This window comes from Phyllobates terribilis, unplaced genomic scaffold (assembly GCF_046119375.1).
Source record: "Phyllobates terribilis strain yellow unplaced genomic scaffold, ASM4611937v1 Scaffold_30__1_contigs__length_15301838, whole genome shotgun sequence".
Classification (NCBI taxonomy): Eukaryota; Metazoa; Chordata; class Amphibia; order Anura; family Dendrobatidae; genus Phyllobates; species Phyllobates terribilis.
Genome location: NW_027362790.1, coordinates 6,795,409 through 6,934,387, shown reverse-complemented (window position 1 = coordinate 6,934,387; position 138,979 = coordinate 6,795,409). Strand labels below are relative to the sequence as shown.

Below are 138,979 nucleotides of genomic sequence, written 5' to 3'. Positions count from 1 at the left end.
GTGAAGGACAGCCCTGCTACTGAATCCTCCAAAAAGAAGATTCTGGATTTCGTAGGCGAAAAGGAGGATACCCTCCCTGAGCCAGAAGAGATGGAGCACATGGTTGAGACCCTGGTGGCTGAGCCAGAAGAGGAGGAACTGGTGGTCGCCGAGATCGAGGCCGCGCTGCTTGACCAGATGGAGGAAGAGGGCCTGCTGGTGATCCCGTCACCAGCAGTCAACACCGACGAGGGACCACCCGACCGGAGTGGTAACTAAGGTGTATTGCCTGCGCTAACTTTTTCTTTTTTACCTACATGATGGCTAATATTAACTTATTTTCCATTAATGTCAGGAGCATCAAGGACAAGTTCAGACGTCAGACTATTTATGCCTTCCTTACTTCCCAGTTGTGTGATGTTTATATGTTGCAGGAATGTTCCCTTCCCTCCTCTAGGTCCTTCAAACATCTGGCCAGGGAGTGGTCCCACGGTCCATCCTACTGGTCCGGTGGGGGTGACTGCAAGTCTGCGGGGGTCGCAATTCTGATCAGGGGGGGCGCATTCACGCTTGAGTCCGTCCAGGAGCTCATCTGCGGCAGGGCTCTTGTTGTAGATGGCAACTGGGCGGGAGAACCTGTCAGGTTCATCAACGTGTATGCGTCCCCACTGAAGAATGAGCGTTTGGAGCTTTTCCAGACCCTGCGGCTTCAGCTTGCCACCACCAGGACCTTAGTGATGGCCGGGGATTTCAACTGCCCCATCGAGGAGGATGGTCGTAGTTCTGGCACATCTGCCAAGTTGGACATCACGTCCAAGCTGCTCATCGAGATGGTAACCGAGGCCTCTCTTCAGGACGTGGTGGGCTCCATGGGGAGAGGCTCCACAAACTATTCGTGGAGCCGACCCGATGGCTCACTCCGCTCCAGGATTGACTTTGGGTTCACCTCTCGGGCAGTCAGGCAGAGTAGGCACTCGATGGTCCCCTGCTTCTTCTCCGACCACAGAGCCATTCACTTACAAGGTGTCCTCGGCGACGGTTTTCCGTCCGGCCCCGGCTCCTGGAAGCTGAATTGTGCTCTGCTGGCTCAGGATGAAGTCGTGGAGGAGCTGAGAGCAGCCTACGCAATGTGGCAGTCCTACAAGGGTAGCTTCCAAACAGTCTCTGATTGGTGGGAATATGTTAAACTTGAGTTTCGCTGTTTCTTTCAGGCCAAGGGTCGACAACAGGCGTGTGAGAAGAGGAGGGACTTCAGAGGGCTGCAGCGCGAGCTGCGGTCGCTGCAGGACCTTCTTCACTGCGGCTGGGACGTGAGGGAGGAGCTGGAGGAGACCAAGAAGAGCCTGAAAAGGCACTTTGAGGAGGAGTCCAAGCGAATCGTCTTCTGTTCCAAAGTGGAGAATCTGGAGAAGGGTGAGAAATGTAACTCATTCTTTTTCAGGAAACTTCATGCCGGTCACACGCCCCTGAACGAGCTGCGAGACGAGAGCGGAAACATGCGACGTGGGAAGGAGGACGTGATGAGGGTCGTCAGCGACTTCTACAGCGAACTCTACTCCCACAAGACTACCGACCCCGACGCTGCTGATAAGTTCCTGTCAGGTATCACTAACCATCTTGATCCTGCAGGCACGGCAGCCTTGGACAAACCTCTGATGGTGGGCGAATTGCTCTCTGCCGCTAAATCCTTTACTACCGGCAGGACCCCGGGCAGTGATGGTCTTCCAGCGGAGCTCTATGTAGCGCTGGGAGACCTCATCTGTCCGGACCTGTTGGACCTGTACGAGGAGATGGTGGTGGAGGGTAGAATGCCTCCATCTTTGAGGGAAGGAATGGTCACGATCCTGTACAAGCGGAAGGGAGAGAGGTGCGACCTGAGGAATTGGCGTCCCATCACTCTGCTCAACGTGGACTACAAGATCCTGGCCAAGACGATGGCGACACGACTTAAGACGGTCATCGGACGGATCATCCACCCGGACCAGACCTGCGGCATCCCTGGACGTCGCATCGCAGACAGCCTCGCTCTCGTGCGGGACACGGTCGAGTACATCAAGGTCCGCCGCGCACACGCGGCCCTGGTCCCCTTGGATCAGGAGAAGGCCTTCGACCGGGTTTCCCACGAGTTCATGGGCCGAGCTCTGCACCGGTTAGGTTTGGGTAACATGTTTTGTTCATATGTCCGTCTGATGTATTTTGATATTCACAGCTCGGTGTTGGTGAACGGCTGGAAGACTGACCCCTTCCCTGTCCTCTCTGGGGTCAGACAAGGCTGCCCTCTATCACCTCTTCTTTTTGTTTGTGTTATAGAACTCTTCGCAGAGGCTATCCGGCAGAATGGAGAGATCAGAGGGATCACCGCACCGGGTCCGGGACGACACGAGGTCAAGTGCTCGCTCTACATGGACGACGTCACCGTCTTCTGCGCTGATCGTGGTTCAGTCGACGCCCTCGTCCAGACGTGTGAGAGGTTCGGCCGGGCTTCAGGGGCCAAAGTCAACTGCAGGAAGTCGGAAGCCATGCTCTTCGGGGATTGGCAGCCGGCCTCCTCCGCCCCCTTCCCCTTCAACATTCAACCGGATTTCCTCAAGGTGCTGGGAGTCTGGTTCGGGAAGGAAGGAGCGGCCCTCAAGTCCTGGCAAGAACGCTTGGCCAAGGTGAAGCAACGGATCGGACTCTGGAGCCTCAGACACCTCACTTGTGAGGGTAAGGCACTCGTCCTGCGTAATGAGGTCCTGCCCGTCTTGCAGTACACGGCGCAGGCCTGGCCCCCACACGTCACTGTGTGCAGGGCCATTACCAGGACAGTGTTTCACTTTGTCTGGGGATCCAAGATGGACAGAGTCAGGCGGGCCGTCATGTACAAGGAGCCTCGCAAGGGTGGGAAGGGCGTTCCAGATATCCCCACCCTCCTGCGATCCTCTTTTGTGTGTGATTGTGTCCGCCGGACTTTGCAAGTCAAGAATGGCTCCGCGGGCAGGTCAATGTCTCGCTTCTTCCTGCTTCCTCTTTGGAGGCGACTCGGCTGGGACAAGTGGGACAGCTCCTTCCCCTACAACTGGACGACGCCATGGTTCTACGGAGACGTCGTTCGATTTGTGGGGGAACATCAACTGGAGGGACTCAAGCCCGACTTGTGGAAGCCCAAAACTATCCACAAGCTCATCAGAGCCAAGGATGACGTGGAGAACATCACAGGACTTCACCAGGACACGCTGGAGACTGTGTGGACAAATGTGTCGTCTGACAGGCTGACCAACGGGCACAAGGACTTGTCGTGGATGGCGATTCAAGGCGGACTGCCCCTCCGGTCATTCATGCATGCCCGGAACCTGTGCAAGACCCGGTACTGCCCAAGGTTCCCCTTCGTGGAGGAAACATCTTTGCACACTTTTTGGGACTGCGGATTTGCACAGCGCCTGTTGACTGCCCTTGAGGACGACCTGAGGAACTCTGTCCCCAGGGCGAGCCTATCGCACCATTCTGTACTTTACGGACTCTTCCCTGGGGTTCATACCGTCGGAGCCATCCAGGAGGCTTGGCGCCTTATGAACTGCTTCAAGGATGCCGTTTGGGTCGCCAGTAGAGATGAGCGTTGTTCTACTCAAACTGTTTGCCAATCTCAAATTCGAGCTGTTTTGGGCGGTGTTCGAGCCGGTCAGCGAACACGAACAATTTGAGAAAAATTCGGCTGTTCGAGGTTATGTTCGATAACTGTTCGTGCACCAAAATCATAACTGGATTTTTTCTCAGTAATGATGAAAATTAATGTTAATACGCAGTTTGAGTGTACAGCGGGGCGGGGGGAGGGGCAGGGGATGGATCTCTGCAGGAACAATGAAGATCTCCATTTTTTTTTCTCTTTCCCGCATTTGCAGTGGGGAGGTGCAATCTGTCAGCCTATCAGCAGCGCACACACGGAGCGAAGTGCTTTTTTTCACACAAGCAAGGGCATGTGTGATTGGCAGTGTATGTCACATGTCCTTGCCCTATAAGACCAAGCCATTTTCCCCGTCGCCACCATTTTCTCACTGCTGCAGCTGCGTGTTAGACGGCACCGCTGTTGCTGTGTGCGCTATACCTTGTTAATTTCAAGCCAATTTTCGCACAAATATACATATAGCTTGGGAGTAGGGAATAGTTGTGATTGCAGTCCTTTTAAGGACTAGGTTACAGCATTTCCTACGACTTTTATCAAGCAGGTCTGTGCTCTTAAATAGATAGATTGTGGGAGTAAAGACTAATTGTAATTGGAGTCCTTTTCAGGACTAGGTTACATCAGTTCCTATCAGTTTTTGCCAGGCAGGTCTGTGCCAGTGCTGTGCAAGTTTTTTTCACAGCATTTGGCTGAATCTAGCAAAGCTAATCCTTTTTGGCCTATTGCAGAGTGTGTTAGTCAGTGGAGTAGCCTATCTGTGTTGCAAGATATACCACCTGTGTATAGAATACCAATTTTTTTACTGCACCTAGTGAAGTAAAATCTTTTGGGCATAGCATCATTCTATTAGTCCATCTATACTGACCTCCAACAGGTTGCAAACTGAATATAATTTTTTTCTGCATCTAGCTCTGAAAAAATATTTGGGCTTCTAGCAGTGTGTGGGACTTGGTCTATTAGTCCATCTATACTGACCTCCATCAGGTTGCAAATTAAAAATAATTTTTTTCTTCATTTATCTCTGAAAAAATATTTGGGCTTCTAGCAGCATGTGGGACTTGTTCTATTAGTCCATCTATACTGACCTCCATCAGGTTGCAAATTAAAAATTATTTTTTTCTGCATCTAGCTCTGAAAAAATATTTGGGCTTCTAGCAGTGTGTGGGACTTGGTCTATTAGTCCATCTATACTGACCTCCATCAGGTTGCAAATTAAAAATAATTTTTTTCTGCATCTAGCTCTGAAAAAATATTTGGGCTTCTAGCAGTGTGTGGGACTTGGTCTATTAGTCCATCTATACTGACCTCCATCAGGTTGCAAATTGAATAAAAAAATTTTCTGCATCTAGCTCTGAAAAAATATTTGGGCTTCTAGCGGTGTGTGGGACTTGGTCTATTAGTCCATCTATACTGACCTCCATCAGGTTGCAAATTAAAAATAATTTTTTTCTGCATCTAGCTCTGAAAAAATATTTGGGCTTCTAGCAGTGTGTGGGACTTGGTATATTAGTCCATCTATACTGATCTCCATCAGGTTGCAAATTAAAAATAATTTTTTTCTTCATTTAGCTCTGAAAAAATATTTGGGCTTCTAGCAGTGTGTGGGACTTGTTCTATTAGTCCTTCTATACTGACCTCCAGCAGGTTGCAAATTGAATATAATTTTTTTCTGCATCTAGCTCTGAAAAAATATTTGGGCTTCTAGCAGTGTGTGGGACTTGGTCTATTAGTCCATCTATACTGACCTCCATCAGGTTGCAAATTGAATAAAAAAAATTTCTGCATCTAGCTCTGAAAAAATATTTGGGCTTCTAGCGGTGTGTGGGACTTGGTCTATTAGTCCATCTATACTGACCTCCATCAGGTTGCAAATTAAAAATAATTTTTTTCTGCATCTAACCCAGCCAATAGTTTTGGCCTAATACCACAGTTTGGCCACTCAGCTCTGCTCGGTTAGCATCCATTGTTTTTTTGTGCAAAGAACTCCAGAGTTGTGAATTAGTTAACCACCAAAATGAGTGGAAAAAGGCCTGCTGCTGGTGGAAAGGGGAATAGGCGTGTTGGGAAGGGGAAAAAAGGTTGTGTCCGTGGGGTAGGTGCAGAAGAAAGACCATCTTCCAGCCAAACTAAAATGTCTACTTCTTTTAGCGGACAATGTGATAAGATCCCTTTCTTACGGCCACGCCAATCGCTACAAATTCCAGATGAGGCACAAAAACAGCAGGTGCTTCAACGGATATCAAGTGCTCCTTTAAGTGGGCTCTCCTCCACATCAACTTCAACATCACAAATACTCCAGTCCTCAAAGGTGTCACCCAAATCGCACTTGCTTCCTCACAGCTCCCAAATCTCCAGCTGCCCGTCTGAGTATGAGGTAGAACAGATGGTTGAGTCTGCAGAGCTGTTTACTCATACTATAGCCTGGGAATCAGAGGTCGACTCCAGCGCTTCTGTGAATCCAGACGAGGAAATGATCTGCACTGATGCCCAGAATCTTTATGAGTCGGATCCAGGACCAGACGCAGAAGGTTCTGACCATAATGTAGACCCTCATTCCCAAACTGTAACTCCTGTTGGTGGAGACAATGAGGAAGACGATGATAAGACTCAAATACCTGATTGGAGCGACAACTTTAGTTTTTTGTCAGGGCAGGAACAGGTTGGCTCTGAGGACGACGGGTGTGATAACGCACAGGGTGATGATGATGAGGTCGGAGATCCCACTTACTGTCAACCCACAGTCAGCCAAGAGATGAGGTCAGCAGAGGAGGTGGAGGAAGATGCTAGTGACGACGAGGTCAGGTTGCGCCTTCCTGGACAGAGACGTAGTACTGGAAGCACGTCAACAACTGCATCCTCAAACACAACTCTGCCTCTCACCACAAGTCGTGGTGGCTCTTCAGGTCGCATGGGTGCTAAGCCTTGCATAGCCTGGGCATTTTTTCAGATCGATAAAGATGACCCAACTCGTGTTATCTGTAACATTTGTCAGCAAAAGCTAAGTAGAGGCCAAAAAATACATAGTTTGAGTACTTCATGCATGAACCGGCACATGGACATGAAGCATAAGTTGCAGTGGGAAGCTCAGTGTGCTACAATGCGGCCTAGCCGGCCGGGCCAACCACCGTCTGCCATATCTTGTGCATCCGCGGCCTCTTCATCCTCTGTGACTGGGGGGACAGCAGTCACACCTGTTTTGGGGCGCAGACCTGCCACCTCTTTACCCGCAACAGCCAGCGTGATTGGCAGGTCATCATTTTCTTTGGAGGTGGTAACTAGAGATGAGCGGTGTTCGACTAGAACTGTTCGCCAATCTCAAATTCGAGCTGTTTTGGGCGGTGTTCGAGTTGTTCGACGAACCCGAACGATTTGCAAAAAATTCGGCTGTTCGAGGTTATGTTCGATAACTGTTCGTGCACCAAAAGCGTGTCCTGCATGTCTGGCGCTATTTAGAGCACCAATCATGCAGGGATTGTCTGCCACTCACTGTAATGCCACAGCCATGGTGGTTGTGGCATTACAGTGATTGCCCAAATCGATGGGAACAGTGCCAACAGTGAAACATGAAAAGCCGGCAATTCAGCAGCGGCATACACCGGTACCCGACAATTTAGAACCGAAAGAATAGAGCTTCACACATAGATTAGATAGAAATAAACATGTCAGCCACATATATATGAAGTACAGTGACAGTGTTGCTTACTGTACTTGTCATTTAGCGTAAAGGATTTATCAAAAAAAATAATAGTGTTTTCATGCACCGTCTCTTTAAAAAAGCCGGCCGGCAATTCAGCATCTGTACCCGACAATTTATAACAGACAGAATAGAGCTTCACACATAGATTAGATAGATAGAAACATGTCAGTCACATATATATGAAGTACAGTGACAGTGTTGGTTACTGTACTTGTCATTTAGTATTAAAATAAAGGATTTATTATTAAAAAAATTGGCGTGGGGTTCCCCTTAATTTTAGGCTCTAGCGGAGGTTAAGCAGACAGCTGGGGCAGATGTTTGAAGCCTGGGAAGGGGGTAATACCCACGGAGCTTCCCAGGCTACTAATATCAGCCCCCAGCTGAATACATAACCTTTACTAGCTATTAAAATGGGGGACCCCCCCAAAAAAATGACGTGGGGTCCCCCCTAATTTAATAGCTAGCAAAGGCTAGGCAGACAGCTGGGGGCTGATATTAATAGCCCAGGAAGGGAGCCATGAATATTGGCCCCCTCCCAGGCTAGAAACACCAGCCGTCAGCCGCCCCAGAAATGGCGCATTCATAGGATGCGCCAATTCTGGCACTTAGCCTCGCTCTTCCACGCTGCCCTGGTGCGGTGGCAGGGGGTAATAGGGTTGGGGTTGATGTCAGCTTATAATGCCAGCTGACATCAAGCCCAGGTTAGTAATGGAGAGGCGTCTATAAGACACCCCCATTACTAACCCCATAGTCAAAGTTAAAAAAAACACAAACACCCAGAATAAAGTCCTTTAATTGAAATAAAGACACAATTCTTTATTGTTCTAAATTAAACCATACTTACCATCACGCCCATTCCAGCTGAAGCCAACGATCTCCTGCAATAAAAGAAAAATAATAAAGCAACCTCATCCTTACCTTTCCATGGTTCCCACGACAGCTTCAGCTCTGCTACATCGAGATGACAGGCTGGACCGCAGCAGAACGCTGCCATCCAGCCTCTCATCCCGCAGACACTGAGAAGCGCAGGCTTGCTTGCGCTGCTCAGCGTCTCTCTGTGACGACATCCAGATGAGCCGAGTTCATGTCCAATGAACTCGGCTCACCTCATGCACGTCACTGACAGCGTGGGAAAATTCTCACGCTGAAGCGGTGAGTGCAGGAGAATTCTCCCACGCTGTCAGTGACGTGCATAAGGTGAGCTCATGTTCAATGAACTCAGCTCACCTCCTGCACGTCACTGACAGCGTGGGAGAATTCTCCTGCACTCAGCGCTTCAGCGTGAGAATTCTCCCACGCTGAAGCGCTGAGTGCAGGAGAATTTTCCCACGCTGTCAGTGACGTGCATAAGGTGAGCTCATGTCCAATGAACTCAGCTCACCTCCTGCACGTCACTGACAGCGTGGGAGAATTCTCCTGCACTCAGCGCTTCAGTGTGAGAATTCTCCCACGCTGAAGCGCTGAGTGCAGGAGAATTTTCCCACGCTGTCAGTGACGTGCATGAGGTGAGCCGAGTTCATTGGACATTAACTCGGCTCATCTGGATGCCCTCACAGAGAGACACTGTGGAGCGCAAGCAAGCCTGCGCTTCTCAGTGTCTGCGGGATGACAGGCTGGATGGCAGCGTTCTGCTGCGGTCCAGCCTGTCATCTCGATGTAGCAGAGCTGAAGCTGTCATGGGAACCATGGAAAGGTAAGGATGATGTTGCTTTATTATTTTTCTTTTATTTCAGGAGATCGTTGGCTTCAGCTGGAATGGGCGTGATGGTAAGTATGGTTTAATTTAGAACAATAAAGAATTGTGTGTTTATTTCAATTAAAGGACTTTTTTCTGGGTGTTGTGTTTTTTTTAAATACTTTACTAGAAATTCATGGTGGTCATGTCTAATATTGGCGTGACCCCATGAATTTCGGGCTTAGGGCCAGCTGATAATGCCAAGCTGGCCCTAACCCCTTTATTACCCAGTGAGCCACCGCATCAGGGCCCTGGATGAGTTGGGTACAGCGCCAGAAGATGGCGCTTCTATGAACGCGCCATTTTCCGGGGTGGCTGCGGACTGCAATTTGCAGCGGGGGTGGCCCAGAAAGCTTGGGCTTCCCTGCGCTGCGGATTCCAGCCCCCAGCTGCCTAGTTGTACCTGGCTGGACACAAAAACAGGGCGAAGCCCCACGTCAATTTTCTTTAAATTATTTCAAGAAATAATTAAGGAAAAAAGGGCTTCCCTACATTGTTGTGTCCGGCCAGGTACAAATAGGCAGCTGGTGGTTGGGGGCAGCCCGTTCCTGCCTGCTGTACCTGGCTGGACACAAATATAGTGTGAAGCCCCACGTCAATTTTTTTTAAATTATTTCATGAATTTCCTGAAATAATTTAAAAAAATTGAAGTGGGGCTTCGCACTATATTTGTGTCCAGCCAGGTACAGCAGGCAGGAACGGGCTGCCCCCATCCACCAGCTGCCTATTTGTACCTGGCCGGACACAACAATATAGGGAAGCCCTTTTTTTCTTAATTATTTCATGAATTTCATGAAATAATTAAAAAAAATTGAAGTGGGGCTTCGCACTATATTTGTGTCCAGCCAGGTACAGCAGGCAGGAACGGGCTGCCCCCAACCACCAGCTGCCTATTTGTACCTGGCCGGACACAACAATATAGGGAAGGCCTTTTTTTCTTAATTATTTCATGAATTTCATGAAATAATTAAAAAAAAAGTACGTGGGGCTTCGCCCTATTTTTGTGTCCAGCCAGGTACAACTAGGCAGCTGGGGGCTGGAATCTGCAGCGCAGGGAGGCCCAAGCTTTCTGGGCCCCCCCCCGCTACAAATTGCAGTCCGCAGCCACCCCGGAAAATGGCGCGTTCATAGAAGCGCCATCTTCTGGCGCTGTACCCAACTCATCCAGGGCCCTGGTGCGGTGGCTCACTGGGTAATAAAGGGGTTAGGGCCAGCTTGGTATTATCAGCTGGCCCCAAGCCCAAAATTCATGGGGTCACGCCAGTATTAGACATGACCGCCATGAATTTCTAGTAAAGTATTTAAAAAAAACACAACACCCAGAATAAAGTCCTTTAATTGAAATAAAGACACAATTCTTTATTGTTCTAAATTAAACCATACTTACCATTACACCCATTCCAGCTGAAGCCAACGATCTCCTGCAATAAAAGAAAAATAATAAACCAACCTCATCCTTACCTTTCCATGGTTCCCACGACAGCTTCAGCTCTGCTACATCGAGATGACTGGCTGGACCGCAGCAGAACGCTGCCATCCAGTCTGTCATCCCGCAGACACTGAGAAGCGCAGGCATGCTTGCGCTCCTCACTGTCTCGCTGTGACGGCATCCAGATGAGCCGAGGTCATGTCCAATGAACTCGGCTCACCTCATGCACGTCACTGACAGCGTGGGAAAATTCTCACGCTGAAGTGCTGAGTGCAGGAGAATTCTCCCACGCTGTCAGTGATGTGCATGAGGTGAGCTCATGTCCAATGAACTCAGCTCACCTCCTGCACGTCACTGACAGCGTGGGAAAATTCTCCTGCAATCAGCGCTTCAGCGTGAGAATTTTCCCACGCTGTCAGTGACGTGCATGAGGTGAGCCGAGTTCATTGGACATGAACTCGGCTCATCTGGATGTCGTCACAGAGAGACGCTGAGCAGCGCAAGCAAGCCTGCGCTTCTCAGTGTCTGCGGGATGACAGGCTGGATGGCAGCGTTCTGCTGCGGTCCAGCCTGTCATCTCGATGTAGCAGAGCTGAAGCTGTCGTGAGAACCATGGAAAGGTAAGGATGAGGTTGCTTTATTATTTTTCTTTTATTGCAGGAGATCGTTGGCTTCAGCTGGAATGGGCGTGATGGTAAGTATGGTTTAATTTAGAACAATAAAGGATTGTGTCTTTATTTCAATTAAAGGACTTTATTCTGGGTGTTTGTGTTTTTTTTAACTTTGACTATGGGGTTAGTAATGGGGGTGTCTTATAGACGCCTCTCCATTACTAACCTGGGCTTGATGTCAGCTGGCATTATAAGCTGACATCAACCCCAACCCTATTACCCCCTGCCACCGCACCAGGGCAGCGTGGAAGAGCGAGGCTAAGTGCCAGAATTGGCGCATCCTATGAATGCGCCATTTCTGGGGCGGCTGACGGCTGGTGTTTCTAGCCTGGGAGGGGGCCAATATTCATGGCTCCCTTCCTGGGCTATTAATATCAGCCCCCAGCTGTCTGCCTAGCCTTTGCTAGCTATTAAATTAGGGGGGACCCCACGTCATTTTTTTTGGGGGGTCCCCCATTTTAATAGCTAGTAAAGGCTATGTATTCAGCTGGGGGCTGATATTAGTAGCCTGGGAAGCTCCGTGGGTATTACCCCCTTCCCAGGCTTCAAACATCTGCCCCAGCTGTCTGCTTAACCTCCGCTAGAGCCTAAAATTAAGGGGAACCCTACGCCAATTTTTTTAATAATAAATCCTTTATTTTAATACTAAATGACAAGTACAGTAACCAACACTATCACTGTACTTCATATATATGTGACTGACATGTTTCTATCTATCTAATCTATGTGTGATGCTCTATCTTTCTGTTCTAAATTGTCGGGTACCGCTGCTGAATTGCCGGCCGGCTTTTTTAAAGAGACAGTGCATGAAAACACTATTATTTTTTTAAATAAATCCTTTACACTAAATGACAAGTGCAGTAACCAACACTATCACTGTACTTATTATATATGTGACTGACATGTTTCTATCTATCTAATCTATGTGTGAAGCTCTATTCTTTCTGTTATAAATTGTCGGGTACAGATGCTGAATTGCCGGCCGGCTTTTTTAAAGAGACGGTGCATGAAAACACTAATATTTTTTTTAATAAATCCTTTACACTAAATGACAAGTGCAGTAACCAACACTGTCACTGTGCTTCTTATATGTGTGACTGACATGTTTCTATCTATCTAATCTATGTGTGATGCTCTATTCCTTCTTGTCTAAATTGTCGGGTACCGGTGTATGCCGCTGCTGAATTTGCCGGCCGGCTTTTTAAAGAGAGTGTCTTCTGAGCAGTTTGTCAGCTTTTGGACACCTTTGCAGGTGTTTTCTATGTGTTTCTATGTGTTTTTGTTTGCCTGCCATTGGTTTTAACGGTGTTCGACGGTGTTCTAAGGTGTTCGACGAACAGTTCGACGAACAGTTCCTCGAACATCCCGGTGTTCGACGAACCGAACCGAACCCGAACACTACGGGGGTGGCTCATCACTAGTGGTAACACCAGCTGGTCTTGAGCACTGTCCGACATCGATAGCACCACCTTTGGATCAAGGCAACCTAACATGTCCACCTGCATCTTCCTCACAGACCGGCAGTTTGCCGGGGACACCCTTATCAACCCAGTCTAAGCACAATAGCCAGCCCTCGGTCCCTCAGATGTGGACAAGTAAAAGACCATTTCCTCCTAGCCATGAGAAAGCTAAGAGGTTGAATTTCACCATCTGCAAGCTCTTGGCTACAGAAATGCTGCCTTTCCGCCTGGTGGACACAGAGGATTTTCGAGACCTTATGTCCGTCGCAGTGCCCCAGTACCAGATGCCCAGTCGGCACTACTTCTCAAAGAAAGGTGTGCCTGCGCTCCACCAGCATGTCGCACACAACATCACCGCTTCTTTGAGAAACTCTGTGTGTGACAGGGTGCATTTCACCACAGACACTTGGACGAGTAGGCATGGACAGGGGCGTTACATGTCGCTGACTGGGCACTGGGTAACTATGGTGACAGCAGGACAAGGGGCTGCTGTCCAAGTCTTGCCGTCCCCACGAGTTGTGCGTCAATCCTCTTTATGTCAAAGTTCCTCCACTGCTTCTGCCTCCTCAACCTCCTCTCTGTCTTCCACCTGCACCCAAAGCCTGTCTGGTCATGCCACAAGCTTTCTAACTGCGCAGAAGGGATCCTGCACACCTCCTTACTATGCTGGCAGTAGGGCTCAACGTCATCAGGCGGTTTTTACATTGAAATGTCTGGGAAATGTGAGTCACACAGCTGAGGAGTTGTGGTCAGCTCTGGAGAACCAATTTCATGAATGGTTGTCTCCACTGGACCTGAAACCAGGGAAGGCCGTGTGCGACAATGCTGCAAACCTGGGTGCGGCCCTTCGCCGGGGCAATGTCACACACGTGCCTTGTATGGCTCACGTGTTGAACCTGGTTGTCCAGCAATTTTTAGCCCACTATCCCAGACTAGATGGCCTTCTGCAGAGGGCACGGTCGCTGTGTGCTCACTTCCGCCGTTCGCATCCCGCAGCTCAGCGACTTACATCTCTACAGAAGTCGTTGGGCCTGCCACTTCACCGGCTAAAATGCGATGTGCCTACCCGGTGGAATTCAACTCTGCACATGTTGCAGCGACTGTGGCAGCACCGACAAGCCCTGGTGCAATACGTTCTGACGTATAGCCTGGGCCAACGAGATTCAGAGGTGGGGCAAATCACGCTGGAGGAGTGGTCTCAGATCAGGGACCTATGCACCCTTCTGCACAGTTTTGAAATGGCGACGAAGATGTTTAGTGCTGACGATGCCATTATCAGCATGACTATTCCGGTGATTTACATGCTGGAGCACATGTTAAACAGAATTCGGAGTCAGGTGGTGGCACAAGAGGAGGTGGAGGAAGTAGAGGAGGAGGAGTTGTATGCGGAAGGGCTAACATCTGCAAGGTCCAGACGGTCGGCAGCACCAAGGCGGCAGGCATGTGAGGGTGGGGGAGATGATTTTACCAGGGCGCATGGTAGCAGCCAAACTAGTGAGGAAGGTGCAGGAGCCCAGGAAGAAGTGGAGGACGAACTGATGGAAGACTCATCAGATGAGGGAGACCTTGATCACATTTCTGTTGTGCGAGGTTGGGGGGAGAGGACAGAGGAAGGAAGCATGATTGTTACCTCGCCACCAACACAACAGGGACTTGGTGCTCCTGGATGCGCAACACACATGAGTGCCTTCTTGCTGCACTACCTGCAACATGACCCTCGAATTGTGAGAATTAGAAATAATCCTGACTACTGGGTTGCCACACTGTTAGATCCCCGGTACAAAAGTAAATTTGCAGAAATTATTCCTGCCATAGAAAGGGATGCACGCATGCAGGAGTATCAGCAGAGACTGTTGCAGAATCTTACATGTGCTTTTCCACAAAATACCAGTGGTACACGTAGTGAATCTCACAGTTCCAACTTGCCAACCGTGGGACCGTCAAGTGTTCAGCACTCAAACCGTAACAGAACCACAGTATCTGCTGGTAACATCAATTTTGCGGAATCATTTCACCACTTTTTTAGCCCATCCTTTGCAAGGCCACAGGAGACAAGAAGTCTGACACATAGTCAACGCCTAGAGACGATGGTACAGGAGTATCTCCAAGTAAACATTGAAGCCACGACTGTGTCACTGGACCCTTGCTCTTTTTGGGCTTCCAATCTGGATAAATGGCCGGAGCTAGCCACTTACGCCTTGGAGATCTTGTCATGCCCCGCAGCCAGCGTTCTGTCTGAACGTGTGTTCAGCGCTGCTGGTGGTGTGCTGACAGATAAGCGCACGCGGCTCTCCACTGATAATGTAGACAGACTCACGTTCATAAAGATGAACAAATCATGGATCCGAAACGACTTTTCTACCCCTGTGTCATCCTGGGGAGAGTAAAAGCTTGATGATTGGTTAAAATCACCCTACCAACCATTTTAAGCTTTCAAATTACTAATCATGTTTATCTGTATCTTGACTGGAAAATAATTTGGGCTTTGTAGCAGTGTGCAGCACTGATCCTATTAGGCCATCTATAATAAGCTTCACCAGATTTAAAATTAAAAATAATTTTTAGCTGCATCTAGCCCGGAAAATAATTTTGGGGCTCCGAGATGTGCAAGACACATAAGTGCCTTCTTGCTGCACTACCTGCAGCATGACCCTCATATTGTCAGAATTCGAAGTAATCATGACTACTGGGTTGCCACACTCTTAGATCCCCCAAACTTTTCGATCAACCTTTTCATTTTAATAAAGACCAAAAAAATGGTCATTTTTGAAATTATAAGCATTAGCAGGTTGTTAGAAACTGAAATCAAACAGTTTTCAACTCAAAACTTTATTCTAGGTGATGTTACATTTTCACATAGGACCCCTTGTTCGAAAGGAGCTTCTGAACTCTCTCGTCCATTGAATTTGTCAGGTTTTGGATGGTTTCTGCTTCAATTGTTTTGCATGAGGACAGAATACCCTCCCAGAGCTGTTGCTTAGATGTGAACTGCCTCCCGCCATCATAGACACTCCTTTTAATGATGCTCCAAAGGTTCTGAATGGGGTAGAGGTCAGGGGAGCATGGGGGTCACACCATAAGTTTGTCCCCTTTTATGCCCATATCAGCCAGAGATGCAGATGTTTTATATGCAGCATGAGATGGTGCATTATCATGCAGAAAAATGATCTTGCTGTGAAATACACGGTTCTTCTTCTTGAACCATGGCAGGAAGTGCTGTTTGAGAAAATCCACATACATTATGGAGTTCATCTTTAGCGCCTTCAGGGATCCTAAAGGGGCCGACAATCTCTCTCCCCATGATTCCAGCCCAAAACATTACTCCACCTCCTCCTTGTTGGCGCTGTAGCCGTGTTTGCGTGGGGTGTCCATCAACCAGCCATCCTCCACTCCATTCATCTGGACCATCGAGCGCTGCACGGCACTCATCCGTGAACAAAACAGTTTTGAAATCAGTCTTCATGTAATGTTTGGCCCACTGGAGCCGTTTCTGCTTGTGTGAAGTGGATAGAGGAGGTCGACAGGATGGCGTATGCACAGCTGCAAACCTCTGAAGGACCCTGCATCTTGTTGTTCGGGGGACGTTGGAGGCACAAGCAGCTTCAAAAACTTGTCTGCTGCTATGACAAGGCTTTTTTGCCGCTGCTCTTTCAACCTGACGTAATTGCCTGTAGGAAAGAGTCCTCAATTTGCCCTTATCAGCACGCACACGTGTGTACTGTGAATCAGCTACATACTTCTTGATTGCCAAGACACTTCATCCTGATCATCGCACAATGTTGATTGTAGTCATGCCTTGACCTAAACACTCCACAATTTGTTGCTTCTCAGCAGTCGACACATCCTTTTTCTTTCCCATTTTGGCAGAAAATGTAGGCTGCTTAATAATGTGAGAGAGCCTTCTTAAGTAGTCTTGCCTTTCATTGGACACACCTGCCAAACTAATTAGCACAGGTGTCTGCAATTGCTTACAGTGATATAAAGAGCCCTGACACACATCACCATCAATGAGTTTAACTGACAAACAAACAAATTCTTCCCTTATCACTCCTAAACACTTTTTGCATAATAATTTGGAACGCGGTGTACATGTGCTTTTCCACAAAACACCAGTCGTTCACGTAGTGAATCTTACAGTTCTAACTTGCCAACCGTGGTCTGTATGGAATTGTTCAATAAAGGGCCCAAAATTAAGATAACATAGATGGGAGAGGTCTCTATGAATAGGAATTCCTAAGTATTTGATACCCTGTGAGGGCCAGGCAAAGGGAAAGTTGGACTGGATGGAATCCTATATGGATTTAGGGAGGGAGACATCGAGGGCCTCAGACTTCGCTGCATTGATTTTAAAATTTTACCATGTAACAAAGTGATCTATTTCAGCCATAACAGCAGGGATGGATATATGTGATTGAGTGATATATACTAGGACATCATCAGCAAATAGAGAGCACTTGTACTCGGTGCCTCCCACCTCAATCCACCTAATATTGGGGTTATGGCGAATTGATGAGAGCAGGTGCTCCGTCACTAGGATGTATAAGAGAGGGGACAGAGGACATCCCTGCCTTGTCCCATTGGTGATTGTGAAAGGTGATGAAAATGTTCTGACGCACCCCCTGGGCCTTGGGACACCCGGAGCCGGACCCTTTTTGGTGGATGCTGGTGGTTGTAGTCTTCGTGGCGGCGATCCGGTTCCGTGGCTCAGGGCGGTCAAACCAGTGGCGGAACTATTTATGTGGTTTTGATGTTTAAATGTCCGACTACGCCACCCGTGGATTGCGGTCAGAGTGAACCGCCGCTACAGGGCAGACCGCTAAGGCTGGTGTTCTGGGTGCAGCAGAGCGTAGCATAACTCCCCACGGGAGGAGTATAGCCTCAAGGCAGTGTATGCGGAGGATGGGGGTGATGGTGCAGGGCAGCAGCAGTAACGACACGGAGTCAGTGATGCAGTTCAGGGCCTTTACTCACAGTTCTTATTATCCAGACCACGTCTGCAGGTAACGGCTGCCCACGTCGTACTGTGCTCACCAGGTGAGGGGCTCAGACAACTCCCAGATAACTTTGGAGCGCTTCACAGGACCCCCTTTGTGTGTCCTTTGTCTGGCCTTTCTTACCAACACTTCTGTCCGGCTGCCTCGGGCCTCCTCTTGGTAAACTTGGCGCCAGTTTCCCTGACCCTATGTGGTGCCTTCCTAGCGGGTGGAGCAAGGGGCTGCGCCACATAAAATGTCAGAGCCTCCGGTTTCTAGCTGAGGGTCGTTTCCTGCCTCCACTAGTTCGGGGACCGGTCTCCCCCTTTGGCCTGACCCCTCCACGCAGGTGGATTCGGGCGTGCGGTGGCGACTCGCCCGTCCGCACCCCTGGGATCCCTTCATTCCTCGTTCCTGGAGCCTTCTCCGCTCCTCTTCCTTCCTTCTCCCTCTTGCAGGCCTGGGCCTCTGTTACTAGGCCCGCCTCCGGAGCAGAGCTCATGCAGAGCCCCTGCTCCCTGCCACTTCTGCTCAGACTTCTCTGCACTGAACTAAGATGGTGCCCACCTTTTATACTCCCTTCTCAATGCACCCAGGAACTGCTTCCTCCCTGCTCCTGCACTGCAGGGTTCCGCTTCCTCAGTGTTCCCTCCCCCCACTCCAGCCAGGGACAGGGACTGTCGTGCCCATCTCAGGGGCATATTGGTCGCCCTGCCCCACGGCAATGTGGTGTAATGCATGCAGGTGTCGGGTCCTGATCCACACTCCATCCTTATCTGAGAGTGAGATATCACACCTCTGGGTGAGGTGCAATACGTCTGTAGCAACCGAGCCCTCGGTGCTACAGTTCCATTTATCTTCAGCCTAGGTGACGTATTGTGATACAGGGCCGTGATTTTGGCTATAAAAGGGTCCCCTAGACCCCTACCCCAAGCTTTTTAAGAGAATCATATATGGCGTGCCAGGAGACTCTATGGAATGCTTTCTCAGCATCCAACGAGAGTATCTACTTACAAATTTTTAACTGCATCTAGCCCAGGAAATACTTTGTGCCTAGTAGCAGTGTCTGCTAGTCAGCGGATTATCCCGGCTGTTAAGCAAGCTACACCACCTGTAGTTTGGACACTTAATTTTTTCAAAGGAAATGCTTCGGGACCACGGGATACTTAGTGAAGAGCATCAGGAGGCACCCCAAGGCATAGGGGCTGGGACTGGCACTAGGATGCCTTGCGGTGGACAGCCGAGCTCGATCCTTATAAAAGCTTTTTAACTGCAGCAGCTTTAGTGGACGCTACTGGAGCTGGAATTACGCGGCTGCTGGCATGAGACTTGCCCTCCAATAGATCCTTGTAAATGGATTTAAAGTGTATTCATTCAAATTAGAGGGACAATTTAAATTAAAAAGCTTAGAGCTGCCTCCACCACAGGGGGGCTCTCTCGACCCACCAGCGGACAGGCACCAGTATTGGGAGAGGGGGGCTGGCCGTCAGGGTTCACCGCGGCTCTGGCACAAACCCGGCGACACGGAGGTGGCACGGGCAGGAGCGGACTGGCTGTCTCGGCTTCTCACTTTTTGGATTTTAGAAGGGCATGACATGCCTATATCTGTGTCTCCCCCTCCTTTTACTCCTCCACCTCTTTTCTTTTCGCATGACTATATGTACTTGTCACTTTTCCATGTGTTAGTTGTGTCTTCTGAGCAGTTTGTCAGCTTTTGGACACCTTTGAAGGTGTTTTCTATGTGTTTCTATGTGTTTTTGTTTGACTGCCATTGGTTTTAACGGTGTTCGAAGGTGTTCGACGAACAGTTCGACGAACAGTTCGGCGAACACACGGGTGTTCGACGAACCGAACCGAACTCGAACACTACGGGGGTGGCTCAACACTAGTCGCCAGGAACCGGCTCATCTTGAGGAGGGAGAGGATGTCCATCCAGGACTGCCGCAGGCTGATCCACAGCCTGCTCAGAGACTATTCCATCGTGGACGGTCCGGAGGACGAGGATGAGGACTAAACCCCTCCTCCCCCTCTCCCCTTATGTGTCTTGTCTTTCAATAAAGCTTCGGGCCTGTGATTTTCCCCTCCCCATCCCCTTTTTCCCAATCCCCATCCCTTATCACGGTTCGTCGTACTGTATTGATTGACATGCTTTTTCTTTCAGATTGAGAGTTTTGTGTAGCATAGGGGTGTGATGTGTCTAGTTAGTGCGTCGTATCCTCATGCTATGTAAATATGATGTAGAATTCTGTGTGTACTGGGCTGCGGCACTGTACACTGTCTGTTAACTTATTTTTTGTGCTAATAAAAGATATATTCAATCAAAAAATCTGTTCTTATCAGTTTAATATCTGATACGTCCCCTATCTGGGGACCATATATTAAATGGATTTTTAGAACAGGGAGATGGAAAAAGAGCTTGCTCTGTCCACTCCACGCATTGACCTGGTATTGCAGTATCTCCAGGACCGGTGCACCCCTTCTTTAATGCAGTTTCTAAAATCAGAAAGAATTGAATTCAATGTCTTTTGTTCATTTTGCTTGTTTGTCGGATTTTGGGATGGACTCTTTGGCTTTGCTTTTCTTCTCCTCATTGGATTTTTCATGTTCAAAGTTGCAGAAGCCAGATGACAAGCTCATTTTGGTTCAACTTCAGCAACTGTGCATTGCATTGCCATGTAATGTAATGCAATGCTATCTATCTAGCTCTCCCTCTTTACTTCCTTTTGGATAAACAGACATATTAGGCAAGCATTTTGGAGCTTTCACCTAAATAACTACAGGTGGTGAGATAAGCTGCACAATATAATTGACCTTTCAGTATATTGTTGCACACACACCATCTATTTAGCAAATGCCCTTGTTATCAACAGCAGCCTTTTAAACTCACCTGAGCTAACAGGTATGTGCGCTGGTTACTCTGCTGCGCTTAAAATTTCTTTTTTGGTTTGCTACAATGCCTTTTCTGAAACGTTGTCTCCCTCTGCTGGAACACTGACTTCTTTCATTTAATGCCTGCAGACTATAAAAGAGAACCCAACCCAAAAAGTTTGGTTGATTAGTCTGTGGCATTCTGTTAAACTGTTGCTTATGGCGGTCTCTGTGAGCTTCTCAGTGACATTCAGCCAGCCAGGTATCCTGCCTGCAGTAGATGGAATGTGGCAATGGAACGCTGGCTGCGCGTGTCATAATAGGCTCTGAGCCTTTATATACCTGCGCACAGCAGCAGCCACCTTCAGTCTGCTGCTGGACAGCCAGCAGCAGCAGGAGAGGTAAGTAATCAGCAGCCCTCCTGCTAAGGGTAGACAGCTGCTCGTTCCACCCCACCCCCCGCCTTAATTGGTTCTCCTCCCTTCCAACGGTGTTGAGGCGGGTGGGAACAGCAGGGGGTGAGGGTGCTGTGTTTAAAGAGGTGGAGTTATGCAGATCTAAAACGCGTGGATTGCAGCAGCAGCAAGCCGAAAAGTGCAGGCATGTAAGGGATCTAGAGGTTGACAACATGTCTTCTTAACGGGAGTCCAGGAGCTCATCTCCACAAATGGACTTTTCAGGATCCTTGGGTGGCTCCGTAGTTCGAAACCAATTCTGGTTATCGCTTCTCGGCCTTTTGGCTCAGATCTGGTGGTTGTTTATCTGTCATCAGGTTTGGGTTCTCTAGGTGCTCGGGGTACCCCGCCTCTCGGCCTTGGGTGCGGGTCCCACTCTTGTAGTGGGATCTAATCCCTTGTTGCTATTGGGAGGTGGGCTTAGTCCCTGAGCAACGGGCTGCGATCCCCCTAGCTTCTCAGGTGTTCTTTACTACAAGACCCTGGGAAGTGCAGATTTACAAGCGATTGTGAATTTGCTCCTTTGTGGCGAGTGAGATGGAGGTTGACCCCAACCTCGTTCCTCAGTATGCGAGGCTTAAGAATACAATTCGTATTCATTTTTCAGATGGTGGCGCTGACGAGAGGAATCTGCGGTATGTAGTACAGGACGTGCTCGAGGGCTTATTCCATGTACAGATAAGCGAAATTCTATCCATCCAAGACTACCCGAAACGTGGAGACTACGACATCACCTTTACAGGACAAGGTATTTTTCAGGATGTTCTGATTAGAGCAAGTCGGGAAAAGGATAGCCCAGTATTAAAGGGAATACAGATTATTGAGCACGTCCTGGATGAGGTAAAAATGGTGGTAGTGAAAGTCTTTTCTCCTTTCATAAGCTCTGTCGAACTAACATGTTTTCTAGCACCTTATTTCAAAAATATTAAATGTATTGGAAAGGTGCTAAATGAATTTCATATTTGGACATCTAAATGGAAATTTCTGGTGACTTGTATAAGGGATGCAGAGTTTCCTAATGGTATTAAACTTCCCCCGGCCCGTTTCAAAATAGGGCATACTAATGCTGACTTTTTTTTTTCTGGGATGCCTGTCTTTTGCAGGAATTGCGGCAAATATGGTCACTCTAAAGAAAGTTGTGCGGTGACCTGTAGAAACTGTGCCAGTTGTGAACATAGCACAAAAGAGTGTATGCATGAAAAAAAGTGCAGTTTTTGTAAAACCCCAGGTCATTTTTATGTTTCTTGTCCACACAGGTGTAGAGAGGAGGAACAGGGACAAGAAGGAAGGACCAAGACATCCGAACCTGAACCAAAAGGCCAGACCTCTCCGCAGGAGGAGGAACAATCTGGAGCCTCAGGAGCCAAAAAGGGCGTGCCAGAGGAGGAGGTGCTTTCTGAGGCAATGAAGGATGACTCTGACGTAATTAAAAATTGGCTAACAGAAGCGAGGGCGGACAAAAGGAAGGTGCAAAAGGACAAAGGTGCAAAAGGGTCTCCTAATCAGGGTTCAGAGTCTGAAGGTGAGGAGTGGTGCAAGGTGGGTTCCAAGAATAAGAAAAAAAGGGGGAAAAAGGTTTGTCCTGATGGCGTAGTTAGGGGAGAACAAATGGACACTTCTCCTTGCGGGGAGGTGGAGTTTGGGCCCCCGGGGGTTCCGGACCCCGCTGTTCCCAGTGGGGCTCCGGTCCCTGCTGTCTCAGAGGACTCAGGGTCTCTACCCTGTGCACAACCTACTCCCAGTTGTCGGCCTCCCGTAGGTCAGACAGGGTCGGCAAGGCCCATTGGGGACCCACCTGACAAGGACCTAAATGCTCAACCCATGGAGACCCAGGGAATTGCACCAATCTGTCGCCTCCCGAGCTTCTCATACAGAGCTGCGGGTCATTTACTTGAAGAGTCTTGTTCCTCCTCCGAAGATTCACTTCTTACAGTGCAATCAGGAGATGAGAGCGGTACGAGTACAAGTGGTCTGGCCGGTTCAACGGATAGGTTTTAAAGTTTTTGTCCCTGTGATATAACATCCTAACCTATTCTGTGTGATGGCTGAACTACTTGGTTTTTCCCTAAATGTGAGGGGTATAAAATCCAGAAATAGAAGGATAACGCTTTTTAATTTTCTTTCATGTTTAACGGCATCTGTGTTTTTTCTTCAGGAGTGCAATATCCCACATACCTTGTCCTATAAAAAATATGAGGAAGCTTGGAAGCATGGCCCATCTGTCTGGTCCGGGTCTAATGCTGTGGGATCGGCAGGGGTAGCTATGCTTTTTAAAGGTGATGTTCGTATTGATTTTATTCAAGAAATTTTGCCAGGGCGTATTTTATTGGTTAAAGCTTTTATTAATGATATAAAATGGCAGTTTTTAAATTTTTATGGGTCTCCGGATAAAAATGAAAGGGCAGAAATGTTGGAGATTTTACCACTTTTTATTAATACATCTGAACCTTTTATCCTAGCTGGTGATTTTAACTGTATTTTAAAAGGTGAAAGTCAGCGCACCAAGTCTGTAAGTAGAAATTATGATAAGACTTCTGGCATGTTAAGTGATATTATCCATGATTACAGGTTAACAGACATTTATAAGCATTGTAATAAATCTAGTCCAGAGGAGGCCGGCTTCACCTGGAGCAATGCAAATTGTAGCTCGAGGATAGATTTTATTTTTGGTTCAGAACATATATTGCCTGTTAAATGTGAGGCCCAAACTAATATTTTCTCTGACCATAAAATGCTGTATTTTAATATAAAAACAAACGTAGATAAGAGAAGTGGTAAAAAGTCTTGGAAAATGAATGCATCTCTTTTAAATGATCCCCAGGTTTTATCAGACTTTATTAGTTTTTATAAAAAATGTAAAAAAAACAAAAAACCTAATATGTCAATGAGCATTTGGTGGGAAAAAATGAAAATAAAAATTAAGGATTTTTTTATTAAAAAAAGTATAAATAAAGCCAAAGAAAAATTAGAGTTTTATAATAATTTAAATATCCATCTCCAAACCTTATATAAACTTAAAGCAAATGAATTGGATGTAGAAAGAGATATTTTAAAGTTAAAAGAGGAGATTACAAGATGTCTAGAGCAAAAAGGGAAAGAGCTGATATTCTGTTCCAGAGTCAGACATGTGGAAGAGGATGAAAAATGCTCCAGGTATTTTTTTTAAAAAATTAGAGATAAGAAAACTTGTATTGAAAATATAGATGGTGAAAAAAATATGAAAGAAATTTTAGATAAAGTCCATGGATATTTTTCAAATCTTTTTAATAATAAAATAATCGATCAAAAAATAATGCACAATTCCCTGGAAAAAATAACCTCCTATTTAGACCTTGATTCACAAGAGTTTTTATCCCAGGATGTAACAGAACAGGAAATTTTAGAGACCATAAAGAGTTTTAAAAGCGGAAAAGTACCTGGTTCTGACGGTATCCCCATAGAATTTTATGTGACCTTTTATGATGTTTTAAAAGACGATTTGTTTTATCTTTTTACTGAAGTTTTTAAAAAAAAGGTTTTATTAACTTCTTGGAAAAAAGGTGAAGTCTCTTTACTGTATAAGAAAGGAGATAAAACAGATCTAAAGAATTGGAGACCAATAACACTTTTAAATAGCGATTATAAAATCATGGCAAAAATTTGTGCAAATCGTCTAAAGAAGGTAATTGGAAAAATAATTCACCCAAATCAAGTGTGTGGGATACCGGAACGCAGTATTTGGGATAATTTAAATTTAGTTAAAGATTGTATTGAGGATGTTAAACACAGAAAAGGGAAGATGGCCATTTTATCTATTGATTTTGAAAAAGCTTTCGACCGGGTCTCTCATTTTTATCTTTTTAAGGTTTTAGAGAAATTGGGTATACCGGAATGTTTTTTATTGTCTCTTAAAGCCTTTTATAAAGATTGTACAAGCAAAATTGTTGTTAATGGTTTTAAAACGCAGGATGTTCTTTTAAAATCTGGGGTGAAGCAGGGGTGCCCCTTATCACCATTACTTTTTATCTGTGCCTTGGAACCTCTTTTATGTACAATCCGTGATGATAATAAAATTTGTGGTGTACCTCTACCTGGTGGGAAAAATCTAGAAGCAAAAATAATTGGTTATAGGGATGATGTAGCAATTTTATGTCGTAATTCACCATCTTTGCAATTGTCTCTTAAACAGATTCAGTCTTTCTGCATAGGATCTGGTTTTAAGGTTAATTTTAATAAATGTAATATCTTAAATATTGGTGATATGGTTTTATTCGATGTAAACATTCCGGTAACAAGTTCTATTACTATTTTAGGTGTTTCTTTTAATGAATTAAATGATGGTCTTAATAATTGGGAATCAGTAGCCCAGAAGGTGAACACAAAAATAAGCATGTGGAACTTGAGGAAATTAACCATGGAGGGTAAAGTGTTGATTATAAAAATGGTGATTTTACCCCTCCTTTTATATCTTAGTCTGGTATTCCCTCCCCCAAAGAATATGTTGAAAAAAATTACTAAAGCTTGTTTTACCTTTTTCTGGAGCTCAAAAATGGAGAAACTAAAGAGAGAGACCGTGATAAAACCAAAATGCAAAGGAGGCAAAGACTTTCCAGATTTTAACAGGTTCCTTTTAATAAAATTTTTCTGTTTCTGTTTTAATTCCCTTTTTAAAGATAACTATTGGTCCTTTTTTATGCGCTTTAATGCTGGGTTTTTTATGAGAAGGTTTGGGTGGTTTAAGACTGTTTTATCTTCCCCATACGCTTTTAACCTGCCAAAGCATTATGTTATTTTAGAGAAAATAGTAAAAAATTTTAATCTAGAGGGAAAAAGTGTTGAAAAAATAAGAAATAGTAAAAAATTGATTAAAGAATTTTGTAAACAGGAGGTTTTATGTGATATTGGGAATTATGATGATGAACAAACTGTAAATATATGGAAAATGATTAATGTAAATTATCTTTTCAATGTGCAGAAAGATATGGCCTGGAGCTGTGCGCATCAGTGTCTTCCTTGTTGGGCATTCCAGTACAGAAGAGGATTTGTGGGATCTGCCATCTGCCCAAGAAACAGATGCCAAGAAGAGGAGACAGTGAGACATTTATTATGGACTTGTGACTTTGCGAAGACATTCTGGCGAAGATTATTCCCCCTAATAGCAAGGAAGACACTGAATTGCGCCAAACTCGCTCTCTGGAAGGCCCGAAACATATTGTTTTTTAAAAATGATGTGTTATCAGTGGATGATGTTTTGGGATTCTGTCTAAGTGAGATGTATATTTATTATTTATTGGATAGGAAAAAGAATGTGGTTTTAGCAAACAAATGGCATGTAAATTTGTGGAATACAATAATATGAATCTTTGTTGGTTTTATTATCTCCTAAAAGTCTATATAATTTATGGTTTGTTTTATAAAATATTGTAATTTTTTGTGAATATATTTAATTTTATGCAAATGTATGTAAATTTATTTAAGTTTTAAATAAACGGTTTTATCCCTGCGAATGGGATAGCCAAATCAAAAAAAAATCTGTTCTTATCAGTTTAATATCTGATACGTCCCCTATCTGGGGACCATATATTAAATGGATTTTTAGAACAGGGAGATGGAAAAAGAGCTTGCTCTGTCCACTCCACGCATTGACCTGGTATTGCAGTATCTCCAGGACCGGTGCACCCCTTCTTTAATGCAGTTTCTAAAATCAGAAAGAATTGAATTCAATGTCTTTTGTTCATTTTGCTTGTTTGTCGGATTTTGGGATGGACTCTTTGGCTTTGCTTCTCCTCATTGGATTTTTCATGTTCAAAGTTGCAGAAGCCAGATGACAAGCTCATTTTGGTTCAACTTCAGCAACTGTGCATTGCATTGCCATGTAATGTAATGCAATGCTATCTATCTAGCTCTCCCTCTTTACTTCCTTTTGGATAAACAGACATATTAGGCAAGCATTTTGGAGCTTTCACCTAAATAACTACAGGTGGTGAGATAAGCTGCACAATATAATTGACCTTTCAGTATATTGTTGCACACACACCATCTATTTAGCAAATGCCCTTGTTATCAACAGCAGCCTTTTAAACTCACCTGAGCTAACAGGTATGTGCGCTGGTTACTCTGCTGCGCTTAAAATTTCTTTTTTGGTTTGCTACAATGCCTTTTCTGAAACGTTGTCTCCCTCTGCTGGAACACTGACTTCTTTCATTTAATGCCTGCAGACTATAAAAGAGAACCCAACCCAAAAAGTTTGGTTGATTAGTCTGTGGCATTCTGTTAAACTGTTGCTTATGGCGGTCTCTGTGAGCTTCTCAGTGACATTCAGCCAGCCAGGTATCCTGCCTGCAGTAGATGGAATGTGGCAATGGAACGCTGGCTGCGCGTGTCATAATAGGCTCTGAGCCTTTATATACCTGCGCACAGCAGCAGCCACCTTCAGTCTGCTGCTGGACAGCCAGCAGCAGCAGGAGAGGTAAGTAATCAGCAGCCCTCCTGCTAAGGGTAGACAGCTGCTCGTTCCACCCCACCCCGCGCCTTAATTGGTTCTCCTCCCTTCCAACGGTGTTGAGGCGGGTGGGAACAGCAGGGGGTGAGGGTGCTGTGTTTAAAGAGGTGGAGTTATGCAGATCTAAAACGCGTGGATTGCAGCAGCAGCAAGCCGAAAAGTGCAGGCATGTAAGGGATCTAGAGGTTGACAACATGTCTTCTTAACGGGAGTCCAGGAGCTCATCTCCACAAATGGACTTTTCAGGATCCTTGGGTGGCTCCGTAGTTCGAAACCAATTCTGGTTATCGCTTCTCGGCCTTTTGGCTGAGATCAGGTTCAGTGATCTAACAGTTGCTGCCTTGGTCTTGGCTGAGAGGTGCCCGGGGTACCCGGCTCCTTGGCCTGGGGGGATCGTCTCACCTTTTGGTGGGACTTCACCCCCCTGCTGCTATTAGGGAGCTGGCTTAGTCCCCGGGCAACAAGTTGCGATCCCCAGGCGAAAGGCCGAGCCCGTAGTGATGGTAAGCCTTTGCCACTTTGGTGAGATGCCTTGTCCCTAAAATTTGTAAAGTGCTGCGGAATATGTTGGCGCTATAAAAATAAACTATTATTATTATTATTATTATTATTGTTCATTTCAATTTTCCACTGGCTCCGGCCAGATCAGGAACTCGGTGCGTATCGAGGTTCCAGCAAACCACGTCGGATATGACAACCCCCGTGAGTTCTATGTACAGATTTTGAGAGATCTGTTGAACGTGAAAGATCATGATGTTTACTGCCTGCAGGAGAAGGGGCAGAGTACATATATTCTCACGTTCTCGACCAAGGTTGCCTGCCAGCACTTTTACGAATGCGTTAAGGGCCACCGTAACAGCAAGCTGTTGGACGGAGTGATTTTTACGGGTCTCTATGGCGGAGTTGACGTTCCCCTTGTGGTATACATGTTTAACCCCCATGTGTCCACAGATGATATTGAGCTTTTTCTGAGCAGATATTGTACATCTGTCAGATTTACGGGGAACGTCAAAGGTCGGAGCGGTTTCTGGAATGGGAAACGACGCTTTATGGTACGCTTCAGACTTGACCCTGGGGGTGTAGAAGGCCTTATGCACCCCCCCTCCACAGTGGTGCTGGGAAGAGACCATGGCTACCTCTTCTATGATGGACAACCATTCAGGTGTCGTAGGTGTGGTGACCTTGGTCACATACAGAGCGATTGTAAGAACGAGCGGATGAGTCAGTGCCACAACTGTGGACAATGGGGTCATGCCTCAAAGGACTGTAAGAACAGTAAGACCTGCAGTGGGTGCGGAATGTCTACTCACCTGTTCAGTAATTGTCCGATGCGGACAAGGTCTCGTGGTGGCTCTCGGGCGCCTGCGGCTAGTTCCGCAGGAGTTCCTGCTGATGCCAGCAGGGTCAGCCCGGGTGACCCCAGAAAAAGCTTTGTGGACATTACTAAAGGTCAAAAACAGTCTGACTCAGTCGATGCTCAGTCGGTACCTTTGCGGAAAAATCCGGCCTCTGTAGCCGAGGTCACGCCTTTGCCTACTCCTGCAGGGGTCCAAGTTTCACCTGGTGGGGAGATGGCACCTTCTCAGAGCGGAAATGAGAGGGAACCAAAAAAGAGGCGACAATCTGGAGCTGTTGGTACCAATCCAGATGTCCATCCAGATACCCCTGCTGATGCCAGCACAGATGTTGGACCAGATGTCTGCCCTGATGCCAGTCCAGACGGATGCCCTGATGCCAATCCAGATGGATGCCCTGATGCCAATCCAGATGGATGCCCTGATGCCAATCCAGACGGATGCCCTGATGCCAATCCAGATGGATGTCCTGATGCCAACCCAGATGGATGCCCTGATGCCAGTCCAGATGGATGTCCTGATGCCAGTCCAGATGGATGTCCTGATGCCAGTCCAGATTCATGTCCTGGAACCATTCCTGATGGATGTCCTGTTGCCTGCCTGGATGATAGAGGTCGTGCAGTGGTTGGTGAACCTGTTGCTGGTCCTGATGGTCATCCTGCTCCGGAGATGATGTCCCTTGGTGCTCCTGGAGGGTCTGCGGGTATTCCACCTGCTGCAGTGCCTGGTGAGGATCGGGTGGATTCGGAGGATCGGATGGATCTCAGCGCCAGTGGTAAGAGAAGTCGTGAAGAGGCGCAGGAGGAGCATAACCTGCCTCAGATGTCCCGTAAAGTCTTTCTATCTAGTGCTGCAAAAATTCTCAGCCCAGAGGGGACTAACTTAATTGAGGATTTCACGGACTCAGATGAAACGGACAGTTTACGAACTGTGTCATCCCTTCCTTCACCTTCTCTGTCACAAATTATTGATTCAGATTCAGAGTATAATGAATCAATAAAAAACACCTAACATGGCAGAAATCCGTGTTGCCTCACTAAATGTGAGAAGCCTAAAGAGCCCTGTTAGACGGGCTGCTTTGTTTGCTTGGTTAATGACTCTGAACTTTGACATTTTTTTCCTGCAAGAATGCGGTATTGATCACGATTTGTCATACCCCAACTTAAAAATGGACTGGTCAGCAGGACCCTCTATTTGGTCAGGGTCAAATGAAAATAAAGCTGCCGGGGTTGGGATTTTATTCAAATGTCAAAATGTTAATGTTTTATCCATCACTGAAATAGTTCCAGGTCGTGCCTTATCAACTCATGTTATTTTAAATGGTTTTACCTGTCGTCTTATTAATGTTTATGCATCCCCAGAGAAAAATGAGCGTGCTTCCCTTTTTAATGTCATCCCTTTGTTTTTATCAGGTCCGTCCCCTGTGATAGTGGGAGGGGATTTTAACTGTGTCATGTTGGGGGAGGGGAGGAGTGGAGGTGATACTAATGGAAGAACAGACAAAACATCCAGTCTGTTAAAACATTTGACAACGGACCTCAAATTATTAGATGCTTGGAGAAAGTCCTACCCTACTGACCCTGGGCATACATGGAGGGGTAGAGGGATGTCATCTCGTATTGATTTTATTTTTTCCTCTTCTGATGTTTTTAAACCTAGGAATGCTGGTCTAATAGAAAATATTTTTTCTGATCATGTATTACTATACAATGTATTGCAAACTCCACAGGAAGCAAAAGTTGGAAAAGGTATGTGGAAATTGAATGTGCTCTTATTAGAAGACGAACTGGTAAGGGCGGAGTTTTATGCAAAGTATGAGAGTTGGAGAAGACGGAAACACCCAAATCAGAGTATGTTGGGGTGGTGGGAGTGTGTTAAAACCCGTATTAAAGAATTTTTTATTAAAATTGGTAAAAGGAAGGCACGTGAAAAAAGGAAATGTTTTAAAGATTTTAATGTCAGGATGCAAACTCTCCATAAGCTTAAGGGGTGGGGAGTACCTGGTGTGGATGGTGAGATTACCAAGATCCAGACAGAAATCCAAAAATTCCTGGAACAAAAGGGTAAAGAAATTATATTTAATACCCGTGTGAAATATTTGGAAGAGGGTGAGACCTGCTCAAGGTTTTTCTTTAAAAAAATGAGTGACAAAAAACAAGTGATTACTGAGCTAGAAGGACAATCTTCCACTGAGGGCATTTTAGAACATACTGCTAATTTTTATAGAGATCTTTTTAGTATTAAAAATGTTGATGAACCTGCTTTTACAGAGAATCTTAATGTTTTATCCCAGTTTTTAAATAAAGATGACCAGATTTTTTTAGCTAAAGAACTTTTACCCAGTGAAATTGAAGAGACCCTTAAGAGTTTTAATAAAGGTAAGGCTCCTGGATCAGATGGCCTTCCTATTGAATTTTATCTTTGCTTTTGGGATCTAATTAAGGAGGATTTTATACAAGTAGTTTGTGAAGCCTCTAAGGCTGATTTATTACCATATTCATGGCTTAAAAGTATGATTACATTAATTTTTAAGAAAGGTGATAAATCAAAGTTGGAGAATTGGAGGCCTATTTCACTATTAAATACAGACTACAAGATTTTAGCTAAAGTTGTTGCTGGTCGTCTTAAAGCAGTTATTAAAAATGTAATTCATCCAGATCAGGTGTGTGGTGTCCCCGGGAGATCAATCTGGGAGCATCTAAACCTAATTCGTGATCTTATCTGGTTTCAAAAAGATAGAAAACAGCCACTAGCTATTTTATCTTTGGATTTTATGAAAGCGTTTGATAGGGTCTCCCACTTTTATCTTTTTAAAGTTATGGGAAAGATGGGGTTCCCTGATTCTTTTATTCAGAAAATTGCACTTTTATACAAACAGTCATCTGCCCGGATTTTAGTCAATGGTTTTTTAACTAGAGAGGTGGAGCTTCTTTCCGGTGTTAAACAAGGTTGCCCCATGTCCCCACTTTTATTTGTCTGCTCCATTGAGCCACTGTTGTGCCTGCTGCGTCGGGACAAGGTGGTTAGGGGCATTTTTATTCCGGGTGGGGGTGGACAACAAGTTAAAGCTATTGGATATATGGATGACATATCTGTATATGGCACTAGCTCAGCATCTATTAACAGAGCAATTCTAATTACTGAAATTTTTAGTGCTGGGTCTGGGTTTAAGTTGAATATAAATAAATGTGACTGTATGATTATGGGTCAATGGGAGTCAGATCCGCCTAGGGTTCCCACACAAACAGTAGGAATCAAGATCCTGGGTGTCTTGTTTAATCCTGCTAATGATGGTATTGAAAACTGGGATTTGGTTTTGAATAAATTAAATCAGAAGATCTCTTTATGGCAAACTCGAAAACTAACAATGGAGGGCAAGATTCTTGTAATTAAAATGGTTTTGCTTCCTATCATTTTGTATGCCGCTATGGTTTTTCCCCCTAATTCTCTGTATCTTAAAAGACTTATGAAGCCCATGTTTTATTTTCTGTGGGGATCCAAAATGGAGAAATTGAGGAGGGAGGTGGTATGTAAAAGCAAGAAAAATGGGGGTAAAGGGTTCCCTGATTTAAAATTGTTTTTATTTATCAAGTTTTTTGTATTTTGTTGCAAAAGCTTGAATAATGTTGGGGCTTTCTCTTGTTTTCTTAGATATACAACTGGGTTTCTTTTCCGAAAGTTGAACTTCAGTATGACTGTTAATTGTCCTTTTCTCTTATCTCCCCCTAAGCATTACAAGATCTTGGAGAAGGTCATTTCAGAATATGATCTGACCCAAGTTGATCGTCAGCTTTTATTTGATCAACGTAAGTTAACAGTTATTTGTAAGGGACATGAGGAGATGGAGGATGTGTCTAATTTTTCCATCTCCAGGTGCCGCCTGGTGTGGAACAACGTGGCCTGTCCTGCACTTAGCAACTCACAAAAGGATTTAGCTTGGCAGGTTGTTCACCAATGTCTCCCTACGAGAGCTTTTCAGCATCATAGGGGGCTGGTGGCTAGTGCTAGATGTCCCAGAGAAAGATGCGCCCCAAACGAGTCAGTGTTTCATTTACTGTGGGATTGCCCCTACGCACAAGAGCTATGGCAGACGGTGGGCACCCTCCTAAAATGGATATGTGGTATACAAACCCTTAATTGTGACATTATAATATATGGGATAATTAATTGCCCAACCATGAAACAAGCACGAGTCGCATGGCTTATAATAAACTGTTTAAAAGAAGCTTTATGGAAAGTGCGCAATATATTATTGTTTAAACGTGAATTTATTCCTGTCAAAGATTGTATTGGGCTTGCTCTTTGTGAAATGTTTACATACTATCTGAGAGATTGTAAAAAGATGGGAATCAATGAAGCAAAAAAGCTATGGTGTTTGCAAATATGGAATATGTATTTATTTATGTAAATTATATGCAAAACTGTGTTTTATGCTTTTTATGCTTTTAAGTGCATTTTAATTCTGACTCAGTATTAGTTTTATGTCATATTTTATTCCAGTATTTGTGATTTGTTTCAAATATTGTATCGGATATGTTCTTTGTGAAAAGTTTTCATACTACCTGATTGTAAAAAGATAAAGTTAAAAAGCTATGGTGTTTGCATTTGACATATGTATTTATTTATGCAAATTATATGCAAAACTGTGTTTTATGCTTTTTCTGCTTTTATGCGCTTTTTAAATCTGACCTTGTATTTGTTTTATGTCATATTTTATTCAAGTCTTTGTGATTTGTTTGTAATTTATGATGTATGTCTGATTTAAATAAAGCTTGTTTGAAAACGGATCTGTTCTTATCAGTTTAATATCTGATACGTCCCCTATCTGGGGACCATATATTAAATGGATTTTTAGAACAGGGAGATGGAAAAAGAGCTTGCTCTGTCCACTCCACGCATTGACCTGGTATTGCAGTATCTCCAGGACCGGTGCACCCCTTCTTTAATGCAGTTTCTAAAATCAGAAAGAATTGAATTCAATGTCTTTTGTTCATTTTGCTTGTTTGTCGGATTTTGGGATGGACTCTTTGGCTTTGCTTTTCTTCTCCTCATTGGATTTTTCATGTTCAAAGTTGCAGAAGCCAGATGACAAGCTCATTTTGGTTCAACTTCAGCAACTGTGCATTGCATTGCCATGTAATGTAATGCAATGCTATCTATCTAGCTCTCCCTCTTTACTTCCTTTTGGATAAACAGACATATTAGGCAAGCATTTTGGAGCTTTCACCTAAATAACTACAGGTGGTGAGATAAGCTGCACAATATAATTGACCTTTCAGTATATTGTTGCACACACACCATCTATTTAGCAAATGCCCTTGTTATCAACAGCAGCCTTTTAAACTCACCTGAGCTAACAGGTATGTGCGCTGGTTACTCTGCTGCGCTTAAAATTTCTTTTTTGGTTTGCTACAATGCCTTTTCTGAAACGTTGTCTCCCTCTGCTGGAACACTGACTTCTTTCATTTAATGCCTGCAGACTATAAAAGAGAACCCAACCCAAAAAGTTTGGTTGATTAGTCTGTGGCATTCTGTTAAACTGTTGCTTATGGCGGTCTCTGTGAGCTTCTCAGTGACATTCAGCCAGCCAGGTATCCTGCCTGCAGTAGATGGAATGTGGCAATGGAACGCTGGCTGCGCGTGTCATAATAGGCTCTGAGCCTTTATATACCTGCGCACAGCAGCAGCCACCTTCAGTCTGCTGCTGGACAGCCAGCAGCAGCAGGAGAGGTAAGTAATCAGCAGCCCTCCTGCTAAGGGTAGACAGCTGCTCGTTCCACCCCACCCCCCGCCTTAATTGGTTCTCCTCCCTTCCAACGGTGTTGAGGCGGGTGGGAACAGCAGGGGGTGAGGGTGCTGTGTTTAAAGAGGTGGAGTTATGCAGATCTAAAACGCGTGGATTGCAGCAGCAGCAAGCCGAAAAGTGCAGGCATGTAAGGGATCTAGAGGTTGACAACATGTCTTCTTAACGGGAGTACAGGAGCTCATCTCCACAAATGGACTTTCAGGATCCTTGGGTGGCTCCGTAGTTCGAAACCAATTCTGGTTATCGCTTCTCGGCCTTTTGGCTAAGATCAAGTGTAGTGATCTAGTGGTTGCTGCCTTGGTCTTGGCTGAGAGGTGCTCGGGGTACCCGGCTCCTTGGCCTGGGGGGATCGCTCTGTCTTTCAGCAGGGCTTCACCCCCCTGCTGCTATTAGAGAGTTGGATTAGTCCCCGGGCAACGAGAGGCGATCACCTTGCCACTACTTTCGTAGGGGGCGGCTGTCCCAACACTTAGCTGTTGGGACAACAGGATTTCGTGTGGACAGACGGAACTTTTGGAGAAAATGGAGTTTTGGAAGAAGAAGAACTGTTTGAGAATTTTTCTGGAGGATAATGCAAAGAGGAAAATACTGGGAGAAGAAGAGGTACTGTGCTTTTTGGAAATGCATGGATTATGCAAATCGGACATATTATGTATGCAGGAAAATAGAAACAGAAATGTTTTTGATGTGACTTTAAGAGATGAAGAGAAATGTTTTCAGTTCTTTCGCTTATGGCAAGAAGGTCGGAGCATACAGAAGAGTGAATTTGGAGTTTATTTTTCGGTGGTTGGGAAACCGAAGAGCCTTATTGTGTACATGGACGATCCGTTCGTTGGACAAGAGGAAGTTTTAGGGTATCTGAAATTAAGAACTGTGATGGTTGTGTTTCAAAAAGAGTATATGAATCGAATCGGAGTATGGAATGGTAAGAGAAGATTTTTGTTGTGGATGAAACAAGACGAAGAATTTTCGGTTGGAAAGCTGTTTATAGAAGGGAAAGCAGGCTTTTGTTACTGGGAAACTGGTGGCAAAGGAGGGAAAGTTACGATGGAAAAGCAGGAAGACTTTGTGGCATGTGTGAGATCCGACGAGAAAAGAGATAAGGTGGAAAGGTATAAAGAGAAACTGAGCTTTTTTATGGAAGAAGATATGAAGAAGGTGAGGAAGGCAAGTGACAATGGTAGAGGAAAATCGGAGAAAATGGAGAAGGTAAAGGAAAAAGAAGAAGAGCAGATTCTTGACTGGAATTTGGAGTTAGATGATTTAAATGAGGAAATGAGGGAAGAAATGGAGGTGGAAATAAAGAATTTTTGGGTGCCTGAGAAGAAGGTTACTTTGTTTGAAGGAAGGAAAGTAAAAGAGAAGTTCTGATGTTGGAAATATGTGCAACAATTATGTTTTATACGTATTATGCAATAGTTAGGAATTGCAGGTTATTTTTGTTAAAAAGCAAGGTTAGTGTTAGGACTTGAATGTAATTGGGATTATGGCCTACGATAATGAGTTTAGATATTTTATATGAGTGAGATGTTGTCGCTTATAATTGGATGTATTTCAGTGTGAAGCATTTATCATTTTTGAAATTAAAAAAGAGGAGAAAACCATGATGATGAATAGTTTTTGGCAATTATTCGAAGAATAATATTCGGTTTTGCTATATAAAAACTAAACCTGAATGGTTTTTAAAAAAAAAAAAAAAAAAAAATCTGTTCTTATCAGTTTAATATCTGATACGTCCCCTATCTGGGGACCATATATTAAATGGATTTTTAGAACAGGGAGATGGAAAAAGAGCTTGCTCTGTCCACTCCACGCATTGACCTGGTATTGCAGTATCTCCAGGACCGGTGCACCCCTTCTTTAATGCAGTTTCTAAAATCAGAAAGAATTGAATTCAATGTCTTTTGTTCATTTTGCTTGTTTGTCGGATTTTGGGATGGACTCTTTGGCTTTGCTTTTCTTCTCCTCATTGGATTTTTCATGTTCAAAGTTGCAGAAGCCAGATGACAAGCTCATTTTGGTTCAACTTCAGCAACTGTGCATTGCATTGCCATGTAATGTAATGCAATGATATCTATCTAGCTCTCCCTCTTTACTTCCTTTTGGATAAACAGACATATTAGGCAAGCATTTTGGAGCTTTCACCTAAATAACTACAGGTGGTGAGATAAGCTGCACAATATAATTGACCTTTCAGTATATTGTTGCACACACACCATCTATTTAGCAAATGCCCTTGTTATCAACAGCAGCCTTTTAAACTCACCTGAGCTAACAGGTATGTGCGCTGGTTACTCTGCTGCGCTTAAAATTTCTTTTTTGGTTTGCTACAATGCCTTTTCTGAAACGTTGTCTCCCTCTGCTGGAACACTGACTTCTTTCATTTAATGCCTGCAGACTATAAAAGAGAACCCAACCCAAAAAGTTTGGTTGATTAGTCTGTGGCATTCTTTTAAACTGTTGCTTATGGCGGTCTCTGTGAGCTTCTCAGTGACATTCAGCCAGCCAGGTATCCTGCCTGCAGTAGATGGAATGTGGCAATGGAACGCTGGCTGCGCGTGTCATAATAGGCTCTGAGCCTTTATATACCTGCGCACAGCAGCAGCCACCTTCAGTCTGCTGCTGGACAGCCAGCAACAGCAGGAGAGGTAAGTAATCAGCAGCCCTCCTGCTAAGGGTAGACAGCTGCTCGTTCCACCCCACCCCCTGCCTTAATTGGTTCTCCTCCCTTCCAACGGTGTTGAGGCGGGTGGGAACAGCAGGGGGTGAGGGTGCTGTGTTTAAAGAGGTGGAGTTATGCAGATCTAAAACGCGTGGATTGCAGCAGCAGCAAGCCGAAAAGTGCAGGCATGTAAGGGATCTAGAGGTTGACAACATGTCTTCTTAACGGGAGTCCAGGAGCTCATCTCCACAAATGGACTTTTCAGGATCCTTGGGTGGCTCCGTAATTCGAAACCAATTCTGGTTATCGCTTCTCGGCCTTTTGGCTAAGATCAAGTGTAGTGATCTAGTGGTTGCTGCCTTGGTCTTCGCTGAGAGGTGCTCGGGGTACCCGGCTCCTTGGCCTGGGGGGATCGCTCTGTCTTTCAGCAGGGCTTCACCCCCCTGCTGCTATTAGGGAGTTGGATTAGTCCCCGGGCAACGAGAGGCGATCACCTTGCCACTACTTTCGTAGGGGGCGGCTGTCCCAACACTTAGCTGTTGGGACAACAGGATTTCGTGTGGACAGACGGAACTTTTGGAGAAAATGGAGTTTTGGAAGAAGAAGAACTGTTTGAGAATTTTTCTGGAGGATAATGCAAAGAGGAAAATACTGGGAGAAGAAGAGGTACTGTGCTTTTTGGAAACGCATGGATTATGCAAATCGGACATATTATGTATGCAGGAAAATAGAAACAGAAATGTTTTTGATGTGACTTTAAGAGATGAAGAGAAATGTTTTCAGTTCTTTCGCTTATGGCAAGAAGGTCGGAGCATACAGAAGAGTGAATTTGGAGTTTATTTTTCGGTGGTTGGGAAACCGAAGAGCCTTATTGTGTACATGGACGATCCGTTCGTTGGACAAGAGGAAGTTTTAGGGTATCTGAAATTAAGAACTGTGATGGTTGTGTTTCAAAAAGAGTATATGAATCGAATCGGAGTATGGAATGGTAAGAGAAGATTTTTGTTGTGGATGAAACAAGACGAAGAATTTTCGGTTGGAAAGCTGTTTATAGAAGGGAAAGCAGGCTTTTGTTACTGGGAAACTGGTGGCAAAGGAGGGAAAGTTACGATGGAAAAGCAGGAAGACTTTGTGGCATGTGTGAGATCCGACGAGAAAAGAGATAAGGTGGAAAGGTATAAAGAGAAACTGAGCTTTTTTATGGAAGAAGATATGAAGAAGGTGAGGAAGGCAAGTGACAATGGTAGAGGAAAATCGGAGAAAATGGAGAAGGTAAAGGAAAAAGAAGAAGAGCAGATTCTTGACTGGAATTTGGAGTTAGATGATTTAAATGAGGAAATGAGGGAAGAAATGGAGGTGGAAATAAAGAATTTTTGGGTGCCTGAGAAGAAGGTTACTTTGTTTGAAGGAAGGAAAGTAAAAGAGAAGTTCTGATGTTGGAAATATGTGCAACAATTATGTTTTATACGTATTATGCAATAGTTAGGAATTGCAGGTTATTTTTGTTAAAAAGCAAGGTTAGTGTTAGGACTTGAATGTAATTGGGATTATGGCCTACGATAATGAGTTTAGATATTTTATATGAGTGAGATGTTGTCGCTTATAATTGGATGTATTTCAGTGTGAAGCATTTATCATTTTTGAAATTAAAAAAGAGGAGAAAACCATGATGATGAATAGTTTTTGGCAATTATTCGAAGAATAATATTCGGTTTTGCTATATAAAAACTAAACCTGAATGGTTTTAAAAAAAATAAATAAATAAAATAAAAATCTGTTCTTATCAGTTTAATATCTGATACGTCCCCTATCTGGGGACCATATATTAAATGGATTTTTAGAACAGGGAGATGGAAAAAGAGCTTGCTCTGTCCACTCCACGCATTGACCTGGTATTGCAGTATCTCCAGGACCGTTGCACCGCTTCTTTAATGCAGTTTCTAAAATCAGAAAGAATTGAATTCAATGTCTTTTGTTCATTTTGCTTGTTTGTCGGATTTTGGGATGGACTCTTTGGCTTTGCTTTTCTTCTCCTCATTGGATTTTTCATGTTCAAAGTTGCAGAAGCCAGATGACAAGCTCATTTTGGTTCAACTTCAGCAACTGTGCATTGCATTGCCATGTAATGTAATGCAATGCTATCTATCTAGCTCTCCCTCTTTACTTCCTTTTGGATAAACAGACATATTAGGCAAGCATTTTGGAGCTTTCACCTAAATAACTACAGGTGGTGAGATAAGCTGCACAATATAATTGACCTTTCAGTATATTGTTGCACACACACCATCTATTTAGCAAATGCCCTTGTTATCAACAGCAGCCTTTTAAACTCACCTGAGCTAACAGGTATGTGCGCTGGTTACTCTGCTGCGCTTAAAATTTCTTTTTTGGTTTGCTACAATGCCTTTTCTGAAACGTTGTCTCCCTCTGCTGGAACACTGACTTCTTTCATTTAATGCATGCAGACTATAAAAGAGAACCCAACCCAAAAAGTTTGGTTGATTAGTCTGTGGCATGCTGTTAAACTGTTGCTTATGGCGGTCTCTGTGAGCTTCTCAGTGACATTCAGCCAGCCAGGTATCCTGCCTGCAGTAGATGGAATGTGGCAATGGAACGCTGGCTGCGCGTGTCATAATAGGCTCTGAGCCTTTATATACCTGCGCACAGCAGCAGCCACCTTCAGTCTGCTGCTGGACAGCCAGCAACAGCAGCAGCAGGAGAGGTATGTAATCAGCAGCCCTCCTGCTAAGGGTAGACAGCTGCTCGTTCCACCCCACCCCCCGCCTTAATTGGTTCTCCTCCCTTACAACAGTGTTGAGGCGGGTGGGAACAGCAGGGGGTGAGGGTGCTGTGTTTAAAGAGGTGGAGTTATGCAGATCTAAAACGCCTGGATTGCAGCAGCAGCAAGCCGAAAAGTGCAGGCATGTAAGGGATCTAGAGGTTGACAACATGTCTTCTTAACGGGAGTCCAGGAGCTCATCTCCACAAATGGACTTTTCAGGATCCTTGGGTGGCTCCGTAGTTCGAAACCAATTCCGGTTATCACTTCTCGGCCTTTTGGCTAAGATCAAGTGTAGTATCTTTCGAAAAGGCGGTTTTGGATGTTGGCCACCCTAGTAGATTGATACATTATGCACACTGGGGTTTAGGCGCTTGTTAGTACGCCAGGTGGCTAATATAGTCATCTGGTGGAAAGCATGGCCCCCCAGGATCGACGCCATTGGGCCGGGGAAGATCGAAAGCCCGAAGTGTGAAGTGCCCCAGGAGTGGTGACCCTGGGGTGCCTTAACTCACTGGGATTGGGAACCCCACTTGAGTTTATGGCACATTTGCACAAGCACTTCAAATTTTCTTTCTTTGCACACACCCTTATTCCGGGCCTTCTGGCCTTAGGATGGGGAATTTTTCAATTCCCGGTCGAAGGTCCGGGCAGTATTATACTGTGAAACCTTCACTATTTATTTAATTTTTTTGTCACTGTGTGTCCACTTATTCACGTGTGTCCACGTCCTTACTAGGATTTTGTCGGGATGCGGTTCCCTAACGGGTTACTCTCTTGGCAGGTCTAGGGGGGGAGTGTGTGGCCATCAGGTTCCGCTCCCCCCTGAACCCCCCTGGCTCTCCTCTTTCGGGAGGAGAGCGATGTTGGCTCCCCTCTTCCGGGAGGGGAGCACAGTCTTTTGGCTCCCAGTGCCTTGCTCGGGTGAGAACTCGGGCAGGTATTGGGGGTAAGATTGGGCCGCCTCTGGTTTCGGCTGGAGGTGGCTATTTGTCCCTGTTCCTCGCTGTGGCCTTCTGGCTCGGAGGGACGGGGAATGGTTTGGGGGACCCTTCTCCTTTTGGAGAGGGTTTCAAGAAGACCAGCATCCTAGTGCACTTTTTTTGTGGCACTTGTCACTTTTTTAAGCGCACTCGGGTTTTGTACACGAATTCGGGCTTTCGATAAAAAAAAAAAAAAAAAAAAAATCTGTTCTTATCAGTTTAATATCTGATACGTCCCCTATCTGGGGACTTATATTAAATGGATTTTTAGAACAGGGAGATGGAAAAAGAACTTGCTCTGTCCACTCCACGCATTGACCTGGTATTGCAGTATCTCCAGGACCGGTGCACCCCTTCTTTAATGCAGTTTCTAAAATCAGAAAGAATTGAATTCAATGTCTTTTGTTCATTTTGCTTGTTTGTCGGATTTTGGGATGGACTCTTTGGCTTTGCTTTTCTTCTCCTCATTGGATTTTTCATGTTCAAAGTTGCAGAAGCCAGATGACAAGCTCATTTTGGTTCAACTTCAGCAACTGTGCATTGCATTGCCATGTAATGTAATGCAATGCTATCTATCTAGCTCTCCCTCTTTACTTCCTTTTGGATAAACAGACATATTAGGCAAGCATTTTGGAGCTTTCACCTAAATAACTACAGGTGGTGAGATAAGCTGCACAATATAATTGACCTTTCAGTATATTGTTGCACACACACCATCTATTTAGCAAATGCCCTTGTTATCAACAGCAGCCTTTTAAACTCACCTGAGCTAACAGGTATGTGCGCTGGTTACTCTGCTGCGCTTAAAATTTCTTTTTTGGTTTGCTACAATGCCTTTTCTGAAACGTTGTCTCCCTCTGCTGGAACACTGACTTCTTTCATTTAATGCCTGCAGACTATAAAAGAGAACCCAACCCAAAAAGTTTGGTTGATTAGTCTGTGGCATTCTGTTAAACTGTTGCTTATGGCGGTCTCTGTGAGCTTCTCAGTGACATTCAGCCAGCCAGGTATCCTGCCTGCAGTAGATGGAATGTGGCAATGGAACGCTGGCTGCGCGTGTCATAATAGGCTCTGAGCCTTTATATACCTGCGCACAGCAGCAGCCACCTTCAGTCTGCTGCTGGACAGCCAGCAGCAGCAGGAGAGGTAAGTAATCAGCAGCCCTCCTGCTAAGGGTAGACAGCTGCTCGTTCCACCCCACCCCCCGCCTTAATTGGTTCTCCTCCCTTCCAATGGTGTTGAGGCGGGTGGGAACAGCAGGGGGTGAGGGTGCTGTGTTTAAAGAGGTGGAGTTATGCAGATCTAAAACGCGTGGATTGCAGCAGCAGCAAGCCGAAAAGTGCAGGCATGTAAGGGATCTAGAGGTTGACAACATGTCTTCTTAACGGGAGTCCAGGAGCTCATCTCCACAAATGGACTTTTCAGGATCCTTGGGTGGCTCCGTAGTTCGAAACCAATTCTGGTTATCGCTTCTCGGCCTTTTGGCTAAGATCAAGTGCTTTATTGCAGGAGATTGTGGTTGAAGGGCACTCGGGTACCCCTCTCCTTGGCCTGGCAGGATCGTCCACTTTGGTGGACTTAACCTGCTTGCTGCTATTAGGGAGAGGGCTTAGTCCCAGGGTAACGAGTTGCGATCCCCCAGCTTCCAGGTGTTTTTCGCTGCAAGAACACTGGGAGCGCAGATTGCAAGCGGCTGCAATTTGCAACCTTGTTGCGTTTTTCCATGGAGGTTGACCCTAACCTCGTGCCTCTTTATGCGAGGCTAAAAAACTCTATCCGAGTTCACTTCACGGCGGGTGGCTCGGATATGAGGAAATTAGGGTATGTAGTCCAGGACGTGCTCAGGAACCTTCTTGGCGTACAAAGGAATGAAATTCTCTCCATCCAGGATTATCCCAGAAGAGGTGACTATGACATCACATTCACCGGAGAAGGTATTTTTAGAGATGTACTAGAAAAGTTAAAAAAAGTTGAAAATAGTCCTGTTTTGAAAGGGATACAAATTGTTGAGCACGTCCTGGATGAGGTAAGACTGGTTATTGTAAAAATATTTTCGCCCTTTGTTTCTGCTCCAGAAGTAATGTCATTTCTAGCAATTTATTTTAAAAGTGTTAAATGTATTGGGAAGATATTAAACGAATATAACATATGGACATCTAAGTGGAAATTCCTTGTGAAGTGTACAAGAGATCCAAATACACCAGGTGGTATACGGCTCCCCCCTGCCCGTTTCAAAATTGGGCAAACAAATGGGGATTTCTTCTTTTCTGGGATGCCAGTATATTGCAGAAATTGTGGGCGCTATGGTCATTCAAAAGAAAACTGTCATGTATCATGTAGAAATTGTGCTAGTGAAGAACATGAGACAAAAGAATGCCCTAAGGAAAAGAAATGCAGTTTTTGCCAGACTCCAGGTCACTTTTATTTTTCTTGCCCTCACAGATTTCGGGAAGATGAGCAAAAGGGGAAGTCCAAGACGTCCGACCAAGGACCAAAAGATCAGACCACCCCTCAGGAGGAGGAACAACAACCTGGAGCCTCTGGAGACAATAAGGGCGTACCAAATAGTGAAGTGTCTCCAGAGTCTATGACAGGTAAAATACCAAATCCCAAAACCTGGCTGCAGGACCTGCGGGAGTCCAAAAGGAGGGCTGAGAAGGAGCAGAAGGGCACTACTGGTAAGGTCAAAAGGGACCGGCAAAAGGCCGACACAGAAGCCCATGCCCAGTCTGGGTCTCCTAGTGCTGAGGGCGCTGAGTGGATAAAGGTGGGTCCTAAGAAAAAGAAAAAGGGTGGTTCGCAGGAGGCAGCAGGAGGTGAACAGATGGACACTTCTCCAGAAGGGGACGTGGACGCTGGACCCTCAGGGGTTTCGGTCTCCGCTGCTACAGGTGGGGACCGGGATCTTGCTGCCTCTGAAGAGTCAGAGGCTCTGCCTTGTGCGCAACCTCCTCCTATAGGACGACCTTCTACAGGTCAAACAGGGGCGGCGGAACCCCTCGGGGACCCACCTGATGAGTAACTGCATGGCCAGCCAATGGAGACCCAGCGGGTTCTGCCAGCCAGCCCTCCGAGCTATGCCAGTGTAGCGTCGGGTTTATATAAATGTGGTAATCTTTCCTCCTCCACGGAGACTCTCGTGACGATACTATCAGATGAGGAGGGAGGCGCAAGCCCAGTGGTCTGATCAGGTTCATCGGACAGGTAAATCCGTTGCTCTTAGTTACCTAAGTAAAATTTCTACATTTTCTAATGATGGCTGAACTCAAAGGTATTTCCCTCAACGTGAGAGGCATAAAATCTAACACGAGAAGAACTGCTCTTTTTAATTTTTTTACGTGTTTTACTGCATCTGTATTTTTTCTGCAAGAATGTAATATCCCACATGAAATGTCATATCAAAAATGTAAAGATGAGTGGAAGTGTGGGCCATCTGTCTGGTCCGGATCGAATGCTGCAGGATCAGCGGGTGTAGCCATACTTTTTAAAGGGAACGTTTTAATTGATTTTATTCAGGAAATTTTACCAGGTCGTATTTTATTAGTGAAAGCTTTTATTGATGGTATTAGATGGCAGTTTTTAAATTTTTATGGATCCCCAGAGAAAAATGAAAGAGCCGAAATGCTTGATCTTTTACCATTATTTATTAATAACTCTGAACCTTTTATCTTAGCAGGGGATTTTAATTGTGTTTTAAAAGGTGAAAACCGGCGCTCCAGCTCTGTAAGCAGGAACTACGATAAAACCTCAGGTATGCTACATGATATAGTCAAAGATGCTAAATTGATAGACATATATAAAGAGTGTCATAGTGACAGCCCAGAGGACGCCGGTTTCACTTGGAGCAATGCTAATTGTAGCTCTAGGATTGATTTTATTTTTGGTTCAGATAAAACAATACCTGCCAAATGTGAAGTTTTAACTAATATATTTTCAGACCATAAACTTTTATCCTTTACCATAAAAGTAAATGACAACAAAAAATGTGGTAAGAAAAGCTGGAAAATGAACGTATCCCTTTTAACCGACCCACAGATTTTATCAGATTTTATTGAGTTTTATAGGAAATGTAGAAAAGGGAAAAAAACAAATGAGACTATGAGTGTATGGTGGGATAGAATGAAAGTAAAAATAAAAGACTTTTTTATTAAAAAGAGTATATGTAGAGCCAAAGAAAAATATGAAGAATATAGAATTTTAAATACCCGCCTACAAACATTATTTAAGCTCAGAGACAATGGGATAGATGTACAACTTGATATTTCAAACTTAAAAGAAGAGATTTCAAAATGGCTAGAACAAAAAGGAAAAGAGATAATTTTTCGTTCTAGAGTACAACATATAGAAGAAAATGAAAAGTGTTCCAGATATTTTTTTAGGAAAAATAAAAAAGAAAAAGTGATAATTGACCATATAGATGGTGAGAATAATATAAAAAATATGCTGGGTAAAGTTGAGGTTTTTTTTTCTAATCTTTTTAATGGAAAAAATATAGATAATAAATTAATGGATGATTCGCTGCAAGGACTAACAGCTGTTTTAGATCCCGCATCCCAAGAGTTTTTATCCCAAGTTTTAACGGAACAAGAAGTGTTAAAAACTATTAAAAGTTTTAAAACTGGAAAGGTCCCTGGTCCTGATGGCATCCCAATAGAATTTTATGTATGTTTTTATGATATTTTAAAAGATGATTTGTTTTATTTGTTTACTGAGGTTTTTAATAATAAGGTTTTATTAAATTCCTGGAAGAAAGGTGAAGTCTCCCTCCTATACAAAAAAGGCGATAAATCAAAATTAGAAAACTGGAGACCAATAACACTTTTAAATTGTGACTATAAAATAATGGCTAAAATTTGTGCAAATCGTCTAAAAGAAGTCATCAGCAAAGTTATTCATTCTAATCAAGTGTGTGGGGTGCCGGGGCGCAGTATATGGGACAATCTGAATTTAGTGAAAGACTGTATTGAGGATGTGAAAGACAGAAAGGGGAAAATGGCGATTTTATCTATTGATTTTGAAAAAGCATTTGACCGTGTCTCACACTTTTATCTTTTTAAAGTTTTAGAGAAAATGGGCATACCAGAAGGGTTTTTACTATCGCTTAAAGCATTTTACAAGGATTGTACAAGTAAGATTTTAGTGAATGGTTTTAAGACACAAGAGGTATTTTTACGGTCAGGGGTGAAACAGGGATGCCCTCTGTCCCCCCTACTGTTTATCTGTGCACTGGAACCAATGTTATGTGCATTACGCCAAAATAAACAGATATGCGGTGTCCCTCTGCCTGGAAGCGGTGGTTTGGAGGCCAAGGTTGTAGGCTACATGGATGACGTGGCGGTCTTGTGTACAGATGCACCATCACTTACGGCCACTCTCCATCAAGTGCAATCCTTTTGCCTAGCTTCTGGTTTTAAAATCAATTTTAATAAGTGTAACATTTTAAGTGTTGGGGGGATGATTTTACGTGATGTACCAATTAATGTCTCCGAATCCATTTCCATTTTAGGTATATCATTCACTGAAAATAATGATGGTTATAATAGTTGGGAAACAGTTACACAGAAAGTAAATACGAAAATATGTATGTGGAACATGAGGAGACTTACAATGGAGGGTAAAGTATTGGTTTTAAAGATGGTGATTTTACCTCTTTTATTGTATCTTAGCATGGTTTTCCCCCGCCTGTTAATGTTTTAAAAAAGATAACCAAAACCTGTTTTACCTTCTTTTGGAACTCAAAAATGGAAAAGCTGAAAAGAGAAATCGTGATGAAATCAAAAGTAAAAGGTGGTAAAGATTTTCCAGATTTTAATAGGTTTCTTTTAATCCATCTGTTCGTTTACTGCTTTAATGCCCTTTTTAAGAATCACTATTGGTCCTTTTTTATGCGCTTTAATACAGGATTTTTTATGAGAAAGTTTGGATGGTATGAAGTTAATATATCTGTGCCCCATGCTTTTAATTTGTCGACGCATTATGAGATTTTAAGGAAAATAGTGTCCGATTTTAATTTAGGGACTAAGAAAATAGAGGAATTAAGAAATAGTAAGAAACTAATTAAAGAAATACGTAAAAGTGAGGAAATATGTAATGTTGACAGATATGATGATGACAAATCTATGTCTATCTGGAAAATGATTAACGTTTTTTATCTTTTTAATGAACAGAGAGATCTGGCTTGGAGTTGCATGCACCGCTGTCTTCCTTGCCGGGCATTCCAATACAGAAGAGGATTTGTGAGGTCTGCCATCTGCCCAAGAGCCGGATGCCAAGACGAGGAAACGGTGGAACATCTATTATGGACATGTAATTTTGCAAAGGATTTCTGGAGAAGACTGCTCCCCCTACTGGAAAGGGTGGCAGACCTCAAGGACTTTACATATAAAACTGTGCTATACGGACTTATGGAATGCCCCACAATGGACCAGTACACAATGGCTTGGAAGACAGTGAACTGCGCCAAGTCATCTCTCTGGAAAGCGCGCAACATTGCTATTTTTAAACAAGATGTTTTATCAGTGAATGATGTTTTAAGTTTATGTTTATGTGAAATGTATACTTATTATTTAATTGACAAAAAGAAGAATGTACATATTTCCAAAAAATGGCTTGTTGACCAATGGAACCTAATTATTTAAAATCTTTGTATTTTTTTGTTTTGTAAATTTCATTTGTCTTTTAACGTTTGGTATTTGTGTAATTATGCTTGTAATTTGTTAAAGTTTTAATAAACGGTTTTATCCCTCTGCAGGGGATAGCCAAATTAAAAAAAAAAAATCTGTTCTTATCAGTTTAATATCTGATACGTCCCCTATCTGGGGACCATATATTAAATGGATTTTTACAACAGGGAGATGGAAAAAGAGCTTGCTCTGTCCACTCCACACATTGACCTGGTATTGCAGTATCTCCAGGACCGGTGCACCCCTTCTTTAATGCAGTTTCTAAAATCAGAAAGAATTGAATTCAATGTCTTTTGTTCATTTTGCTTGTTTGTCGGATTTTGGGATGGACTCTTTGGCTTTGCTTTTCTTCTCCTCATTGGATTTTTCATGTTTAAAGTTGCAGAAGCCAGATGACAAGCTCATTTTGGTTCAACTTCAGCAACTGTGCATTGCATTGCCATGTAATGTAATGCAATGCTATCTATCTAGCTCTCCCTCTTTATTTCCTTTTGGATAAACAGACATATTAGGCAAGCATTTTGGAGCTTTCACCTAAATAACTACAGGTGGTGAGATAAGCTGCACAATATAATTGACCTTTCAGTATATTGTTGCACACACACCATCTATTTAGCAAATGCCCTTGTTATCAACAGCAGCCTTTTAAACTCACCTGAGCTAACAGGTATGTGCGCTGGTTACTCTGCTGCGCTTAAAATTTCTTTTTTGGTTTGCTACAATGCCTTTTCTGAAACGTTGTCTCCCTCTGCTGGAACACTGACTTCTTTCATTTAATGCCTGCAGACTATAAAAGAGAACCCAACCCAAAAAGTTTGGTTGATTAGTCTGTGGCATTCTGTTAAACTGTTGCTTATGGCGGTCTCTGTGAGCTTCTCAGTGACATTCAGCCAGCCAGGTATCCTGCCTGCAGTAGATGGAATGTGGCAATGGAACGCTGGCTGCGCGTGTCATAATAGGCTCTGAGCCTTTATATACCTGCGCACAGCAGCAGCCACCTTCAGTCTGCTGCTGGACAGCCAGCAGCAGCAGGAGAGGTAAGTAATCAGCAGCCCTCCTGCTAAGGGTAGACAGCTGCTCGTTCCACCCCACCCCCCGCCTTAATTGGTTCTCCTCCCTTACAACGGTGTTGAGGCGGGTGGGAACAGCAGGGGGTGAGGGTGCTGTGTTTAAAGAGGTGGAGTTATGCAGATCTAAAATGCGTGGATTGCAGCAGCAGCAAGCCGAAAAGTGCAGGCATGTAAGGGATCTAGAGGTTGACAACATGTCTTCTTAACGGGAGTCCAGGAGCTCATCTCCACAAATGGACTTTTCAGGATCCTTGGGTGGCTCCGTAGTTCGAAACCAATTCTGGTTATCGCTTCTCGGCCTTTTGGCTAAGATCAAGTGTAGTATCTTTTGAAAAGACAGTTTTGTCCTTGGGCTGCCCTAGTAAATTGATGCATATTACACACTGGTTTGGTGCACTTGTTAGTACGCCAGGTGGCTCATAGAGTTATCTGATGGAAAACATGGCCCTCCAGGATCAAAGTCACTAGGCTGGGTAAGTGTGAGGGCTTTGGAGCAATGTGCCCCAGGAGTAGGCGCCCTGGTGGGAGTCCAAGCTTACTGGGACTGGGAACCCCAGAAAGACTTGGCTTCGTAGCACGCCGCACCTTTGCCAATCATACTTTCTGAGCAACCCCCCCTATTCCTGGCCTCCGGGCTAGGAAGGGGAATTTTTATAAACCCGGTCGGAGGTCCGGTCAGCTTTGGGCTGAGAAACCAACACAGGCTCCAGCTCCACTAGGGTGGCAGCCTAGATGGTAGCTGGGAGCACGAAAACGGCTCTTCTCCGGCTTCGGCTAGGGAGAGCATCGGAGATCCCTGACCCTCGCTGTGGCCTTCTGGCTCGGAGGGATGGGGATGGTTTATTGGGGACCCTCTCCTCCGGGAAGGGTCCACATGAATCCTCGCCTCGTGCGCTGTTTTGGTGTGACTTCGGTCACATTTTTCAGTGCCTTGGATGCAGCTTCAATCAAAAAATCTGTTCTTTTAAGAACACAAGAGCTACGATCTACACTTGACGAGAGCGATCGAACTCGGAAGGAGAAGAGCTTCGGAGCCCAGCTGACATCAGAGAACGAAGGCGGATATCGGTGGGAGGAAGAAGCTCTAAAGAATCCAGAAGAAGACGAAGACTCGGAGAAGAATCGGGCTGTCCTGTGGAATCTTCGAGGAAGAAAATCATCGAGACAAAGACCTTTCGGGGAATTTGTCCAGAACACGACGGGAGAAGAATCTGCATAGCTCCACCCATTCCGGGAAGAGTTCCAGATCCAGCTCCAAGAAGTAACTGCAGGAGGAAAGCCATGGCAAGCGCTGCGAGGAAGGCCGAAAAGAAGAGCCTGGAGCTGGGGACAGCCAGGAGGGCCCAGCCAGGAGCCGATTCTGACCCCAAGGACTCTGCCTCCACGACTGGCCAGCAGAAGGGACCCCAGAAGCCCCGCCACGAAGCTCCAGCCCTGGAGCCATGGATGCGGCAGACGGTGGCCCTGAAGCTGAAGGAAGTGGATGGGAGGGTGCCGGACATGTCCTCGGACGTGTTCTGCCAGAAGATGCTGCTGGATCGAGGCTTCTCCAGGTCGGACACCCTCAGCATCCAGACCTTCTTGACGGGGATCTTCTTCGTCACCTTCGCCACTGTGAACACCTGCAGGAGGTTCTGGGAAATGGTAAGCGCAAAAGGACCGGATAATTCTTTCTCTGCCTTTACAGGTAGCTGCCCTATCCAGAGGGATGAAAGGAGGATCACGGTCTCCATGCGCAACCCGCACACCCCAGGCCAAGACATCTGTACCTTCCTGAGACGCTTCTGTTTGGTTGTGAAGGAACCCTCTCACATCCTGAATGGACTCGGCTTCTGGACAGGTAAGTGGTCGGTGACCGTTAGACTTCACAGGGACCTGGCGTACTCAGACGGACTTCGGCACCTGCCCCCGACATTCTCCCTGGGCAACTCCTACGGCCTCATCTATTACCCGGACATGCCGCGGAACTGCAGGAGATGCGGCAAGAACGGCCACGAGATGAAGGACTGCAAGGAGGATGCCTGCAGGATTTGTCGAGTGATGGGACACAGCTCGAAGGACTGCCCGAAGAAGACGTCCTGCAACCTGTGTGGGCTGGCGGCTCATCTGTACAAGGATTGCCCCAGGCGTGAGAGATCCTGGGCATCGGTGGTTGCGACGACCCCAGCTACGGAGGACAAGGCCCTGACGACCAGGCCTGTGAAGGTCAAGGACGCGACGACCAAGGCCCCAGCGGCCAAGGCCGAGACGACCAAGGCCAAAGCGGTCAAGGAGTCGGTGGCCAAAGCCCCAGCGACGGTCCCAGCAGCTCCGAAGCAGAAGAAAAAGTCAAAGGAGGGTAAGAGTTCTGTCACCCCTCTCTCGATCCCTCCCCCTGCCACCCCCGTCCAATCCCCCCCCACCCCGGCCACCCCTGCTGAGGATTCCACTTCCTCTTCCTCCTTCCCCTACTCCTCAGCAGGTGTCCTTTCCCCTGCCCCGGCAGCCACTCTCCCTCCCCAGACCATGGTAGCGGTGGAATTAACCTTTCCTCCACCCGCCGCTATCTATTCCGAGGAGGATTTTCCCCTTCTTGTCTCCCCAGTTCCAACCCGGGGAAAGAGGAAGGTGGAGGACAGCCCTGCTACTGAATCCTCATAAAAGAAGATTCTGGATTTCGTAGGCGAAAAGGAGGATACCCTCCCTGAGCCAGAAGAGATGGAGCACATGGTTGAGACCCTGGTGGCCGAGCCAGAAGAGGAGGAACTGGTGGTCGCCGAGATTGAGGCCGCGCTGCTTGACCAGATGGAGGAAGAGGGCCTGCTGGTGATCCCGTCACCAGCAGTCAACACCGACGAGGGACCACCCGACCGGAGTGGTAACTAAGGTGTATTGCCTGCGCTAACTTTTTCTTTTTTCCCTACATGATGGCTAATATTAACTTATTTTCCATTAATGTCAGGAGCATCAAGGACAAGTTCAGACGTCAGACTATTTATGCCTTCCTTACTTCCCAGTTGTGTGATGTTTATATGTTGCAGGAATGTTCCCTTCCCTCCTCTAGGTCCTTCAAACATCTGGCCAGGGAGTGGTCCCACGGTCCATCCTACTGGTCCGGTGGGGGTGACTGCAAGTCTGCGGGGGTCGCAATTCTGATCAGGGGGGGCGCATTCACGCTTGAGTCCGTCCAGGAGCTCATCTGCGGCAGGGCTCTTGTTGTAGATGGCAACTGGGCGGGAGAACCTGTCAGGTTCATCAACGTGTATGCGTCCCCACTGAAGAATGAGCGTTTGGAGCTTTTCCAGACCCTGCGGCTTCAGCTTGCCACCACCAGGACCTTAGTGATGGCCGGGGATTTCAACTGCCCCATCGAGGAGGACGGTCGTAGTTCTGGCACATCTGCCAAGTTGGACATCACGTCCAAGCTGCTCATCGAGATGGTAACCGAGGCCTCTCTTCAGGACGTGGTGGGCTCCATGGGGAGAGGCTCCACGAACTATTCGTGGAGCCGACCCGATGGCTCACTTCGCTCCAGGATTGACTTTGTGTTCACCTCTCGGGCAGTCAGGCAGAGTAGGCACTCGATGGTCTCCTGCTTCTTCTCCGACCACAGAGCCATTCACTTACAAGGTGTCCTCGGCGACGGTTTTCCGTCCGGCCCCGGCTCCTGGAAGCTGAATTGTGCTCTGCTGGCTCAGGATGAAGTCGTGGAGGAGCTGAGAGCAGCCTACGCAATGTGGCAGTCCTACAAGGGTAGCTTCCAAACAGTCTCTGATTGGTGGGAATATGTTAAACTTGAGTTTCGCTGTTTCTTTCAGGCCAAGGGTCGACAACAGGCGTGTGAGAAGAGGAGGGACTTCAGAGGGCTGCAGCGCGAGCTGCGGTCGCTGCAGGACCTTCTTCACTGCGGCTGGAACGTGAGGGAGGAGCTGGAGGAGACCAAGAAGAGCCTGAAAAGGCACTTTGAGGAGGAGTCCAAGCGAATCATCTTCCGTTCCAAAGTGGAGAATCTGGAGAAGGGTGAGAAATGTAACTCATTCTTTTTCAGGAAACTTCATGCCGGTCACACGCCCCTGAACGAGCTGCGAGACGAGAGCGGAAACATGCGACGTGGGAAGGAGGACGTGATGAGGGTCGTCAGCGACTTCTACAGCGAACTCTACTCCCACAAGACTACCGACCCCGACGCTGCTGATAAGTTCCTGTCAGGTATCACTAACCATCTTGATCCTGCAGGCACGGCAGCCTTGGACAAACCTCTGATGGTGGGCGAATTGCTCTCTGCCGCTAAATCCTTTAGGACCGGCAGGACCCCGGGCAGTGATGGTCTTCCAGCGGAGCTCTATGTAGCGCTGGGAGACCTCATCTGTCCGGACCTGTTGGACCTGTACGAGGAGATGGTGGTGGAGGGTAGAATGCCTCCATCTTTGAGGGAAGGAATGGTCACAATCCTGTACAAGCGGAAGGGAGAGAGGTGCGACCTGAGGAATTGGCGTCCCATCACTCTGCTCAACGTGGACTACAAGATCCTGGCCAAGACGATGGCGACACGACTTAAGACGGTCATCGGACGGATCATCCACCCGGACCAGACCTGCGGCATCCCTGGACGTCGCATCGCAGACAGCCTCGCTCTCGTGCGGGACACGGTCGAGTACATCAAGGTCCGCCGCGCACACGCGGCCCTGGTCTCCTTGGATCAGGAGAAGGCCTTCGACCGGGTTTCCCACGAGTTCATGGGACGAGCTCTGCACCGGTTAGGTTTGGGTAACATGTTTTGTTCGTATGTCCGTCTGATGTATTTTGATATCCACAGCTCGGTGTTGGTGAACGGCTGGAAGACTGACCCCTTCCCTGTCCTCTCTGGGGTCAGACAAGGCTGCCCTCTATCACCTCTTCTTTTTGTTTGTGTTATAGAACTCTTCGCAGAGGCTATCCGGCAGAATGGAGAGATCAGAGGGATCACCGCACCGGGTCCGGGACGACACAAGGTCAAGTGCTCGCTCTACATGGACGACGTCACCGTCTTCTGCGCTGATCGTGGTTCAGTCGACGCCCTCGTCCAGACGTGTGAGAGGTTCGGCCGGGCTTCAGGGGCCAAAGTCAACTGCAGGAAGTCGGAAGCCATGCTCTTCGGGGATTGGCAGCCGGCCTCCTCCGCCCCCTTCCCCTTCAACATTCAACCAGATTTCCTCAAGGTGCTGGGAGTCTGGTTCGGGAAGGAAGGAGCGGCCCTCAAGTCCTGGCAAGAACGCTTGGCCAAGGTGAAGCAACGGATCGGACTCTGGAGCCTCAGACACCTCACTTGTGAGGGTAAGGCACTCGTCCTGCGTAATGAGGTCCTGCCCGTCTTGCAGTACACGGCGCAGGCCTGGCCCCCACACGTCACTGTGTGCAGGGCCATTACCAGGACAGTGTTTCACTTTGTCTGGGGATCCAAGATGGACAGAGTCAGGCGGGCCGTCATGTACAAGGAGCCTCGCAAGGGTGGGAAGGGCGTTCCAGATATCCCCACCCTCCTGCGATCCTCTTTTGTGTGTGATTGTGTCCGCCGGACTTTGCAAGTCAAGAATGGCTCCGCGGGCAGGTCCATGTCTCGCTTCTTCCTGCTTCCTCTTTGGAGGCGACTCGGCTGGGACAAGTGGGACAGCTCCTTCCCCTACAACTGGACGACGCCATGGTTCTACGGAGACGTCGTTCGATTTGTGGGGGAGCATCAACTGGAGGGACTCAAGCCCGACTTGTGGAAGCCCAAAACTATCCACAAGCTAATCAGAGCCAAGGATGACGTGGAGAACATCACAGGACTTCACCAGGACACGCTGGAGACTGTGTGGACAAATGTGTCGTCTGACAGGCTGACCAACGGGCACAAGGACTTGTCGTGGATGGCGATTCAGGGCGGACTGCCCGTCCGGTCATTCATGCATGCCCGGAACCTGTGCAAGACCCGGTACTGCCCAAGGTGCCCCTTCGTGGAGGAAACATCTTTGCACACTTTTTGGGACTGCGGATTTGCACAGCGCCTATTGACTGCACTTGAGGACGACCTGAGGAACTCTGTCCCCAGGGCGAGCCTATCGCACCATTCTGTGCTTTACGGACTCTTCCCTGGGGTTCATACCGTCGGAGCCATCCAGGAGGCTTGGCGCCTTATGAACTGCTTCAAGGATGCCGTTTGGGTCGCCAGGAACCGGCTCATCTTGAGGAGGGAGAGGATGTCCATCCAGGACTGCCGCAGGCTGATCCACAGCCTGCTCAGAGACTATTCCATCATGGACGGTCCGGAGGACGAGGACGAGGACTAAACCCCTCCTCCCCCTCTCCCCTTATGTGTCTTGTCTTTCAATAAAGCTTCGGGCCTGTGATTTTCCCCTCCCCATCCCCTTTTTCCCAATCCCCATCCCTTATCACGGTTCGTCGTACTGTATTGATTGACATGCTTTTTCTTTCAGATTAAGTGTTTTGTGTAGCATAGGGGTGTGATGTGTCTAGTTAGTGCGTCGTATCCTCATGCTATGTAAATATGATGTAGAATTCTGTGTGTACTGGGCTGCGGCACTGTACACTGTCTGTTAACTTATTTTTTGTGCTAATAAAAGATATATTCAATCAAAAAATCTGTTCTTATCAGTTTAATATCTGATACGTCCCCTATCTGGGGACCATATATTAAATGGATTTTTAGAACAGGGAGATGGAAAAAGAGCTTGCTCTGTCCACTCCACGCATTGACCTGGTATTGCAGTATCTCCAGGACCGGTGCACCCCTTCTTTAATGCAGTTTCTAAAATCAGAAAGAATTGAATTCAATGTTTTTTGTTCATTTTGCTTGTTTGTCGGATTTTGGGATGGACTCTTTGGCTTTGCTTTTCTTCTCCTCATTGGATTTTTCATGTTCAAAGTTGCAGAAGCCAGATGACAAGCTCATTTTGGTTCAACTTCAGCAACTGTGCATTGCATTGCCATGTAATGTAATGCAATGCTATCTTTCTAGCTCTCCCTCTTTACTTCCTTTTGGATAAACAGACATATTAGGCAAGCATTTTGGAGCTTTCACCTAAATAACTACAGGTGGTGAGATAAGCTGCACAATATAATTGACCTTTCAGTATATTGTTGCACACACACCATCTATTTAGCAAATGCCCTTGTTATCAACAGCAGCCTTTTAAACTCACCTGAGCTAACAGGTATGTGCGCTGGTTACTCTGCTGCGCTTAAAATTTCTTTTTTGGTTTGCTACAATGCCTTTTCTGAAACGTTGTCTCCCTCTGCTGGAACACTGACTTCTTTCATTTAATGCCTGCAGACTATAAAAGAGAACCCAACCCAAAAAGTTTGGTTGATTAGTCTGTGGCATTCTGTTAAACTGTTGCTTATGGCGGTCTCTGTGAGCTTCTCAGTGACATTCAGCCAGCCAGGTATCCTGCCTGCAGTAGATGGAATGTGGCAATGGAACGCTGGCTGCGCGTGTCATAATAGGCTCTGAGCCTTTATATACCTGCGCACAGCAGCAGCCACCTTCAGTCTGCTGCTGGACAGCCAGCAGCAGCAGGAGAGGTAAGTAATCAGCAGCCCTCCTGCTAAGGGTAGACAGCTGCTCGTTCCACCCCACCCCCCGCCTTAATTGGTTCTCCTCCCTTCCAACGGTGTTGAGGCGGGTGGGAACAGCAGGGGGTGAGGGTGCTGTATTTAAAGAGGTGGAGTTATGCAGATGTAAAACGCGTGGATTGCAGCAGCAGCAAGCCGAAAAGTGCAGGCATGTAAGGGATCTAGAGGTTGACAGCATGTCTTCTTAACGGGAGTCCAGGAGCTCATCTCCACAAATGGATTTTTCAGGATCCTTGGGTGGCTCCGTAGTTCGAAACCAATTCTGGTTATCGCTTCTCGGCCTTTTGGCACGATCTATCAGGTTTACCTGTGTGGTCTTGCCTGTGAGGTGCTCTTGGTACCCTTTCTCTCGGCCTGGGGGGATCGTTCCTCTTCGGAGGGACTTAACCCCCCTGCTGCTATTGGGAGGAAGGATTAGTCCGGGAGCAACGGGAAGGGATCCCATGAAGGCTTGCGCCTTTCAGAGAGAAGAGTCGGTACGTTCCTGAGTGAAGGATGCCGGCAACGCTCACATATTCATCGGGTGATGCCCGGATGCGGAACACCGTGAGGATTGAAGTTGGAGCAGCATCGAGGATGGAGAAGAATTTGGACTACATCTGCCATAGGATTCTTCTTGGAGTTCTGGAGTTTCGGCGGGAAGACATATTCTGCTTCCAGGAGAACGAGTACAAGGGGACATACACCATCACCTTCAAGAGCCAGGGATGCTGTCAGCAACTCGTACAAAAGGTAAACGAGAAAAACTACTTAGATGAATTGGATGGACTAACCTTTTGTCTCTTGTATGCTTATGACGAGATCCCCATCGTGGTGCATTTCCCGAACCCCTTTGTGGAAGCTGCAGACATCTCGACCTACCTTACCCGCTATTGTGATGATCTGAGATACCTGGGTACTGTGAAGAACGCGGTAGGCTTCTGGTGCGGCAAGAGAAGGTATATGGCCCGTCTAAAGAGGGACCTTAGTGGAGTGGGAGGAATGCTACACCCTCCCTCAACCTTCGTAATCGGTAAGAGCAGAGGCTACTTATTTTATCCTGGAATGCCAGTATGTTGCAGGAACTGTGGACAAATGGGTCATACCCAAACGTCCTGCACGGGCAGGAAAGTAGACCGCTGCAATAATTGCAGCTGTTACGGACATTTAATGAAGGACTGTCCCGCTGGGAGGAAATGTAATCTCTGCGGTGAGGCGGGGCACATGTTCCGAGGATGCCCCAACAGGACCAGGACCAGGACCTACGCAGAAGCTGCATCTTCTGAAGCTGAGCCGATGCGCCCACCGGTCTTCACTGGCAGGCCGGCGTCGGAGGGCGGTTCGAAGGGCGAGAAGGCTGGGATGGAGCAGGGAGCCGGAGGCCCCTCTGGGGCGGCACCTGCATCGAAGTCCCTTAACGATGCGCGGACCTCGCATGGACCGGAGCGGGGGGGTCCTCCTTCTGGGAGGGTATCCTCCGTATCGATGGTTCCCGATACCGATCCTGTTGGGCTGGAGGGTGGTGCCCCTGTGCGGTTGGCTACAGGGGACCACGCAGCGATGGCCTCAGGATCTTCCAGGGTGATTAGCCAGCCAGATGAGGGGGCTTTGCTTCTAGGTGGCGAACATCAGGAAATCTGTGTTGCTGATCTTGTCCTGATGGACCAGTCTCCCCCCCTGGAGGAGGTGGAGGAAGAGGAGGACTGCACCAGTGACCTAGTGGAGTCTGCCCCGAAAAAGAGACGGAATGTCGAAGCCCCAGCGTCTCCTGGAATGTGGCTGGGAACCGTGACCTACGAGGGCGCAACCGCCGGCTCACAGAATATCGAGTCGTTTGGGTCCTCTAGCCCGGATGTCCTGGAGCAATTTGATATACAGGGCTTTGAGTCAGGTGTCCTCATGGAAGATCCACCACCCTGACCTATGAATGCCCACATTAAGACTTGTCTCACTGAATGTGAGGTCATTAAAGAGCCCAGTTCGTAGGGCTGCTCTATTCAAGTATTTAGAAACCACTGACTTTGACATATGTTTATTACAGGAATGCGGGATACAACATGCACTAAATTATAATGATATCAAGACAGATTGGAGACTGGGGCCCTCCATCTGGTCTGGCTCCAATGACAACAAGTCAGCGGGGGTGGGCTTCCTCTGTCGTGGGAGAAATATTACTATAAATGCTGTCACAGAAATAGTACCAGGCAGAGTGGTTTTAGTGCATTTTAAATTTAATGGTTTTACCCTACGTGTAATGAATATTTATGCTCCCCCTGATAAGCAAGAGAGAATTAATTTATTTGGGATATTGCCATTGTACTGTACTGGGTCATCTCCCCTGATCGTAGGGGGTGATTTTAATTGTCTTTGTGCTAGTGAACAACGAGCAGGGGGTGACCCTTTACGCAAATTGGATAAGTCATGTCATCTATTGAAAGATTTTATAACTGATTTTAAATTATGCGATGCGTGGAGGTCACTCCTGCCGACGGACCCTGGTTATACGTGGTCCGGAAGAGGGGTGTCCTCCAGGATCGATTTTATTTTCCTATCAGATGATTTTAACCCTGTAAAATGTGTTTTAACATCAAATATATTTTCTGACCATAAGGGCTTGGAGGTGCATCTAGAATACCGGGATGAACAGAGGGTCAACAGGGGCCTCTGGCGTCTAAGTACTTACCTGCTGGAGGACCCTCTGATTCGACAAGACTTTGGTAAAGCCTATCAAGCCTGGCGACGACAAAAACCTTCTGATGCCCCTATGGCAACCTGGTGGGAAAATTTGAAAAAAAAAGTCAGAATGTTTTTTATAAAAGCAGGGAGACGTAAAGCTAGAGAGAAAAAAAGATGTTTTAGTGATCTTAACACCAAACTACAAACACTTTTTAAATTCAAAGAGCTAGGGGTGGAGGTGGGAGATGATATTGCTGGCCTAAAAACTGAAATTCAGAACTGCATAGACACAAAGGGGAAAGAGATTATTTTTAACTCTAGAGTGCAGCACTTGGAGGAGGGGGAGAAGTGCTCTCGCTTCTTCTTCAAAAAAGTCATGGATAAAAGAGAAGTGATCACAAATCTAGAGGGTGAAACATCTATGCAGGGAATGTTGAATGCTACTTTTAACTTTTATAAGCATCTTTTTAGTAAAAAGTGTATAGATGAGTCCTTTTTATCTGATGCTCTTAATGATCTCAATTTTAAGTTAAATTTTACAGACCAGGAGTTTTTAGAACGCGATATTGTTTTAGAGGAATTATTTTATGTTTTTAAAAGTTTCTCTAAGGGTAAAGCACCTGGGTGTGACGGACTACCTGTAGAATTTTACCTTACTTTTTGGGACATTTTAAAAGAGGACCTTTTTATGCTTTTTAAAGAAGTTTTTATTTGTGAACAGTTGCCATTTTCGTGGAGGAGAGGAGTGGTGTCTTTGATATATAAAAAAGGTGACCGCAGTACTCTAGCGAATTGGAGACCCATAACTCTCCTAAATGTTGATTACAAGGTACTTGCTAAGGTGGTTGCAGACCGGCTCAGGAGTGTCATTGCCAAACTAATCCAGCCTGAGCAGGTTTGTAGTGTACCAGGCAGAAGTATTTCAGAGGTTTTAAACGTATTAAGGGATGTAATTTGGTATTCCAGAGACCGGGGTCAAAATGTAGCTCTTTTAGCCCTAGATTTTGAAAAAGCTTTCGATAGAGTCTCTCATAGATTTCTTTTTAGAGTTTTAAAAAGAATGGGTATCCCTAATATGCTTTTAAATTGTATTAAGATTTTATATAAAAATTGTTTTAGTCAAATTTCTCTTAATGGCTTTTTAACAGATGGAGTTCCCCTTGAGTCCGGAGTGAAGCAGGGATGCCCCTTGTCGCCCATCCTGTTCATCTGCGCCATGGAGCCCCTGCTGAGCGCAATAAGGAAAGACAAAGTGATTAGAGGGGTTCCTGTTCCAGGCGGAGGTGGCAGTGATGTGAGAGTCTTTGGCTACATGGATGACGTGACGGTTGTGTGCGTGGACCCTGCTTCCCTCCGGAGGGCGGTGTTGCGCATTGATTTTTTTTCCCAGGCATCCGGTTTGAAACTTAATTTAAATAAATCTGAATGTCTGACTTTGGGATCCTGGGACACCGCCCAACTCCCGCAGCTCACTATAAAACGAGACAATGTAAAAATTCTTGGAGTTGTTTTTAACGAGGAGAATGTGGGAACTCAAAGCTGGGAGAATGTCATAGAAAAAATGTCAAAGAAAATATCATTTTGGGGTTTGAGGTCCCTAACAATGGAGGGGAAAATTTTAATTATAAAATCAGTGTTGTTACCCCTCATACTGTATATAGCTAGCTATGGTGTACCCCCCCTCTGATGTTTTAATTAAAAAAATGACTAGGATGATCTTTATGTTTTTATGGAACTCCAAAATGGAAAAATTAAGGCGAGAAATAATGAGGAAGAATAAAATGAAAGGCGGAAGGGATGTCCCCGATTTACATATTTATTTGCATTTAAATTATTTCTGCTTTTGTTTCAAACATTTTAATGGTAATAGTGCGCTAAGTTATTTTTTAAAATATACTTGTGGGATGATTTTTAAAAGATGGTTTAAGTTGTCGTTGAATTCCCCTGTTTTACTATGCCCCCCCAAACACCAAGCAATCTTAGAAAAGACTGTTCGATTTTATAGCCTTGGTGATTTTAATATGGACATTTTTAAAGACCGCAAGAAGCTTTTATCTTTTCTGAGGAGGAATGAAGATGTGACCCCCATAGTAAATTTCTCAGAAGAGAGGTCGAAGCAAGTTTGGAAGAATGTCTTCGGGAAATTCTTAGCAAATGGACATAAGGACATCGCATGGATGGTGGTCCACCAGTGCCTCCCCACCAGAGAGTTTCAACACAGGAGAGGCCTGGTGGCCAGAGCCAAATGCCCCAGAGACTCATGTGTTTATGACGAAACCACCTTGCACCTTATGTGGAATTGCCCATTTGCACAGGAACTTTGGCACAAAGTTGGGATTCTTTTAAAATGGACTTGCGGTTTAAGAGATTTTAACCATGAATATGTTTTATATGGCCTTTTTAAATGTCCGACCCCTCAACAGTATTGTATATGTTGGTGTATGATTAACTGTTTTAAAGACGCCCTTTGGAAGGCACGCAATATTTTACTTTTTAAACGTGATGCTATTTCTGTGAAGGATTGTCTTAAAATTGCTTTTAGCCAGATGTATATTTATTACTTAAGGGATGTCAAATGTATTGGGAGAAGGGATGCCAATCGTATATGGGGTTTTTATGGGTGGAATTCTGTGTTTTAATAATGTACTGTTTGTGTTGTTGTTTTTGATTGTAAACCATCTTTTACGCACTTAATAAATTATGTTGAAACCTGATCTGTTCTTATCAGTTTAATATCTGATACGTCCCCTATCTGGGGACCATATATTAAATGGATTTTTAGAACAGAGAGATGGAAAAAGAGCTTGCTCTGTCCACTCCACGCATTGACCTGGTATTGCAGTATCTCCAGGACCGGTGCACCCCTTCTTTAATGCAGTTTCTAAAATCAGAAAGAATTGAATTCAATGTTTTTTGTTCATTTTGCTTGTTTGTCGGATTTTGGGATGGACTCTTTGGCTTTGCTTTTCTTCTCCTCATTGGATTTTTCATGTTCAAAGTTGCAGAAGCCAGATGACAAGCTCATTTTGGTTCAACTTCAGCAACTGTGCATTGCATTGCCATGTAATGTAACGCAATGCTATCTTTCTAGCTCTCCCTCTTTACTTCCTTTTGGATAAACAGACATATTAGGCAAGCATTTTGGAGCTTTCACCTAAATAACTACAGGTGGTGAGATAAGCTGCACAATATAATTGACCTTTCAGTATATTGTTGCACACACCATCTATTTAGCAAATGCTCTTGTTATCAACAGCAGCCTTTTAAACTCACCTGAGCTAACAGGTATGTGCGCTGGTTACTCTGCTGCGCTTAAAATTTCTTTTTTGGTTTGCTACAATGCCTTTTCTGAAACGTTGTCTCCCTCTGCTGGAACACTGACTTCTTTCATTTAATGCCTGCAGACTATAAAAGAGAACCCAACCCAAAAAGTTTGGTTGATTAGTCTGTGGCATTCTGTTAAACTGTTGCTTATGGCGGTCTCTGTGAGCTTCTCAGTGACATTCAGCCAGCCAGGTATCCTGCCTGCAGTAGATGGAATGTGGCAATGGAACGCTGGCTGCGCGTGTCATAATAGGCTCTGAGCCTTTATATACCTGCGCACAGCAGCAGCCACCTTCAGTCTGCTGCTGGACAGCCAGCAGCAGCAGGAGAGGTAAGTAATCAGCAGCCCTCCTGCTAAGGGTAGACAGCTGCTCGTTCCACCCCACCCCCCGCCTTAATTGGTTCTCCTCCCTTCCAACGGTGTTGAGGCGGGTGGGAACAGCAGGGGGTGAGGGTGCTGTGTTTAAAGAGGTGGAGTTATGCAGATCTAAAACGCGTGGATTGCAGCAGCAGCAAGCCGAAAAGTGCAGGCATGTAAGGGATCTAGAGGTTGACAACATGTCTTCTTAACGGGAGTCCAGGAGCTCATCTCCACAATGGACTTTTCAGGATCCTTGGGTGGCTCCTTAGTTCGAAACCAATTCTGGTTATCGCTTCTCGGCCTTTTGGCACGATCTATCAGGTTTACCTGTGTGGTCTTGCCTGTGAGGTGCTCTTGGTACCCTTTCTCTCGGCCTGGGGGGATCGTTCCTCTTCGGAGGGACTTAACCCCCCTGCTGCTATTGGGAGGAAGGATTAGTCCGGGAGCAACGGGAAGGGATCCCATGAAGGCTTGCGCCTTTCAGAGAGAAGAGTCGGTACGTTCCTGAGTGAAGGATGCCGGCAACGCTCACATATTCATCGGGTGATGCCCGGATGCGGAACACCGTGAGGATTGAAGTTGGAGCAGCATCGAGGATGGAGAAGAATTTGGACTACATCTGCCATAGGATTCTTCTTGGAGTTCTGGAGTTTCGGCGGGAAGACATATTCTGCTTCCAGGACAACGAGTACAAGGGGACTTACACCATCACCTTCAAGAGCCAGGGATGCTGTCAGCAACTCGTACAAAAGGTAAACGAGAAAAACTACTTAGATGAATTGGATGGACTAACCTTTTGTCTCTTGTATGCTTATGACGAGATCCCCATCGTGGTGCATTTCCCGAACCCCTTTGTGGAAGCTGCAGACATCTCGACCTACCTTACCCGCTATTGTGATGATTTGAGATACCTGGGTACTGTGAAGAACGCGGTAGGCTTCTGGTGCGGCAAGAGAAGGTATATGGCCCATCTAAAGAGGGACCTTAGTGGAGTGGGAGGAATGCTACACCCTCCCTCAACCTTCGTAATCGGTAAGAGCAGAGGCTACTTATTTTATCCTGGAATGCCAGTATGTTGCAGGAACTATGGACAAATGGGTCATACCCAAACGTCCTGCACGGGCAGGAAAGTAGACCGCTGCAATAATTGCAGCTGTTACGGACATTTAATGAAGGACTGTCCCGCTGGGAGGAAATGTAATCTCTGCGGTGAGGCGGGGCACATGTTCCGAGGATGCCCCAACAGGACCAGGACCAGGACCTACGCAGAAGCTGCATCTTCTGAAGCTGAGCCGATGCCCCCACCAGTCTTCACTGGCAGGCCGGCGTCGGAGGGCGGTTCGAAGGGCGAGAAGGCTGGGATGGAGCAGGGAGCCGGAGGCCCCTCTGGGGCGGCCCCTGCATCGAAGTCCCTTAACGATGGGCGGACCTCGCATGGACCGGAGCGGGGGGGTCCTCCTTCTGGGAGGGTATCCTCCGTATCGATGGTTCCCGATACCGATCCTGTTGGGCTGGAGGGTGGTGCCCCTGTGCGGTTGGCTACAGGGGACCACGCAGCGATGGCCTCAGGATCTTCCAGGGCAATTAGCCAGCCAGATGAGGGGGCTTTGCTTCTAGGTGGCGAACATCAGGAAATCTGTGTTGCTGATCTTGTCCTGATGGACCAGTCTCCCCCCCTGGAGGAGGTGGAGGAAGAGGAGGACTGCACCAGTGACCTAGTGGAGTCTGCCCCTAAAAAGAGACGGAATGTCGAAGCTCCAGCGTCTCCTGGAATGTGGCTGGGAACCGTGACCTACGAGGGGGCAACCGCCGGCTCCCAGAATATCAAGTCGTTTGGGTCCTCTAGCCCGGATGTCCTGGAGCAATTTGATATACAGGGCTTTGAGTCAGGTGTCCTCATGGAAGATCCACCACCCTGACCTATGAATGCCCACATTAAGACTTGTCTCACTGAATGTGAGGTCATTAAAGAGCCCAGTTCGTAGGGCTGCTCTATTTAAGTACTTAGAAACCACTGACTTTGACATATGTTTATTACAGGAATGCGGGATACAACATGCACTAAATTATAATGATATCAAGACAGATTGGAGACTGGGGCCCTCCATCTGGTCTGGCTCCAACGACAACAAGTCAGCAGGGGTGGGCTTCCTCTGTCGTGGGAGAAATATTACTATAAATGCTGTCACAGAAATAGTACCAGGCAGAGTGGTTTTAGTGCATTTTAAATTTAATGGTTTTATCCTACGTGTAATGAATGTTTATGCTCCCCCTGATAAGCAAGAGAGAATTAATTTATTCGGGATATTGCCATTGTACTGTACTGGGTCACCTCCCCTGATCGTAGGGGGTGATTTTAATTGTCTTTGTGCTAGTGAACAACGAGCGGGGGGTGACCCTTTACGCAAATTGGATAAGTCATGTCATCTATTGAAAGATTTTATAACTGATTTTAAATTATGCGATGCGTGGAGGTCACTCCTGCCGACGGACCCTGGTTACACGTGGTCCGGAAGAGGAGTGTCCTCCAGGATCGATTTTATTTTCCTATCAGATGATTTTAACCCTGTAAAATGTGTTTTAACATCAAATATATTTTCTGACCATAAGGGCTTGGAGGTGCATCTAGAATACCGGGATGAACAGAGGGTCAACAGGGGCCTCTGGCGTCTAAGTACTTACCTGCTGGAGGACCCTCTGATTCGACAAGACTTTGTTAAAGCCTATCAAGCCTGGCGGCAACAAAAACCTTCTGATGCCCCTATGGTAACCTGGTGGGAAATTTTGAAAAAAAAAGTCAGAATGTTTTTTATAAAAGCAGGGAGACGTAAAGCTAGAGAGAAAAAAAGATGTTTTAGTGATCTTAACACCAAACTACAAACACTTTTTAAATTCAAAGAGCTAGGGGTGGAGGTGGGAGATGATATTGCTGGCCTAAAAACTGAAATTCAGAACTGCATAGACACAAAGGGGAAAGAGGTTATTTTTAACTCTAGAGTGCAGCACTTGGAGGAGGGGGAGAAGTGCTCTCGCTTCTTCTTCAAAAAAGTCATGGATAAAAGAGAAGTGATCACAAATCTAGAGGGTGAAACATCTATGCAGGGAATGTTGAATGCTACTTTTAACTTTTATAAGCATCTTTTTAGTAAAAAGTGTATAGATGAGTCCTTTTTATCTGATGCTCTTAATGATCTCGATTTTAAGTTAAATTTTACAGACCAGGAGGTTTTAGAACGCGATATTGTTTTAGAGGAATTATTTTATGTTTTTAAAAGTTTCTCTAAGGGTAAAGCACCTGGGTGTGACGGACTACCTGTAGAATTTTACCTTACTTTTTGGGACATCTTAAAAGAGGACCTTTTTATGCTTTTTAAAGAAGTTTTTATTTGTGAACAGTTGCCATTTTCGTGGAGGAGAGGAGTGGTGTCTTTGATATATAAAAAAGGTGACCGCAGTGCTCTAGCGAATTGGAGACCCATAACTCTCCTAAACGTTGATTACAAGGTACTTGCTAAGGTGGTTGCTGACCGGCTCAGGAGTGTCATTGCCAAACTGATCCGGCCTGAGCAGGTATGTAGTGTACCAGGCAGAAGTATTTCAGAGGTTTTAAACGTATTAAGGGATGTAATTTGGTATTCCAGAGACCGGGGTCAAAATGTAGCTCTTTTAGCCCTAGATTTTGAAAAAGCTTTCGATAGAGTCTCTCATAGATTTCTTTTTAGAGTTTTAAAAAGAATGGGTATCCCTAATATGCTTTTAAATTGTATTAAGATTTTATATAAAAATTGTTTTAGTCAAATTTCTCTTAATGGCTTTTTAACAGATGGAGTTCCCCTTGAGTCCGGAGTGAAGCAGGGATGCCCCTTGTCGCCCATCCTGTTCATCTGCGCCATGGAGCCCCTGCTGAGCGCAATAAGGAAAGACAAAGTGATTAGAGGGGTTCCTGTTCCTGGCGGAGGTGGCAGTGATGTGAGAGTCTTTGGCTACATGGATGACGTGACGGTTGTGTGCGTGGACCCTGCTTCCCTCCGGAGGGCGGTGTTGCGCATTGATTTTTTTTCCCAGGCATCCGGTTTGAAACTTAATTTAAATAAATCTGAATGTCTGACTTTGGGATCCTGGGACACCGCCCAACTCCCGCAGCTCACTATAAAACGAGACAATGTAAAAATTCTTGGAGTTGTTTTTAACGAGGAGAATGTGGGAACTCAAAGCTGGGAGAATGTCATAGAAAAAATGTCAAAGAAAATATCATTTTGGGGTTTGAGGTCCCTAACAATGGAGGGGAAAATTTTAATTATAAAATCAGTGTTGTTACCCCTCATACTGTATATAGCTATGGTGTACCCCCCCTCTGATGTTTTAATTAAAAAAATGACTAGGATGATCTTTATGTTTTTATGGAACTCCAAAATGGAAAAATTAAGGCGAGAAATAATGAGGAAGAATAAAATGAACGGCAGAAGGGATGTCCCCGACTTACATATTTATTTGTATTTAAATTATTTCTGCTTTTGTTTCAAACATTTTAATGGTAATAGTGCGCTAAGTTATTTTTTAAAATATACTTGTGGGATGATTTTTAAAAGATGGTTTAAGTTGTCGTTGAATTCCCCTGTTTTACTATGCCCCCCCAAACACCAAGCAATCTTAGAAAAGACTGTTCGATTTTATAGCCTTGGTGATTTTAATATGGACATTTTTAAAGACCGCAAGAAGCTTTTATCTTTTCTGAGGAGGAATGAAGATGTGACCCCCATAGTAAATTTCTCAGAAGAGAGATCGAAGCAAGTTTGGAAGAATGTCTTCGGAAATTCTTAGCAAATGGACATAAGGACATCGCATGGATGGTGGTCCACCAGTGCCTCCCCACCAGAGAGTTTCAACACAGGAGAGGCCTGGTGGCCAGAGCCAAATGCCCCAGAGACTCATGTGTTAATGACGAAACCACCTTGCACCTTATGTGGAATTGCCCATTTGCACAGGAACTTTGGCACAAAGTTGGGATTCTTTTAAAATGGACTTGCGGTTTAAGAGATTTTAACCATGAATATGTTTTATATGGCCTTTTTAAATGTCCGACCCCTCAACAGTATTGTATATGTTGGTGTATGATTAACTGTTTTAAAGACGCCCTTTGGAAGGCACGCAATATTTTACTTTTTAAACGTGATGCTATTTCTGTGAAGGATTGTCTTAAAATTGCTTTTAGCCAGATGTATATTTATTACTTAAGGGATGTCAAATGTATTGGGAGAAGGGATGCCAATCGTATATGGGGTTTTTATGGGTGGAATTCTGTGTTTTAATAATGTACTGTTTGTGTTGTTGTTTTTGATTGTAAACCATCTTTTACGCACTTAATAAAATATGTTGAAACCTGATCTGTTCTTATCAGTTTAATATCTGATACGTCCCCTATCTGGGGACCATATATTAAATGGATTTTTAGAACAGGGAGATGGAAAAAGAGCTTGCTCTGTCCACTCCACGCATTGACCTGGTATTGCAGTATCTCCAGGACCGGTGCACCCCTTCTTTAATGCAGTTTCTAAAATCAGAAAGAATTGAATTCAATGTTTTTTGTTCATTTTGCTTGTTTGTCGGATTTTGGGATGGACTCTTTGGCTTTGCTTTTCTTCTCCTCATTGGATTTTTCATGTTCAAAGTTGCAGAAGCCAGATGACAAACTCATTTTGGTTCAACTTCAGCAACTGTGCATTGCATTGCCATGTAATGTAATGCAATGCTATCTTTCTAGCTCTCCCTCTTTACTTCCTTTTAGATAAACAGACATATTAGGCAAGCATTTTGGAGCTTTCACCTAAGTAACTACAGGTGGTGAGATAAGCTGCACAATATAATTGACCTTTCAGTATATTGTTGCACACACACCATCTATTTAGCAAATGCCCTTGTTATCAACAGCAGCCTTTTAAACTCACCTGAGCTAACAGGTATGTGCGCTGGTTACTCTGCTGCGCTTAAAATTTATTTTTTGGTTTGCTACAATGCCTTTTCTGAAACGTTGTCTCCCTCTGCTGGAACACTGACTTCTTTCATTTAATGCCTGCAGACTATAAAAGAGAACCCAACCCAAAAAGTTTGGTTGATTAGTCTGTGGCATTCTGTTAAACTGTTGCTTATGGCGGTCTCTGTGAGCTTCTCAGTGACATTCAGCCAGCCAGGTATCCTGCCTGCAGTAGATGGAATGTGGCAATGGAACGCTGGCTGCGCGTGTCATAATAGGCTCTGAGCCTTTATATACCTGCGCACAGCAGCAGCCACCTTCAGTCTGCTGCTGGACAGCCAGCAGCAGCAGGAGAGGTAAGTAATCAGCAGCCCTCCTGCTAAGGGTAGACAGCTGCTCGTTCCACCCCACCCCTCGCCTTAATTGGTTCTCCTCCCTTCCAACGGTGTTGAGGCGGGTGGGAACAGCAGGCGGTGAGGGTGCTGTGTTTAAAGAGGTGGAGTTATGCAGATCTAAAACGCGTGGATTGCAGCAGCAGCAAGCCGAAAAGTGCAGGCATGTAAGGGATCTAGAGGTTGACAACATGTCTTCTTAACGGGAGTCCAGGAGCTCATCTCCACAAATGGACTTTTCAGGATCCTTGGGTGGCTCCGTAGTTCGAAACCAATTCTGGTTATCGCTTCTCGGCCTTTTGGCACGATCTATCAGGTTTACCTGTGTGGTCTTGCCTGTGAGGTGCTCTTGGTACCCTTTCTCTCGGCCTGGGGGGATCGTTCCTCTTCGGAGGGACTTAACCCCCCTGCTGCTATTTGGAGGAAGGATTAGTCCGGGAGCAACGGGAAGTGATCCCATGAAGGCTTGCGCCTTTCAGAGAGAAGAGTCGGTACGTTCCTGAGTGAAGGATGCCGGCAACGCTCACATATTCATCGGGTGATGCCCGGATGCGGAACACCGTGAGGATTGAAGTTGGAGCAGCATCGAGGATGGAGAAGAATTTGGACTACATCTGCCATAGGATTCTTCTTGGAGTTCTGGAGATTCGGCGGGAAGACATATTCTGCTTCCAGGACAACGAGTACAAGGGGACTTACACCATCACCTTCAAGAGCCAGGGATGCTGTCAGCAACTCGTACAAAAGGTAAACGAGAAAAACTACTTAGATGAATTGGATGGACTAACCTTTTGTCTCTTGTATGCTTATGACGAGATCCCCATCGTGGTGCATTTCCCGAACCCCTTTGTGGAAGCTGCAGACATCTCGACCTACCTTACCCTCTATTGTGATGATTTGAGATACCTGGGTACTGTGAAGAACGCGGTAGGCTTCTGGTGCGGCAAGAGAAGGTATATGGCCCGTCTAAAGAGGGACCTTAGTGGAGTGGGAGGAATGCTACACCCTCCCTCAACCTTCGTAATCGGTAAGAGCAGAGGCTACTTATTTTATCCTGGAATGCCAGTATGTTGCAGGAACTGTGGACAAATGGGTCATACCCAAACGTCCTGCACGGGCAGGAAAGTAGACCGCTGCAATAATTGCAGCTGTTACGGACATTTAATGAAGGACTGTCCCGCTGGGAGGAAATGTAATCTCTGCGGTGAGGCGGGGCACATGTTCCGAGGATGCCCCAACAGGACCAGGACCTACGCAGAAGCTGCATCTTCTGAAGCTGAGCCGATGCGCCCACCGGTCTTCACTGGCAGGCCGGCGTCGGAGGGCGGATCGAAGGGCGAGAAGGCTGGGATGGAGCAGGGAGCCTTAGGCCCCTCTGGGGCGGCCCCTGCATCGAAGTCCCTTAACGATGGGCGGACCTCGCATGGACCGGAGCGGGGGGGTCCTCCTTCTGGGAGGGTATCCTCCGTATCGATGGTTCCCGATACCGATCCTGTTGGACTGGAGGGTGGTGCCCCTGTGCGGTTGGCTACAGGGGACCACGCAGCAATGGCCTCAGGATCTTCCAGGGCGATTAGCCAGCCAGATGAGGGGGCTTTGCTTCTAGGTGGCGAACATCAGGAAATCTGTGTTGCTGATCTTGTCCTGATGGACCAGTCTCCCCCCCTGGAGGAGGTGGAGGAAGAGGAGGACTGCACCAGTGACCTAGTGGAGTCTGCCCCGAAAAAGAGACGGAATGTCGAAGCCCCAGCGTCTCCTGGAATGTGGCTGGGAACCGTGACCTACGAGGGGGCAACCGCCGGCTCACAGAATATCGAGTCATTTGGGTCCTCTAGCCCGGATGTCCTGGAGCAATTTGATATACAGGGCTTTGAGTCAGGTGTCCTCATGGAAGATCCACCACCCTGACCTATGAATGCCCACATTAAGACTTGTCTCACTGAATGTGAGGTCATTAAAGAGCCCAGTTCGTAGGGCTGCTCTATTTAAGTACTTAGAAACCACTGACTTTGACATATGTTTATTACAGGAATGCGGGATACAACATGCACTAAATTATAATGATATCAAGACAGATTGGAGACTGGGGCCCTCCATCTGGTCTGGCTCCAACGACAACAAGTCAGCAGGGGTGGGCTTCCTCTGTCGTGGGAGAAATATTACTATAAATGCTGTCACAGAAATAGTACCAGGCAGAGTGGTTTTAGTGCATTTTAAATTTAATGGTTTTATCCTACGTGTAATGAATGTTTATGCTCCCCCTGATAAGCAAGAGAGAATTAATTTATTTGGGATATTGCCATTGTACTGTACTGGGTCACCTCCCCTGATCGTAGGGGGTGATTTTAATTGTCTTTGTGCTAGTGAACAACGAGCGGGGGGTGACCCTTTACGCAAATTGGATAAGTCATGTCATCTATTGAAAGATTTTATAACTGATTTTAAATTATGCGATGCGTGGAGGTCACTCCTGCCGACGGACCCTGGTTACACGTGGTCCGGAAGAGGGGTGTCCTCCAGGATCGATTTTATTTTCCTATCAGATGATTTTAACCCTGTAAAATGTGTTTTAACATCAAATATATTTTCTGACCATAAGGGCTTGGAGGTGCACCTAGAATACCGGGATGAACAGAGGGTCAACAGGGGCCTCTGGCGTCTAAGTACTTACCTGCTGGAGGACCCTCTGATTCGACAAGACTTTGTTAAAGCCTATCAAGCCTGGCGGCGACAAAAACCTTCTGATGCCCCTATGGTAACCTGGTGGGAAATTTTGAAAAAAAAAGTCAGAATGTTTTTTATAAAAGCAGGGAGACGTAAAGCCAGCGAGAAAAAAAGATGTTTTAGTGATCTTAACACCAAACTACAAACACTTTTTAAATTCAAAGAGCTAGGGGTGGAGGTGGGAGATGATATTGCTGGCCTAAAAACTGAAATTCAGAACTGCATAGACACAAAGGGGAAAGAGATTATTTTTAACTCTAGAGTGCAGCACTTGGAGGAGGGGGAGAAGTGCTCTCGCTTCTTCTTCAAAAAAGTCATGGATAAAAGAGAAGTGATCACAAATCTTGAGGGTGAAACATCTATGCAGGGAATGTTGAATGCTACTTTTAACTTTTATAAGCATCTTTTTAGTAAAAAGTGTATAGATGAGTCCTTTTTATCTGATGCTCTTAATGATCTCGATTTTAAGTTAAATTTTACAGACCAGGAGTTTTTAGAACGCGATATTGTTTTAGAGGAATTATTTTATGTTTTTAAAAGTTTCTCTAAGGGTAAAGCACCTGGGTGTGACGGACTACCTGTAGAATTTTACCTTACTTTTTGGGACATTTTAAAAGAGGACCTTTTTATGCTTTTTAAAGAAGTTTTTATTTCTGAACAGTTGCCATTTTCGTGGAGGAGAGGAGTGGTGTCTTTGATATATAAAAAAGGTGACCGCAGTACTCTAGCGAATTGGAGACCCATAACTCTCCTAAATGTTGATTACAAGGTACTTGCTAAGGTGGTTGCTGACCGGCTCAGGAGTGTCATTGCCAAACTAATCCAGCCTGAGCAGGTTTGTAGTGTACCAGGCAGAAGTATTTCAGAGGTTTTAAACGTATTAAGGGATGTAATTTGGTATTCCAGAGACCGGGGTCAAAATGTAGCTCTTTTAGCCCTAGATTTTGAAAAAGCTTTCGATAGAGTCTCTCATAGATTTCTTTTTAGAGTTTTAAAAAGAATGGATATCCCTAATATGCTTTTAAATTGTATTAAGATTTTATATAAAAATTGTTTTAGTCAAATTTCTCTTAATGGCTTTTTAACAGATGGAGTTCCCCTTGAGTCCGGAGTGAAGCAGGGATGCCCCTTGTCGCCCATCCTGTTCATCTGCGCCATGGAGCCCCTGCTGAGCGCAATAAGGAAAGACAAAGTGATTAGAGGGGTTCCTGTTCCAGGCGGAGGTGGCAGTGATGTGAGAGTCTTTGGCTACATGGATGACGTGACGGTTGTGTGCGTGGACCCTGCTTCCCTCCGGAGGGCGGTGTTGCGCATTGATTTTTTTTCCCAGGCATCCGGTTTGAAACTTAATTTAAATAAATCTGAATGTCTGACTTTGGGATCCTGGGACACCGCCCAACTCCCGCAGCTCACTATAAAACGAGACAATGTAAAAATTCTTGGAGTTGTTTTTAACGAGGAGAATGTGGGAACTCAAAGCTGGGAGAATGTCATAGAAAAAAATGTCAAAGAAAATATCATTTTGGGGTTTGAGGTCCCTAACAATGGAGGGGAAAATTTTAATTATAAAATCAGTGTTGTTACCCCTCATACTGTATATAGCTATGGTGTACCCCCCCTCTGATGTTTTAATTAAAAAAATGACTAGGATGATCTTTATGTTTTTATGGAACTCCAAAATGGAAAAATTAAGGCGAGAAATAATGAGGAAGAATAAAATGAACGGCGGAAGGGATGTCCCCGACTTACATATTTATTTGTATTTAAATTATTTCTGCTTTTGTTTCAAACATTTTAATGGTAATAGTGCGCTAAGTTATTTTTTAAAATATACTTGTGGGATGATTTTTAAAAGATGGTTTAAGTTGTCGTTGAATTCCCCTGTTTTACTATGCCCCCCCAAACACCAAGCAATCTTAGAAAAGACTGTTCGATTTTATAGCCTTGGTGATTTTAATATGGACATTTTTAAAGACCTCAAGAAGCTTTTATCTTTTCTGAGGAGGAATGAAGATGTGACCCCCCATAGTAAATTTCTCAGAAGAGAGGTCGAAGCAAGTTTGGAAGAATGTCTTCGGGAAATTCTTAGCAAATGGACATAAGGACATCGCATGGATGGTGGTCCACCAGTGCCTCCCCACCAGAGAGTTTCAACACAGGAGAGGCCTGGTGGCCAGAGCAAAATGCCCCAGAGACTCATGTGTTAATGACGAAACCACCTTGCACCTTATGTGGAATTGCCCATTTGCACAGGAACTTTGGCACAAAGTTGGGATTCTTTTAAAATGGACTTGCGGTTTAAGAGATTTTAGCCATGAATATGTTTTATATGGCCTTTTTAAATGTCCGACCCCTCAACAGTATTGTATATGTTGGTGTATGATTAACTGTTTTAAAGACGCCCTTTGGAAGGCACGCAATATTTTACTTTTTAAACGTGATGCTATTTCTGTGAAGGATTGTCTTAAAATTGCTTTTAGCCAGATGTATATTTATTACTTAAGGGATGTCAAATGTATTGGGAGAAGGGATGCCAATCGTATATGGGGTTTTTATGGGTGGAATTCTGTGTTTTAATAATGTACTGTTTGTGTTGTTGTTTTTGATTGTAAACCATCTTTTACGCACTTAATAAAATATGTTGAAACCTGATCTGTTCTTATCAGTTTAATATCTGATACGTCCCCTATCTGGGGACCATATATTAAATGGATTTTTAGAACAGGGAGATGGAAAAAGAGCTTGCTCTGTCCACTCCACGCATTGACCTGGTATTGCAGTATCTCCAGGACCGGTGCACCCCTTCTTTAATGCAGTTTCTAAAATCAGAAAGAATTGAATTCAATGTTTTTTGTTCATTTTGCTTGTTTGTCGGATTTTGGGATGGACTCTTTGGCTTTGCTTTTCTTCTCCTCATTGGATTTTTCATGTTCAAAGTTGCAGAAGCCAGATGACAAGCTCATTTTGGTTCAACTTCAGCAACTGTGCATTGCATTGCCATGTAATGTAATGCAATGCTATCTTTCTAGCTCTCCCTCTTTACTTCCTTTTGGATAAACAGACATATTAGGCAAGCATTTTGGAGCTTTCACCTAAATAACTACAGGTGGTGAGATAAGCTGCACAATATAATTGACCTTTCAGTATATTGTTGCACACACACCATCTATTTAGCAAATGCCCTTGTTATCAACAGCAGCCTTTTAAACTCACCTGAGCTAACAGGTATGTGCGCTGGTTACTCTGCTGCGCTTAAAATTTCTTTTTTGGTTTGCTACAATGCCTTTTCTGAAACGTTGTCTCCCTCTGCTGGAACACTGACTTCTTTCATTTAATGCCTGCAGACTATAAAAGAGAACCCAACCCAAAAAGTTTGGTTGATTAGTCTGTGGCATTCTGTTAAACTGTTGCTTATGGCGGTCTCTGTGAGCTTCTCAGTGACATTCAGCCAGCCAGGTATCCTGCCTGCAGTAGATGGAATGTGGCAATGGAACGCTGGCTGCGCGTGTCATAGTAGGCTCTGAGCCTTTATATACCTGCGCACAGCAGCAGCCACCTTCAGTCTGCTGCTGGACAGCCAGCAGCAGCAGGAGAGGTAAGTAATCAGCAGCCCTCCTGCTAAGGGTAGACAGCTGCTCGTTCCACCCCACCCCCCGCCTTAATTGGTTCTCCTCCCTTCCAACTGTGTTGAGGCGGGTGGGAACAGCAGGGGGTGAGGGTGCTGTGTTTAAAGAGGTGGAGTTATGCAGATCTAAAATGCGTGGATTGCAGCAGCAGCAAGCCGAAAAGTGCAGGCATGTAAGGGATCTAGAGGTTGACAACATGTCTTCTTAACGGGAGTCCAGGAGCTCATCTCCACAAATGGACTTTTCAGGATCCTTGGGTGGCTCCGTAGTTCGAAACCAATTCTGGTTATCGCTTCTCGGCCTTTTGGCTAAGATCAAGTGTAGGATCTGTTCTTATCAGTTTAATATCTGATACGTCCCCTATCTGGGGACCATATATTAAATGGATTTTTAGAACAGGGAGATGGAAAAAGAGCTTGCTCTGTCCACTCCACGCATTGACCTGGTATTGCAGTATCTCCAGGACCGGTGCACCCCTTCTTTAATGCAGTTTCTAAAATCAGAAAGAATTTAATTCAATGTTTTTTGTTCATTTTGCTTGTTTGTCGGATTTTGGGATGGACTCTTTGGCTTTGCTTTTCTTCTCCTCATTGGATTTTTCATGTTCAAAGTTGCAGAAGCCAGATGACAAGCTCATTTTGGTTCAACTTCAGCAACTGTGCATTGCATTGCCATGTAATGTAATGCAATGCTATCTTTCTAGCTCTCCCTCTTTACTTCCTTTTGGATAAACAGACATATTAGGCAAGCATTTTGGAGCTTTCACCTAAATAACTACAGGTGGTGAGATAAGCTGCACAATATAATTGACCTTTCAGTATATTGTTGCACACACACCATCTATTTAGCAAATGCCGTTGTTATCAACAGCAGCCTTTTAAACTCACCTGAGCTAACAGGTATGTGCGCTGGTTACTCTGCTGCGCTTAAAATTTCTTTTTTGGTTTGCTACAATGCCTTTTCTGAAACGTTGTCTCCCTCTGCTGGAACACTGACTTCTTTCATTTAATGCCTGCAGACTATAAAAGAGAACCCAACCCAAAAAGTTTGGTTGATTAGTCTGTGGCATTCTGTTAAACTGTTGCTTATGGCGGTCTCTGTGAGCTTCTCAGTGACATTCAGCCAGCCAGGTATCCTGCCTGCAGTAGATGGAATGTGGCAATGGAACGCTGGCTGCGCGTGTCATAATAGGCTCTGAGCCTTTATATACCTGCGCACAGCAGCAGCCACCTTCAGTCTGCTGCTGGACAGCCAGCAGCAGCAGGAGAGGTAAGTAATCAGCAGCCCTCCTGCTAAGGGTAGACAGCTGCTCGTTCCACCCCACCCCCCGCCTTAATTGGTTCTCCTCCCTTCCAACGGTGTTGAGGCGGGTGGGAACAGCAGGGGGTGAGGGTGCTGTGTTTAAAGAGGTGGAGTTATGCAGATCTAAAACGCGTGGATTGCAGCAGCAGCAAGCCGAAAAGTGCAGGCATGTAAGGGATCTAGAGGTTGACAACATGTCTTCTTAACGGGAGTCCAGGAGCTCATCTCCACAAATGGACTTTTCAGGATCCTTGGGTGGCTCCGTAGTTCGAAACCAATTCTGGTTATCGCTTCTCGGCCTTTTGGCTAAGATCAAGTGTAGTATCTTTCGAAAAGGCGGTTTTGGATGTTGGCCGCCCTAGTAGATTGATACATTATGCACACTGGGGTTTAGGCGCTTGTTAGTACGCCAGGTGGCTAATATAGTCATCTGGTGGAAAGCATGGCCCCCCAGGATCGACGCCATTGGGCCGGGGAAGATCGAAAGCCCGAAGTGTGAAGTGCCCCAGGAGTGGTGACCCTGGGGTGCCTTAACTCACTGGGATTGGGAACCCCACTTGAGTTTATGGCACATTTGCACTAGCACTTCAATATTTCTTTCTTCACACACACCCTTATTCCGGGCCTTCTGGCCTTAGGATGGGGAATTTTTCAATTCCCGGTCGAAGGTCCGGGCAGTATTATACTGTGAAACCTTCACTATTTATTTAAATTTTTTTTTTGTCACTGTGTGCCCACTTTTTCACGTGTGTCCACGTCCTTACTAGGATTTTGTCGGGATGCGGTTCCCTTACGGGTTCCTCTCTTGGCAGGTCTAGGGGGGGAGTGTGTGGCCATCAGGTTCCGCTCCCCCCTGAACCCCCCTGGCTCTCCTCTTTCGGGAGGAGAGCGTTGTTGGCTCCCCTCTTCCGGGAGGGGAGCACAGTCTTTGGCTCCCAGTGCCTTGCTCGGGTGAGAACTCGGGCAGGTATTGGGGGTAAGATTGGGTCGCCTCTGGCTCCGGCTGGAGGTGGCTATTTGTCCCTGTTCCTCGCTGTGGCCTTCTGGCTCGGAGGGACGGGGAATGGTTTGGGGGACCCTTCTCCTTTTGGAGAGGGTTTCAAGAAGACCAGCATCCTAGTGCACTTTTTTTGTGGCACTTGTCACTTTTTTAAGCGCACTCGGGTTTTGTACACGAATTTGGGCTTTCACAAAAAAAAAAAATCTGTTCTTATCAGTTTAATATCTGATACGTCCCCTATCTGGGGACCATATATTAAATGGATTTTTACAACAGGGAGATGGAAAAAGAGCTTGCTCTGTCCACTCCACGCATTGACCTGGTATTGCAGTATCTCCAGGACCGGTGCACCCCTTCTTTAATGCAGTTTCTAAAATCAGAAAGAATTGAATTCAATGTTTTTTGTTCATTTTGCTTGTTTGTCGGATTTTGGGATGGACTCTTTGGCTTTGCTTTTCTTCTCCTCATTGGATTTTTCATGTTCAAAGTTGCAGAAGCCAGATGACAAGCTCATTTTGGTTCAACTTCAGCAACTGTGCATTGCATTGCCATGTAATGTAATGCAATGCTATCTATCTAGCTCTCCCTCTTTACTTCCTTTTGGATAAACAGACATATTAGGCAAGCATTTTGGAGCTTTCACCTAAATAACTACAGGTGGTGAGATAAGCTGCACAATATAATTGACCTTTCAGTATATTGTTGCACACACACCATCTATTTAGCAAATGCCCTTGTTATCAACAGCAGCCTTTTAAACTCACCTGAGCTAACAGGTATGTGCGCTGGTTACTCTGCTGCGCTTAAAATTTCTTTTTTGGTTTGCTACAATGCCTTTTCTGAAACGTTGTCTCCCTCTGCTGGAACACTGACTTCTTTCATTTAATGCCTGCAGACTATAAAAGAGAACCCAACCCAAAAAGTTTGGTTGATTAGTCTGTGGCATTCTGTTAAACTGTTGCTTATGGCGGTCTCTGTGAGCTTCTCAGTGACATTCAGCCAGCCAGGTATCCTGCCTGCAGTAGATGGAATGTGGCAATGGAACGCTGGCTGCGCGTGTCATAATAGGCTCTGAGCCTTTATATACCTGCGCACAGCAGCAGCCACCTTCAGTCTGCTGCTGGACAGCCAGCAGCAGCAGGAGAGGTAAGTAATCAGCAGCCCTCCTGCTAAGGGTAGACAGCTGCTCGTTCCACCCCACTCCCCGCCTTAATTGGTTCTCCTCCCTTTCAACGGTGTTGAGGCGGGTGGGAACAGCAGGGGGTGAGGGTGCTGTGTTTAAAGAGGTGGAGTTATGCAGATCTAAAACGCGTGGATTGCAGCAGCAGCAAGCCGAAAAGTGCAGGCATGTAAGGGATCTAGAGGTTGACAACATGTCTTCTTAACGGGAGTCCAGGAGCTCATCTCCACAAATGGACTTTTCAGGATCCTTGGGTGGCTCCGTAGTTCGAAACCAATTCTGGTTATCGCTTCTCGGCCTTTTGGCTCAGATCGGGGTGTTTGCCTCGGGCTGGGCTGAGGGGTGCGTATTTTCGGCTCGTGTGGTGGAGAAAGCGATCCGTGCCTTGGGCATTACAATGGCGGCTGTAAAGAATACCGTGCGATTGGAGGTTATTGAGGACCACAGACATAACATCGGCTTGGAATTTATTGTCCGGAATATAGTGATGGAATTGACGGGATTTAAACTGGAGAAGATTTTTTGTATCCAGGAGTTTCCTAAAGCTGGTAATTATGACATTTCTTTCTACTTGGAAGCAGACTGTTTGACTTTCTTTCAGCGTTTAAAAGAGAAAAGACATCATGAGTATTTACAATTTATAATCCCTAAGCCTTTGTTTTCTAATATTGAAAGGCCCATTACTGTACACATGTATAACCCGTTTGTGGAGATCCCTTTGATTAGAGCTTTCTTATCACGGTATTGCTCAGTAATAAGGGGGGGAATCATGCAAAAGAATATTTTTGCTGTTTTCAATGGGAATGTGAAATTTTGGGCTCGTTTCAAATCTGACCCTGAGGGTATTGGTGGAACCATGCACCCACCTGCAAATTTCTCCATTGGAGGAAATAGAGGATTCCTACATTATCCTGGTCAGCCCTCTTTTTGTAGGAAATGTTTTTGTTATGGCCATATAGCTGCGGAATGTACCTCTGATGTAACTTGTAGGAATTGTAAAAAATCAGGGCATGAAGCCTTTGAATGTCCCTATCCTGCAATGTGTGACTTATGTGGTGAAAATGGCCACACTTGTAGATCATGTCCTAATGTTAGCCGTCAGGTTTTTTTGGCGCGTCTTAATACTGAGAGACGTAAGACATGGGGGGAGAGACAGGGGGCTCCTCAGGCACAGGAGGGCCCTACTGAAATCCCACCTGTTGTTCCTGAAACTACTACAATGGTGGAGGAAGTGGTGGATTTTATTCCCACTGTGGCTGAGGTGCATGATATCACTGTAGAGGGAAATCTTGGAGACCAGGTGCAGCCTGACGTGGGTGTGGCACCACCTGTAGAGTTGCCTTCTGGGTCAGGGGCTGAGATGGCTCTCAGTGAGGTAATTGAGGAGGTGGAAAGCTCTGAGGAGATGTCTGCCTCAAGTTCCGTTGACATACAGTGGTCAGTTTCTCCAGAGGAAATAGAGGCTGCCAGGATGCCTTCAGCTGAAAATGCTGCCATCGTTTGTAAAGCCTTGGCCAAACAGAAGAAGACTGGTAAAACTGTAAAGAGGTTACGAAAAAAGAAATTTGAGTCTTTTGAGTCTCACAACCCTTTTTCCGTCCTATCTGACTCTGGGGAGGACTCACATTTGAATGAACCTTATAAGGCCACTCCCATATCACCTAGTGAAGGTTTCTTAGAGGAAAAGGATGTGGCGGGCTTGGAGAGCCTATTTGAATTTTCTGAGGTAGCCTGAGACATGTTGATTTCTTTTTCTGGTCTTCCCGGTCTCCATAACCTGCATTGACACCTATGGTCCTGCGGCTGAAAATAATCTCCCAGAATGTACGCATGTTTGCATCAGCGACAAAGCGTGCCACTGTTCTGGACTATTTGGCATCTAAGGGCTGTGACATCATATGTGTTCAAGAATGTGGTTTATCTAAATTTCCTAAACAAAATGAGTGGCTGTATGGGGAGGCAGTGTGGTCCTTTTCTAATACTAACAGAAATGATGGCATTGGAATCCTTATCCAAAACAGAGACATTCGCTTAAAACAGAAAACTATTATTCTGGAAGGAAGATGTGCTTGTATCACTCTATCATACCTTGGTTGGGACTTTAAACTAATTTGCATATATGCAAATGTGGATAAAAATGAGCGCTTATCACTCTTCAAAAAATTGACTTTTTTTTTGCATGGCAAGTTGCCTGTTTTTGTTATTGGTGACTTTAACTGTATTTTTTCAAAAGAAGCAAGGGCAGGTTCATGGCAATCTAAAGTGGATGTTACAGGTAATCTATGGAACCAAATGACTAAAGACTTCTCCCTTAGGGATGCTGTGTCGGAGAAGCCGGGACCTTTTACATATCATTCAGATGATGGCCATGCCGAGTCTAGACTGGACTATTTTTTTGTTTCCTCACCGGCAGTTAAATGTGTTAAGTATTCCCAAGAGAAAGTTTGCTTCTCTGATCATGAGTGTTTGCTTGGGGTGTTTGAGGTGGATGGTTTTTTCTATGGCAAAGGGAGGTGGCGGATGAATGTGAGTGTTCTGGATGACAAGCAAGTTTTCAGGTGTTTTTCAAAAAAATACTATGGTTGGGTGAGGAGGAAAAGGGATTTTTGCAATATCTTGGAATGGTGGGTGTGGGTCAAGGTTAGAATTAGGGATTTTTTCAGGAAAATTGGCTATATTAAGGCTAAAAAGAAGAGATTATTATATACACAAATAAATAGGAGGATTTCCTTTTTGCATGAATGTAGAGCTATGGGTATAGATGTTAAAAGTGAGTTGGTTAAAATGAAGAACGAAATGGGTGATTGGATGTTTGGACGAGGAAAGGAAATCATATTCCGGTCGAGAGTGAAGTTTAGGGAACAGAATGAGAAATGTACGCGCTTCTTTTTTAAGAAAATGTGTGGTGGTAAACGGGATATGCATGTGTTGGTGAATGATAAGGGTGATGAGGTACATGGTGAGGGAGTGATCAAGGAAGTGGTTAATTTTTATAAAGGCTTGTATGGGGAGAAAAAGTGTGATTTGGGGAACGAGAATGAGTTTTTGCAGGTACTTGGAAATTTTGTTACAGAAAGTGAAAGTCAGGCTTTGATGGATGATTTAACAGAGAAAGAATTGTTGGGTGTGATCTCCAAGTCTCCGAAGAACAAATCCCCTGGGCAGGATGGAATCCCATGTGATTTTTATGCAAAATATTGGGACGTTGTTTCTCAGGATCTGTTTGAAGTCATGAAATCCTTGTTTTCCGGAGTGAGTATGCCTGAGTGTATGAAGGGAGGTTTGGTTGTGTTATTGTTTAAAAAAGGTGATAGAAAGAGGCTAGCCAACTGGAGACCAATTACGCTGCTTAATGCTGATTATAAGATTTTTGCGAAAATTTTGGCTTGTCGTATGAGAGAAGTGATAGCATCTGTGATTGAGGAGGAACAAGTGTGTGCGGTGCCTGAACGGAGGATACAAGAGAACATCTGTCTGGTGAGGGATGTGCTAGAGGATTGTAAGAGTAGAAAGAAAGGTGTGATTGTATGTGCGCTTGACTTTGAAAAGGCCTTTGATTGTGTGGCTCACGTGTTTTTGTTCAATGTGTTGTTGAAAATGGGCTTTCCAGAACGTTTGGTTAGATTGATTATGGGAATGTATGAGGGTGCTAGAAGTGTGGTACAGGTGAATGTTTTTTTATCTGAGTCTTTTGAAATATTGTCAGGGGTGAGGCAGGGGTGCCCACTTTCTCCAATCATGTTTATTTGTGTGATGGAGCCCCTTCTCCAGCTTATTAGAAGGGATACAGTTTTTAAGGGGTTTTTGATCCCTGGCTGTGATGGTAAGGCAATTAAAGTGATTTGTTATATGGATGATGTGTGTGTGTTGTGTGATTCTGAGAGTGATGTCGCAAGGGTTAAATGGTTAGTCCAATGTTTTTGTGTTGCCTCTGCTTTCAAAATAAATTGGGAAAAAAGTAAGGTTAAGGGATTTTTTAGTAGTAAAAAAGTGTGTGATGCAGATATGGAATGTGTGGAAGGGGGGATTAAAGTGTTGGGGGTGTGTCTGGATGAGAGTTTAAAAGGGGACAAGAGTTGGGAGGATCTGGGTGGTAAAATTGCAAGGAAATTGGAATTATGGCGTCTGCGTGATCTGTCCTTTACTGGGAAAATTTTAATCATTAAAAGTATCATTCTCCCTATGCTTATTTATGTAGCTTTGATTTTTCCCCCACCTGTTGGAGTTTTGAAGAAGATTAATAGATTACTTTTTGTGTTCCTTTGGGGCAGTAATATAGAGAAGGCCAAGAGGGAATTTCTTCATAGGTGTAAAAGGAATGGTGGCCTAGGATTCCCTAACATCGAGACTTTTATTGGTCTGAATTGTATTAGTTTTTTTGCAGGACTTTTATTAAAGCAATCCAAGGCTGCATGTATGTGTAGATACCTTGGAGGCTCCGTCTTCCATCGGTTAAAATGGATGAATTATGATAACTGTAAACCTACTGCTTATGTATGCCCTTATTGGTACCTACAATTGGAATGTTTTATCAAAAAATTTCATCTTGAGAAAGTTCAGATGGTGGTTTTTCTGAAGAATAAAAGCATGGTGAAAAGGATGTGTGTGGATAATAGGATGTGTGAAATTAATGGGTTAAGGTCAGCTGAGGCGGAGGATGTCTGGTGTAAGCTGGTCAAACATGATATGTCTAACAAACAGAAAGATTTAGTTTGGATGTCTTTGCATGGGATTTTACCTGTGAGGAGTGTACAAAAAAGGAAAGGGTTGGCGGTGTCTGAAAGGTGTCCGAGAGAGCGGTGTGGGTGTAATGAAGAGGTCCATCATGTTCTATGGTCATGTAGGTTTGCGAAGGATGTTTGGTCTAAATTGGGTGGGTTATGTATGGAATTGACTGGGGTGAAACGTTTGAATTTTGAAATTGTCATGTTTGGGTTATGCATGCTAAACCATGAAAAGGATAGGATTTTGTGGCTGTTTTTGGCTTGTGTGAAGGAGGTTTTGTGGAATTGCCGGAACTTGTATGTGTTTAAAAATGAGCGTTTTGAGGTGGATGATTGTGTTAAAATGGTCCTTGAGAAGTTATATTTCTATTATAAGTGTGATATGAAAGGTGGGATGGATGCAGAGGGAGTATGGAAATTCCGGAAATGGAAACATATAATTAGTCTGTAATTTTGTTTTTTTCTGATGTGTATATTGCATTTTTTCAATTTAACTGGATAATAAAAGAAACCATCATGATGAGTTTTAAACGATAAATGATTGTGGAATGGTTGTTTTTTTCAGATGAGGAGACGACCTTTTATTCTGCATTATTGTTTTAAACCTGAATGGTTTTGTAAAAAAAAAAAAAAAAAATCTGTTCTTATCAGTTTAATATCTGATACGTCCCCTATCTGGGGACCATATATTAAATGGATTTTTACAACAGGGAGATGGAAAAAGAGCTTGCTCTGTCCACTCCACGGATTGACCTGGTATTGCAGTATCTCCGGGACCGGTGCACCCCTTCTTTAATGCAGTTTCTAAAATCAGAAAGAATTGAATTCAATGTTTTTTGTTCATTTTGCTTGTTTGTCGGATTTTGGGATGGACTCTTTGGCTTTGCTTTTCTTCTCCTCATTGGATTTTTCATGTTCAAAGTTGCAGAAGCCAGATGACAAGCTCATTTTGGTTCAACTTCAGCAGCTGTGCATTGCATTGCCATGTAATGTAATGCAATGCTATCTATCTAGCTCTCCCTCTTTACTTCCTTTTGGATAAACAGACATATTAGGCAAGCATTTTGGAGCTTTCACCTAAATAACTACAGGTGGTGAGATAAGCTGCACAATATAATTGACCTTTCAGTATATTGTTGCACACACACCATCTATTTAGCAAATGCCCTTGTTATCAACAGCAGCCTTTTAAACTCACCTGAGCTAACAGGTATGTGCGCTGGTTACTCTGCTGCGCTTAAAATTTATTTTTTGGTTTGCTACAATGCCTTTTCTGAAACGTTGTCTCCCTCTGCTGGAACACTGACTTCTTTCATTTAATGCCTGCAGACTATAAAAGAGAACCCAACCCAAAAAGTTTGGTTGATTAGTCTGTGGCATTCTGTTAAACTGTTGCTTATGGCGGTCTCTGTGAGCTTCTCAGTGACATTCAGCCAGCCAGGTATCCTGCCTGCAGTAGATGGAATGTGGCAATGGAACGCTGGCTGCGCGTGTCATAATAGGCTCTGAGCCTTTATATACCTGCGCACAGCAGCAGCCACCTTCAGTCTGCTGCTGGACAGCCAGCAGCAGCAGGAGAGGTAAGTAATCAGCAGCCCTCCTGCTAAGGGTAGACAGCTGCTCGTTCCACCCCACCCCCCCGCATTAATTGGTTCTCCTCCCTTCCAACGGTGTTGAGGCGGGTGGGAACAGCAGGGGGTGAGGGTGCTGTGTTTAAAGAGGTGGAGTTATGCAGATCTAAAACGCGTGGATTGCAGCAGCAGCAAGCCGAAAAGTGCAGGCATGTAAGGGATCTAGAGGTTGACAACATGTCTTCTTAACGGGAGTCCAGGAGCTCATCTCCACAAATGTACTTTTCAGGATCCTTGGGTGGCTCCGTAGTTCGAAACCAATTCTGGTTATCGCTTCTCGGCCTTTTGGCTAAGACCAAGTTTCTTGTGTGGGGTCCTTGAGTGTTTTCCCTTGGCCTTCCGGCATCGCCATCTTGATGGCTTAAGCCGGTTGCTGCTTTAGGGGGAGAACGAGGAGGAACGAGAGAGTGATCATAATGGGCGTGAAGATACGCTATGCTGGGACCGATGACAATCGGGTTCGCAATGCATTCCGCATTGAAGTTGATGCTGCTGTCAGAGAGCGTTTCAATCTGTCGTATATGGTGCACGAGGTGATCTTCAAAATCCTGGAAGTGACAAGAGAAAACATCGTCTGCCTGCAGGAATCCCGGAAAGAAGGACGGTATGTCTTGGTGCTGCAATCTATGGCGGCTTGCCGGAACCTGTATAAGAAGTTGAGGGAGCAGGAGAGAATCCAACCTTGTATGGTTTGACTTTTACAGTCTTGTACTCCAAAGGTGATGTTCCCCTAGTCATATTTATGTATAATCCCTTTATGCACGAACATGACATTGCGACTTTTCTTAAGAGGCATTGTGACTTTGTGAGCAACAGTCACAAAATCATGAACGAGGAGAACTTATGGACTGGCAAATACAGATATTTTGTCAGATTTGGGGAAAGTTCTTCGGAGCCTGGAGGTGTTCATTACCCTCCCCAAAGTTTCTCTATCGGGAGAGATAGGGGTATTCTCTTCTTTCCTGAGGCCCCAGTTATTTGCAGGAAATGTAAGAAGTACGGACACTTACAAGAGGTTTGTACTGCTGTGCCTGTTTGCTCCAAGTGCAACCAAAGTGGGCATGTTGCTAAGGACTGTACCAATCCAATTGTTTGCAATGCTTGTGGTATGGAGGGGCATGCCTTTAAGGATTGTACTCGTCGTGCGAACGAGGGCAAGGCAAGGGCATACTCTGAGGTGGTCTCGAACTCTCCGAGGCCTAAGAGTGTGGCACCTGAGGCCGCAGTTTCTTCCAGGGTGAAGGTAGTGGAACAGCGTGTGGAGACTGCTCCAGTGAGGGCGTCTGCTGACCTACTGGTGGAGCCCGGGAGACTGGAAGAGGTTCTGGCAGCTGAGATGGACATTTCTTCCTATCAGGGGGGTTTCATTGACTCCTTTTGTGAAGAACGTGAGGGAGCCTTGGAAATCCCAGGGGACCCAGCTCTCAGTTGGAGCAGTGAAAGTATGGATGAAGAGGGAGCTGGAGGTCAAGGAGACTTCACTGAGACTGGGGTGAGGTCTTCTGAGGAACCGGACCGCGCTAAGAATAAAAGGGCCCGGTTGTCTGAACCATCAAGTAGCCAATGCGTGGCAAGTCCGGTGAGTGAGCGGGATTACCCAGTGGTTTCTCTTTCTCCTGCGTCAACGGCTTACCTGGAGGAGAATTTGGAGTCCACTATCTTTCAGCTAAGTGGGAGTTCGCCGGATGACAAAGGATAAGGAAGGCATGTTTTTTTGCTGAGACTGGTGTTTCTGGTTTTTGAGCCAAAGAATGGTCTCTAAACCAAATTGGGACATTGCGTCCCTTAATGTAAGACTTTTAAAGTCTAGAGTTAGAAGATCTGTGATTCTGGACTTCTTACATAACCATTCTTTTGATATTATGTGTCTACAGGAGTGTGGTATAGAAGAACCCCTGGAAGACGCTGATTGGCCATATGGCCAGCATATCTGGTCTGGCTCTAGTGGGAATAAAAATGATGGAGTTGGGATAGTATTAAATAATAGAAATTTTGTTTTTGAATATTATAAGGTAATAGAGGTGGGTCGTTGCATCTCTGCAGTTGTGTGTGGGAGGGGGTGGAAAGTTAAAATTATAAATATTTATGGTCCTACAAAAAAAGAAGACAGGTTAAGTTTATTAGATAAATTATGTTTAGAATTACCTGGTAGGATCCCTGTGATAGTAACAGGTGATTTTAACTGTGTAACTGAGGGGAAAGTTGATGCCTCAGGAAAAAAATTGGCAAACATTATTTCTGATTTTTTCTTTTTTGATGCTGCTGAGGTTTATTTGGGGAAGCCACCACCACCAACCTATAAAGCTGACAGGGGTGGGATAACATCTAGGATTGATAGGATGTTTTTTTCTAAAAATATAATATGTGATGGTTTTTCTCAATTTTCAGTTCCTTTTTCGGACCATGTGTGCCTGAAAGGTGAGTTTAGAGGGGATTTAAGGCGGGTGCATGGGAGAGGTGTGTGGAAATTGAATGTGAGTTTGCTTGAGGATGAGAGAATTGTGAATGATTTTAAGAAAAAATATAGTTGGTGTAAATCTCAAAAGAGTAAGTTTGAAAGTGTGTTGGTGTGGTGGGATTGGATGAAGTATGAAGTGCAAAAGTTTTTTCGTCGATGGGGCTATAAAAAGGCTGCCATGGTTAGGAGTCAATATAAAGATTTAATGATGAGGGTGGAATGGCTGGAGAAAATGAGGATGTGTGGTGTGGATGTGGATGATTTGTTAAGAAGTGCGAGAGAGGATTTGAAGAGGACTTTGGAGAGGAAGGGAAGGGAAATAATTTTTAGGTCAAAGGTGGTCCATCTTGATAAAGATGAAAAGTGTTCAAGATATTTCTTTAAAAAAATAAATGGTAAGAAGGAGGGTATGGAGGAGATTTTTGATGTGGATGGTGTTTGTGTGAGTGGGGAGGATGTAATGAAGGAAGTGGTCACGTTTTATGCTGAGTTGTTTGGCAGGAAGTGGGTGGATGAGAGTTTGAAAGAAGAAGTGCTTAAGACTTTGGATTGTAAGGTGGATAAGGATGGATGTTCTGGTCTATGTGAGGCAGTGATTGAGGAGGAAGATAAGAAAGCGGTGTTTGGTGCAAGGAAAAATGTGACGCCTGGGAAGGATGGTTTGCCTGTGGAGCTATATGTTATGATGTGGGAAGTGATGGGTATGGATTTAGTGGAAGAGTGTCAGTTTATGTGGGAGAATGGGATGCTTGCGGGTTCAATGAAGGAGGGAGTGGTGGTCTTAATCCATAAGAAAGGGGATAAAAGGTGTTTGAGTAATTGGAGGCCAATTACGCTTCTGAACGCCGATTACAAGGTATTCAGTAAAATTTTGGCGTGTCGGATGCGTGTGGTTGTAGCTGATGTGATTGGTAAAGATCAAGTGTGTGCAGTGCCTGGTAGATGTATGACGGATAATCTGTGTCTTTTAAGAGATGTGTTGTGGGATTGTAAAGTAAGAAAGCAGAAGTGTATGGTGATGGCTGTTGACTTTGAAAAGGCGTTTGATCGCGTGTCTCATGTGTTTCTATTTGAGGTTTTGCGTAGAATGGGTTTTCCGGAGAAATTTGTGCGTGCCGTGAGAGGATTGTATGGGGAGGTGGTGAGTGAATTTCTGGTGAATGGGTTTTTGAGTGAGAAAGTGTGTATTAGGTCTGGTGTGAGGCAAGGTTGTCCCATGTCACCGGTATTATTTGTGTGTATGATTGAGCCACTGCTGTGTATGATTCGGAAAGAGAAAGTGGTGCGTGGTTTGTTAGTGCCAGGGAGTGGTGGAATGACTGTGAAAGTCTTAGGATATATGGATGATGTAGTAGTGGTGAGTGAGAGTGTGGCCTCTATGGAGAGAGTAAAATTGTTGTTGAATTTTTTTTGTGGCGCGTCAGCGTTTCGTGTGAATTGGAACAAATGCATGTTTAAATGTTTTGGTGACAATAGGATTAAGATGGATGGTGTGGCTGGTGTGGATGGTGCAATTAAAGTGTTGGGAGTTTTTTTTAATGATGATTTGAAAGGTTATGAGAGTTGGGATGAATGTGGTGAGCGGATTGTGCGGAAGATGAATTTTTGGAAGTTACGTTCTTTGTCTTTGGTAGGGAAGGTTCTTATTATTAAGGCTGTTATTCTCCCTATTTTGCTTTATGTTTCTTGTATTTTTCCAGTGCCCTATAGGAAAATTAAAAAAGTGGAGAAACTATTTTTTGTGTTTTTTTGGGGCAGTAGGATGGAAAGACTTAAGAGAGAGATTTTGTTTAAGCAATATTTGTATGGGGGACTGAAGTTTCCGAATATTGAAGTGTTTCTAACATTGCATTTTATTAAGACTACGGTCATTTTGATTGGGAAGAATAATAAAGGGGCATTTATGTGTAAGTATTTGGCTGGATGGATGCTGTATGGTCTGAATTGGGTGAAGCGTGATAAGAATGTGCCTGTTGCTTTTAAGTGTCCTGAGTGGTATGGTTTGATTGAGAAGTTTGTGAGGAAGAATGATTTGTTAGCAGTTGCAATGAAAGACTTTATGTTGGTTAAGAAGGTGATGGGGAAGATGTGTGTGAATGAGTGTGAGAGTAATGTGGTGGGATTGCGTTCTATGGAAGTTGCGCGGGTATGGAAGAAGTTAAGCATTCAAGGTGTGTCGAATAGACAGCGAGATATAGTATGGATGGGCCTTCATAATATTTTGCCAGTGAGGGATTTTCAGAAGAAAAGAGATCTCATAAGATCTGCAGTATGTCCAAGGGATGGTTGTGGAGCGAATGACACGGTGAGGCACCTTATGTGGGATTGTAATTTTGCGTATGATGTGTGGAGAGGTGTGGGTGGACTGTGTAAAGGGGTTGCTGGTGTGAAGTTTATTGATTGGAGAGTGGCTATGTTTGGTTTTGGTGCTAGTCGTCGTGGCCTAGAAAGGATGATGTGGTTTATTATGGTGTGTGTGCAGGAGAGCTTGTGGGATGTGAGAAATTTGTGTGTGTTTAAAAGAGTAAATTTAACAGTAAATGATTGTATTAGGTTGATCTTAGCAAGACTATATGTAATCTATTTGTGGGATACAAGAGAAGGTGGTGGTGGTGGAACAGATTCTGAAGGTGTGTGGAAATACCTTAAGTGGCAGGATATGGTTAAATACCGTTGATATTTTTTCTGGAAATTTCTCTGGCATAGGATTACTTGTTTGTATTTTTGTTGAATAATACTTTAATAAAGAAGCCACAATGATGTTTATGAAGTGGCAGTATAACTTATGACGAAGTCTGGTTAACTGTTTGCTTATATCTAAACCTGAGTGGTTTTAAAAAAAAAAATCTGTTCTTATCAGTTTAATATCTGATACGTCCCCTATCTGGGGACCATATATTAAATGGATTTTTAGAACAGGGAGATGGAAAAAGAGCTTGCTCTGTCCACTCCACGCATTGACCTGGTATTGCAGTATCTCCAGGACCGGTGCACCCCTTCTTTAATGCAGTTTCTAAAATCAGAAAGAATTGAATTCAATGTTTTTTGTTCATTTTGCTTGTTTGTCGGATTTTGGGATGGACTCTTTGGCTTTGCTTTTCTTCTCCTCATTGGATTTTTCATGTTCAAAGTTGCAGAAGCCAGATGACAAGCTCATTTTGGTTCAACTTCAGCAACTGTGCATTGCATAGCCATGTAATGTAATGCAATGCTATCTATCTAGCTCTCCCTCTTTACTTCCTTTTGGATAAACAGACATATTAGGCAAGCATTTTGGAGCTTTCACCTAAATAACTACAGGTGGTGAGATAAGCTGCACAATATAATTGACCTTTCAGTATATTGTTGCACACACACCATCTATTTAGCAAATGCCCTTGTTATCAACAGCAGCCTTTTAAACTCACCTGAGCTAACAGGTATGTGCGCTGGTTACTCTGCTGCGCTTAAAATTTCTTTTTTGGTTTGCTACAATGCCTTTTCTGAAACGTTGTCTCCCTCTGCTGGAACACTGACTTCTTTCATTTAATGCCTGCAGACTATAAAAGAGAACCCAACCCCAAAAGTTTGGTTGATTAGTCTGTGGCATTCTGTTAAACTGTTGCTTATGGCGGTCTCTGTGAGCTTCTCAGTGACATTCAGCCAGCCAGGTATCCTGCCTGCAGTAGATGGAATGTGGCAATGGAACGCTGGCTGCGCGTGTCATAATAGGCTCTGAGCCTTTATATACCTGCGCACAGCAGCAGCCACCTTCAGTCTGCTGCTGGACAGCCAGCAGCAGCAGCAGCAGGAGAGGTATGTAATCAGGAGCCCTCCTGCTAAGGGTAGACAGCTGCTCGTTCCACCCCACCCCCCGCCTTAATTGGTTCTCCTCCCTTCCAACGGTGTTGAGGCGGGTGGGAACAGCAGGGGGTGAGGGTGCTGTGTTTAAAGAGGTGGAGTTATGCAGATCTAAAACGCGTGGATTGCAGCAGCAGCAAGCTGAAAAGTGCAGGCATGTAAGGGATCTAGAGGTTGACAACATGTCTTCTTAACGGGAGTCCAGGAGCTCATCTCCACAAATGGACTTTTCAGGATCCTTGGGTGGCTCCGTAGTTCGAAACCAATTCTGGTTATCGCTTCTCGGCCTTTTGGCTAAGACCAAGTTTCTTGTGTGGGGTCCTTGAGTGTTTTCCCTTGGCCTTCCGGCATCGCCATCTTGATGGCTTAAGCCGGTTGCTGCTTTAGGGGGAGAACGAGGAGGAACGAGAGAGTGATCATAATGGGCGTGAAGATACGCTATGCTGGGACCGATGACAATCGGGTTTGCAATGCATTCCGCATTGAAGTTGATGCTGCTGTCAGAGAGCGTTTCAATCTGTCGTATATGGTGCACGAGGTGATCTTCAAAATCCTGGAAGTGACAAGAGAAAACATCGTCTGCCTGCAGGAATCCCGGAAAGAAGGACGGTATGTCTTGGTGCTGCAATCTATGGCGGCTTGCCGGAACCTGTATAAGAAGTTGAGGGAGCAGGAGAAGAATCCAACCTTGTATGGTTTGACTTTTACAGTCTTGTACTCCAAAGGTGATGTTCCCCTAGTCATATTTATGTATAATCCCTTTATGCACGAACATGACATTGCGACTTTTCTTAAGAGGCATTGTGACTTTGTGAGCAACAGTCACAAAATCATGAACGAGGAGAACTTATGGACTGGCAAATACAGATATTTTGTCAGATTTGGGGAAAGTTCTTCGGAGCCTGGAGGTGTTCATTACCCTCCCCAAAGTTTCTCTATCGGGAGAGATAGGGGTATTCTCTTCTTTCCTGAGGCCCCAGTTATTTGCAGGAAATGTAAGAAGTACGGACACTTACAAGAGGTTTGTACTGCTGTGCCTGTTTGCTCCAAGTGCAACCAAAGTGGGCATGTTGCTAAGGACTGTACCAATCCAATTGTTTGCAATGCTTGTGGTATGGAGGGGCATGCCTTTAAGTATTGTACTCGTCGTGCGAACGAGGGCAAGGCAAGGGCATACTCTGAGGTGGTCTCGAACTCTCCGAGGCCTAAGAGTGTGGCACCTGAGGCCGCAGTTTCTTCCAGGGTGAAGGTAGTGGAACAGCGTGTGGAGACTGCTCCAGTGAGGGCGTCTGCTGACCTACTGGTGGAGCCCGGGAGACTGGAAGAGGTTCTGGCAGCTGAGATGGACATTTCTTCCTATCAGGGGGGTTTCATTGACTCCTTTTGTGAAGAACGTGAGGGAGCCTTGGAAATCCCAGGGGACCCAGCTCTCAGTTGGAGCAGTGAAAGTATGGATGAAGAGGGAGCTGGAGGTCAAGGAGACTTCACTGAGACTGGGGTGAGGTCTTCTGAGGAACCGGACCGCGCTAAGAATAAAAGGGCCCGGTTGTCTGAACCATCAAGTAGCCAATGCGTGGCAAGTCCGGTGAGTGAGCGGGATTACCCAGTGGTTTCTCTTTCTCCTGCGTCAACGGCTTACCTGGAGGAGAATTTGGAGTCCACTATCTTTCAGCTAAGTGGGAGTTCGCCGGATGACAAAGGATAAGGAAGGCATGTTTTTTTGCTGAGACTGGTGTTTCTGGTTTTTGAGCCAAAGAATGGTCTCTAAACCAAATTGGGACATTGCGTCCCTTAATGTAAGACTTTTAAAGTCTAGAGTTAGAAGATCTGTGATTCTGGACTTCTTACATAACCATTCTTTTGATATTATGTGTCTACAGGAGTGTGGTATAGAAGAACCCCTGGAAGACGCTGATTGGCCATATGGCCAGCATATCTGGTCTGGCTCTAGTGGGAATAAAAATGATGGAGTTGGGATAGTATTAAATAATAGAAATTTTGTTTTTGAATATTATAAGGTAATAGAGGTGGGTCGTTGCATCTCTGCAGTTGTGTGTGGGAGGGGGTGGAAAGTTAAAATTATAAATATTTATGGTCCTACAAAAAAAGAAGACAGGTTAAGTTTATTAGATAAATTATGTTTAGAATTACCTGGTAGGATCCCTGTGATAGTAACAGGTGATTTTAACTGTGTAACTGAGGGGAAAGTTGATGCCTCAGGAAAAAAATTGGCAAACATTATTTCTGATTTTTTCTTTTTTGATGCTGCTGAGGTTTATTTGGGGAAGCCACCACCACCAACCTATAAAGCTGACAGGGGTGGGATAACATCTAGGATTGATAGGATGTTTTTTTCTAAAAATATAATATGTGATGGTTTTTCTCAATTTTCAGTTCCTTTTTCGGACCATGTGTGCCTGAAAGGTGAGTTTAGAGGGGATTTAAGGCGGGTGCATGGGAGAGGTGTGTGGAAATTGAATGTGAGTTTGCTTGAGGATGAGAGAATTGTGAATGATTTTAAGAAAAAATATAGTTGGTGTAAATCTCAAAAGAGTAAGTTTGAAAGTGTGTTGGTGTGGTGGGATTGGATGAAGTATGAAGTGCAAAAGTTTTTTCGTCGATGGGGCTATAAAAAGGCTGCCATGGTTAGGAGTCAATATAAAGATTTAATGATGAGGGTGGAATGGCTGGAGAAAATGAGGATGTGTGGTGTGGATGTGGATGATTTGTTAAGAAGTGCGAGAGAGGATTTGAAGAGGACTTTGGAGAGGAAGGGAAGGGAAATAATTTTTAGGTCAAAGGTGGTCCATCTTGATAAAGATGAAACGTGTTCAAGATATTTCTTTAAAAAAATAAATGGTAAGAAGGAGGGTATGGAGGAGATTTTTGATGTGGATGGTGTTTGTGTGAGTGGGGAGGATGTAATGAAGGAAGTGGTCACGTTTTATGCTGAGTTGTTTGGCAGGAAGTGGGTGGATGAGAGTTTGAAAGAAGAAGTGCTTAAGACTTTGGATTGTAAGGTGGATGAGGATGGATGTTCTGGTCTATGTGAGGCAGTGATTGAGGAGGAAGATAAGAAAGCGGTGTTTGGTGCAAGGAAAAATGTGACGCCTGGGAAGGATGGTTTGCCTGTGGAGCTATATGTTATGATTAGTGTTGAGCCACCCCCGTAGTGTTCGAGTTCGGTTCGGTTCGTCGAACACCGGGATGTTCGAGGAACTGTTCGTCGAACTGTTCGTCGAACACCTTAGAACACCGTCGAACACCGTTAAAACCAATGGCAGGCAAACAAAAACACATAGAAACACATAGAAAACACCTGCAAAGGTGTCCAAAAGCTGACAAACTGCTCAGAAGACACTCTCTTTAAAAAAGCCGGCCGGCAAATTCAGCAGCGGCATACACCGGTACCCGACAATTTAGACAAGAAGGAATAGAGCATCACACATAGATTAGATAGATAGAAACATGTCAGTCACACATATAAGAAGCACAGTGACAGTGTTGGTTACTGCACTTGTCATTTAGTGTAAAGGATTTATTAAAAAAAATATTAGTGTTTTCATGCACCGTCTCTTTAAAAAAGCCGGCCGGCAATTCAGCATCTGTACCCGACAATTTAGAACAGAAAGAATAGAGCTTCACACATAGATTAGATAGATAGAAACATGTCAGTCACATATATATGAAGTACAGTGATAGTGTTGCTTACTGTACTTGTCATTTAGTGTAAAGGATTTATTTAAAAAAATAATAGTGTTTTCATGCACTGTCTCTTTAAAAAAGCCGGCCGGCAATTCAGCAGCGGTACCCGACAATTTAGAACAGAAAGATAGAGCATCACACATAGATTAGATAGATAGAAACATGTCAGTCACATATATATGAAGTACAGTGATAGTGTTGGTTACTGTACTTGTCATTTAGTATTAAAATAAAGGATTTATTATTAAAAAAATTGGCGTGGGGTTCCCCTTAATTTTAGGCTCTAGCGGAGGTTAAGCAGACGGCTGGGGCAGATGTTTGAAGCCTGGGAAGGGGGTAATACCCACGGAGCTTCCCAGGCTACTAATATCAGCCCCCAGCTGAATACATAGCCTTTACTAGCTATTAAAATGGGGGACCCCCCAAAAAAAATGACGTGGGGTCCCCCCTAATTTAATAGCTAGCAAAGGCTAGGCAGACAGCTGGGGGCTGATATTAATAGCCCAGGAAGGGAGCCATGAATATTGGCCCCCTCCCAGGCTAGAAACACCAGCCGTCAGCCGCCCCAGAAATGGCGCATTCATAGGATGCGCCAATTCTGGCACTTAGCCTCGCTCTTCCACGCTGCCCTGGTGCGGTGGCAGGGGGTAATAGGGTTGGGGTTGATGTCAGCTTATAATGCCAGCTGACATCAAGCCCAGGTTAGTAATGGAGAGGCGTCTATAAGACACCCCCATTACTAACCCGATAGTCAAAGTTAAAAAAAACACAAACACCCAGAATAAAGTCCTTTAATTGAAATAAAGACACAATCCTTTATTGTTCTAAATTAAACCATACTTACCATCACGCCCATTCCAGCTGAAGCCAACGATCTCCTGCAATAAAAGAAAAATAATAAAGCAACCTCATCCTTACCTTTCCATGGTTCCCACGACAGCTTCAGCTCTGCTACATCGAGATGACAGGCTGGACCGCAGCAGAACGCTGCCATCCAGCCTGTCATCCCGCAGACACTGAGAAGCGCAGGCTTGCTTGCGCTGCTCAGCGTCTCTCTGTGACGACATCCAGATGAGCCGAGTTCATGTCCAATGAACTCGGCTCACCTCATGCACGTCACTGACAGCGTGGGAAAATTCTCACGCTGAAGCGCTGATTGCAGGAGAATTTTCCCACGCTGTCAGTGACGTGCAGGAGGTGAGCTGAGTTCATTGGACATGAGCTCACCTCATGCACATCACTGACAGCGTGGGAGAATTCTCCTGCACTCAGCACTTCAGCGTGAGAATTTTCCCACGCTGTCAGTGACGTGCATGAGGTGAGCCGAGTTCATTGGACATGACCTCGGCTCATCTGGATGCCGTCACAGCGAGACAGTGAGGAGCGCAAGCATGCCTGCGCTTCTCAGTGTCTGCAGGATGACAGACTGGATGGCAGCGTTCTGCTGCGGTCCAGCCAGTCATCTTGATGTAGCAGAGCTGAAGCTGTCGTGGGAACCATGGAAAGGTAAGGATGAGGTTGGTTTATTATTTTTCTTTTATTGCAGGAGATCGTTGGCTTCAGCTGGAATGGGTGTGATGGTAAGTATGGTTTAATTTAGAACAATAAAGAATTGTGTCTTTATTTCAATTAAAGGACTTTATTCTGGGTGTTGTGTTTTTTTTAAATACTTTACTAGAAATTCATGGCGGTCATGTCTAATACTGGCGTGACCCCATGAATTTTGGGCTTGGGGCCAGCTGATAATACCAAGCTAGCCCTAACCCCTTTATTACCCAGTGAGCCACCGCACCAGGGCCCTGGATGAGTTGGGTACAGCGCCAGAAGATGGCGCTTCTATGAACGCGCCATTTTCCGGGGTGGCTGCGGACTGCAATTTGTAGCGGGGGGGGCCCAGAAAGCTTGGGCCTCCCTGCGCTGCAGATTCCAGCCCCCAGCTGCCTAGTTGTACCTGGCTGGACACAAAAATAGGGCGAAGCCCCACGTACTTTTTTTTTAATTATTTCATGAAATTCATGAAATAATTAAGAAAAAAAGGCCTTCCCTATATTGTTGTGTCCGGCCAGGTACAAATAGGCAGCTGGTGGTTGGGGGCAGCCCGTTCCTGCCTGCTGTACCTGGCTGGACACAAATATAGTGCGAAGCCCCACTTCAATTTTTTAAAATTATTTCAGGAAATTCATGAAATAATTTTAAAAAAATTGATGTGGGGCTTCGTCCTATATTTGTGTCCAGCCAGGTACAGCAGGCAGGAACGGGCTGCCCCCAACCACCAGCTGCCTATTTGTACCTGGCCGGACACAACAATATAGGGAAGCCTTTTTTTTCTTAATTATTTCATGAAATAATTTAAAGAAAATTGACGTGGGGCTTCGCCCTGTTTTTGTGTCCAGCCAGGTACAACTAGGCAGCTGGGGGCTGGAATCCGCAGCGCAGGGAGGCCCAAGCTTTCTGGGCCACCCCCGCTGCAAATTGCAGTCCGCAGCCACCCCGGAAAATGGCGCGTTCATAGAAGCGCCATCTTCTGGCGCTGTACCCAACTCATCCAGGGCCCTGATGCGGTGGCTCACTGGGTAATAAAGGGGTTAGGGCCAGCTTGGCATTATCAGCTGGCCCTAAGCCCGAAATTCATGGGGTCACGCCAATATTAGACATGACCACCATGAATTTCTAGTAAAGTATTTAAAAAAAACACAACACCCAGAAAAAAGTCCTTTAATTGAAATAAACACACAATTCTTTATTGTTCTAAATTAAACCATACTTACCATCATGCCCATTCCAGCTGAAGCCAACGATCTCCTGAAATAAAAGAAAAATAATAAAGCAACATCATCCTTACCTTTCCATGGTTCCCATGACAGCTTCAGCTCTGCTACATCGAGATGACAGGCTGGACCGCAGCAGAACGCTGCCATCCAGCCTGTCATCCCGCAGACACTGAGAAGCGCAGGCTTGCTTGCGCTCCACAGTGTCTCTCTGTGAGGGCATCCAGATGAGCCGAGTTAATGTCCAATGAACTCGGCTCACCTCATGCACGTCACTGACAGCGTGGGAAAATTCTCCTGCACTCAGCGCTTCAGCGTGGGAGAATTCTCACACTGAAGCGCTGAGTGCAGGAGAATTCTCCCACGCTGTCAGTGACGTGCAGGAGGTGAGCTGAGTTCATTGGACATGAGCTCACCTTATGCACGTCACTGACAGCGTGGGAAAATTCTCCTGCACTCAGCGCTTCAGCGTGGGAGAATTCTCACGCTGAAGCGCTGAGTGCAGGAGAATTCTCCCACGCTGTCAGTGACGTGCAGGAGGTGAGCTGAGTTCATTGGACATGAGCTCACCTTATGCACGTCACTGACAGCGTGGGAGAATTCTCCTGCACTCACCGCTTCAGCGTGAGAATTTTCCCACGCTGTCAGTGACGTGCATGAGGTGAGCCGAGTTCATTGGACATGAACTCGGCTCATCTGGATGTCGTCACAGAGAGACGCTGAGCAGCGCAAGCATGCCTGCGCTTCTCAGTGTCTGCGGGTTGAGAGGCTGGATGGCAGCGTTCTGCTGCGGTCCAGCCTGTCATCTCGATGTAGCAGAGCTGAAGCTGTCGTGGGAACCATGGAAAGGTAAGGATGAGGTTGCTTTATTATTTTTCTTTTATTGCAGGAGATCGTTGGCTTCAGCTGGAATGGGCGTGACGGTAAGTATGGTTTAATTTAGAACAATAAAGGATTGTGTCTTTATTTCAATTAAAGGACTTTATTCTGGGTGTTTGTGTTTTTTTTAACTTTGACTATGGGGTTAGTAATGGGGGTGTCTTATAGACGCCTCTCCATTACTAACCTGGGCTTGATGTCAGCTGGCATTATAAGCTGACATCAACCCCAACCCTATTACCCCCTGCCACAGCACCAGGGCAGCGTGGAAGAGCGAGGCTAAGTGCCAGAATTGGCGCATCCTATGAATGCGCCATTTCTGGGGCGGCTGACGGCTGGTGTTTCTAGCCTGGGAGGGGGCCAATATTCATGGCTCCCTTCCTGGGCTATTAATATCAGCCCCCAGCTGTCTGCCTAGCCTTTGCTAGCTATTAAATTAGGGGGGACCCCACGTCATTTTTTTGGGGGGGTCCCCCATTTTAATAGCTAGTAAAGGCTATGTATTCAGCTGGGGGCTGATATTAGTAGCCTGGGAAGCTCCGTGGGTATTACCCCCTTCCCAGGCTTCAAACATCTGCCCCAGCCGTCTGCTTAACCTCCGCTAGAGCCTAAAATTAAGGGGAACCCCACGCCAATTTTTTTAATAATAAATCCTTTATTTTAATACTAAATGACAAGTACAGTAACCAACACTATCACTGTACTTCATATATATGTGACTGACATGTTTCTATCTATCTAATCTATGTGTGAAGCTCTATTCTGTCTGTTATAAATTGTCGGGTACCGCTGCTGAATTGCCTGCCGGCTTTTTTAAAGAGACGGTGCATGAAAACACTATTATTTTTTTTGATAAATCCTTTACGCTAAATGACAAGTACCGTAAGCAGCACTGTCACTGTACTTCATATATATGTGACTGACATGTTTCTATCTATCTAATCTATGTGTGATTCTCTATTCTTTCTATTCTAAATTGTCGGGTACCGCTGCTGAATTGCCGGCCGGCTTTTTTAAAGAGACGGTGCATGAAAACACTATTATTTTTTTTGATAAATCCTTTACGCTAAATGACAAGTACAGTAAGCAGCACTTTCACTGTACTTCGTATATATGTGGCTGACATGTTTATATCTATCTAATCTATGTGTGAAGCTCTATTCTTTCGGTTCTAAATTGTCGGGTACAGGTGTATGCCGTAGTGTTGAGCCACCCCCGTAGTGTTCGAGTTCGGTTCGGTTCGTCGAACACCCGTGTGTTCGCCGAACTGTTCGTCGAACTGTTCGTCGAACACCTTCGAACACCGTTAAAACCAATGGCAGGCAAACAAAAACACATAGAAACACATAGAAAACACCTTCAAAGGTGTCCAAAAGCTGACAAACTGCTCAGAAGACACAACTAACACATGGAAAAGTGACAAGTACATATAGTCATGCGAAAAGAAAAGAGGTGGAGGAGTAAAAGGAGGGGGAGACACAGATATAGGCATGTCATGCCCTTCTAAAATCCAAAAACTGAGAAGCCGAGACGGCCAGTCCGCTCCTGCCCGTGCCACCTCCGTGTCGCCGGGTTTGTGCCAGAGCCGCGGTGAACCCTGACGGCCAGCCCCCCTCTCCCAATACTGGTGCCTGTCCGCTGGTGGGTCGAGAGAGCCCCCCTGTGGTGGAGGCAGCTCTAAGCTTTTTAATTTAAATTGTCCCTCTAATTTGAATGAATACACTTTAAATCCATTTACAAGGATCTATTGGAGGGCAAGTCTCATGCCAGCAGCCGCGTAATTCCAGCTCCAGTAGCGTCCACTAAAGCTGCTGCAGTTAAAAAGCTTTTATAAGGATCGAGCTCGGCTGTCCACCGCAAGGCATCCTAGTGCCAGTCCCAGCCCCTATGCCTTGGGGTGCCTCCTGATGCTCTTCACTAAGTATCCCGTGGTCCCGAAGCATTTCCTTTGAAAAAATTAAGTGTCCAAACTACAGGTGGTGTAGCTTGCTTAACAGCCGGGATAATCCGCTGACTAGCAGACACTGCTACTAGGCACAAAGTATTTCCTGGGCTAGATGCAGTTAAAAATTTGTAAGTAGATACTCTCGTTGGATGCTGAGAAAGCATTCCATAGAGTCTCCTGGCACGCCATATATGATTCTCTTAAAAAGCTTGGGGTAGGGGTCTAGGGGACCCTTTTATAGCCAAAATCACGGCCCTGTATCACAATACGTCACCTAGGCTGAAGATAAATGGAACTGTAGCACCGAGGGCTCGGTTGCTACAGACGTATTGCACCTCACCCAGAGGTGTGATATCTCACTCTCAGATAAGGATGGAGTGTGGATCAGGACCCGACACCTGCATGCATTACACCACATTGCCGTGGGGCAGGGCGACCAATATGCCCCTGAGATGGGCACGACAGTCCCTGTCCCTGGCTGGAGTGGGGGGAGGGAACACTGAGGAAGGGGAACCCTGCAGTGCAGGAGCAGGGAGGAAGCAGTTCCTGGGTGCATTGAGAAGGGAGTATAAAAGGTGGGCACCATCTTAGTTCAGTGCAGAGAAGTCTGAGCAGAGGTGGCAGGGAGCAGGGGCTCTGCATGAGCTCTGCTCCGGAGGCGGGCCTAGTAACAGAGGCCCAGGCCTGCAAGAGGGAGAAGGAAGGAAGAGGAGCGGAGAAGGCTCCAGGAACGAGGAATGAAGGGATCCCAGGGGTGCGGATGGGCGAGTCGCCACCGCACGCCCGAATCCACCTGCGTGGAGGGGTCAGGCCAAAGGGGGAGACCGGTCCCCGAACTAGTGGAGGCAGGAAACGACCCTCAGCTAGAAACCGGAGGCTCTGACATTTTATGTGGCGCAGCCCCTTGCTCCACCCGCTAGGAAGGCACCACATAGGGTCAGGGAAACTGGCGCCAAGTTTACCAAGAGGAGGCCCGAGGCAGCCGGACAGAAGTGTTGGTAAGAAAGGCCAGACAAAGGACACACAAAGGGGGTCCTGTGAAGCGCTCCAAAGTTATCTGGGAGTTGTCTGAGCCCCTCACCTGGTGAGCACAGTACGATGTGGGCAGCCGTTACCTGCAGACGTGGTCTGGATAATAAGAACTGTGAGTAAAGGCCCTGAACTGCATCACTGACTCCGTGTCGTTACTGCTGCTGCCCTGCACCATCACCCCCATCCTCCGCATACACTGCCCTGAGGCTATACTCCTCCCGTGGGGAGTTATGCTACGCTCTGCTGCACCCACAACACCAGCCTTAGCGGTCTGCCCTGTAGCGGCGGTTCACTCTGACCGCAATCCACTGGTGGCGTAGTCGGACATTTAAACATCAAAACCACATAAATAGTTCCGCCACTGGTTTGACCGCCCTGAGCCACGGAACCGGATCGCCGCCACGAAGACTACAACCACCAGCATCCACCAAAAAGGGTCCGGCTCCGGGTGTCCCAAGGCCCAGGGGGTGCGTCAGAACATTTTCATCACCTTTCACAATCACCAATGGGACAAGGCAGGGATGTCCTCTGTCCCCTCTCTTATACATCCTAGTGACGGAGCACCTGCTCTCATCAATTCGCCATAACCCCAATATTAGGTGGATTGAGGTGGGAGGCACCGAGTACAAGTGCTCTCTATTTGCTGATGATGTCCTAGTATATATCACTCAATCACATATATCCATCCCTGCTGTTATGGCTGAAATAGATCACTTTGTTACATGGTAAAATTTTAAAATCAATGCAGCGAAGTCTGAGGCCCTCGATGTCTCCCTCCCTAAATCCATATAGGATTCCATCCAGTCCAACTTTCCCTTTGCCTGGCCCTCACAGGGTATCAAATACTTAGGAATTCCTATTCATAGAGACCTCTCCCATCTATGTTATCTTAATTTTGGGCCCTTTATTGAACAATTCCATACAGACCACGGTTGGCAAGTTAGAACTGTAAGATTCACTACGTGAACCACTGGTGTTTTGTGGAAAAGCACATGTAAGATTCTGCAACAGTCTCTGCTGATACTCCTGCATGCGTGCATCCCTTTCTATGGCAGGAATAATTTCTGCAAATTTACTTTTGTACCGGGGATCTAACAGTGTGGCAACCCAGTAGTCAGGATTATTTCTAATTCTCACAATTCGAGGGTCATGTTGCAGGTAGTGCAGCAAGAAGGCACTCATGTGTGTTGCGCATCCAGGAGCACCAAGTCCCTGTTGTGTTGGTGGCGAGGTAACAATCATGCTTCCTTCCTCTGTCCTCTCCCCCCAACCTCGCACAACAGAAATGTGATCAAGGTCTCCCTCATCTGATGAGTCTTCCATCAGTTCGTCCTCCACTTCTTCCTGGGCTCCTGCACCTTCCTCACTAGTTTGGCTGCTACCATGCGCCCTGGTAAAATCATCTCCCCCACCCTCACATGCCTGCCGCCCTGGTGCTGCCGACCGTCTGGACCTTGCAGATGTTAGCCCTTCCGCATACAACTCCTCCTCCTCTACTTCCTCCACCTCCTCTTGTGCCACCACCTGACTCCGAATTCTGTTTAACATGTGCTCCAGCATGTAAATCACCGGAATAGTCATGCTGATAATGGCATCGTCAGCACTAAACATCTTCGTCGCCATTTCAAAACTGTGCAGAAGGGTGCATAGGTCCCTGATCTGAGACCACTCCTCCAGCGTGATTTGCCCCACCTCTGAATCTCGTTGGCCCAGGCTATACGTCAGAACGTATTGCACCAGGGCTTGTCGGTGCTGCCACAGTCGCTGCAACATGTGCAGAGTTGAATTCCACCGGGTAGGCACATCGCATTTTAGCCGGTGAAGTGGCAGGCCCAACGACTTCTGTAGAGATGTAAGTCGCTGAGCTGCGGGATGCGAACGGCGGAAGTGAGCACACAGCGACCGTGCCCTCTGCAGAAGGCCATCTAGTCTGGGATAGTGGGCTAAAAATTGCTGGACAACCAGGTTCAACACGTGAGCCATACAAGGCACGTGTGTGACATTGCCCCGGCGAAGGGCCGCACCCAGGTTTGCAGCATTGTCGCACACGGCCTTCCCTGGTTTCAGGTCCAGTGGAGACAACCATTCATGAAATTGGTTCTCCAGAGCTGACCACAACTCCTCAGCTGTGTGACTCACATTTCCCAGACATTTCAATGTAAAAACCGCCTGATGACGTTGAGCCCTACTGCCAGCATAGTAAGGAGGTGTGCAGGATCCCTTCTGCGCAGTTAGAAAGCTTGTGGCATGACCAGACAGGCTTTGGGTGCAGGTGGAAGACCGAGAGGAGGTTGAGGAGGCAGAAGCAGTGGAGGAAAAATTACATAAAGAGGATTGACGCACAACTCGTGGGGACGGCAAGACTTGGACAGCAGCCCCTTGTCCTGCTGTCACCATAGTTACCCAGTGCCCAGTCAGCGACATGTAACGCCCCTGTCCATGCCTACTCGTCCAAGTGTCTGTGGTGAAATGCACCCTGTCACACACAGAGTTTCTCAAAGAAGCGGTGATGTTGTGTGCCACATGCTGGTGGAGCGCAGGCACACCTTTCTTTGAGAAGTAGTGCCGACTGGGCATCTGGTACTGGGGCACTGCGACGGACATAAGGTCTCGAAAATCCTCTGTGTCCACCAGGCGGAAAGGCAGCATTTCTGTAGCCAAGAGCTTGCAGATGGTGAAATTCAACCTCTTAGCTTTCTCATGGCTAGGAGGAAATGGTCTTTTACTTGTCCACATCTGAGGGACCGAGGGCTGGCTATTGTGCTTAGACGGGGTTGATAAGGGTGTCCCCGGCAAACTGCCGGTCTGTGAGGAAGATGCAGGCGGACATGTTAGGTTGCCTTGATCCAAAGGTGGTGCTATCGATGTCGGACAGCGCTCAAGACCAGCTGGTGTTACCACCTCCAAAGAAAATGATGACCTGCCAATCACGCTGGCTGTTGCGGGTAAAGAGGTGGCAGGTCTGCGCCCCAAAACAGGTGTGACTGCTGTCCCCCCAGTCACAGAGGATGAAGAGGCCGCGGATGCACAAGATATGGCAGACGGTGGTTGGCCCGGCCGGCTAGACCGCATTGTAGCACACTGAGCTTCCCACTGCAACTTATGCTTCATGTCCATGTGCCGGTTCATGCATGAAGTACTCAAACTATGTATTTTTTGGCCTCTACTTAGCTTTTGCTGACAAATGTTACAGATAACACGAGTTGGGTCATCTTTATCGATCTGAAAAAATGCCCAGGCTATGCAAGGCTTAGCACCCATGCGACCTGAAGAGCCACCACGACTTGTGGTGAGAGGCAGAGTTGTGTTTGAGGATGCAGTTGTTGACGTGCTTCCAGTACTACGTCTCTGTCCAGGAAGGCGCAACCTGACCTCGTCGTCACTAGCATCTTCCTCCACCTCCTCTGCTGACCTCATCTCTTGACTGACTGTGGGTTGACAGTAAGTGGGATCTCCGACCTCATCATCATCACCCTGTGCGTTATCACACCCGTCGTCCTCAGAGCCAACCTGTTCCTGCCCTGACAAAAAACTAAAGTTGTCGCTCCAATCAGGTATTTGAGTCTTATCATCGTCTTCCTCATTGTCTCCACCAACAGGAGTTACAGTTTGGGAATGAGGGTCTACATTATGGTCAGAACCTTCTGCGTCTGGTCCTGGATCCGACTCATAAAGATTCTGGGCATCAGTGCAGATCATTTCCTCGTCTGGATTCACAGAAGCGCTGGAGTCGACCTCTGATTCCCAGGCTATAGTATGAGTAAACAGCTCTGCAGACTCAACCATCTGTTCTACCTCATACTCAGACGGGCAGCTGGAGATTTGGGAGCTGTGAGGAAGCAAGTGCGATTTGGGTGACACCTTTGAGGACTGGAGTATTTGTGATGTTGAAGTTGATGTGGAGGAGAGCCCACTTAAAGGAGCACTTGATATCCGTTGAAGCACCTGCTGTTTTTGTGCCTCATCTGGAATTTGTAGCGATTGGTGTGGCCGTAAGAAAGGGATCTTATCACATTGTCCGCTAAAAGAAGTAGACATTTTAGTTTGGCTGGAAGATGGTCTTTCTTCTGCACCTACCCCACGGACACAACCTTTTTTCCCCTTCCCAACACGCCTATTCCCCTTTCCACCAGCAGCAGGCCTTTTTCCACTCATTTTGGTGGTTAACTAATTCACAACTCTGGAGTTGTTTGCACAAAAAAACAATGGATGGTAACCGAGCAGAGCTGAGTGGCCAAACTGTGGTATTAGGCCAAAACTATTGGCTGGGTTAGATGCAGAAAAAAATTATTTTTAATTTGCAACCTGATGGAGGTCAGTATAGATGGACTAATAGACCAAGTCCCACACACCGCTAGAAGCCCAAATATTTTTTCAGAGCTAGATGCAGAAAATTTTTTTATTCAATTTGCAACCTGATGGAGGTCAGTATAGATGGACTAATAGACCAAGTCCCACACACTGCTAGAAGCCCAAATATTTTTTCAGAGCTAGATGCAGAAAAAAATTATTTTTAATTTGCAACCTGATGGAGGTCAGTATAGATGGACTAATAGACCAAGTCCCACACACCGCTAGAAGCAAAAATATTTTTTCAGAGCTAGATGCAGAAAAAAATTATTTTTAATTTGCAACCTGATGGAGGTCAGTATAGATGGACTAATAGACCAAGTCCCACACACCGCTAGAAGCCCAAATATTTTTTCAGAGCTAGATGCAGAAAAAAATTATATTCAATTTGCAACCTGCTGGAGGTCAGTATAGAAGGACTAATAGAACAAGTCCCACACACTGCTAGAAGCCCAAATATTTTTTCAGAGCTAAATGAAGAAAAAAATTATTTTTAATTTGCAACCTGATGGAGGTCAGTATAGATGGACTAATAGACCAAGTCCCACACACTGCTAGAAGCCCAAATATTTTTTCAGAGCTAGATGCAGAAAAAAATTATTTTTAATTTGCAACCTGATGGAGGTCAGTATAGATGGACTAATAGACCAAGTCCCACACACTGCTAGAAGCCCAAATATTTTTTCAGAGCTAGATGCAGAAAAAAATTATTTTTAATTTGCAACCTGATGGAGGTCAGTATAGATGGACTAATAGACCAAGTCCCACACACCGCTAGAAAACCAAATATTTTTTCAGAGCTAGATGCAGAAAAAAATTATATTCAATTTGCAACCTGCTGGACGTCAGTATAGAAGGACTAATAGAACAAGTCCCACACACTGCTAGAAGCCCAAATATTTTTTCAGAGATAAATGAACAAAAAAATTATTTTTAATTTGCAACCTGATGGAGGTCAGTATAGATGGACTAATAGACCAAGTCCCACACACTGCTAGAAGCCCAAATATTTTTTCAGAGCTAGATGCAGAAAAAAATTATTTTTAATTTGCAACCTGATGGAGGTCAGTATAGATGGACTAATAGACCAAGTCCCACACACCGCTAGAAGCCCAAATATTTTTTCAGAGCTAGATGCAGAAAAAAATTATATTCAATTTGCAACCTGCTGGAGGTCAGTATAGAAGGACTAATAGAACAAGTCCCACACACTGCTAGAAGCCCAAATATTTTTTCAGAGCTAAATGAAGAAAGAAATTATTTTTAATTTGCAACCTGATGGAGGTCAGTATAGATGGACTAATAGACCAAGTCCCACACACTGCTAGAAGCCCAAATATTTTTTCAGAGCTAGATGCAGAAAAAAATTATATTCAGTTTGCAACCTGATGGAGGTCAGTATAGATGGACTAATAGAATGATGCTATGCCCAAAAGATTTTACTTCACTAGGTGCAGTAAAAAAATTGGTATTCTATACACAGGTGGTATATCTTGCAACACAGATAGGCTACTCCACTGACTAACACACTCTGCAATAGGCCAAAAAGGATTAGCTTTGCTAGATTCAGCCAAATGCTGTGAAAAAAACTTGCACAGCACTGGCACAGACCTGCCTGGCAAAAACTGATAGGAACTGATGTAACCTAGTCCTGAAAAGGACTCCAATTACAATTAGTCTTTACTCCCACAATCTATCTATTTAAGAGCACAGACCTGCCTGATAAAAGTCGTAGGAAATGCTGTAACCTAGTCCTTAAAAGGACTGCAATCACAACTATTCCCTACTCCCAAGCTATCTGTATATTTGTGCGAAAATTGGCTTGAAATTAACAAGGTATAGCGCACACAGCAACAGCGGTGCCGTCTAACACGCAGCTGCAGCAGTGAGAAAATGGTGGCGACGGGGAAAATGGCTTGGTCTTATAGGGCAAGGACATGTGACATACACTGCCAATCACACATGCCCTTGCTTGTGTGAAAAAAAGCACTTCGCTCCGTGTGTGCGCTGCTGATAGGCTGACAGATTGCACCTCCCCACTGCAAATGCGGGAAAGAGAAAAAAAAATGGAGATCTTCATTGTTCCTGCAGAGATCCATCCCCTGCCCCTCCCCCCGCCCGGCTGTACACTCAAACTGCGTATTAACATTAATTTTCATCATTACTGAGAAAAAATCCAGTTATGATTTTGGTGCACGAACAGTTATCGAACATAACCTCGAACAGCCGAATTTTTCTCAAATTGTTCGTGTTCGCCGACCGGCTCGAACACCGCCCAAAACAGCTCGAATTTGAGATTGGCGAACAGTTCGAGTAGAACAACGCTCATCTCTAGTATGCCGCTGCTGAATTGCCGGCTTTTCATGTTTCACTGTTGGCACTGTTCCCATCGATTTGGGCAATCACTGTAATGCCACAACCACCATGGCTGTGGCATTACAGTGAGTGGCAGACAATCCCTGCATGATTGGTGCTCTAAATAGCGCCAGACATGCAGGACACGCTTTTGGTGCACGAACAGTTATCGAACATAACCTCGAACAGCCGAATTTTTTGCAAATCGTTCGGGTTCGTCGAACAACTCGAACACCGCCCAAAACAGCTCGAATTTGAGATTGGCGAACAGTTCTAGTCGAACACCGCTCATCTCTAGTTATGATGTGGGAAGTGATGGGTATGGATTTAGTGGAAGAGTGTCAGTTTATGTGGGAGAATGGGATGCTTGCGGGTTCAATGAAGGAGGGAGTGGTGGTCTTAATCCATAAGAAAGGGGATAAAAGGTGTTTGAGTAATTGGAGGCCAATTACGCTTCTGAACGCCGATTACAAGGTATTCAGTAAAATTTTGGCGTGTCGGATGCGTGTGGTTGTAGCTGATGTGATTGGTAAAGATCAAGTGTGTGCAGTGCCTGGTAGATGTATGACGGATAATCTGTGTCTTTTAAGAGATGTGTTGTGGGATTGTAAAGTAAGAAAGCAGAAGTGTATGGTGATGGCTGTTGACTTTGAAAAGGCGTTTGATCGCGTGTCTCATGTGTTTCTATTTGAGGTTTTGCGTAGAATGGGTTTTCCGGAGAAATTTGTGCGTGCCGTGAGAGGATTGTATGGGGAGGTGGTGAGTGAATTTCTGGTGAATGGGTTTTTGAGTGAGAAAGTGTGTATTAGGTCTGGTGTGAGGCAAGGTTGTCCCATGTCACCGGTATTATTTGTGTGTGTGATTGAGCCACTGCTGTGTATGATTCGGAAAGAGAAAGTGGTGCGTGGTTTGTTAGTGCCAGGGAGTGGTGGAATGACTGTGAAAGTCTTAGGATATATGGATGATGTAGTAGTGGTGAGTGAGAGTGTGGCCTCTATGGAGAGAGTAAAATTGTTGTTGAATTTTTTTTGTGGCGCGTCAGCGTTTCGTGTGAATTGGAACAAATGCATGTTTAAATGTTTTGGTGACAATAGGATTAAGATGGATGGTGTGGCTGGTGTGGATGGTGCAATTAAAGTGTTGGGAGTTTTTTTTAATGATGATTTGAAAGGTTATGAGAGTTGGGATGAATGTGGTGAGCGGATTGTGCGGAAGATGAATTTTTGGAAGTTACGTTCTTTGTCTTTGGTAGGGAAGGTTCTTATTATTAAGGCTGTTATTCTCCCTATTTTGCTTTATGTTTCTTGTATTTTTCCAGTGCCCTATAGGAAAATTAAAAAAGTGGAGAAACTATTTTTTGTGGTTTTTTGGGGCAGTAGGATGGAAAGACTTAAGAGAGAGATTTTGTTTAAGCAATATTTGTATGGGGGACTGAAGTTTCCGAATATTGAAGTGTTTCTAACATTGCATTTTATTAAGACTACGGTCATTTTGATTGGGAAGAATAATAAAGGGGCATTTATGTGTAAGTATTTGGCTGGATGGATGCTGTATGGTCTGAATTGGGTGAAGCGTGATAAGAATGTGCCTGTTGCTTTTAAGTGTCCTGAGTGGTATGGTTTGATTGAGAAGTTTGTGAGGAAGAATGATTTGTTAGCAGTTGCAATGAAAGACTTTATGTTGGTTAAGAAGGTGATGGGGAAGATGTGTGTGAATGAGTGTGAGAGTAATGTGGTGGGATTGCGTTCTATGGAAGTTGCGCGGGTATGGAAGAAGTTAAGCATTCAAGGTGTGTCGAATAGACAGCGAGATATAGTATGGATGGGCCTTCATAATATTTTGCCAGTGAGGGATTTTCAGAAGAAAAGAGATCTCATAAGATCTGCAGTATGTCCAAGGGATGGTTGTGGAGCGAATGACACGGTGAGGCACCTTATGTGGGATTGTAATTTTGCGTATGATGTGTGGAAAGGTGTGGGTGGACTGTGTAAAGGGGTTGCTGGTGTGAAGTTTATTGATTGGAGAGTGGCTATGTTTGGTTTTGGTGCTAGTCGTCGTGGCCTAGAAAGGATGATGTGGTTTATTATGGTGTGTGTGCAGGAGAGCTTGTGGGATGTGAGAAATTTGTGTGTGTTTAAAAGAGTAAATTTAACAGTAAATGATTGTATTAGGTTGATCTTAGCAAGACTATATGTAATCTATTTGTGGGATACAAGAGAAGGTGGTGGTGGTGGAACAGATTCTGAAGGTGTGTGGAAATACCTTAAGTGGCAGGATATGGTTAAATACCGTTGATATTTTTTCTGGAAATTTCTCTGGCATAGGATTACTTGTTTGTATTTTTGTTGAATAATACTTTAATAAAGAAGCCACAATGATGTTTATGAAGTGGCAGTATAACTTATGACGAAGTCTGGTTAACTGTTTGCTTATATCTAAACCTGAGTGGTTTTAAAAAAAAAAAAAAATCTGTTCTTATCAGTTTAATATCTGATACGTCCCCTATCTGGGGACCATATATTAAATGGATTTTTAGAACAGGGAGATGGAAAAAGAGCTTGCTCTGTCCACTCCACGCATTGACCTGGTATTGCAGTATCTCCAGGACCGGTGCACCCCTTCTTTAATGCAGTTTCTAAAATCAGAAAGAATTGAATTCAATGTTTATTGTTCATTTTGCTTGTTTGTCGGATTTTGGGATGGACTCTTTGGCTTTGCTTTTCTTCTCCTCATTGGATTTTTCATGTTCAAAGTTGCAGAAGCCAGATGACAAGCTCATTTTGGTTCAACTTCAGCAACTGTGCATTGCATTGCCATGTAATGTAATGCAATGCTATCTATCTAGCTCTCCCTCTTTACTTCCTTTTGGATAAACAGACATATTAGGCAAGCATTTTGGAGCTTTCACCTAAATAACTACAGGTGGTGAGATAAGCTGCACAATATAATTGACCTTTCAGTATATTGTTGCACACACACCATCTATTTAGCAAATGCCCTTGTTATCAACAGCAGCCTTTTAAACTCACCTGAGCTAACAGGTATGTGCGCTGGTTACTCTGCTGCGCTTAAAATTTCTTTTTTGGTTTGCTACAATGCCTTTTCTGAAACGTTGTCTCCCTCTGCTGGAACACTGACTTCTTTCATTTAATGCCTGCAGACTATAAAAGAGAACCCAACCCAAAAAGTTTGGTTGATTAGTCTGTGGCATTCTGTTAAACTGTTGCTTATGGCGGTCTCTGTGAGCTTCTCAGTGACATTCAGCCAGCCAGGTATCCTGCCTGCAGTAGATGGAATGTGGCAATGGAACGCTGGCTGCGCGTGTCATAATAGGCTCTGAGCCTTTATATACCTGCGCACAGCAGCAGCCACCTTCAGTCTGCTGCTGGACAGCCAGCAGCAGCAGGAGAGGTAAGTAATCAGCAGCCCTCCTGCTAAGGGTAGACAGCTGCTCGTTCCACCCCACCCCCCGCCTTAATTGGTTCTCCTCCCTTCCAACGGTGTTTAGGCGGGTAGGAACAGCAGGGGGTGAGGGTGCTGTGTTTAAAGAGGTGGAGTTATGCAGATCTAAAACGCGTGGATTGCAGCAGCAGCAAGCCGAAAAGTGCAGGCATGTAAGGGATCTAGAGGTTGACAACATGTCTTCTTAACGGGAGTCCAGGAGCTCATCTCCACAAATGGACTTTTCAGGATCCTTGGGTGGCTCCGTAGTTCGAAACCAATTCTGGTTATCGCTTCTCGGACTTTTGGCTAAGATCAAGTGTAGTATCTGTTCTTATCAGTTTAATATCTGATACGTCCCCTATCTGGGGACCATATATTAAATGGATTTTTAGAACAGGGAGATGGAAAAAGAGCTTGCTCTGTCCACTCCACGCATTGACCTGGTATTGCAGTATCTCCAGGACCGGTGCACCCCTTCTTTAATGCAGTTTCTAAAATCAGAAAGAATTGAATTCAATGTTTTTTGTTCATTTTGTTTGTTTGTCGGATTTTGGGATGGACTCTTTGGCTTTGCTTTTCTTCTCCTCATTGGATTTTTCATGTTCAAAGTTGCAGAAGCCAGATGACAAGCTCATTTTGGTTCAACTTCAGCAACTGTGCATTGCATTGCCATGTAATGTAATGCAATGCTATCTATCTAGCTCTCCCTCTTTACTTCCTTTTGGATAAACAGACATATTAGGCAAGCATTTTGGAGCTTTCACCTAAATAACTACAGGTGGTGAGATAAGCTGCACAATATAATTGACCTTTCAGTATATTGTTGCACACACACCATCTATTTAGCAAATGCCCTTGTTATCAACAGCAGCCTTTTAAACTCACCTGAGCTAACAGGTATGTGCGCTGGTTACTCTGCTGCGCTTAAAATTTCTTTTTTGGTTTGCTACAATGCCTTTTCTGAAACGTTGTCTCCCTCTGCTGGAACACTGACTTCTTTCATTTAATGCCTGCAGACTATAAAAGAGAACCCAACCCAAAAAGTTTGGTTGATTAGTATGTGGCATTCTGTTAAACTGTTGCTTATGGCGGTCTCTGTGAGCTTCTCAGTGACATTCAGCCAGCCAGGTATCCTGCCTGCAGTAGATGGAATGTGGCAATGGAACGCTGGCTGCGCGTGTCATAATAGGCTCTGAGCCTTTATATACCTGCGCACAGCAGCAGCCACCTTCAGTCTGCTGCTGGACAGCCAGCAGCAGCAGGAGAGGTAAGTAATCAGCAGCCCTCCTGCTAAGGGTAGACAGCTGCTCGTTCCACCCCACCCCCCGCCTTAATTGGTTCTCCTCCCTTCCAACGGTGTTGAGGCGGGTGGGAACAGCAGGGGGTGAGGGTGCTGTGTTTAAAGAGGTGGAGTTATGCAGATGTAAAACGCGTGGATTGCAGCAGCAGCAAGCCGAAAAGTGCAGGCATGTAAGGGATCTAGAGGTTGACAACATGTCTTCTTAACGGGAGTCCAGGAGCTCATCTCCACAAATGGACTTTTCAGGATCCTTGGGTGGCTCCGTAGTTCGAAACCAATTCTGGTTATCGCTTCTCGGCCTTTTGGCTAGGATCAGGTGCAGTGATCTAACGGTTGCTGCCTTGGTCTCGGCTAGGAGGTGCCTGGGGTACCCGACTTGTTGGCCTTGGGGGATCGCTCTCTCTTAACGGAGGGAGCTTCACCCCCTTGCAGCTATTGGCAGGTCGGCTTAGTCCCCGGACAACGGGGAGCGATCGCGTCTTGTCTTCGGGGCGACCCGAGGAAATAAGGGCGTTTTCCTTTGCTGAGCTTTATCGCTTAGTGGGCTGTGTAAGTTCTTGTGGTACCCCTCCCTCGGTCTTGGGTTTGTTCCTGCTTTTGTGGGATTCATTCCCTTGTTACTATTGGGGGAGGGCTTAGTCCCTGAGGTCCGAAAATGCCTTTTTCTTTTGGATTTGCGGTGGGGGAGACTCCACTGTGACAGTCCTTTAGAATCATGGTGGATGAATGCCAGCGCCATGAGAAGAATCTGCAGTACATCGTGCATGAGATTCTTTTTGGGTTCTTCCACCTGGAGCGAGATAAGATCCTGTGTCTTTACGATCAGGAATTCCGTGGGCGATATACCATTTCCTTTATGGCTAAATCATGCTGTGATAATATCCATGCAGCACTGATGGTTGCGGACAAGGACGATGAGAGACTGAACGGGCTGAGCTTTGACTTCCTGTACGGTGAAGAGGAAGTACCCTTGGTGATCTTCATGTACAGCCAATTCGTCTCTGAGGGCGATATCGAAACCTTTTTGAAGCGTTACTGCAAGTCAGTGCGCTTCTCACATGATATCCTCAACTCCCAGCGCTTCTGGAATGGGAAGAGGAAATACCTGGTGAAGTTCCATCCAGATCAGAGCGGCATTGGTGGTCTTCACCACCCGCCTGCTAATTTTGCCATTGGTAATGTCAGGGGATTCCTACGCTACCCAGGAATGCCCCTTCAATGCCGGAATTGTCATGAATATGGGCATACACGAGAAAATTGTACAAGGGCTCATGTAGTCTTTTGCAACAAGTGCGGTAAGAGTGGGCACACCTCCGCTACGTGTGACTCTGAGATCGTATGTAACCTATGTGGGAAGGCAGGTCATGCCTTCAGGAATTGTCCGAGCAAAAAGTCAAAAACATATGACATGTTTAAATCAGGTCAACTGACTATCCAAGAATACTTCGGAGGGAGTATTACTACACCTGCCCCTGGACCTGGGTTGGCGCACGCTGATGGGTCCGGACCAAATCCTTCAACGGCTCCGCCAGAGGGCACGCTGGTAGTTCCACAGAAGGACGGTCGTAGGGGATCCATAAGATTAACCGAGGGTTCGCTCTCTGTGGAATTGATCGATGTTCTGGCTCTAGATGTTGCCGTATCTCAGAGTCAAGAGGAAGGGTCCTCATCCAGCATGAATGCACCACCGGCATTATGTGGAACTGAGGAGACCTCTAGTACCCCGATTAAGCAAGCACCCAGATTCGCCACACCATCATCGGTGATCTTGGGTAAGGGCAAAAAGGGTACGCTCCTTAATCGATCAACCAGTGTGTCGGAAAGAGAGACCTCTAGGGCGCGAAGTAAAAAGGACCCGGCTAAGACCCAGTCGAGCCCTGGTCCTCAAACCAGAAGTCGCAGTAGTTCCGTGACCAGACCAGAGGACAAGACGACACAGAGGGATGACACCCGTTCCATAGACCAGACCGCCATGAGGACTGCAGATGCACAGGACTTGGAAAAGATGGACAGCTCCCAGCCTCTGAAAAGGCAACGGGAGGACGTAAAGCAACCTGATATCCAAAGAAAACACGGATGTCGAGGTCCAGATGAGGAGCCAAAAGTGGATGATGCCTTTTTGCCTGCTTCAGATCCCGGTAATATTAAACAAATCCTGACCCTGGAGATGCGGAGGAGGAGGTGCCGTGTATTGACTTCTTCCCATCTTCAGATCCTGATTCTTCTTAATGTCTGTTCCTCTTAAAATCTCCTCACTAAATGTGAGGTCCCTAAAGAGCCCTACACGTAGGGCTGCTTTATTTTCTTATTTAGAGACATTGGACTTTGATTTCTGCTTTCTACAAGAATGTGGTATACAGAGTCATTTAAATTATAAGGACTTAAAAGAAGACTGGAAACTGGGCGCTTCTGTGTGGTCCGGTGCTAACGACTGTCGTGCTGCCGGAGTTGGACTACTTTGCCGTGGACATTCTACCATCATTCAATCTGTGACTGAAATTATACCTGGCAGAGCTATTTTAATACATCTTGTTTTTAATGGACTTTCTTTACGTTTATTAAATGTGTACGCTCCTCCTGGGAAGCAGGAAAGGGCGGATTTACTTGAAATATTGCCATTATTTTGTGTTGGGTCAACCCCCCTGCTAGTGGGAGGAGATTTTAATTGTTTACGTGATGGGGAATCCCGGCAGGGTGGGGATGTGAATCGTAAAGACCGTACCTCCTATTTGTTGAAAAGTTTAATTGATGATTTTAGATTACAGGACTGCTGGAAGGAACTCTTGCCGGCGGATCCAGGTGTTACATGGTCCAATGGAAGAGTTTCTTCTAGAATTGATTTCATATTTGCTTCTACTGCCTTTAAACCTTGTAAATGTTTTCTTTTATCTAATTTATTCTCTGATCATAACGTTTTATCTGTGTTTTTAGAGTTAGCAGGGGAACAAAATACCTCAAGAGGCCCATGGAGATTAAATACAACTCTCCTAGAGGATATTGATATTCAAAAGAGGTTTGTGCAGGCCTACCAGTGCTGGCAATCAAAGAGAGACCCCCGCGCCTCGATGCTGGATTGGTGGGAGAGCATTAAACCTAAGATTAAATTATTTTTTATTAAGGCAGGGAAAATGAAAGCAAAAAAGAAAAAGCAGTGGTTTTATGTTTTTAATATGAGATTACAAGTACTCTTTAAACTAAAAGAAGTTGGTATTGATGTGGATGATGATATTGCAAATCTTAAATCTGAAATAAAAAATGCTCTTAATGAAAAAGGAAAACAAATAATTTTTAACTCCCATGTACAGCACCTGGAGGAAGGAGAGAAATGCTCTCGATTCTTCTTCAAAAAGGTAATGGGGAGGAGGGACGCAATCCTAAATCTTGAAGGTGAAAATGATATTAAGGGTATGTTAGGAAAAGCTTTTAATTTTTATCAACTTCTTTTTAACACTAAAGTTATAGATCCATCCTTTTTAGAGTATGCTATTAATTCCCTTGATTTTAAGTTAGATATTTTAGACCATGGTGTTTTATCTAGGGATCTCACCAGTGAGGAACTTTTACAGATTTTTAAAAGTTTCTCCAGTGGGAAAGCCCCTGGGGAAGACGGTCTACCGATTGAGTTTTATCTGACTTTTTGGGGAATTTTAAAGAACGATATGTTTTTATTGTTTAAAGAAGCTTTTAATACTAATAAATTACCCCCATCTTGGAGGAGAGGTCTGGTATCTTTAATATATAAAAAAGGGGATAGGAGCCAACTTAAAAACTGGCGGCCTATTACGCTTTTAAACCTTGATTATAAAATTTTAGCTAAACTTATTGCAGTCCGTTTAAAACCCTTTATAGCCAAATTAATTCACCCTCACCAGGTATGTGGTGTTCCCGGAAGAACCATAGCTGAGTCCCTCAACATAATTAGGGATACCATATGGTATTCAAAAGAGAGAAGTCAAAACCTTGCTATTTTATCCTTAGACTTTGAAAAAGCTTTTGACAGGGTATCGCATGAATTTCTTTTTATGGTTCTTAAAAAAATGGCATTTCCAGAGAAAATTTTAACCCGCATTATGCTTTTATATCATTCTTGTTTTAGTCAAATTTCTGTAAATGGGTTTTTAACGAAGGGGGTTCCTCTATTATCAGGGGTGAAACAAGGGTGCCCTCTCTCACCACTGCTCTTTATCTGTGTTATGGAACCACTATTAACCATACTGAGAAAAGATAAAGTAATTAAAGGGGTACCTATTCCCGGGAGTAGGGGTATGCAACTTAAAGCCCTAAGTTACATGGATGATGTTACCATACTATGTCCAGATTCCACATCTCTGAGGAGGGTATTGAGAAACACACAATTTTTCTGTGAAGCCTCAGGTTTTAAATTAAATATAGATAAATGTGACTGTTTTAATGTGGGGGGATGGGACTCCTCTTTGACCCCTGGGATAGTGATACAGAAAAATCACATAAAAATTTTAGGAATTATTTTTAACCAAGCCAATGAGGGGGACCCTAACTGGGACTCTGCAATGGATAAAATAGAAAAAAAGATCTCATTGTGGAATTTAAGGAACCTTAGTATGGAAGGTAAAATTCTAATTATTAAAGCCGTTTTAATTCCCATTATGTTGTATGTTGCAATGGTGTTTCCCCCTTCCAATTTACAAATCAAGAAAGTAACAAGAATTGTTTTTATGTTTTTATGGGGTTCAAAAATGGAAAAGTTAAAAAGAGATCTGATGTACAAATGTAAATCTAATGGAGGTAAAGATGTACCCAATTTTTTTACCTTTTTCCATATAAAGTATTTCTGCTTCTGTTTTAAGGTTTTTAAATCTGATGGCATTTTTAGTTATTTTTTAAAATATGCAGCAGGAATGATTTTTAAAAGGTGGTTTAGCCTACCTTTAAGTTCTCCTGTGCTCCTGTGCCCACCTAAACAGTATGTGATACTTGAGAAAACGGTCAGACTTTTAGGTCTCCAGGAACTGGAGCCTGATATATTGGGGGAACAAAGGAAGGTATCTATTGCTTGCAGACACTCTGAGGACACAATTCCTGTCTCCAATTTTTCACAGGCAAGGTCCAAAACGGTGTGGCGAAATGTGTACGGGAAATATCTTGCAAATGTACACAAGGACCTTGCCTGGGCTATCGTCCACCAGTGCCTCCCTACCCGTGAGTTTCAACATAGGCGGGGGCTGGTGGCGAGAGCCAAATGTCCAAGAGATATATGCGGGGAAAGTGACTCTGTATTGCATCTCTTTTGGAATTGTCCTTTTGCACAGGAGGTTTGGAGAAAGGTAGGCCCACTTTTAAAATGGGCATGTGGCCTGAAAGATTTTAATCACTTTTATGTCTTTTATGGTCTTTTTAAGTGTCCAAATTTTAAACAATTCCGAGTTGCCTGGATTATTATTAATTGTTTTAAAAATGCCATGTGGAAAGTTAGAAATATTTTACTCTTCAAACATGATCATATTGATTCAACAGACTGTATAAAAATTGCTTTAAGTGAAATGTATATTTACTATCTCAGAGATAAAAAACTGTTTGGAGCAAAAGAAGCGGCTTCTATGTGGTGTGTACAATTATGGAACACAATTAGTGGTAATTAAATAAACCCAAGTGCATCTGTAATTATGATTTTCATAATTGTTACAATGGTTTTATGATGGTAAATTGTGTTTTTACAAAAAACTTGAATTGATTATTATCATGTTTTATCATTTTATTGTAATGTTATAAATGTTCTTTTTTAAAACCTTTGTAAATATACTTTTGAATCAATAAAATTGCGTTGAAACCTTATCTGTTCTTATCAGTTTAATATCTGATACGTCCCCTATCTGGGGACCATATATTAAATGGATTTTTAGAACAGGGAGATGGTAAAAGAGCTTGCTCTGTCCACTCCACGCATTGACCTGGTATTGCAGCATTTCCAGGACCAGTGCACTCATTCTTTAATGCAGTTTCTAAAATCAGAAAGAATTGAATTCAATGCTTTTTGTTGCTTTTGCTTGTTTGTCGGATTTTTGGATGGACTTTTTGGCTTTGCTTTTCTTCTCATTGTATTTTTCATGTTAAAAGTTGCAGAAGCCAGATGACAAACTCATTTTGGTTCAACTTCAGCAACTCTGCATTGCATTGCCATGTACTGTAATGCAATGCTATCTATCTAGCTCTCCCTCTTTACTTCCTTTTGGATAAACAGCCATATTAGGCAAGCATTTTGGAGCTTTCACCTAACTAATTACAGGTGGTGAGATAAGCTGCACAATATAATTGTTCTTTCAGTATATTGTTGCACACACACCATCTATTTAGCAAATGCCCTTGTTATCAACAGCAGCCATTTAAACTCACCTGAGCTAACAGGTATGTGTGCTGGTTACTCTGCTGCACTTAAAATGTCTTTTTTGGCTTGCTCCAATGTCTTTCTGAAACGTTGTCTCCCTCTGGTGGAACACTGACTTCTTTCATTTAACGCCTGCAGACTATAAAAAATTAACCAGCCCAAAAAGTTTGGTTGATTAGTCTTTGGCATTCTTTTAAACTGTTGCTTATGGCGGTCTCTGTGAGCTTCTCAGTGCCGTTCAACCAGCCAGGTATCCTGCCTGCAGTAGATGGAATGTGGCAATGGAACACTGGCTGCGCGTGTCATAATAGGCTCTGAGCCTTTATATACCAGCGCACGGCAGCAGCCACCTTCAGTCTGCTGCTGGACAGCCAGCAGCAGCAGGAAAGGTAAGTAATCAGCAACACTCCTGCTAAGGGTAGACAGCTGCTCGTCCCCCCCTTAATTGGTTCTCCTCCCTTCCACCGGTGTTGAGGCGGGTGGGAACAGCAGGGGGTGAGGGTGCTGTGCTAAAATAGTTGGAGTCATGCAGATCTAAAACGCGTGGATTGCTGCAGCAGCAAGCCGAAAAGTGCAGGCATGTAAGGGATCTAGAGGTTGACAACATGTCTTCTTAACGGGAGTCCAGGTGGCCATCTCCACAAATGGACTTTTCAGGATCCGAGGGTGGCACCGTAGGCCGAAACCAATTCTGGTTATCGCTTCTCGGCCTTTTGGCTAAGATCAAGTGTAGTATCTGTTCTTATCAGTTTAATATCTGATACGTCCCCTATCTGGGGACCATATATTAAATGGATTTTTAGAACAGGGAGATGGTAAAAGAGCTTGCTCTGTCCACTCCACGCATTGACCTGGTATTGCAGCATTTCCAGAACCAGTGCACTCATTCTTTAATGCAGTTTCTAAAATCAGAAAGAATTGAATTCAATGCTTTTTGTTGCTTTTGCTTGTTTGTCGGATTTTTGCATGGACTTTTTGGCTTTGCTTTTCTTCTCCTCATTGTATTTTTCATGTTAAAAGTTGCAGAAGCCAGATGACAAGCTCATTTTGGTTTCATTTTGGTTCAACTTCAGCAACTCTGCATTGCATAGCCATGTACTGTAATGCAATGCTATCTATCTAGCTCTCCCTCTTTACTTCCTTTTGGATAAACAGCCATATTAGGCAAGCATTTTGGAGCTTTCACCTAACTAATTACAGGTGGTGAGATAAGCTGCACAATATAATTGTTCTTTCAGTATATTGTTGCACACACACCATCTATTTAGCAAATGCCCTTGTTATCAAAAGCAGCCATTTAAACTCACCTGAGCTAACAGGTATGTGCGCTGGTTACTCTGCTGCGCTTAAAATGTCTTTTTTGGCTTGCTCCAATGCCTTTTCTGAAACGTTGTCTCCCTCTGGTGGAACACTGACTTCTTTCATTTAACGCCTGCAGACTATAAAAAATAACCCAACCCAAAAAGTTTGGTTGATTAGTCTGTGGCATTCTTTTAAACTGTTGCTTATGGCGGTCTCTGTGAGCTTCTCAGTGCCGTTCAACCAGCCAGGTATCCTGCCTGCAGTAGATGGAATGTGGCAATGGAACACTGGCTGCGCGTGTCATAATAGGCTCTGAGCCTTTATATACCAGCGCACGGCAGCAGCCACCTTCAGTCTGCTGCTGGACAGCCAGCAGCAGCAGGAAAGGTAAGTAATCAGCAACACTCCTGCTAAGGGTAGACAGCTGCTCGTCCCCCCCTTAATTGGTTCTCCTCCCTTCCACCGGTGTTGAGGCGGGTGGGAACAGCAGGGGGTGAGGGTGCTGCGCTAAAATAGTTAGAGTCATGCAGATCTAAAACACGTGGATTGCTGCAGCAGCAAGCCGAAAAGTGCAGGCATGTAAGGGATCTAGAGGTTGACAACATGTCTTCTTAACGGGAGTCCAGGTGGCCATCTCCACAAATGGACTTTTCAGGATCCGAGGGTGGCACCGTAGGCCGAAACCAATTCTGGTTATCGCTTCTCGGCCTTTTGGCTAAGATCAAGTGTAGTATCTGTTCTTATCAGTTTAATATCTGATACGTCCCCTATCTGGGGACCATATATTAAATGGATTTTTAGAACAGGGAGATGGTAAAAGAGCTTGCTCTGTCCACTCCACGCATTGACCTGGTATTGCAGCATTTCCAGGACCAGTGCACTCATTCTTTAATGCAGTTTCTAAAATCAGAAAGAATTGAATTCAATGCTTTTTGTTGCTTTTGCTTGTTTGTCGGATTTTTGGATGGACTTTTTGGCTTTGCTTTTCTTCTCCTCATTGTATTTTTCATGTTAAAAGTTGCAGAAGCCGGATGACAAACTCATTTTGGTTTCATTTTGGTTCAACTTCAGCAACTCTGCATTGCATAGCCATGTACTGTAATGTAATGCTATCTATCTAGCTCTCCCTCTTTACTTCCTTTTGGATAAACAGCCATATTAGGCAAGCATTTTGGAGCTTTCACCTAACTAATTACAGGTGGTGAGATAAGCTGCACAATATAATTGTTCTTTCAGTATATTGTTGCACACACACCATCTATTTAGCAAATGCCCTTGTTATCAACAGCAGCCATTTAAACTCACCTGAGCTAACAGGTATGTGCGCTGGTTACTCTGCTGCACTTAAAATGTCTTTTTTGGCTTGCTCCAATGCCTTTTCTGAAACGTTGTCTCCCTCTGGTGGAACACTGACTTCTTTCATTTAACGCCTGCAGACTATAAAAAATAACCCAACCCAAAAAGTTTGGTTGATTAGTCTGTGGCATTCTTTTAAACTGTTGCTTATGGCGGTCTCTGTGAGCTTCTCAGTGCCGTTCAACCAGCCAGGTATCCTGCCTGCAGTAGATGGAATGTGGCAATGGAACGCTGGCTGCGCGTGTCATAATAGGCTCTGAGCCTTTATATACCTGCGCACGGCAGCAGCCACCTTCAGTCTGCTGCTGGACAGCCAGCAGCAGCAGGAAAGGTAAGTAATCAGCAAAACTCCTGCTAAGGGTAGACAGCTGCTCGTCCCCCCTTTAATTGGTTCTCCTCCCTTCCACCGGTGTTGAGGCGGGTGGGAACAGCAGGGGGTGAGGGTGCTGCGCTAAAATAGTTGGAGTCATGCAGATCTAAAACGTGTGGATTGCTGCAGCAGCAAGCCGAAAAGTGCAGGCATGTAAGGGATCTAGAGGTTGACAACATGTCTTCTTAACGGGAGTCCAGGTGGCCATCTCCACAAATGGACTTTTCAGGATCCGAGGGTGGCACGGTAGGCCGAAACCAATTCTGGTTATCGCTTCTCGGCCTTTTGGCTAAGATCAAGTGTAGTATCTGTTCTTATCAGTTTAATATCTGATACGTCCCCTATCTGGGGACCATATATTAAATGGATTTTTAGAACAGGGAGATGGTAAAAGAGCTTGCTCTGTCCACTCCACGCATTGACCTGGTATTGCAGCATTTCCAGGACCAGTGCACTCATTCTTTAATGCAGTTTCTAAAATCAGAAAGAATTGAATTCAATGCTTTTTGTTGCTTTTGCTTGTTTGTCGGATTTTTGGATGGACTTTTTGGCTTTGCTTTTCTTCTCCTCATTGTATTTTTCATGTTAAAAGTTGCAGAAGCCAGATGACAAACTCATTTTGGTTTCATTTTGGTTCAACTTCAGCAACTCTGCATTGCATAGCCATGTACTGTAATGCAATGCTGTCTATCTAGCTCTCCCTCTTTACTTCCTTTTGGATAAACAGCCATATTAGGCAAGCATTTTGGAGCTTTCACCTAACTAATTACAGGTGGTGAGATAAGCTGCACAATATAATTGTTCTTTCAGTATATTGTTGCACACACACCATCTATTTAGCAAATGCCCTTGTTATCAACAGCAGCCATTTAAACTCATCTGAGCTAACAGGTATGTGCGCTGGTTACTCTGCTGCACTTAAAATGTCTTTTTTGGCTTGCTCCAATGCCTTTTCTGAAACGTTGTCTCCCTCTGGTGGAACACTGACTTCTTTCATTTAACGCCTGCAGACTATAAAAAATAACCCAACCCAAAAAGTTTGGTTGATTAGTCTGTGGCATTCTTTTAAACTGTTGCTTATGGCGGTCTCTGTGAGCTTCTCAGTGCCGTTCAACCAGCCAGGTATCCTGCCTGCAGTAGATGGAATGTGGCAATGGAACACTGGCTGCGCGTGTCATAATAGGCTCTGAGCCTTTATATACCAGCGCACGGCTGTCACGGGTGTTTCGCCACGAAGATCGTCACGATTACACAGCCTGACTTCTCGCAGCTGAGTTTTTGGTGCTTTGTGTTTTTCGGCAGTGAGGGAGTTAACTTTCTCTCTCTCTGTGCTAGACGAGGTCCAGCCTCGCCCAGCTGCAATCCATGCTGCTGTAGTGGGACTCCTTCAAATGCCTGCCGGTCTGTTAGGGAAGTGTCGGTGAAAGCATTTCATACAGACAAACAGAGCGGATCGTGGTGTTTTGGAGTTCTGAGCTAAGTGTATTTGGTGTGATTTTTCCCTTCCTCGCTTTATCATTTATCTCCTTTCCCGTTGGTGTTCCCTCTGTTGTTGTGAGTAGTTTTTGTATGCAAGGTGGTTTTTGCTTTGACCCTTGTACTGTCTCGTTCGTCTAAGTACTGAGTGTTGGCATATTATTTCCTGTCCCCTATTGTTGTGATTGGGGTCCTTCTCAGAACTAGATTACTGAGGTGCAGGGATCCTCAGGAGGTAGGGGTTACGCTGGCGGCCTGGACCTCTGTACCTTTAACAGTACCTCCAGGTAGAGGGATTAGTCAGGGCCCCAGCTTAGGGTCAGCTTAGGCCCCTGACCTCCTGTACGCAGAGACAGCGTGACATTTTCACCGACCAACAAAGATTCTCTCCAGCTACCATGGATCCAGTAGCCAGTCTAGCTCGGCAGTTGCAGAGTTTGTCCATGGAGCTGGCGGACGTTAGGTCTAAGGTTTTGTATCCCCAGGAGCAAGCCGGACCAGAACCTAAAGTAGCTCTCCCTGACAGGTTCACTGGGGGGCGGGACAAGTTTTTTGTTTTCCGGGAGGCATGCAAGTTGTACTTTCGGCTGCGGCCTCGGTCATCGGGGAGTGAAGAACAAAGGGTGGGAATTGTCATCTCGCTCCTACAAGGGGACCCACAATCTTGGGCATTCTCTCTTCCCCCGGGCTCCCCGGCCCTCCAGTCAGTGGATAGGTTTTTTGCAGCTCTGGGTCTCGTATATGATGACCCGGATCGGATCTCCCTTGCTGAATCTAAGTTACGTAGGATCCAGCAGGGAGATCGTCCGGCGGAGGAATTCTGTTCGGAGTTCCGTAGGTGGGCCACGGACACCCAGTGGAATGACCCGGCTCTTAGGAACCTGTTTTATCAAGGATTATCCGACAAATTAAAGGATGTGTTGGCACAGTATGACCCTCCCGCGTCACTGGAAGCCGCTATGGCCCTTGCTATTCGCATTGACAGACGGCTTCGGGAGAGGTGCGGGATAACTCCGCCCCCTGTGATGACTCCACCTCCTACAAGGTCCTCTCATATGGAGGTTCCCCTGGTCAGTCCAGAGGAGCCTATGCAATTAGGAGGGACATCATTTCGGGGGAGGGGACCCGTGGTGCGCCATAAGACAGGAAGGTGTTTCTTCTGCGGGAGAAAGGGACATTTTATTGGGGGGTGTCCATCCCGTCCCTTGCAGAGTGAAGAGTCGTCGGAAAACTGTTGATCCCAGGTTGTGTGGTGGACGGCAATCTGGGAGTAGGTATTTCGTCCCTAGGTTCGTCTCAGTTTCTCGTATCGGCGGAGGTGGTGGTGGGTACGAGAACTGAGAGGATATCTGTTCTTCTGGATAGTGGGGCCGGGGCTAATCTGGTGGACGCTCGGTTTGCCCGGGTTCAAGGTATGCGATTGAGTGAGTTGGCTAAACCCATCCCCATATTCTCGATCGATGCCAGGCCTCTCGGTCAGGGAAGTTTTTTGCAAGCTGTGCATAACGTAAAACTTCAAGTGGGGGCGATACATAAAGAACTGTTGTCTTGCTACGTGTTGGAGGGTCTTCCCACTCCTATAGTGTTGGGCCTTCCTTGGTTAACTAAGCATAACCCGGTTATTAATTGGCAATCCAGAGAGATAAGCCAATGGAGTAAATTCTGTAATAAAAACTGCATGAATACGGTCATCGGTGCTGTTACTCCTAGGGTCTTACCTCCATTTCTGGCGGACTTTGAGGATGTATTCTCGGAGAAAGGGTGTCAGGAACTACCTCCTCATCGCGAGTATGACTGTTCTGTAAAACTGCTCCCTGAGGCCAAGTTACCTAAAGCTAGGTTGTATAACCTTTCTGGTCCTGAGAGGCAGGCCATGAAGGATTATATTTCAGAAAGTCTGGCTAAGGGGCATATTAGACCTTCATCTTCACCGGTGGCCGCGGGGTTCTTCTTTGTGAAGAAGAAAGATGGAGGCCTACGCCCTTGCCTGGATTTCCGTGAACTTAATCGGATTACGGTCCGAGATCCGTATCCGCTCCCACTTATTCCCGATCTGTTTAATCAGATCGTGGGCGCCAAATGGTTCTCTAAGTTGGATCTCAGGGGGGCGTACAATCTGATTAGGATGAAGGAGGGGGATGAGTGGAAGACGGCGTTTAACACTCCGGAGGGGCATTATGAGAACCTTGTCATGCCATTCGGTCTGACTAATGCCCCGGCGGTGTTCCAACACTTTGTTAATGACATTTTTCGTCGCCTGGTGGGACAGTTTGTTGTCATATATCTGGATGATATCTTAATTTACTCGCCGGATCTGGTGTCTCATCAGGAGCACGTTAGGCAGGTGTTACAGATCTTGCGGGATAATAAACTGTATGCCAAATGGGAAAAGTGTGTGTTCGCCGTACAGGAACTCCAGTTTTTAGGCTTCCTGGTTTCAGCGTCCGGTTTTCGTATGGACCCTGGGAAAGTGCGGGCAGTTCTTGAGTGGGATCGGCCAGAGAATCTTAAGGCACTACAACGTTTCCTGGGGTTTGCTAGTTATTACCGGAAGTTCATTCGTAATTTCTCGTCCATGGTTAAGCCTCTCACAGACATGACTAAAAAGGGGACGGATTTTTCTAGGTGGTCTGACAAGGCTTGTCAAGCATTCTCCTCCTTGAAAAAATGTTTTGCCTCGGCACCCATACTCATTCAACCTGATGCGTCACAGCCATTCATTGTAGAGGTAGACGCTTCCGAGGTAGGGGTGGGAGCAGTATTGTCACAAGGTTCGTCCCCTGGTAAGTGGCATCCGTGCGCCTTTTTCTCTAAAAAATTGTCGTCCGCTGAGAGGAATTACGATGTCGGCAATAGGGAACTCTTGGCCATTAAGTTAGCTTTTAAGGAGTGGCGCCATTTTTTAGAGGGGGCAGTCCATCCGGTCACCGTCATCACCGATCACAAGAACCTGCTATATCTGGAGTCCGCGAAACGTCTGAATCCCAGACAAGCTAGGTGGTCATTGTTTTTTACCAGGTTTAATTTTGTCGTTACATATCGTCCTGGGTCAAAAAATGTAAAGGCGGATGCCTTATCTCGTAGTTTCCCTGGGGCCGGGAATACGGACGACCCGGTTCCTATCCTTCAGGAGGGGGTGGTGGTTTTGGCAGTATGCTCTGAGCTTGAGGAGGAGATATTGGAGGCTCAGGGGGACGCCCCTGTTGGACCTCCGGGGAGACTGTTTGTTCCAGATCAGATGCGACAAAAGGTGATCGAGGCACACCATAACTCAGTTTTTGCAGGACACCCGGGGAGTAAAGCAACGGTGGATCTCCTCTCGCGTCGGTTTTGGTGGCCTAACTTACATAAGGAGGTGGTAACTTTTGTCGCGTCCTGTGGGGTTTGTGCGCGCTCTAAGACCTCACATACCCGTCCGTCTGGGGCCCTCTTACCTTTGAAGATCCCGGAGCGTCCTTGGACTCATCTGTCTATGGACTTTATTACGGACCTCCCGCCGTCTTCGGGTAAAACGGTCATACTCGTTGTAGTGGACAGGTTCAGCAAGATGGCACATTTTATCGCTCTTCCTGCTCTTCCTAATGCTAAAACTCTTGCGCAGGTGTTCATTGGGGAGATTGTGAGGCTTCACGGGGTACCCTCCGAGGTGGTGTCAGATCGGGGGTCTCAGTTTGTGTCCAAATTCTGGAAGGCGTTTTGTACACAGCGGGGGATGCATTTATCGTTCTCATCGGCGTTTCATCCTCAGACCAATGGTCAGACGGAACGTATGAACCAGAGCTCGGAGACATATCTCCGGTGTTTTGTGTCAGAGAACCAGGAGGACTGGGCTTCTTTCTTACCTCTGGCAGAGTTTGCTCTTAATAATCGGCGGAGCGAGTCCACTGGTAAGTCCCCGTTTTTTGGGGCATATGGTTTTCACCCCCAGTTTTGTACTTTCAGTAGGGGGGTTCCTGAGGAGGAACGATTTTCCTCATCACTCGCTTCAGTATGGAGAGGGGTGCTGAAGAATCTGAATACTATGGGGAACCGATACAAACGTATGGCTGATAGGAGGAGAGTGTCTGGTCCGGACCTAAGTGTGAACGATCGGGTATGGTTGTCTACCAGGAATATAAAACTTAAGGTTCCCTCCTGGAAACTGGGTCCCAGGTTCATCGGGCCGTACAGGATCAGTTCTATAATTAATCCGGTGGCATTCCGTCTTGACCTCCCCCCTACGTTTAAAATTCACAACGTGTTCCACAGATCGTTGCTTAAGAGGTATGTGGCGCTGGTGGTACCGTCACCTTTACCTCCCCCTCCAGTGGTGGTCAATGATAACTTGGAGTTCCAGGTATCGAGGGTCATTGATTCACGCTTTAATCGCCGGTCCCTTCAGTACCTGGTTCATTGGAAGGGGTATGGTCCTGAGGAGAGGATGTGGGTTCCTGCGTCGGATATTAACGCAGACCGATTAGTTCGGGCCTTCCACACGACTCAACCAGATAAACCTGGCCCTGAGGGTCTGGAGGCCCCTCGTAGAAGGGGGGGTACTGTGACGGGTGTGTCGCCACGAAGATCGTCACGATTACACAGCCTGACTTCTCGCAGCTGAGTTTTTGGTGCTTTCTGTTTTTCGGCAGTGAGGGAGTTAACTCTCTCTCTCTCTGTGCTAGACGAGGTCCAGCCTCGCCCAGCTGCAATCAATGCTGCTGTAGTGGGACTCCTTCAAATGCCTGCCGGTCTGTTAGGGAAGTGTCGGTGAAAGCATTTCATACAGACAAACAGAGCGGATCGTGGTGTTTTGGAGTTCTGAGCTAAATGTATTTGGTGTGATTTTTCCCTTCCTCGCTTTATCATTTATCTCCTTTCCCGTTGGTGTTCCCTCTGTTGTTGTGAGTAGTTTTTGTATGCAAGGTGGTTTTTGGTTTGACCCTTGTACTGTCTCGTTCGTCTAAGTACTTAGTGTTGGCATATTATTTCCTGTCCCCTATTGTTGTGATTGGGGTCCTTCTCAGAACTAGATTACTGAGGTGCAGGGATCCTCAGAAGGTAGGGGTTACGCTGGCGGCCTGGACCTCTGTACCTTTAACAGTACCTCCAGGTAGAGGGATTAGTCAGGGCCCCAGCTTAGGGTCAGCTTAGGCCCCTGACCTCCTGTACGCAGAGACAGCGTGACAACGGCAGCAGCCACCTTCAGTCCAGCAGCAGGAAAGGTAAGTAATCATCAACACTCCTGCTAAGGGTAGACATCTGCTCGTCCCCCCCTTAATTGGTTCTCCTCCCTTCTACCGGTGTTGAGGCGGGTGGGAACAGCAGGGGGTGAGGGTGCTGCGCTAAAATAGTTGGAGTCATGCAGATCTAAAACGCGTGGATTGCTGCAGCAGCAAGCCGAAAAGTGCAGGCATGTTAGGGATCTAGAGGTTGACAACATGTCTTCTTAACGGGAGTCCAGGTGGCCATCTCCACAAATGGACTTTTCAGGATCCGAGGGTGGCACCGTAGGCCGAAACCAATTCTGGTTATCGCTTCTCGGCCTTTTGGCTAAGATCAAGTGTAGTATCTGTTCTTATCAGTTTAATATCTGATACGTCCCCTATCTGGGGACCATATATTAAATGGATTTTTAGAACAGGGAGATGGAAAAAGAGCTTGCTCTGTCCACTCCACGCATTGACCTGGTATTGCAGCATTTCCAGGACCAGTGCACTCATTCTTTAATGCAGTTTCTAAAATCAGAAAGAATTGAATTCAATGCTTTTTGTTGCTTTTGCTTGTTTGTCGGATTTTTAGATGGACATTTTGGCTTTGCTTTTCTTCTCCTCTTTGTATTTTTCATGTTAAAAGTTGCAGAAGCCAGATGACAAACTCATTTTGGTTCAACTTCAGCAACACTGCATTGCATAGCCATGTACTGTAATGCAATGCTATCTATCTAGCTCTCCCTCTTTACTTCTTTTTGGATAAACAGCCATATTAGGCAAGCATTTGGGAGCTTTCACCTAACTAATTACAGGTGGTGAGATAAGCTGCACAATATAATTGTTCTTTCAGTATATTGTTGCACACACACCATCTATTTAGCAAATGCCCTTGTTATCAACAGCAGCCATTTAAATTCACCTGAGCTAACAGGTATGTGCGCTGGTTACTCTGCTGCACTTAAAATGTCTTTTTTGGCTTGCTCCAATGCCTTTTCTGAAACGTTGTCTCCCTCTGGTGGAACACTGACTTCTTTCATTGAACGCCTGCAGACTATAAAAAATAACCCAACCCAAAAAGTTTGGTTGATTAGTCTGTGGCATTCTTTTAAACTGTTGCTTATGGCAGTCTCTGTGAGCTTCTCAGTGCCGTTCAACCAGCCAGGTATCCTGCCTGCAGTAGATGGAATGTGGCAATGGAACACTGGCTGCGCGTGTCATAATAGGCTCTGAGCCTTTATATACCAGCGCACGGCAGCAGCCACCTTCAGACTGCTGCTGGACAGTCAGCAGCAGCAGGAAAGGTAAGTAATCAGCAACACTCCTGCTAAGGGTAGACAGCTGCTCGTCCCCCCCTTAATTGGTTCTCCTCCCTTCTACCGGTGTTGAGGCGGGTGGGAACAGCAGGGGGTGAGGGTGCTGTGCTAAAATAGTTGGAGTCATGCAGATCTAAAACGCGTGGATTGCTGCAGCAGCAAGCCGAAAAGTGCAGGCATGTAAGGGATCTAGAGGTTGACAACATGTCTTCTTAACGGGAGTACAGGTGGCCATCTCCACAAATGGACTTTTCAGGATCCGAGGGTGGCACCGTAGGCCGAAACCAATTCTGGTTATCGCTTCTCGGCCTTTTGGCTAAGATCAAGTGTAGTATCTGTTCTTATGAGTCTAATATCTGATACGTCCCCTATCTGGGGACCATATATTAAATGGATTTTTAGAACCGGGAGATGGTAAAAGAGCTTGCTCTGTCCACTCCACGCATTGACCTGGTATTGCAGCATTTCCAGGACCAGTGCACTCATTCTTTAATGCAGTTTCTAAAATCAGAAATAATTGAATTCAATGGTTTTTGTTGCTTTTGCTTGTTTGTCGGATTTTTGGATGGACTTTTTGGCTTTGCTTTTCTTCTCCTCATTGTATTTTTCATGTTAAAAGTTGCAGAAGCCAGATGACAAACTAATTTTGGTTCAACTTCAGCAACTCTGCATTGCTTAGCCATGTACTGTAATGTAATGCTATCTATCTAGCTCTCCCTCTTTACTTCCTTTTGGATAAACAGCCATATTAGGCAAGCATTTTGGAGCTTTCACCTAACTAATTACAGGTGGTGAGATAAGCTGCACAATATAATTGTTCTTTCAGTATATTGTTGCACACACACCATCTATTTAGTAAATGCCCTTGTTATCAACAGCAGCCATTTAAACTCACCTGAGCTAACAGGTATGTGCGCTGGTTACTCTGCTGCACTTAAAATGTCTTTTTTGGCTTGCTCCAATGCCTTTTCTGAAACGTTTTCTCCCTCTGGTGGAACACTGACTTCTTTCATTTAACGCCTGCAGACTATAAAAAATAACCCAACCCAAAAAGTTTGGTTGATTAGTCTGCGGCATTCTTTTAAACTGTTGCTTATGGCGGTCTCTGTGAGCTTCTCAGTGCCGTTCAACCAGCCAGGTATCCTGCCTGCAGTAGATGGAATGTGGCAATGGAACACTGGCTGCGCGTGTCATAATAGGCTCTGAGCCTTTATATACCAGCACACGGCAGCAGCCACCTTCAGTCTGCTGCTGGACAGCCAGCAGCAGCAGGAAAGGTAAGTAATCAGCAAGACTCCTGCTAAGGGTAGACAGCTGCTCGTCCCCCCCTTAATTGGTTCTCCTCCCTTCCACTGGTGTTGAGGCGGGTGGGAACAGCAGGGGGTGAGGGTGCTGTGCTAAAATAGTTGGAGTCATGCAGATCTAAAACGCGTGGATTGCTGCAGCAGCAAGCCGAAAAGTGCAGGCATGTAAGGGATCTAGAGGTTGACAACATGTGTTCTTAACGGGAGTGCAGGTGGCCATCTCCACAAATGGACTTTTCAGGATCTGAGGGTGGCACCGTAGGCCGAAACCAATTCTGGTTATCGCTTCTCGGCCTTTTGGCTAAGATCAAGTGTAGTATCTGTTCTTATCAGTTTAATATCTGATACGTCCTCTATCTGGGGACCATATATTAAATGGATTTTTAGAACAGAGAGATGGTAAAAGAGCTTGCTCTGTCCACTCCACACATTGACCTGGTATTGCAGCATTTCCAGGACCAGTGCACTCATTCTTTAATGCAGTTTCTAAAATCAGAAAGAATTGAATTCAATGCTTTTTGTTGCTTTTGCTTGTTTGTCGGATTTTTGGATGGACTTTTTGGCTTTGCTTTTCTTCTCCTCATTGTATTTTTCATGTTAAAAGTTGCAGAAGCCAGATGACAAACTCATTTTGGTTCAACTTCAGCAACTCTGCATTGCATAGCCATGTACTGTAATGCAATGCTATCTATCTAGCTCTCCCTCTTTACTTCCTTTTGGATAAACAGCCATATTAGGCAAGCATTTTGGAGCTGTCACCTAACTAATTACAGGTGGTGAGATAAGCTGCACAATATAATTGTTCTTTCAGTATATTGTTGCACACACACCATCTATTTAGCAAATGCCCTTGTTATCAACAGCAGCCATTTAAACTCACCTGAGCTAACAGGTATGTGCGCTGGTTACTCTGCTGCACTTAAAATGTATTTTTTGGCTTGCTCCAATGCCTTTTCTGAAACGTTGTCTCCCTCTGGTGGAACACTGACTTCTTTCATTTAACGCCTGCAGACTATAAAAAATAACCCAACCCAAAAAGTTTGGTTGATTAGTCTGTGGCATTCTTTTAAACTGTTGCTTATGGCGGTCTCTGTGAGCTTCTCAGTGCCGTTCAACCAGCCAGGTATCCTGCCTGCAGTAGATGGAATGTGGCAATGGAACACTGGCTGCGCGTTTCATAATAGGCTCTGAGCCTTTATATACCAGCGCACGGCAGCAGCCACCTTCAGTCTGCTGCTGGACAGCCAGCAGCAGCAGGAAAGGTAAGTAATCAGCAACACTCCTGCTAAGGGTAGACAGCTGCTCGTCCCCCCCTTAATTGGTTCTCCTCCCTTCCACCGGTGTTGAGGCGGGTGGGAACAGCAGGGGGTGAGGGTGCTGTGCTAAAATAGTTGGAGTCATGCAGATCTAAAACGCGTGGATTGCTGCAGCAGCAAGCCGAAAAGTGCAGGCATGTAAGGGATCTAGAGGTTGACAACATGTCTTCTTAACGGGAGTCCAGGTGGCCATCTCCACAAATGGACTTTTCAGGATCCGAGGGTGGCACCGTAGGCCGAAACCAATTCTGGTTATCGCTTCTCGGCCTTTTGGCTAAGATCAAGTGTAGTATCTGTTCTTATCAGTTTAATATCTGATACGTCCCCTATCTGGGGACCATATATTAAATGGATTTTTAGAACAGGGAGATGGTAAAAGAGCTTGCTCTGTCCACTCCACGCATTGACCTGGTATTGCAGCATTTCCAAGACCAGTGCACTCATTCTTTAATGCAGTTTCTAAAATCAGAAAGAATTGAATTCAATGCTTTTTGTTGCTTTTGCTTGTTTGTCGGATTTTTGGATGGACTTTTTGGCTTTGCTTTTCTTCTACTCATTGTATTTTTCATGTTAAAAGTTGCAGAAGCCAGATGACAAACTCATTTTGGTTCAACTTCAGCAACTCTGCATTGCATAGCCATGTACTGTAATGCAATGCTATCTATCTAGCTCTCCCTCTTTACTTCCTTTTGGATAAACAGCCATATTAGGCAAGCATTTTGGAGCTTTAATATATGGTCCCCAGATAGGGGACGTATCAGATATTAAACTGATAAGAACAGATACTACACTTGATCTTAGCCAAAAGGCCGAGAAGCGATAACCAGAATTGGTTTCGAACTACGGAGCCACCCAAGGATCCTGAAAAGTCCATTTGTGGAGATGAGCTCCTGGACTCCCGTTAAGAAGACATGTTGTCAACCTCTAGATCCCTTACATGCCTGCACTTTTCGGCTTGCTGCTGCTGCAATCCACGCGTTTTAGATCTGCATAACTCCACCTCTTTAAACACAGCACCCTCACCCCCTGCTGTTCCCACCCGCCTCAACACCTTTGGAAGGGAGGAGAACCAATTAAGGCGAGGGGTGGGGTGGAACGAGCAGCTGTCTACCCTTAGCAGGAGGGCTGCTGATTACTTACCTCTCCTGCTGCTGCTGGCTGTCCAGCAGCAGACTGAAGGTGGCTGCTGCTGTGCGCAGGTATATAAAGGCTCAGAGCCTATTATGACACGCGCAGCCAGCGTTCCATTGCCACATTCCATCTACTGCAGGCAGGATACCTGGCTGGCTGAATGTCACTGAGAAGCTCACAGAGACCGCCATAAGCAACAGTTTAACAGAATGCCACAGACTAATCAACCAAACTTTTTGGGTTGGGTTCTCTTTTATAGTCTGCAGGCATTAAATGAAAGAAGTCAGTGTTCCAGCAGAGGGAGACAACGTTTCAGAAAAGGCATTGTAGCAAACCAAAAAAGAAATTTTAAGCGCAGCAGAGTAACCAGCGCACATACCTGTTAGCTCAGGTGAGTTTAAAAGGCTGCTGTTGATAACAAGGGCATTTGCTAAATAGATGGTGTGTGTGCAACAATATACTGAAAGAACAATTATATTGTGCAGCTTATCTCACCACCTGTAGTTATTTAGGTGAAAGCTCCAAAATGCTTGCCTAATATGTCTGTTTATCCAAAAGGAAGTAAAGAGGGAGAGCTAGAAAGATAGCATTGCATTACATTACATGGCAATGCAATGCACAGCTGCTGAAGTTGAACCAAAATGAGCTTGTCATCTGGCTTCTGCAACTTTGAACATGAAAAATCCAATGAGGAGAAGAAAAGCAAAGCCAAAGAGTCCATCCCAAAATCCGACAAACAAGCAAAATGAACAAAAAACATTGAATTCAATTCTTTCTGATTTTAGAAACTGCATTAAAGAAGGGGTGCACCGGTCCTGGAGATACTGCAATACCAGGTCAATGCGTGGAGTGGACAGAGCAAGCTCTTTTTCCATCTCCCTGTTCTAAAAATCCATTTAATATATGGTCCCCAGATAGGGGACGTATCAGATATTAAACTGATAAGAACAGATTTTTTTTTTAATTTGGCTATCCCCTGCAGAGGGATAAAACCGTTTATTAAAACTTTAACAAATTACAAGCATAATTAGACAAATACCAAACGTTAAAAGACAAATGAAATTTACAAAACAAAAAAATACAAAGATTTTAAATAATTAGGTTCCATTGGTGAACAAGCCATTTTTTCGAAATATGTACATTCTTCTTTTTGTCAATTAAATAATAAGTATACATTTAACATAAACATAAACTTAAAACATCATTCACTGATAAAACATCTTGTTTAAAAATAGCAATATTGCGCGCTTTCCAGAGAGATGACTTGGCGCAGTTCACTGTCTTCCAAGCCATTGTGTACTGGTCCATTGTGGGGCATTCCATAAGTCCGTATAGCACAGTTTTATATGTAAAGTCCTTGAGGTCTGCCACCCTTTCCAGTAGGGGGAGCAGTCTTCTCCAGAAATCCTTTGCAAAATTACATGTCCATAATAGATGTTCCACCGTTTCCTCTTCTTGGCATCCGGCTCTTGGGCAGATGGCAGACCTCACAAATCCTCTTCTGTATTGGAATGCCCGGCAAGGAAGACAGCGGTGCATGCAACTCCAAGCCAGATCTCTCTGTTCATTAAAAAGATAAAAAACGTTAATCATTTTCCAGATAGACATAGATTTGTCATCATCATATCTGTCAACATTACATATTTCCTCACTTTTACGTATTTCTTTAATTAGTTTCTTACTATTTCTTAATTCCTCTATTTTCTTAGTCCCTAAATTAAAATCGGACACTATTTTCCTTAAAATCTCATAATGCGTCGACAAATTAAAAGCATGGGGCACAGATATATTAACTTCATACCATCCAAACTTTCTCATAAAAAATCCTGTATTAAAACGCATAAAAAAGGACCAATAGTGATTCTTAAAAAGGGCATTAAAATAGTAAACGAACAGATGGATTAAAAGAAACCTATTAAAATCTGGAAAATCTTTACCACCTTTTACTTTTGATTTCATCACGATTTCTCTTTTCAGCTTTTCCATTTTTGAGTTCCAAAAGAAGGTAAAACAGGTTTTGGTTATCTTTTTTAAAACATTAACAGGCGGGGGGAAAACCATGCTAAGATACAATAAAAGAGGTAAAATCACCATCTTTAAAACCAATACTTTACCCTCCATTGTAAGTCTCCTCATGTTCCACATACATATTTTCGTATTTACTTTCTGTGTAACTGTTTCCCAACTATTATAACCATCATTATTTTCAGTGAATGATATACCTAAAATGGAAATGGATTCGGAGACATTAATTGGTACATCACGTAAAATCATCCCCCCAACACTTAAAATGTTACACTTATTAAAATTGATTTTAAAACCAGAAGCTAGACAAAAGGATTGCACTTGATGGAGAGTGGCCGTAAGTGATGGTGCATCTGTACACAAGACCGCCACGTCATCCATGTAGCCTACAACCTTGGCCTCCAAACCACCGCTTCCAGGCAGAGGGACACCGCATATCTGTTTATTTTGGCGTATTGCACATAACATTGGTTCCAGTGCACAGATAAACAGTAGGGGGGACAGAGGGCATCCCTGTTTCACCCCTGACCGTAAAAATACCTCTTGTGTCTTAAAACCATTCACTAAAATCTTACTTGTACAATCCTTGTAAAATGCTTTAAGCGATAGTAAAAACCCTTCTGGTATGCCCATTTTCTCTAAAACTTTAAAAAGATAAAAGTGTGAGACACGGTCAAATGCTTTTTCAAAATCAATAGATAAAATCGCCATTTTCCCCTTTCTGTCTTTCACATCCTCAATACAGTCTTTCACTAAATTCAGATTGTCCCATATACTGCGCCCCGGCACCCCACACACTTGATTAGAATGAATAACTTTGCTGATGACTTCTTTTAGACGATTTGCACAAATTTTAGCCATTATTTTATAGTCACAATTTAAAAGTGTTATTGGTCTCCAGTTTTCTAATTTTGATTTATCACCTTTTTTGTATAGGAGGGAGACTTCACCTTTTTTCCAGGAATTTAATAAAACCTTATTATTAAAAACCTCAGTAAACAAATAAAACAAATCATCTTTTAAAATATCATAAAAACATACATAAAATTCTATTGGGATGCCATCAGGACCAGGGACCTTTCCAGTTTTAAAACTTTTAATAGTTTTTAACACTTCTTGTTCCGTTAAAACTTGGGATAAAAACTCTTGGGATGCGGGATCTAAAACAGCTGTTAGTCCTTGCAGCGAATCATCCATTAATTTATTATCTATATTTTTTCCATTAAAAAGATTAGAAAAAAAAACCTCAATTTTACCCAGCATATTTTTTATATTATTCTCACCATCTATATGGTCAATTATCACTTTTTCTTTTTTATTTTTCCTAAAAAAATATCTGGAACACTTTTCATTTTCTTCTATATGTTGTACTCTAGAACGAAAAATTATCTCTTTTCCTTTTTGTTCTAGCCATTTTGAAATCTCTTCTTTTAAGTTTGAAATATCAACTTGTACATCTATCCCATTGTCTCTGAGCTTAAATAATGTTTGTAGGCGGGTATTTAAAATTCTATATTCTTCATATTTTTCTTTGGCTCTACATATACTCTTTTTAATAAAAAAGTCTTTTATTTTTACTTTCATTCTATCCCACCATACACTCATTGTCTCATTTGTTTTTTTCCCTTTTCTACATTTCCTATAAAACTCAATAAAATCTGATAAAATCTGCGGGTCGGTTAAAAGGGATACGTTCATTTTCCAGCTTTTCTTACCACATTTTTTGTTGTCATTTACTTTTATGGTAAAGGATAAAAGTTTATGGTCTGAAAATATATTAGTTAAAACTTCACATTTGGCAGGTATTGTTTTATCTGAACCAAAAATAAAATCAATCCTAGAGCTACAATTAGCATTGCTCCAAGTGAAACCGGCGTCCTCTGGGCTGTCACTATGACACTCTTTATATATGTCTATCAATTTAGCATCTTTGACTATATCATGTAGCATACCTGAGGTTTTATCGTAGTTCCTGCTTACAGAGCTGGAGCGCCGGTTTTCACCTTTTAAAACACAATTAAAATCCCCTGCTAAGATAAAAGGTTCAGAGTTATTAATAAATAATGGTAAAAGATCAAGCATTTCGGCTCTTTCATTTTTCTCTGGGGATCCATAAAAATTTAAAAACTGCCATCTAATACCATCAATAAAAGCTTTCACTAATAAAATACGACCTGGTAAAATTTCCTGAATAAAATCAATTAAAACGTTCCCTTTAAAAAGTATGGCTACACCCGCTGATCCTGCAGCATTCGATCCGGACCAGACAGATGGCCCACACTTCCACTCATCTTTATATTTTTGATATGACATTTCATGTGGGATATTTCATTCTTGCAGAAATAATACAGATGCAGTAAAACACGTAAAAAAATTAAAAAGAGCAGTTCTTCTCGTGTTAGATTTTATGCTTCTCACGTTGAGGGAAATACCTTTGAGTTCAGCCATCATTAGAAAATGTAGAAATTTTACTTAGGTAACTAAGAGCAACGGATTTACCTGTCCGATGAACCTGATCAGACCACTGGGCTTGCGC

At 45.0% G+C, this 138,979-nt stretch overlaps 25 non-coding genes and 5 pseudogenes across 25 annotated transcripts; 28 read left to right on the top strand and 2 right to left on the bottom strand.

Annotated features, from left to right (window-relative positions):
- The first annotated feature begins 19,888 nt into the window (after positions 1-19,888).
- On the top strand, positions 19,889-20,081 carry LOC141179706 (U2 spliceosomal RNA). Its single transcript, XR_012255694.1, has one exon. It is a non-coding gene; the product is annotated as a U2 spliceosomal RNA (small nuclear RNA).
- A 6,319-nt stretch (positions 20,082-26,400) lies between these two features.
- Positions 26,401-26,588, top strand: LOC141179771 (U2 spliceosomal RNA). The gene has a single exon (XR_012255744.1). It is a non-coding gene; the product is annotated as a U2 spliceosomal RNA (small nuclear RNA).
- A 6,940-nt stretch (positions 26,589-33,528) lies between these two features.
- LOC141179817 (U2 spliceosomal RNA) lies at positions 33,529-33,701 on the top strand (annotated as a pseudogene).
- Positions 33,702-36,242: 2,541 nt separating this feature from the next.
- LOC141179732 (U2 spliceosomal RNA) lies at positions 36,243-36,425 on the top strand. Its single transcript, XR_012255715.1, has one exon. It is a non-coding gene; the product is annotated as a U2 spliceosomal RNA (small nuclear RNA).
- Positions 36,426-38,967: 2,542 nt separating this feature from the next.
- On the top strand, positions 38,968-39,155 carry LOC141179904 (U2 spliceosomal RNA). Its single transcript, XR_012255841.1, has one exon. It is a non-coding gene; the product is annotated as a U2 spliceosomal RNA (small nuclear RNA).
- Positions 39,156-40,270: 1,115 nt separating this feature from the next.
- On the top strand, positions 40,271-40,346 carry LOC141180125 (U2 spliceosomal RNA; annotated as a pseudogene).
- Positions 40,347-41,159: 813 nt separating this feature from the next.
- Positions 41,160-41,347, top strand: LOC141179978 (U2 spliceosomal RNA). Its single transcript, XR_012255887.1, has one exon. It is a non-coding gene; the product is annotated as a U2 spliceosomal RNA (small nuclear RNA).
- A 6,383-nt stretch (positions 41,348-47,730) lies between these two features.
- LOC141179944 (U2 spliceosomal RNA) lies at positions 47,731-47,921 on the top strand. The gene has a single exon (XR_012255867.1). It is a non-coding gene; the product is annotated as a U2 spliceosomal RNA (small nuclear RNA).
- Positions 47,922-49,030: 1,109 nt separating this feature from the next.
- LOC141180002 (U2 spliceosomal RNA) lies at positions 49,031-49,146 on the top strand (annotated as a pseudogene).
- Positions 49,147-55,303: 6,157 nt separating this feature from the next.
- On the top strand, positions 55,304-55,496 carry LOC141179705 (U2 spliceosomal RNA). The gene has a single exon (XR_012255693.1). It is a non-coding gene; the product is annotated as a U2 spliceosomal RNA (small nuclear RNA).
- Positions 55,497-61,669: 6,173 nt separating this feature from the next.
- Positions 61,670-61,859, top strand: LOC141179933 (U2 spliceosomal RNA). The gene has a single exon (XR_012255861.1). It is a non-coding gene; the product is annotated as a U2 spliceosomal RNA (small nuclear RNA).
- A 6,165-nt stretch (positions 61,860-68,024) lies between these two features.
- LOC141179797 (U2 spliceosomal RNA) lies at positions 68,025-68,214 on the top strand. Its single transcript, XR_012255764.1, has one exon. It is a non-coding gene; the product is annotated as a U2 spliceosomal RNA (small nuclear RNA).
- A 6,165-nt stretch (positions 68,215-74,379) lies between these two features.
- LOC141179796 (U2 spliceosomal RNA) lies at positions 74,380-74,569 on the top strand. The gene has a single exon (XR_012255763.1). It is a non-coding gene; the product is annotated as a U2 spliceosomal RNA (small nuclear RNA).
- A 1,109-nt stretch (positions 74,570-75,678) lies between these two features.
- Positions 75,679-75,869, top strand: LOC141179562 (U2 spliceosomal RNA). The gene has a single exon (XR_012255565.1). It is a non-coding gene; the product is annotated as a U2 spliceosomal RNA (small nuclear RNA).
- A 1,109-nt stretch (positions 75,870-76,978) lies between these two features.
- Positions 76,979-77,070, top strand: LOC141180065 (U2 spliceosomal RNA; annotated as a pseudogene).
- A 795-nt stretch (positions 77,071-77,865) lies between these two features.
- On the top strand, positions 77,866-78,048 carry LOC141179892 (U2 spliceosomal RNA). The gene has a single exon (XR_012255831.1). It is a non-coding gene; the product is annotated as a U2 spliceosomal RNA (small nuclear RNA).
- Positions 78,049-84,186: 6,138 nt separating this feature from the next.
- Positions 84,187-84,386, top strand: LOC141179964 (U2 spliceosomal RNA). Its single transcript, XR_012255880.1, has one exon. It is a non-coding gene; the product is annotated as a U2 spliceosomal RNA (small nuclear RNA).
- Positions 84,387-90,498: 6,112 nt separating this feature from the next.
- Positions 90,499-90,684, top strand: LOC141179726 (U2 spliceosomal RNA). The gene has a single exon (XR_012255712.1). It is a non-coding gene; the product is annotated as a U2 spliceosomal RNA (small nuclear RNA).
- Positions 90,685-110,990: 20,306 nt separating this feature from the next.
- LOC141179773 (U2 spliceosomal RNA) lies at positions 110,991-111,180 on the top strand. The gene has a single exon (XR_012255746.1). It is a non-coding gene; the product is annotated as a U2 spliceosomal RNA (small nuclear RNA).
- A 1,109-nt stretch (positions 111,181-112,289) lies between these two features.
- Positions 112,290-112,480, top strand: LOC141179649 (U2 spliceosomal RNA). Its single transcript, XR_012255644.1, has one exon. It is a non-coding gene; the product is annotated as a U2 spliceosomal RNA (small nuclear RNA).
- Positions 112,481-119,078: 6,598 nt separating this feature from the next.
- Positions 119,079-119,267, top strand: LOC141179869 (U2 spliceosomal RNA). Its single transcript, XR_012255815.1, has one exon. It is a non-coding gene; the product is annotated as a U2 spliceosomal RNA (small nuclear RNA).
- Positions 119,268-120,361: 1,094 nt separating this feature from the next.
- Positions 120,362-120,552, top strand: LOC141179630 (U2 spliceosomal RNA). Its single transcript, XR_012255627.1, has one exon. It is a non-coding gene; the product is annotated as a U2 spliceosomal RNA (small nuclear RNA).
- A 1,109-nt stretch (positions 120,553-121,661) lies between these two features.
- On the top strand, positions 121,662-121,852 carry LOC141179486 (U2 spliceosomal RNA). Its single transcript, XR_012255497.1, has one exon. It is a non-coding gene; the product is annotated as a U2 spliceosomal RNA (small nuclear RNA).
- Positions 121,853-122,961: 1,109 nt separating this feature from the next.
- LOC141179485 (U2 spliceosomal RNA) lies at positions 122,962-123,152 on the top strand. Its single transcript, XR_012255496.1, has one exon. It is a non-coding gene; the product is annotated as a U2 spliceosomal RNA (small nuclear RNA).
- Positions 123,153-129,674: 6,522 nt separating this feature from the next.
- Positions 129,675-129,865, top strand: LOC141179448 (U2 spliceosomal RNA). The gene has a single exon (XR_012255462.1). It is a non-coding gene; the product is annotated as a U2 spliceosomal RNA (small nuclear RNA).
- Positions 129,866-130,963: 1,098 nt separating this feature from the next.
- Positions 130,964-131,154, top strand: LOC141179663 (U2 spliceosomal RNA). The gene has a single exon (XR_012255657.1). It is a non-coding gene; the product is annotated as a U2 spliceosomal RNA (small nuclear RNA).
- A 1,098-nt stretch (positions 131,155-132,252) lies between these two features.
- LOC141179664 (U2 spliceosomal RNA) lies at positions 132,253-132,443 on the top strand. The gene has a single exon (XR_012255658.1). It is a non-coding gene; the product is annotated as a U2 spliceosomal RNA (small nuclear RNA).
- Positions 132,444-133,541: 1,098 nt separating this feature from the next.
- On the top strand, positions 133,542-133,732 carry LOC141179625 (U2 spliceosomal RNA). The gene has a single exon (XR_012255622.1). It is a non-coding gene; the product is annotated as a U2 spliceosomal RNA (small nuclear RNA).
- A 267-nt stretch (positions 133,733-133,999) lies between these two features.
- On the bottom strand, positions 134,000-134,108 carry LOC141179950 (U2 spliceosomal RNA; annotated as a pseudogene).
- Positions 134,109-135,217: 1,109 nt separating this feature from the next.
- On the bottom strand, positions 135,218-135,406 carry LOC141179753 (U2 spliceosomal RNA). The gene has a single exon (XR_012255731.1). It is a non-coding gene; the product is annotated as a U2 spliceosomal RNA (small nuclear RNA).
- Positions 135,407-138,979: the final 3,573 nt, after the last annotated feature.